Source organism: Colias eurytheme, chromosome 22 (genome assembly GCF_061535395.1).
Source record: "Colias eurytheme isolate Ceu_HAF_F1 chromosome 22, ilColEury1 Martin Lab GWU primary, whole genome shotgun sequence".
Classification (NCBI taxonomy): domain Eukaryota; kingdom Metazoa; phylum Arthropoda; class Insecta; order Lepidoptera; family Pieridae; genus Colias; species Colias eurytheme.
Genome location: NC_143001.1, coordinates 6,253,953 through 6,390,769, shown reverse-complemented (window position 1 = coordinate 6,390,769; position 136,817 = coordinate 6,253,953). Strand labels below are relative to the sequence as shown.

Here is a 136,817-nt window from a genome sequence, read left to right as displayed (position 1 = left end):
ACCTGAAGGGCTGAACCTATTTAAATCCTACTTTCATAATATGATAGAGGGGTTCTTACAATCATAATAAGTGTTATATTATTATCAAATAACCAGTACAAAGTCGCAAGCATTTACTAGTTAATGCAAAATGTATTTGATTGATTTTATCGTACAGTTACCAACTTCTAAGAAGCTGTTATCGACTAAAGTGTAATGTTGCAGCTGCACACATACATAATTTACATTTATATAGCCTACACTACATACATACAAAGTTATATATTGTAGATTGTAGTACTTACCTAAATTGTATTACATAGGAGATTTGGATATCAACAATAGGATGTGTGATGTGGGCAAAAAGAAATTATTTTTATTAATTAAAACACACGTCTTTTTATTAATAAAAAAAAGACGTGTGGCACTCGGGGACTGCCGCGGTAAAGCTATTGCATGCTATGCCTTCAAGCCACACCTCCGTGCCCGTCAGAGTGGGGAGCGTGAGGTTTTTTCGTTACGGAATTTCTGGATTCGGTCCCCGCGCTCAAGGCCCACGATAGAAGCTTAGCTAGCTTAAAAAGTCTTTCATATTTTGATTTCAGATCTTGGACTATAACGATGTTGAAAATATTATACTTAATCGCTTTAAGCGTTAAGAAATCAACATAACAAACATACACACGTCCCGATTTATTAAATTTTCAGAATATTTATAACATTTTAATTAGAGATTTCTGTAATATTTTCATTTTTTACGATCACTATAACACGATCATAACAAGCATACCTATGCAGTTACAACAGTGACTAATTATTATTTAGGCACTCTTTTCAATACAGATCATAGAATTTCTGCTATTTCTTTCACATTTTCAATTTAATTGTGTTTTATTCTCTACATTTCTATAACAAATAAACTTATTTCCTTTCATACCTAAGGCAAGCTTATTTCAAAGGCAATAATAATAACACTATCTTGCTTCTCGCCAGGATAGGCTCCAATTACTGTGGCTTTGTGACCATGGCATGTAGACATATACAGAAGTTATGTGTATAATTGTATGAAATAAGCACATTTCTACACATTTATAGGGGAAATTGTGAAAAATGGCATGGAAAAATTAGGATCCTTTGTGGTGAATACACGTGTCAGAAGTGAAACTTCTTTTGCAAGATTCAAAGATACCAAAGTCGTTGCCTTACTCCATGACGTGACGGTATTGCCATGACGCGACCTTGAAATTTCACTTTCCACGCGCCTAAAGAAGTTTCATTTAAAAACATATAGGTATAATATGTATTTGTGGTAAAAAGAACCAAAGTATTTTGTCGTTAAGGCAATCAAAAATGGTCAGAATGTTCTGAATACAAGTATTTAAACGAAAACTCATAAAGATTTTCATAAACTTTCGCTATATAATACTTAATAATTCGAATTTCTCGATAAATAAAAGTAAAAATACATAATCATATAGGTACTATTATTTCTATTCTCCTCCAAACCTTAATAACCATTTTTGTAAACAATAACAAAATACAGCTATTTTGATCATTTCTCAGCGAAGCCTGGACAGCTCCCAATTAGTGTCAGCTTTATGTCCGTGTCACTGCTAGCATTGTATTCGAATTTAATGGAAACGTGCTTTACTTATATATGAATATATATGAAATGTGTAAAAATGGTGTAATTGTATGAATTTTTTATTTATTGTGGCTTTGCAGCTTCTGGGTGTGTTGTTTTTACCATTTATGTTCGTTAAATAATGATGTAACTAAGTTTAATCATCATCAGACCAGATAGGTACCTACGTTCCCACTGCTGGGACACAGACCTCCTATGTGGTTACAAGCCATATTCCACCATGCTGGCCGAGTTTCCTCACGATATAAGCTAAAATAAGAAAGTAAAATCGGTCCTTTATGTTCCTAAATTGACTTAAGTTTTGATAGGTCTTATTCAGAGCATGTTTGTCATGTCTTATTTGTGTTATTAGAGTGATTCATGGAGATGTTGTAGGTGTATAATTCATTAAGGATTTGCCTAGAGTGGATGAAAAAAAACACAGAGCTTTCACCGAGAACGATGCCTTATCCCCTTGAGATTCAACAACACAATGTATTGGTGTTTTTCCTCCTTTATGTCTATAGAAAGGTCTAGATTTTTTTAGAAATACCTATAAATATTCATCTTTTCTATAGCTGAATATGTACCTATTTTAATTGATAAATACTCCTTTAAAACGTGGTAAGGAACGTAAGTTACTGCTTTTCAATTCATATTCATTATGATACCTAGTAAGTATGTTTTGTGTTTTTAGCACAATTTCAAGAAAAAAAATGCGAGAGAACACAAAAGAAAGAGAAAGAAATTCAAGCGGTTTCACAAATCACACCTCATTAATACATATTATTAATTATTATGCAAAGTAGAATTAAAAATCCATAAAATACAATTTAATCGATTACATCGGGAGACAATTACAATTTTATCAATTGTTGATGTTTAATGTGTTCTTAGACTTAGTGACAAAAAATAACAGGTTAAAATCACTATAATCATTTATGTAACAGTAGAATATAACAGGCGTGATATCACATGGTAACGCGATTTGGAAGCGTGCCAAATTCCGTGGATTGTGGCGAAATTACAAGAAGGCATTACTGGGGATTTTGTTTATTTACAATATTTCATTTTTACAACCACCTTGAGGCGTTCCGGTGCTTTACGTTACAACTTAACAAGACATGTTTCCTTGTGTTGAGTATCTGAGTATACCTACTACCTACTAATGTTATAAATGCGAATGGATGTTTGTTACACTTACACGCAAATATTACTGAAACGATTACAATGAAATTTGATACTTATACAGTACTATGTAGCTAGCTGAGAACCCAGAATAACACATAGGGTACTTTTTATCCCGGAAAACCCACAGGAAAGGTAATTATGCGGGTTTTCCTTAGAAAAGGTGGACGGACAATAAAATTCAAATATAATTAAATAAAATTCATTGATAAATGTGTTTTTGAATCTGTGTAATGTGCAAACTATATTATCAAAAAATTGTTTGGAAAAAATATATTTTTAAGTAGGTAGGTACGTAATGTTATTTTTAATTTGGTAACAACATTTGACAAAAATTAAAATGTCCTTATATTAAGTAGAAAGAATAAGATATAGGTAAGTAATATAAAGACTTGTTTCACGAATTTAAGTCGTTCAGAATTCGCCCACCAAAATATATCACTCGAAGCAAATTGCAAAACAGCTAGAAAATATTTCAGAGCGCCAACAAAAGGAAATCTTTTTAAGCTTTTTAGCCGACGCTGGGCGGAGCTCAGTAACCTTATAGCAGTATTATTTCCAGTGTGGGAAAGGGATGGCGCTAGATGACCTGTATAGCGCTGTCCCTTTCGCACACTGGATTTAATACTGCTTGACATCGTGGTGCAGGGTATTTCGTATTTATAATGCATTATTTCGTATTGGATTTGAGATTTCCTGCTGGTATGCAATGTGCATTAATGTGCTTATGATATTGGAACCTTTCAGCTGTATAGAGGCAGAAGGATTAATATTAAAAAATAGACTTTTTAACAGAGTTTATTCACTTATTATTCAAGCCAAATGACGATTCATATCACCTTTATGATAGCTATTATAAATACAGAAAAGCTTGTTTACTATTTTATAGGATGTATTTTATAAGGATAACTACCTATCTAAATAATATAGGTACTTAACATTGAGATAATTTACTATACGTATGGAGGAGACACCACGAACAAAATCTGTGCGCCATTTTTTTGCTCTAACTGAGTTTTAAAAATTATTATCTAGTTAGGTTCTTACCGATGAAAGTTATTCCTTTGCACATTTCCGTATTATTTGTATTATTTGTGCAATATCGTAACACACACGAAGGCATATTTGATGCGTTTCACTTTAAAACCATTAAAAAAAACCGCTAAACATACGTCATGTGGCGTATGTTGAGCGGAACATAAGTGATGTAGGCGGTGTCGTCTCCATATATGTATATCTCAATGATACTTAATTCAAACTATCATCTATATTCTATGTGTGTGTAGTTATCATATTATGTATATTGGTCGAAATTTCGACTGAAACAAAAACTTAAAACATTTAACTAAAATTTGGAATGAGCTTAAATATTTACTGATATCCAAAAGTTAAAATCAAAATCCAGCGGTTTGCTGCATTTAGTTTCAGTTATCACTAAGATAAACATTGTAACAAAACTTTTAATTGAAATAAACCATGCATTCATTCGTTTAGGTACTATACAGGGTGAAAGGTTAAGATGGGGCATGAAGGGCAGGTACCTAATGTATAATACATGTACCGACATACTTACAAAACATCCATTTTCGCGGGGAAAAACAATTATACAGGGCGGAAAATGGCAAGATTCTAAAAATAACACAATTGTGCGGAATATCACAATACATGAAAACATGAAACATGTTAATCTGATTTCATCCAATTTTCTTATTTTTACGCTTTTTTACGTGACATTTCTCATATCAAAATATAAAAGACTAGCTTTCCGCCTGCGGCTTCGCCCGCGTTTTCAAAAAAAAACCCGCATAGTTCCCGTTCCCGTGGGATTTCCGGGATAAAACCTAGCCTATGTCACTCAGAAATGATGTAGCTTTCCAACAGTGAAAGAATTTTTCAAATCTGCCAAGTAGTTTCGGAGCCTATTCAATTCATACAAACAAACAAACAAACAAAAAATCAAACCTTTCCTCTTTATAATATTTGTATAGATATAGGTAGTTAGATATATTATATTGGGTAAATTATGGGACATTAGAATGATCAGAAATAGATATTATTATGTTGGGTATTTGCTAAGAAAACAATTATTGTGTCCTTACAAGGACCGTTTGCCGTTTTTTGTCACACAATTTGACTATTATAATGGTGTGCCTTGTAAATGGCGTTTTTAATTAGTATAATTTATATAAGAACAGCTGTAGAGGTACCTTTTATATACCTATATAAAATAAAATATAAAATAAAAATAAATAAATTAAACTATTCTAAAAGCCTACGCAAACTAGATGGTAAATGATTATACCTACCATGATAATTTTCATTTTTGCCACAAATAGTAACTACCTATGTTAACAGCATTCGGTATTTATAACTAGTAAATAGTAATAACACAGTATTACAATATCTATATATTGTAATACTGTGGTAATAATATTATCATCCATACTAATATTATAAAGCTAAAGAGTATGTTTGTTCTTTGAACGCGCTAATCTCAGGAACTATGGTCCGAGTTGAAAAATTATTTCGGTGTTAGACAGCCAGATATCGAGGAAGGCTATCGAGATTCTTTTGAATACAACCATTAGATACCTACTGTTATTTGGAATATGAAAGAAAACTTTTCGAAAAAAAATAATATAATTAAGACAGAATTAATAAGAGAATGTAGGTATGTTACTGAAAGAATTTCATTAATACCTACAATTGCTCACAATTATCATCCACTTTCAATCGAATTCCGTGAAAATACATCAGAATAAACGCCTTATCAACATTACATTTCAAACCAAATGTATCTCGTGATTTTTCCAATACTTGAAATTTAAATCAACCTTGTTCCTATAGAATTAAAGACTATAATCGATTATACAACAGAGAGTAATTTGAAATTAAAAGCCAGAATGTAGGAAACCATACCATTTTATTGTTACAGCTACTATAGACTTTGCTACATCATGATAAGGTGCAAAATCGCGTGCAATAATATTTTCCAAAGTTTATTCATTACAAACACCAACTTACTTTTGCAGTTATATTAAACCTTATTGCTAGGGAATAAGGTTTATATTTGTCTGGTTTAGAGTGTTCGGAGTGCATTCAGGCGGGAAATAACCCGGATCGTTTTGTAAGTGTGAGCCGCAATCTGTCGATATTCAGGTGTTTGAGTGCGTTGTATGGAATGGAAATGGCTTTTATATGCTTTGTGCTTTGAAAACCAACTTTGCTTAATATCCATGTTTATTCATGGAATATATACCTAGCCTAGCTTGCAGTGGATTGACTTCATGATGTGTTTTCTTTTAGACATGCATATTGTCTTATGGTTATGTTATGCAGTCGCCATAATGACAACTAGTCCATCGAAATGTTACATTTTTTAGGCCTGACCTTGAGTTTTTTAGAGGACGCAATTTTATGTTTTTGATGTGTAGGGGGGGTCAATGTGAAGCTAAAACCAAGTTTGTGGGATCGCCACCCTTGTCCCATGGCCGCCATCTTGAAAATAGCGGTTTCAGCCCTGCTTTTCGACGTAAAAAAAACGCACTTCCAGACTCTACCTCCTGGGTGGTGGGGAAAAGATTCAATAATTAATTATTAATAATATTGTAAAATTAATTATTAAAAATATTATACTTAATAACAAAAAAAATAATTACTGGTTTGTTTTTTTGTTACAAATTATTATTAGTACACACTACACACATAATATATCGTACCTATTCTGTATAGTAAAGAGTACTTAAAATGGTACTCACTTCGGAGGGCTGTAAAATCTTAGCTATTTACTTAATGAAAAAATGTTGTAAATAAAAGTTGTTCTTCGAAAAACAATCTACAAAAATGGTCTGATATAATTTCTTCGTAAACTTATAAAAAAAAGATTTATTGAAAAATATAAACATCTCTAATTTCTGAACATTTTCGCTTACCTATAACTTTTTTGTTTATTGTAGTTCTACGACAAAAAGTTATTGAAGCTAAGTTGTAGAAAATTTAAATTGCAACAAATAATGTTAACATTGTTTTATTATCAGATAAATAGTTTAAGAGATATATCGTAAAAACCATTTCAACCGCTATTTTCAAGATGGCGGCCGTGGGACAAGGGTGGCGACCCCACAAACTTGGTGATAGCTTCACACTGACCCCCCCTACACTTCAAAAAAATAAAATCGCGTCCTCTAAAAAACGCAACCCCAAATGTAACTTTTCAATGGACTAAACTCTGAGCTAGTCTTTTATAAATAGTTCAAATAATTATAAGTCATGCTATAAGCATGTTTCACTAGTTCGTGCATATCTAACTTCTTCTGACTCATATTCTTCTTAGAGTAAGTATACACCTATACAATATTTAACAATAATATATTTACTCCCGTGACTTCGCCCGCGTTTTCAATTAAAAACCCGCATAGTTCCAATTTATATGTTAATCTAAATTACCCTCTATATGTGTGCTAAATTTCATTGTAATCGGTTCAGTAGTATTTGCGTGAAAGAGTAACAAACATATTACATACACATTAGAAAGAGTAACATACATCCATCCTCAATTCCTCATAAACTCGCATTTATAATACTAGCTGCGCTTCGCGGTTTCACCCGCTTGGCTCCATGCCATATAGCCTATAGCCTTCCTCGATAAATGCGCTATCTAATACTGAAATTATTTATCAAATCGGGCCAGTGGTTCCTGAGATTAGCGCGTTCAAACATACAAACTCTCAGCATTATAATATTAGTACAGTAGGACACATACCACAAATCGAAGTCTAAACATGAAATTCATCATTTCTATACCATTCCATTGTTCGACAGAATATCACATAAATCCTATTATAATCGTTTTATCTGCACGTTAGCAGATTTCGCTGTGAAATATCGACGCTGTGCGTTGAATGTAAAAGATGTATATTAGCATAACGGGGTGACGTTTGCACCACTATTTTATTGCTTTTAACGTTAATACGAACGTGGGATTTTATCAAGTGGTATTTTGTCATTTTCGCTCATTAAAAAAGTGAAAAATAACACCAAAATATCAATAGGTAATTATAAACTCAAACTAAAACATTTATTTATTTAGATTCAACTAGACTTCTTTTAGAAGCACTTTCGAATCGTCATTACGTATTTTTACATTTACCACCGATTCGGAAAGCAGTATCTATGGAGAAGAAACAGCAGGAAACTGCATAGTTACTCTTTTAATGTAATAATAATCTCTTCTAATTTTGCGAAGTTCAATTTCCGTTAAAGGAAGACAATTTTTTCTTTTAGCGCGTTGAGCTTAAATTTCAATGTCGCGTCATCGTAATCCTAATCATGGAATAAGGCGACGATTTTGGTATCTTTGAATCTTGCCAAAGTAGTTTCACTTCGGACACGTGTGCTCGGCACACACGCTTTTTTTCACTGTTTATATTTATATTGTTACTTTTAATATTGATTTAGAAATCAAACTATTGAAAGGACTATATATTATAATGGTAAGTGAAACAAATGTGAAATGCTGTACAAAATAACAAGGACAATTAAAAAATGCCATCATATTAGAAAAAAAATTTCCTATAACCTGACCCTGTGATGTCCAAGTGATGTCTAAAAGCAGTATTATTTTCATTATGGAAAAATGACAGCGCTATACAGGTCGTCTAACGCCATCACTGTTCCACACTGGAAATAATACTACTTTAAGATAGCTTAGTAAACGACCCTGATAAAGATTCTACAATTTTGATACTAAATACTTTAATCAAATATGAAATGGCTATTATATGCTTTGAGCATTGAAAACAAACTTTGCTTAATATCCATGTTTATTCATGGAATATACAGGGTGTCCCACTGTTACTAAGCTCAAAGGAGGTTATAGTTTTGCTTACGCTGAGTACGTAAAATATACTTATAAAATTCCTGACGCATTTTTTTTTCAAATAGATGAATTCTTAAAACTCTATGCGTATACCCACAACGTATACCCATAACAAGCAACCCGCCCAACTTTGCCAACCGCACGTGAGCTATCGTTTAAGATTATGTTTTCATAGACAAAATGCTCACATTACAGAAGCGGTATATGCCGGCTGCGCGAAATTAGAGAAGAAAACATGGATTTTCAGGAAAAATTTAGCAAAAAATTTTCGACGTATATTTTGTTGTTCAAGTATTTTTTATGTGATCAGTATATGCAAAACTACAAGTCCCTTCGCGCTTAGTATACCTTACATTCGCGCTTAGTGGGACACCCTGTATAGTTTGATCGTATAATTTTCTTACTGACTTATTTATAATTGCTTTCTGAATCAATCATTGATTGCTATTTACATTATTACCTAATTGTTACAATACAATATACTTTTTGTTTGATCTACATATTTATTTTATTTAAATTTAAATCAAAATCAATATAGCTGTATAAAGTTCTAGTTTTACTTCCAATTTTATATGGGGACGTTATGGTAATGTTATCGTGAGTTTCGTACTGAAATTTCGAATCTAGGTCACTTTTTACAGTAGCCATTGTAGTTTTTATCGAAATACGTTTTACTACGGATCTGGTTTCAGTGCTTTTGTATTAGAACTTTCGATATTTAGATGTGTAATTCTAATAACTGTCCTACTACTTTGAATATTATTGGTTCATAATCCAGCAACTCTCTGCTTGAGTATTGTATTTAGATATTTGCACATCGAATTTCTCAGTTGCAGTGAAAAGCATAATTCAAAAAATTTAATCCTACTATTATGGGATGTATGTGTGTTATTCTTTCACGTAAAAACTACTGAACCGATAACAGTGAAATTTGGTATGTAGGTAGCTGAAGACCCAGAATAATACATAGGCTACATTTTATCCCGGAAATTCCAAAGGAGCGGGAAATATGCGCGTTTTTCTTTGAAAACGCAGGCAAAGAGCGATCGTGTGTATTAGGTACTTAAATATTATTTCTTTCAAATAGCTTGAATTTTTTTTTACATTTATAAAAAACCAACTATGAAGACCATCATTCTTCTTCCCTATTCGAAAATCATTATAGTAATAATGATTTTCGAATGCTACATAATCATAAAATACCTTTTTGAACTCAGTTGAAGATTCAAATCACCATTACTGTCACATAGTTCTAAACTCACACGGATTGCTATCATTAGTACAACTAATCGCACCCCAGACGTTTGACCCACTTTCCCTTAAAGAGATTTGTTTAGTTAGTGTAAAGTTTAAGTTAATTCGTTTGAGTCAATCTGTTTTAAATAAATAAATTGTGTACGAAGTTCTTTTATGACTAACAGTTTGTGTAAATAACAATAAAACAATATTGAATTGAATGATTTTTCAAGTTTACACAAATTGTAGAAAACCGTAGGTAAATATAGTAAGTCCTTTTCTCTAATTTGTTTTGGAACAGATGCATCCTACTAATATTATAAATGCGAAAGTTTGTGAGGATGTGTGTGTTTGTTCTTTCACGCAAATTCTACTGAACCGATTACAATGAAATTTAGCACACATAATAGAGGGTAACTTGGTTTAACACATATGATAAGTTTTATCCAGGAAATCCCACGGGAACGGGAACTATGCGGGTTTTGCTTTAAAAACGCAGGCGAAGCCGCGGGTGGCAATTTAGTTATACATACATCTCATTAAATTATCAATTTTCTTTATTGGAAAGTTATCAGCCTTGTATCCAACCAGACCTCAAATTTTATTTCTTTTACTATCACTAGAAAGTAGAAATCTAACAACCCACTACGTAAGTTTCACCAAGATAACGCTTTTCATTTTTAAGTATAATTAATAATTTAACCACAATAAAAATTATAATTATGACATTCTGCATTACGCCATCGACGACATAATAATAAATGTATGACACGAACACATACGAAACTAAAAAAATAAAAAATGGAAAAACGGAATTAACGATGAATATTATTCATGAATAATTTCCACCTTTACCTATAAACTAAAACATAAATTCAAAACCACTACTAAAAAAACAAATTTATTCTCTCCACTAACAAATAAATCACGATTTAAACCCGTTAAATAACAACATGGCGTCATAAATCGAATATCATAGTTTCAGTTCAGGTGAGTGACATCGCTCATTACTTGAATTATGTACGGGATGAGACACGGGCCACGACAGCCTGATTAAAACATGGGACAGCGAGGGGCGAAGTATGGAGGCGCTAAAAGATCGAAAAAAGTAATAAATAAAACAAAGCGAAATATTCATGGTAGATGGTACTCGCCCACAACGCGTCCTGAAAAAATTGCAAAAATTCGATCAATAATAGGGATTCGATCTCCCGTCTATCGCGAACTCTTCTATTCCTTAAAAAAATAAGTTAAGAAAGCATTTAAATGTTATAAAAAGCTGTTATATATATACAGGGTGTCCCAGCAACGGTATACTAAGCCCCAAGGAGGTTATAGTTTTGCATACGCTGAGTACGTAAAAAATACTTATAAAATTCCAGACGAATTTTTTTTGACAAATAGATGAATTCTTAAAACTCTATGTGTACACCCCTAACAAGCAACCCGCTCAACTTTGCCACCCGCACGTGAGCTATCGTTTAAGATTATGTTTTCATAAACAAAATGCTCACATTAGCGAAGCGGTATATGCCGGCTGCGCAAAGCTAGAGACGAAAACATGGATTTCAAGGAAAAATTAAGCGAAAAATTTTTTGGCGTAATTTTGTTGTTTAAGTATTTTTTACGTGATCAGTGTATGCAAAACTACAAGTCCCTTCGCGCTTAGTATACCAATAGTGGGACACCCTGTATATGTGTTATATTAAGCTTAATTGCTATTGTTTATGATTTAAAATAATTTCGATTTAGGAATCATCAAAATGGGAGCAAAACGACGAGCATGCAATGTTGACTCTGAACCACTGTGAAAGCCGAGTAAGCAAGTAGAGTGTGTTGCAGCAGAAGCCGGCGCGTACCAGCAGCGGCTTTAAAACAAATAGCGTGTGTGCTGAGCACACGTGTCTGAAGTAAAACTTCTTTGGCAAGATTCAAAGATACCTACCTTACTCCATGACGTGATTGTACTGCCATGACGCTACCTTGAAATTTTACTCTCAACGTGCTTAATAAAAAAAAATAACGTACCTAAGTAACGTAAACGTATGTTATTTCTTTTGTTGAAAAATCTAAATAAACACCACATCCAAACACACATCATCCAGGTGATTTTGAACGTGCTCTCGCGGTCTATATTAATTTATTCTTGGCGCGATCTCTGCACAGTTTGAGTTTAACTTCCATACATTTTGCACAATATCCTCGTTATCTTTGGATTTTGCTTTGTTTAAAATATCTGATTTTTCACACTTTGAATGCAGTGTGAATTTTAAATGATCGATTTTTATCGAGAAAATGGGTCATAAAAATGTGATGAGTTTTTTCAGCGTAGCAATGCTTTTAGTGCAATAATTATGAAACATAATGTTATTATGTATTGTAGAGAGAAAATGTTCTTAATAAGCTGTTGTTTAATGAAAAAAATATATTATTAAGAACAAAAAATACATACAAACAAAACTTTGTGAATTTTCATTCAATATTATATGTAGCTGTTTGTACAGCACAAATGACCGTAAAAATTCAATCGAATTTTTATTAAAAGGAACAAAGAACAATGAAACCTATGTATCTACTTTTATCAAGGTTTTGAGTATTATGATACAATTTATATTTAGGAAGTTTTAAAAATCTTCCGTAGTAATTATTTCAATGGTTAGATTATAAATTAATAGAAAACTAATCAAAACCTTCTCATGTATTTAAATTCTAAAATTTATTCACAAATTTAAGTACTTGTACAATTACTTAGTGTTTGATTTAAAACAATACATTTAAATGCAAGAAATTATTTACTTATGAATTTTAAATTCATAAATAATCTTGCTACGCAACTCCTTATTTTTTTTACTCATCCCTACTAATATTATAAATGCGAAAGAAACTCTGTCTGTCTGTTACGCTTTCCCGCTTAAACATCTCTCCCGATTTTGATGAAATTTGGCACAGACAACCTTTAGACCCTGAGAAAGAACATAGGCTACCTTTTATTGCGAAAAAACACCACGCGGGCGAAGCTGCGAGCGCAAGCTAGTCTACATATAATTCATATTGTAGCAATATCATAAAAACAACACAAAAACAAAGGTTTAAATAAAACATTATTCAATAGCACTTACTAACAAGTTAGCTAATACCGTACAGATCATACAATATTCCTGAACCAAAGAGAATACTAAATGTGATGTATGAAGGGTGAATATTAACTATTCTGACTGTGGAATCACTAATTTTTCGGAGTACTTGTCTTTGAGAGTGTATGTGACTGACATGGTATAAAGAATACGTTATATTTCACTGCTAAGGTAAAACTTAAAATGAAGCTAAAAATGGACTACGAACTTGCACCAAGCACTCCGAACAAACCCTTTTTTATTATGTTGGTACTTTAAATTTATGCTTTTAGTGTGACTGTGTTAATAAAGTAAATTTGTGAAAATTTGCAGCATAAACGGCTGTATTACTGATTGCGTTGGCTTATAAGTTTCAAGAGACCGTAGTCTTGAGTGTTTGATATAAATTATGAAAAAGTGTCTTAACAGATAGAGAAACAGACGGACAATATATCTGTAATAATCTTATATGGTTTTTGGTTGGTGGTTTTGCCTTTGAGGTTCGGAACCCTAAAAAGTATATGACATATTTCATATTCTACATAGGTATTATAATTTAAACATGCTTGCGGCCAATTTTTGACTGGCAATCTAGTCGATATTATATTCTCCTAATTATACAGAAAATTTCGGTTTCATAAAAAAAAAAAAAACTATGAACCAAGTAAGTAATCCTGCAGTGGGATCTTAGACTAATAATAAATCTTTTATTGTAATTTCAAAGAGCATGCATTTACTATAGCTATCATAATATTACCCGTGTGTGCATAGAGCTAAGGCATCAATGCATACATCTAATTGAACATTATTTTACCTATACTAATAATTTTAAACTCATTTATTATAGTGTACTTGCAAAAGAAATAAATGGAACATCGCAGAATCACCAAATGTGTTGCTAAGTGCACAACTCGAGAACGGCTGAACCGATTTCGTTAATTTTTTTTTTAATAATATTCCTCGAAGTACCGATGATTCTTATGGATAGAAAACATAAACATATACCACTGGCGAAGCCGGGGCGGGCCGTTAGTTTCATATAACATTCTTATCATTAACTCAAATCATTCAAAGGTGGACTCAAAGGACCATCCAAAAACTAAACAAAATGCCTCCTCAGAATTACGCATTAGCATAGATATTAGATATACAAAACCTTTCAAGAATCTAAAATTAACGCAGCTTTCAAACCAGCTTATTTGCATATTAATTATTTTCTAAATAGAGTACGAACGCTTTTAATTTCTTATTTAAGACATGCGATTCAGATTCTTAATTTATTCTAAGTTTTAAATATATTTTATATGCGGCTTACATTCTGAATCAAAAGACTGCTAGCTTTGTCGGGAGATTAATTTATAGGTTTTTAGGTTTTAGAGCAGGTTTTTTGAGATTAATAGAGTTATTAGAAGCTTTCTATGGGCTGGTCTCAATCTCAAATTTTGAGTGTCTTAATCTGAGTAAGAACCGTAAATAGTTTATTTATTTATTTAAAAAAGGCTTACCAACTAGATACATAATTTTTTGTTCAAACAATTCAATATTAACTTAAAATAAACATTAGTAAACAAACGTATCTAAATTACAGGTAGGCACCGCAAATAATTAAATATTATTATACACCGCAAATAAAAAAATAGTTAAATTGTAATGATTTTTTTTAATTGAAATAGTTAATTGTCCTAAATAAATAATATGGATATTGTGTCTGAAATAAAGATTTATTTAATTTAATTTAATTTTGTCATCATTTTACTAATCAATCTTACTATAAGTACTTTTTATAGATACCTAGGTTACCAACACAACATTCGATCTTCAAAAATAGCACACTAAGGGTGCTTTTCCACCAGATACGGGGTATGCTACGATGCTATGGATGCGTTTGTTATCCACCAATCATACTCATTTATGCATATAGCACTAATGGGAACGGTCTCACCAAGATATGTTTTTAATAAGGAAGGATGCGTGCTATGTGCAGAGCACCTACAATCGATACATCGCATAGCTCTAGCTGCACATCTTCATAGCACATCTTACTCGCACCGCAACATAGCTTAGTGGAAACGGTCAAATAGTTTCATAACATGGCTATTAGATTTTCGTAGCAGTATGTTTAGCTTATCAATCATAAAAATATTGCAGATATATAAAAAATAGACAATTTCTGTAGATAACTTCGCGATCCTAAAAAGCACTCTTACTAGAATTAAAACGAATAAAATTATTATACTTTAGATCACCAAAATAATCATACCTACGACAATCATAGCAGGCTTGCATTGAAACGAATATATGCTTACGACAATGCTTATAATATTATGGCACAATAAATCCCCAAGCTACTAAAACATGCTATTTGTATGTTCGTCTGTTAAATTAATAAGTACCATCAGTTGTTTAATGACGTCATTGAAACTCTAATTTGCGACGCGTCTCCTATTACGATCCCTAATTATAAACAATGTTACAACGTATGTGTTTTATGATTTAATTAAATTTATGGAACAATTAATATAATGTTATGTAAAATGTTGAATTATAATTTTGAACGCTATTATCTAACGATAACAGTGCATTTACAACAAACGAGCGAATGCTCATTCTAACCCCACTATGTCAAATTATTTTAGTGTAAAAAGGCGTAGAGCATTCTTTCGTCGTTCGAATACTAAACAGCAAGCACTGAATACGAGTTTTGGTTTACACTAAAAGATCACGAAAGAATGTTCTTGCTCTAGCTCTATGTTCGTTTGATGTAAACGCACCATAAAACTTTAACACGTTATAAACTGTATATTGTGTTATAAATGTGTTTTAACTTGTAATTAACTGAATCGATTCAATTTTGTTAGTTAAAAATTATTTGTCTATTTTCTTTTTATTATTTTTATTAGAGAACTGAACTCTACCTTGAATTGTTTACAAATTCTTTCCCCAACATAAAAATTATAATCTTTTAAAAAATGTCTTTGTAATTTAAATGTAATTACTTCAAACACTCATCTACATTCATACACACACACGCACGCACACATACGAAACCCATGGGAGCAATGACTTCAAAACTATTGTTCCATTCTATACATTTTTACAATATCCTATATACCCATTAAAATTATTATGTTTTTCTAGTACATTCCTCTTTACATTTCTATCTAAAAAAGGTTTCTAATAGCATACAGTACAATACAGTTGATTATTCTAATGCTTCGTATAGAAATTTCGAAATAGCCAGCGAGCCATACAAATCTAAAAGTTTTATGTTATCTGTGAATTCATGTGCTATCATATTCTTTTGACAATGTATGAAAAGCGCTTTTGCTCGACTTTCATATTATGTTTTTGTATGAATAGTTCATTTAAATTAAAACCTGTATGCTGAATGAAATATGTATAACAGTGTGTTTTACAGGCGCGAATATGTATACGAGAATACAATTTTAATGGTATGTTGCGTTGGTAGTAAATTAAAATCGATTTTTATAAATGAAATCAATTATTTTTTTACTGGCAAATGATTGACAGATATGTCTGAATAATTTGGACGAAAGCAGGGTCAGGTCAGGTCATAATTAATTACTTTCTTAGATAATCCTAACTTACTAAGTAACTAATATTATAAATAGAAAAGTAACTCTGTCCGTCTGGCTGTCTTTTTTTCACGCCTCCACTACTGAACTGTGTTTTTATTTATTTATTATTTATTTATAAAATCTTCATCTTGATCAATCTTCATGTTATAATAATCATGAAACGTTTTTTCAAAGGTTTTACTCACATTATAATGTTATAACAACCTTACATGATTCGACTGATATTATTCAGGCATTTGATATTATTCTATAATAATCTTCAATGACTAAGCCAAAAAGCCTGGGTTGGTGTTATTAATGAAATAAAACCACAATATGCTTAACTCACTAAATTTAATATCTAGGTAGTTACTTAATATTTTAAATAGTATAGAATAATAGGTACTAAACATTTTTTAAAAGAAAATTTCATGATTTTCAATATCTACTATAATAGGTAGGTACCACAATATTAGGTAGGTAGCTAACTCCAAATTCTGTTCATCCGTTTGCATTAGAAAATCATTCCTACACAAGCTTAACATACACGTTTATGACTAGAATATAATCCTTATCAAAAATACCTTTATTGGCTAAACATACACGTAAGAATATAATCCTTATCAAAAATTGATAACATTTTTACCTCTAAAATATTTATTTCACACCTAAATCCTTACCTTTATATATTGTTAAATTGTTGTGTTACCACATAAAATGCCTAAATAACTTTACTATTTAAATAATCGTTAATCTTCTAGAAGTAAGTTATTTGCAACTATAAACCTACAAAACTATCCAATCTAAACCAAATACAGAAAAAACAAATGATCCCGACATCCATTTCATTATAACACTAATAACATCACGCGTTCCCTTTGGGAAATAACTCGTATTTTCACGCGAAAAAATACGAAATCCCCTGATTGCGTTCGTCGTTAGCGAAGGAACTTGCTTGCTTGCGAAACGCGAAAATATTGAGCATTTGCACCTGAATATATGAATCAAATGTCGTATTGCTGGATTTTTATACACTCTATCTATAAAAGATTGTCGCTTTGGTGACGATAAAAGCAGAATGTCTTTTAAGGTTTATTGATAAAAATCATTTCTGCTCATCTTCATTTTGAAAATAAAGTTACATATTTCTGATTCAAGTTACATAGCTATTTCGTATTCCTTCAACTACAAAATATCTAAAGTATAGCTGTAAAGTTTGTTTGTTTGTGCTTATCTCAGGAAGTAAAAGACCGATTTTAGAATTCTTTCACTGTTGGATTATATGTACGTGATCAATGAGTGCTATCGGACAAAATATAATAATATTATATACCTACCTCGGACGTTGCAATTTAGCTGTGAAAGCGTAATATCACAGATTACTAAATCGTATAAAAAGCAACATAAATCAGACTATCGTCCGTATGTATATCATACTAAATAAATAAATAAATATTCAGGACAATTTTACACACGGCACGATCTAATCCCATACTAAGCTTTCGCTTGTGTTATGGAAACCAGATGGCTGATAAACATACATAAATATATAATTTTTAAATAAATACTTATATAGATAATTAACGCCCAGACACAGAGCAAACATCTATTGTTCATCACACAAATATTTGCCCGGGTGGGAATCGAACCCACGACCTCTGGCTTGGAAGGCAGGGCCACTACCAACCAAGCCGACCGGTCAGTCATACTAATATTATTAGATCAAAAGTTTGTAATTATTAAGGATGAATGGATGTATGAGCAGGAATACTATAGTTATAAGCTGATAATCATCAGAATAATAAATACGTAATGAGCTATAGAAATAGGTAAGTACATGATTTTGCGATATTGTAGGCGGGTGAAACCGCGTGCACATCTAGTACTATTATGACAGCTAGTTTATAATATTATAATGGATAGTCGAGATAGGATTTAAAATTATTGACCATCTATAGGTCGTTTATATCTGTTTTACTAATAGATTTTCTTTACGAGGTCATAAAAACAGGGTTTTATTTTTCTCTCTCGCTGTGTAGCGCCTGAAGGAATTCAATAGCAATTTATTTTAAAACTCAAGGATTTATAAGGCGCGGGACATATACAAGCGGCGCGGCGCGCCGCGGGCGTGCCGGGAGCGCGCCGCGGGCGCGCTGCCGGCGTGCATCGGGTGCGCTATTGGCATTTTGTATGAAATAATTTTGGAAAGGCGCAACCTTGGCGCAACCTTGGCACAACCGTGGCGTGCCGTCTCGACGCCTGTCCAAAATTCTTTCATACAAAATGTATAAGAAGGACGTGGTGCAAAACAGATTCAAGAGGTGCGCTTATGGCACGCCCGCGCCCGCGCCGCTTGTGTTTGACCCGCGCCTAAGGTCTTTTAATTCACTTTTGAATCATAGAATTTTACAGGAATTGCAAACCGATTCATAGGGCAGGAAAAGTAAAATCATTGGGAAGAAACAATAAGTATAATGAACAATAATTAGGTATTTATTTATTTATGAATTTCATCTGTCTGCAATCATTATAATCAAGATACAATTTTGTCACTGACGTTATTAAAAAAGTGACATCATCATATCATCATGAATTTTAATCTGAACTTTTACATCCCATCCTACTCCTACTAATATTAAAAAGCGAAAGTTTCTGAGGAGAGGATGTATGTGACAAATGGTAATAATTTTCACATAAGTACATCCTCTTGGCTCTTTGCACTTTTAGTTCTTTCACGCAAATACTACTGAACCGATTACAATGAAATTAAGCACGAGGGTAACTTGGATTAACACGTATGATAGGTTTTATCCCGGAAATCCCACGGGAATGGGAACTATATTTTTCTTTGAAAACGCGAGCGATGCCGCGGTCGGAAAGCTTGTTTTTAAAATATAATTCTAAATTTTATACCACATACACATCAATTTCATTAAAAATAGCTTGTTTGTATCGAAAATAAATTCATTTCCTTAAATGAACAATTCATCGGAATTTGGAAACAGGATGAGGCGGCGATGTGTAAAATTGGATGTTCCAGATTGTTGAAATCGATGGCCCAATTTTAACTTTTACGATGTTTTGTGCCGTTTTTTGTTTGTAAATGAAAAGGTTTTCAAGAAACTTACTATTGGGCGTAATGGAGTTTCGTTATAAGTTTAAATAGTGCACAATATTGGGTTTTGTTTTTGTTCAATATTTTGTTTTCAATAGTCTGGATTTTGTAACAAAAGGGTTTAATTTAAATGTATTTAAGTTATAATATTTATAACATTACATTTTATATTTCATGGAATTGGTATAATATTGTCTGTATTCCATTGAGTTACTATTTACTACGTACTAGAACAGCTATTACACTTACACTATTTGTAACACGAATTAGAGTCGATCATCTCAAACCAATTTTTTTGTAGTTAAGTAAGGACATTGTTATGTTTTAATTGATAATTTTATTCATATTTTTTTAATAAGATAAACAATATTTATTTGTTACATTGATTGGTTTTAATTTATAAGTAATACTAGCGACCCGCCCCGGCTTCGCACGGGTGCAATGCTGATACTAAATACACTACAGAAAAATTTTGAACGTTGTATAGGTATAAAAATATAGCGGCCCGCTCCGGCCTCCGGCATCGCACGGGTATAAAATACATAGCCGGGCGGCCGCAAACGCTACGTCCTGCAATTTTTAAATCTGTAATATCTTCGAAAATATTCACTTAAATCATACGGTGTAAAGGGCCATATAGATCTATATTAAATGAACAATGTATCCATGGTATTTAATTGGTTAAGGATTAATGCTGTATTGGTTAAAATCGCTTCGAAAATTAGCCATTATTTGTCGTAAAAAGTAAATGACAAAAAAAAGTTATTGTGGGTTATCCATAAGAGATAGACATATACCATCGCGGACTTTTCTGTAGACCTTTTCAATGTGTATAATACTTAGTACATTATTTTGATAAAACTCGTAGGGTTCAGCCTGCGTTTGCAATGTAAGCGGAATAAATGTAATTTTTTACGACATCACATTAGAAACCTCAAAAATAACAGTACTTCTCCACTACTTAATGGATCTTATCACTACATAGTATAAAACAAAGTCGCTTTCCCTGTCCCTATGTCCCTATGTCCCTATGTCCCTTTGTACGCTTAAATCTTTGAAACTACGCAACGGATTTTGATGCGGTTTTTTTTAATAGATAGAGTGATTCAAGAGGAAGGTTTATATGTATAATAAGATCCATTAAGTAGTGGAGAAGTACTGTTATTTTTGAGGTTTCTAATGTGATGTCGTAAAAAATTACATTTATTCCGCTTACATTGCAAACGCAGGCTGAACCCTACGAGTTTTATCAAAATAATGTACTAAGTATTATACACATTGAAAAGGTCTACAGAAAAGTCCGCGATGGTATATGTCTATCTCTTATGGATAACCCACAATAACTTTTTTTTGTCATTTACTTTTTACGACAAATAATGGCTAATTTTCGAAGCGATTTTAACCAATACAGCATTAATCCTTAACCAATTAAATACCATGGATACATTGTTCATTTAATATAGATCTATATGGCCCTTTACACCGTATGATTTAAGTGAATATTTTCGAAGATATTACAGATTTAAAAATTGCAGGACGTAGCGTTTGCGGCCGCCCGGCTATGTATTTTATACCCGTGCGATGCCGGAGGCCGGAGCGGGCCGCTATATTTTTATACCTATACAACGTTCACAATTTTTCTGTAGTGTAATTAGTATCAGCATTGCACCCGTGCGAAGCCGGGGCGGGTCGCTAGTTATACATATAAACCTTCCTCTTGAATCACTCTATCTATTAAAAAAAACCGCATCAAAATCCGTTGCGTAGTTTCAAAGATTTAAGCGTACAAAGGGACATAGGGACATAGGGACATAGGGACAGGGAAAGCGACTTTGTTTTATACTATGTAGTGAAGATAAACAATATTTATTTGTTACATTGATTGGTTTTAATTTATAAGTAATACTAGCGACCCGCCCCGGCTTCGCACGGGTGCAATGCTGATACTAAATACACTACAGAAAAATTTTGAACGTTGTATAGGTATAAAAATATAGCGGCCCGCTCCGGCCTCCGGCATCGCACGGGTATAAAATACATAGCCGGGCGGCCGCAAACGCTACGTCCTGCAATTTTTAAATCTGTAATATCTTCGAAAATATTCACTTAAATCATACGGTGTAAAGGGCCATATAGATCTATATTAAATGAACAATGTATCCATGGTATTTAATTGGTTAAGGATTAATGCTGTATTGGTTAAAATCGCTTCGAAAATTAGCCATTATTTGTCGTAAAAAGTAAATGACAAAAAAAAGTTATTGTGGGTTATCCATAAGAGATAGACATATACCATCGCGGACTTTTCTGTAGACCTTTTCAATGTGTATAATACTTAGTACATTATTTTGATAAAACTCGTAGGGTTCAGCCTGCGTTTGCAATGTAAGCGGAATAAATGTAATTTTTTACGACATCACATTAGAAACCTCAAAAATAACAGTACTTCTCCACTACTTAATGGATCTTATTATACATATAAACCTTCCTCTTGAATCACTCTATCTATTAAAAAAAACCGCATCAAAATCCGTTGCGTAGTTTCAAAGATTTAAGCGTACAAAGGGACATAGGGACATAGGGACATAGGGACAGGGAAAGCGACTTTGTTTTATACTATGTAGTGATGAAGAGGCAGAATATCTACAAAGTGTATTATTTACTAGCCGCCCCGCGCCGCTGCGCTTGTCGCACACATTTTGTTTGTGGTATCCTCTCTATACGTAATAATAATACCTCAATGCTGTATTCTTTATAGTACATTTCTTCTTATTTCTAATAGTTTCATCAAATTAATTCACCTTCTCCTGGCTTAGCCCGGTTTAGCCGGGGATAAAAAAGTCTTAAAAAGAGATAATATACAGTTATCGAAAAACCTACAGATGTTTCCTCTCCCTAATATTATTACATCTATCTTATAGTCGGATTAACAAGTCCAGCCTCGCTACCATGCCCTAAAGCAGTATTATTTCCAGCGTGGAAGAGAGACAGAGCTATACAATTCGTCTAGCGCTATCACTTTCCCACACGAGAAACAGATAGCATCTGTTACAATGTCTTATAGCTATACTAGCTTACCGCCCGCGGCTTCGCCCGGTTTGTCTAAATCAAAATAAAGTATGTATATAATAAAGTATAATAAAGTATGAATAGTGATTCAAGAGGAAGGTTACAAGAGGAGGACTATTTATTAAAAAAAACCGCATCAAAATCCGTTGCGTAGTTTTAAAGCATACAAAGGGACATAGGGAAAGAGAAAGCGACTTTGTTTTATACTATGTAGTGAAGACATAACAGATGCTACCTGAATCCATTTCACATGGGATTAACTACGAACCCAATTTTACGCTCGACTAGTGAAAAGCAAAATCGTAGTTTAAAATAGTTTTATGGGAAAACTTTTTGATTATTAAGTTTTATCGAGTTTTCTACTATCATTCGAGTAGGTACATACCTACATAAGTTTGGTGATAAATTTATTTGGTGTTACTGATTGAATGAGTTGTGACGAGTGACGAGAATATAGTGGCTATTCATAAGTGTGTGTACGTGAAATAGGTGATAGGTATTATGCTTTTCTAATGTCTAGATATTATGTATGTATAGGTTATTATAGTATTCATATTAAAACTGTACTAGATGAAAAGTATTTGTTTTTAAATACAGCAGTTTTTGGTGTTATAGGGATTGTCGATAATTTAACTGATATTATCTTAGATATTAATATTTAAATGTTTACTTGGCGACTCTATTAGACTTTACCATTACAACACTTACTTACTCTAACACAGCTTGTGTTAGTGTAAAAAATTAGATTATAATATTATTTAGTTTCCATTGATTAATTTAAATTTTATAAAATGAAGATAGACTTATGTTTATTGTAAAAAAATAAATAAAGAGGATGTGATGGCTTACTGATTTAATTGAATAAATTATTTAATAGGATTTTATTCTATCCTACTAATATGATAAATGCGAAAGTTTGTGAGGATGTGTGTGTGTGTTTGTTACTCTTTCACGCAAATACTACTGAACCGATTACAATGAAATTAAGTACACATATAGAGGGTAACTTGGATTAACATATAGGATAGGTTTTATCCAGGAAATCTCACGGGAATGGGTTTTCCTTTGAAAATGAAACAACACAATAAATTCTAACGTTTATATTTCGAAATTTCATTTCTATTAAATTAAAAATTACAATTGAATTACAAAACAATGTAAACAAACAATCAGTCTTTTGGAAGATAAATACATATTATTCTACTACATTTGATATGGAAGCGATACACTGAGAAATTAATTTTATAAATAAAAATATAGATACACAATTTTTTCAAACAAAAAATGCATTATCAATTATTGTTATAATATGTATTATATAAAAAAGTACGAGCAAAAAAATTCAGTCAACAGCTAGCACGAAAAAGGTATTTGATATCGCTTCCATGTCAAAAATATAATAAGTTAAAATTGTAACTACATTAAAATACATAGTTTAAAATCTTTGATAAAAACCTTATATTATACAATTATTTGGCATTAAGTATTTTAACATACGTAAGAGGAAGAATTCGCTAAACTTAATTTTACAATATCATTTAATTCGTACATAAAAATAAAAAAATGTAGATGTTCTACTACATTGTTCAAAAACATATTAAAAAATTAATAATGACTAGAAATGACTGGAATGATAAATTATAAAATGCAATAAAACTTATATAACTGCGTTAAAAACAACCGACTTCAAACTTGCACTTGCAACATTTACAAATACAGACAAAAATGCTCATAAAATAAAAACTACTGGGCCTATCCGAATAAAATTTTTATGGGACCAATTCGACACCATCCCGCGTCGAACAAAAAAAGAATCAAGTAAATCGGTTCAGAAACCACGGAGTAATCGGTGTACATACATAAAAAAAAAAAAAAACATACCGGCCGAATTGATAACCTCCTCCTTTTTTTTGAAGTCGGTTAAAAATTACACTATTATTTTTAGAAAGTAGTTATACAAACAAAAATATAGGTACATTATTATTAGAGTTAAACATAATTATGAGAAAATATACACCATATTATATAGCTTGCAAAGAACTATTTTGTCAAAGAATGTATTTTAACAATAAAATATGTATTTGACTATTTACAATAAAAACACAACCCATGAAATAAAAAGTCTTAATTATATTATTTATAAATTATTCAAATTTTTTGAGTCCTTGCTTCCTTTCAGCTACCTGTGATGAGGTATTCTGCAGGCTTCTGTGAAGAAAATAAATATTATAAAAACTTATTACTTAACTACCAAAAAATGCATTTTTAAAGCTCACTATTCACCAAAAAATTGTAAAAATATTGTTAAATTTTATTGGCTGTATGCTATATTCAAAACATTATATTTTCAATATCAATAAAAATAACTTGAAATAATGAAATAGTATGGCAATTAAATATAAAACAATTCTGCTTTTCTAAGCACGGTTTTTTTTAACATTAAACATCATGTACCTAATATTAGATTTATTGATTGACAACAATAAAAAGATAATTAAATATATTAAAATAAACTTACTTCTCGGTGCACTTTTCAAAGTAGTCGTCCTCGAGACACAATCGCTGTCTTCAGATTCAGACCGCATCTGAAAACTGGTTTCTAGAACAAGAAAAAAACAACATATTAATTATTTTATTATTAAAAAAATATTACACACAACTACTTTACTACTTACAATTTTTTTGCAACAATAATAATTAATAGTTGATTCAAACTACTTGTGAAGAAAAAGAACATAATATTACACTAACTCTTAGGAAATTATACTTCTCTAGGTAAAAAAATGTTTGCGTGTAGGTATTAGTGTACACACGTAAGAAGTGAAACTTCTTTATAACCTTATTTTTCAAAAAATAATTTACTATAATATGCAACTTTACAGAAATACGTCGAATCACGCGTTGTAGGGATAAGAAAAAGATGGCGCGTAACGGAAAAATGTCACGCGTAACGAAAAAATGTTACACTAAATTTTTTTCCAACCCCGATAAACAAGTTTCACTTCAAAAATTAAAAATGCTAAATTTTATAAAAAATTGCGATATCAAGAGCAAGTTGCTTGTCCCAGGTAGTGTTTTATAAGTGTTAATAAAATTTAATGCAAAAAACAAAAATTATTAAAATCACTTTAGCCAGTAGAGTAATTAGCAAATTAATAAATACTAGCTTTCCACCCGCGGCTTCGCCCGCATTTTCAAAGAAAAACCCGCATAGTTCCCGTTCCCGTGGGATTTCCAGGATAAAACCTATCCTATGTGATAATCCAAGTTACCCTCTGTATGTGTGCTAATTTTCATTCGGTCCAGTAGTTTATGCGTGAAAACCATACATACATACATAATTACAAACCTTTCCTCTTTATAATATTAGTATAGAAGTATAGATAAAATAAACCATACCACTATCATATCTCGCCTTACTGTTCCCGGGAAGGTGTCTCCCGGGAATCTCTTGGTTGTCCACGTGTCCGAACGTTCGGAAACCGATCGCGAATTGTGCGTATGGACTTATTTCGTATAGCTCTGCAATATAAAGTATTTTTTTATAATAGAGTATCTAATAATTTGTACGGAAAAATGTAAAACTGTAGATATGTATGTGCATTGTACATATTGTTATAAATAAATAGAAAGGTGTAAAATTACACAATACACATGTTTATTACCAGCAGTGAAATGCTCAAGAATGTTGTTGTTGTTCACGAGTGCGTGCTTTGTGAATGCATACACAGACTTTTAGACTTGACGAGACGTGTACTCACTCGACATTGTGTAAAAACATATTTATTGTTAAGATTTATAGACGTCCATATTCGCCTTTGTTACAGAGAATTCAATCTAAAGGTCAATATGTAATAACTAATAACTTCTACTATTTACCATGTTTATTATAAATAGTGAGATGTACATTGTACAGGGTTGCTGCACACTATAGTGTCGTTGAATGCATATATTACAGATGTGTTTATAATATACTAGCTTTCCGCCCGCGGCTTCGCCCGTGTTTTCAAAGAAAAACCCGTTCCAGTAGGATTTCCGGGATAAAACCTATCCTATGTCCTTTCTCGAGTATAAAAATATCTCTATACCAAATATCATGCAAATTGGTTCAGTAGTTAAGGCGTGATTGAGTAACAGACAGACAGACAGAGTTACTATCGCATTTATAATATTAGTATGGATACAACAAGGTGTAAATGTATAAAGTTTTACGTTAGGTGTATAAGATGTATAAGTGTACATATTTATAGGTGTATAATATATTTACCATGTTTATTATCAGCAGTTAAATGTACAGGAGTGCTGTACACTCTAGTGTCGTTGGGCGGAGTGTTAGCAGCGGGCTCTGATTTACACTCGGTGGTCAGAGAATTGCGGTAGGAGGTAAGTCTGTCGTGGCTGAAAATTAGAAATAGAAATAGAAACACATTTATTCCCAAAAAAATGATACAGACAATATACTTACATTAAATTACAGAGATACATTAAATGTCTATAATTTAATGTACAGATTGTTTAAGAATTCTTTTCATTAATAAATATTGCATATTATTGTACTTTTTTAATTAGCAGATATGAAGTGAAGGTATTTAGATTGAAATTAAAAGAGAGCTTTTTAGTGACAGTGTATAAAATTTCGTGTAAATTTGAACATTTGAAATAAATCTTGGTTAAGAGAAGTTTTTTAGTGATGATATAATATGGAAACAACAATTTTTTCATTTTGAATTAAAAGATATAGCAGAAAACTAAACATGCATTTATGTATTTGATCCTAAAAATTATATAAGAGGATAAATGGTACTTTATTGGGAAGTACTTGATATTAAAATTTAACTATGTATGAATTTACATTTTCCGAAAAAAGTGTAGATTTTTATACAAAGAAAAATATTATTTCATACTCACTTGTGCCTCTTAATAAATATATACAAACAAGTAAACAGACAGATGGTGAGAAGAATCGAACTGCAGATAATCACTAGCATATTCAGATCCATGAATTCAGAAGGAGGTCCAATTGATTCTGAAAAAAGCATTATTTGATATAGAGTTAAAACGAGATGTTAACTTGATCTGTTCTAAAACAAAATAAGAAATAAAATAATATTAAAGGATTTACAACGGTCAAAATCATGGGATAAATAATAATATTGTCTCGACGGTGACAATAAGAGGTCATTGGTTATAATAAATCGATATAATTATGTACATATAAAAAAGCCAAAAACATAAGAACCCGTACACTTTTCCTAAACTAGAAAATACACAACAATAAAATCACGTTTTAATCAGTTAAAAATGTTTTTCAATTGTAAATACTCATATACAATCCTATGAAAGAACATACAAAAAATCTTTCCTTTTTTCTTCTAAAAAAATCTTTTTCTTTCAAAAAAATCTGTTTTCACAATTTTTAAATAAATAGCAAAATCTCACCTCCCAATTCAGTAGTAGTAGCATACATATACATAGCCGTGGATACTCCCGCGGAGTTCTCCGCAAGGACTCGAACCTGGTACCAGCGCGCTGGTTGCAGGTCGGAGAGAATTATGTTCTGGCTCACTAGAGGGTAAGTATTCCAGGAATCTAAATGTGGCTGAAAATAAAGAAAAAATCAGTAAGTTAGCAGAGTAAGTTTAAAATATCAACCATCAAAAAAAAAATATTGTTTCAGGACATTTTTCACACGGCACGAAATGATCATACTAAACTTTTCACTTGTGTTATGGAAAGCAAATGACTGATAAACATTCATCTATACTAATATTATAAAGCTGAAGAGTTTGTTTTTTTGAACGCGCTAATCTCGGGAACTACTGGTCCGATTTGAAAAATTATTTCGGTGTTAGATAGCCCATTCATCGAGGAAGGCTATAGGCGATATATCATCACGCTAAGACCAAAAGGAGCGGAGTACTGTGGGTAAAATCGAAGGGCACAGCTAGTGTTATATATAACTAGCTTTCCGCCCGCGGCTTCGCCCGCGTTTTCAAAGAAAAACCCGCATAGTTCCCGTCCTCGTGGGATTTCCGGGATAAGACCTATCCTATGTGTTAATCCAAGTTACCCTCTATCAGAGGCGGCTCGCCCTAAGGAGCGCTGGTGCAGTGAACTCCCATAAATAATTATAATAAAATCATACTCCTTAATTTAATTATTAACATTAATTATTACTATTTAAAATCAATCGTAATCTTTAAAACTACTGTTAATACCAATGAATATATCCATCATTCCATCATCCCATACACCTGTATAATACCTACTGTATTATGTAACGCGCGAAGCGGTGCGCTCACGATTGCGCTCCAATGAAAAAAGATTTAGTACATTTCCTAATACGAAATCCAATAGGAGTGAAAGAGAGGGTTTTGCCAGAGCCCTGCGCGTGAAACAAAAGATTTTCTATGGAAAAGTAGCAAAATTCGGTGCGCCGCACCCGCAAACGTTGCCGGTTCGTTTTTACCGCCCGGCAGGATAGCGATTGCGACGTTGCCAGTTGCTACGTCTATAATATAAACAAACACTCGACTCTCGAGTCAACTTCAATGCACGCGCGCGATTCATGCAATTTTCTAATTAAAATTATAAAATATGTGTTGAAATAGCCTGTACTTATCAGTATTACTTGTGAGTGTTAAAATGAACAATAATTATAATGTGGCGTTCATTAAAAAGTGTGATAAAACGTTACAAATTCGTCTTGAATGTAAAGCTAAGGGACCGCCACGGCCTGAACTTGATCTTACGCAAAAATGTACGACAAAAACGAAAACATATACGCGTGTGTTTAAATCAGAACAATATGTAAAAAAAACCGTGGTTGTGTGGTTGTGATGAAAGCAACAACAGATATTTACGAATGTCTTGTCGCTTTAAGTTATAGATATTTTTGCACACCAAAAAGAAAGACGTATGTAGGTATTTCCTTTATAAGTAATTTTTTTGATAAATGTACTGCTTTACACCATGTATTTTCAGTGTTTTATTTCAAGTGAACACCCATAAAATTTTGTCACGAGCCGCCTCTGCCCTCTATATGTGTGCTAAATTTCATTGTAATCGGTTCAGTAGTATTTGCGTAAATGAGTAACAAACACATCCTCACAAACTTTCGCATTTATAATATTAGTAGGATTTTAATGCTGCTGGTAGTGGTGCTGCTGGCCTTTTAACAACAAACACTTTTATTTTTTTTTACTTTTTCGATACCATAGTTAATTTAACACATTATATATCCTTACCAATCTATTCTCAGCCCGTTTCCACACTTTACTCCCATACTCCCGATAGTCAACTTCCCATCTCGTGATCTCACACCCATTGTCATCCCACCCACTAAGTTGGATGTATATATGTGTCGAATTACTCCAGAACCATTCGGTTGTAGTTGGTGATATCGGTACTGTAAGATTATTATAACATGTTATTCTAGCAATTTTACAATAAATGTTTTCTACAAAAAAATAAAAAAAATGTATACGTGTACTAGAGTACACACGTAAGAAGTGAAACTTCTTTATGACCTTAAAAATGTCACGAGTATGGCGTAACGCAAAAATGTCACGCGTACGGCGTAATGCAAAAATGTCACGCGTACGGCGTAACGCAAAAAGGTTACAACGCTAAATTTTTGTCCAACCTCGATAAAGAAGTTTCACTTCGAAAAGTTCTGGGAAATAGGATCAAATAACAATCGATTACTATCAAAAAAATGTGTGCGTGTACTAGAGTATACAGGTAAGAAGTGAAACTTCTTTATGACCATATTTTTTAAAAAATAATTTACTATATGCAACTTTACAGAAATATGTCAATCACGCGTGTAAGGAATAAAAACAAGATTGCGCGTAACGGAAAAATGTCACGCGTAACGAAAAAATGTTACACTAAATTTTTTTCCAACCCCGATAAAGAAGTTTCACTTCAACAATTTTTCATTCATTCAGTTATTCCTACTACTACTGTTACTATATATGACTACATTTTTATGCTATTTTCTCTGGAATAGATAAATTAATCCCACCTCCCCCCAAAGTCCTGGCCTCCACATACGCAGGCTGCGAGGTGCCGACCGCGTTGGTGGCCGTCACCCGCAGCGCGTACTTGGTGCCGCAGCGCAGACCGCGCAACATCCCACTGTCTGACACTTGCCAAGTGCTGCCTGCTTCTTTCCATGTTACATTGTAACCTGCAAGACATAGGTTAAATTATAATATCTGCTCTTATTAGTCACTCCTCTCTTTACTTAATATGGTTACTTAATATGGTAAGTAAATTCGCATATGTTGCGAATGCAAGATACCAAAACAAATTACATTTCCCAACGTGTAGAATTAACAAAGCTAAAAACAGTGTAATATTTATGGCTATTAAAATATATAATAAAATACCGGACAATTTCAAGGAACTACCAGTAAATTTTTTCAAAAATAAACTGACGAACTGGTTGATGGTGAAACAATTTTATGACATTGAAGAATTTATGACTTTTAAGTAGTGTAAACTGAATTGTGTGTGATAAGTGTGTGATATAATCGTGTTAATCGTAGTGCGTTCGCGTAATTGTGAAAATTGAATTGTGTGTACATTTAAATAATTAGACTAATCAACTTTCTTTTTCAATATTTGCACACCCAATCAATGGGTAGAATGTATTAGCCACATAATATTGTAATTAAAAACATCTATAATTTGTAACTACATTCTTGCAAATAAATATAATTTGAATTTGAATTTGGTGCTGACAGAATAACAGCGTTACAGCCTCAACTGTAACGCTCGTTATAAAAATATTTGTAGAACAATTCAACTTATTAGGATGAGAAAAAAAATTTTAGAATAGAAAAAAATCAGTCATATTATATCAAACTGCTCACCCTGCTTCACCTGGGTAGACATTTTTTGAGATTTTTTCAATTTTTTTACAATTATTATCCTAATCCCAGCGGATACCAATCAAGCATAATGTAAATCGTTAAAATGAGTTCAGTCATTTTCAAATTATAAGTAATGAAACAAGAATTTCTTTTACATAAAATACATAGACAATATAGATTTTTTTTAACTGAAAATGCTTTCTTACTTATTTTCTGCGGTTTCCCATTAACTTTCTTCGGGTTGTCCCACTGCAAGTACAAAGCGTTCTTATGTGACGTCACACGCACTATGGGCGGGTCTGGTGTTGGCAACACTGTCACTTCGTAAGACACGGAATCAGAGCCGTATAGGTTTTTGGCAAGGCAAGTGTAATTTCCGCTGAGGGATTGATCTATATCTGAAAGAAAAGTATGAAGGAGTTATATGTGATGTTTTCTTAGAAACCAATATACATATAATTTTATTTTGTTGTGTATGAGGTGTGTGTGTGTGCTTGTGTGTAATTTGACTTGTCGCTGTTTGATTTGTACTGGTAAAGTTGTCGAATATCTATCTTTGTTTGTAAGTATAGATATTTAGAAGTGGACGTGGAAGTTCACAGTGAATAAATGTGTGTGAGTTTGAAAGTGTGGAAGTGTGAGTGTGGAATGGAATGCTTATGAGTGTGTGTAGTTGTAGTGTAAAAACTATTAATCAGGAAATTATTATCGTGGTTCCTGGTGAAGTGCGGGTGATGAGTGATTTGCATGAGTTCAAATGTGTGTAGGTGTGGGAAGTGTGAGTTGGAATATGTGTGAATTTGATTACGTGTGAGTATGCGTTTGTGAGAATGTAGATGTGTGTAGTATGTACAAGTGTGTGTGTAAGGCTACTCACTGTTTATAAGCGTGTTTGTGTGTGTGTGTGTGTATATAGCTACTCACTATTAATGAGCAGGCTATCATCGTGGTTCCTGGTGAACCTGGGATGGTGCGTGATGATGTTGTGGTTGTGGTACCACACGGTGCGCGCGGCGGGCGAGCCCACACACGCGCACGCGAGCAGTAGAGACGACCCCACTCCCACTGATATGGAACCACCGAGTGATGATACTCCGGCTACCACTGGAAACCGTAGTTTAAAAGTGATGATTTATTAACTAGCTTTTTGCGCACGGTCAAAGGGTATTATAATTAGTAATTACCCATTATGAAAATTATATTTTATACCAGAGTTAAAAGTACCTTGTATCACTTTCTAGCGTTCAGACACAAAAATAAAACCATACAATCGTTCCTTTCCAACGTAAAAGAAGAATAAACAAACAAACATAATTCCGCATTGTTACAATATAATAGTAATATCGTAGTAAGAAAGGGTTGGTTTCATAGAGTTAAAACACATAAATCAAACCATAAAATCGTTTTTTTTTCAAGCTGAAAGAAAAATACACAAACAAACAAAACAAACACACTTCCTCATTTTTTATCATAGTAAGAAATTAATTTTATAGAGTTAAAATAACTTGAATACTTCAAAAAATATATGACTGGTTAAATGAAATATTCAAAATGATATTTAAATGTACGAAAATTCTTTAAAATCCAAATAAACCTTACCTTTAGAACTAAGTTCAGCATGCACTCTATCACTAGGCGCCCCCTCCCCCGCGATAGTCAGTGCTCGTACGAACACTTCATATTGTGAGTTTTGCACTAAGTTGTTTATGGTGAAACTGTGTTGTCGTAGTAAATTCCACTCTTGGGCTTCTACTCTGTGGGTTTGTGGGGCTGATGTACTGAAATTTTGTTTAAAGTGAGATTTAGTATATTAGTATATACTTTAGTGTTAGTTATACGTGCATTTCATATTATAGTTATATTACTATTATTCTTTACTACACATCAAAACATTTCTTAGTGACAAATAGAGACAGTCATAAGGATGCATTCTATACCACAATATAATAATTTTTATTCCTTTAGTGAGCATGATATAAATCTGTATCAATGTAGAAAATAATATGCTAGAAACTAAATATGCAAATAACCGATCTATCACAACTGTTGCATTAATTTTGAAAATTAAAGCAATTTTAATTTTTCTAAACACGTTGTCTCAAAACTACTCGATGGGGTAAAAGAAAACATCACGATAGAACCAGATATCTTAGAATCTCAAAACTTATTTAGCGTGTTGAACATTTTCTGAATACACAGTCACTAAATATACCAATAGCAATAATTTTACACTAACACAGATCTAAAATCAACTCACCTAGATACGGGTTTGACATACACATTATAATGCGTAATTTCTCCATTAGGATGATCAGGTCGCTTCCAGCTGACAATGATCGATGTTGGTGATGATACCACCACTTTGATTGCTGATGGTGGACCTGGTACTGGAATAGAAGTTATTTTTGGTTTATATGTAGTTGAAAAATTATTGAATTTAGTAGATACTCTAGCGGTCCGCCCCGGCTTCGCTCGTGGTACATATTTTGCAATAAAAGGTAACCTTTGTTCTTTCTCAGGGTCTAAAGATTATCTGTGCCAAATTTCATCAAAATCGGTCCAGTAGTTTATGCGTGAAAACCATACATACATATAAACATACATACATACAAACCTTTCCTCTTTATAATATTAGTATATATGGACAGAGATTTGAGAATGGAGGCTTAATTTCAAAATATTCATAGACAATTTGTTTTTGGCTTATATTAGGTCCATTCGTTTTTTGTTTGAAGATGCGCTATGATAAAATTTTTCGCCAATATCAATCGAGCAGCAGCAAGGACATTTTTATTTGTAAGGCTTTTTTTGTACAATAACAACTCACATATTTGCGTAGAGGTTCCGTCAATTGGTGTCTATAGAAAACTGATTTATCAGAAGGATATTATAATGTTTTTTTATTATTTAAATATTAATTTTATTTTCTTTAAGAACATCTAGCAAAACTATTTCAAAATTCTACTTACCATCTTGCAAAGTGGTACAAAGTACAGCATACGAGAAAGGCCCCATACCAAAGTTTGAGAACCCAGCAACTTTTACTGTATAATTTGTGTATTTCAACAAATTTTGTAAGTACATCTCTGTGTGTGGTGACGTCACGTTAAGCCAGGGACCATCTGAAATAACGATCGAATTAAGGTTTTTTAATTCATTTAAAAAATAAAAACAATAGGTGACAACGCTTTCGATACTTTTTTGAGTGCAGAGGTTTTGTTTTTATTTGTTTATAATTTCGGCGAAAAAACAACATGAAAGCTTAATTTACAAAATTAAAAAATACATACTAAAAAAATACATCAGTACACTCACACTCACTCACTCACTTACATGCAAACTCACACACACACACACAAGCCCCTACATTTTGACAGCCACTTATTAAAATATTTCTTAATTCATAAAATTTATATATAAACATTCAACAATAACTAACCATCAGTACTATAATGTACTGTATATCCGAGTAGTGATGCGCCATGGCTAGTGATGGGCTGCCACGCGATGCGTATCGATGTCGATGAAACGCCTCGACATTCGACACTAGAGGGAGGGGTTTCTGGTGCTGGAAATAGGTGATGAAAAATTTATTTAATTCCATTTCCTGGATCATCTTATCATCTTATATTAATAAAAACGTGTGTCACTCGGGGACTGCCGCGGTAAAGCTATTGCATGCTATGCCTTCAAGCCACACCTCCGCGCCCGTCCCCGTGGGGAGTGTGAGGTTTTTTCGTTACGGAATTTCTGGATTCGGTCCCCGCGCTCAAGGCCCGCGATAGAAGCTATGCAATAGCTTAAAAAAATTCACATATTTCATATTTTTAAAACATTCAGAACACATTTTTATGAAATTCAATGGAATGGAGTCGGATAGTAGGATTAGTTTGGTAAGAAAGAAGACCATAGAGAGGCAGGATCCACTTCTACATCTAGTAAGATGGATCCATATTGAAAAGCTAATAAGTATAATTTTATATTGTTTGTTACTAGTGCAAATATAGAGTGCATTTATTCATTCATTGTATATGTTTACTAAGTATATCAGTCAGTACCTCAATGAAAAATGTGTTAAATTAGATAGAACTCACCTCCTTCTCTAGTAGTTTGGTATTGGGGCAATGAAAATGGTCCGTTGCCGGCTGAATTGAATGCACTTATGGATACAGCATATCTGAAATTTTAATAATGTAAATGTAAATATAAGAACCTTTATAATATTCAAAGAGACTACATTATTTCTTTGTTTTGGTTAAAGTTTAAAATGGAACTAAGTAGTTGAATTTAATATATTTTACACTAGCTGCGCCCCGCAGTTTCACCCGCATTGCATCAGCTCCTGTTGGTTTTAGCGTGATGATAAGCCTATATATAGCCTTCCTCGATAAATGGGCTATCTAACACCGAAATAATCGAATAAATAATCGAAATTCAAATCGGACCAGTAGGTAGTTCCTGAGGTTAGCGCGTTCAAACAAACTGTTCAGCTTTATAATATTAGTATAGATTACCTAGTATTTTTTAGAAGACCACTCAATAAAGTTTCTTGCTTCCCATTCCGAGAGGCTACCTTCACCATTTTTGTGTGTGTGTCGTTTGGCCCTGAAAAGTAATATTTTTAGGTATAAGTCTTCTAAAATATATAATATTAGTCATTATAACTACGTTAGCTAAAGTAATAATAAATTTTAAATATAATTTAAAATTTTATTATTTTTAATACTTAATAAAAGTAATAAAATTTTAAAACGATTTTCAAAAAATTTCAGCTGAAATTTTTTTCCTATTTTTTGTACGTTAATTTGTTTCTGTTATTTTATCATAATATTAAGATAGTCGCAGTGAAATTTTTACCTGAATCCCCAGCGATCCTCGGAACCGCTTTAACATGGTATCCCTGTAGAGCTCCATTATGTGTATCTCTATTAGGAGGTAGCCAGGATACTAATAATTCACCCGGATTGTCTGTTTGTTGCACTTGTATACTTAGAGGACTTGATGATGGAGCTAGAATGGTTATAAATAAAAAATAATTAAAATATAAGAACACAAGGAATACTTAAAAGCCTCGAAGCCTTTACCTTCGTGAATAGGTAAGTCGAAATGTATGGACATCTAGTAAAATACTTTTAAACGAAAGTTGTAAAAGTTTCAAAAAAGTTTCAAAAAATCTTTATTGAAAAAGTTTCAAAATAATACAGTTAAAAAAAGAATAAAGGTATCTTATACAGGCAGATATTAGGGTGCTTATCCACTAATAATGTGCGAAGCTGTATAGCGAGGAATGTGTTTGTAAATAACCAATAGTATCGCTTCAAACGCTAAACGCTACAAACTTCAAACTTAATGAAGCGATACTATTGGTTATTTACACATTCCTTGCTACACATCCTCGTACATTATTGGTAGAAAAGCACCCTAATATCTGTCCTTTTTTGAAGTGAAAACTTCTTTAGCGGCGTTGGGTATAAAATCTTAAACTCGCGTCAGGACACGTGGCCTGATCGAAAAAGCGTAAGACGGATGGTTTTTTTTTTGCCCTTATATTCCATGCGTAAGACGGATACCATTCCAAAATATCAAACATGCTGAACGTTAATAATCAAGTTTTCACTTCTGCCGGCACTCCCCCAGTGCAACCCGTCTTTTTTTTCTGTTTCTACTCACCCTCTTGTAAAGTAGTAAAATGTACAGGTATAGTATAAGGGCTGAGATCCACCATGTTACCGGAAGCGACTCGCACGCGATACTCGCTTGCGGGTTGTAAGTCCCGGAGTTCTACGCTTTGACGAATGTCTGTGTCTTGTCTGTAATTATTTAATTAATAATTTAAACTTAAATAATTATAATATGGTAAAATTGGAAAATTTGAAATATGTATGCCCCAAACCATAACTTTTTCCCATGGTAAATTGACTTCAGCATAGCTTTAAAAAGGTAAAATCATTTAAGTACTTTACTAATTTACTTGCTAATAAAATGGTTGCATTTTTGTAATTATAAATTTATTTCATCAGATCAACTGAATTAGAAATACAACACTAATATATTTTGTAAAACATTATTTTTTTAATGGTAATAAATTATAATTGCTTTTGTCCTACCTTAACTAAGAACCAACCAAGTCTTTTTTACCAAGATAAAGTTCTATTATCTTCATTGAGGTATTATTATAGAGAAGACACCACGAACAAAATCTGTGCAACAAGCGCGACGAAGCGGGCCGGCTAGTGAGTCATACATTTTGTATGACATTATCTTATTAAAAAAATATGAATAAAATTATCAATTAAAACCAATCAATGTAACAAAAAAAAATGGTTTGAGACGATTGACTCTAACTCGTCTTAGAAATAGTTTAGTTGCGATGCCCTCTCTAGTACGTAGTACATGATAACTCAATGATTATTTTAAGTATTTTTACCTAGCACAATACAGCTATCTCTCTCTCTCATGCTATTTATTTTTTGTTCTAAAGTTTTCGCCATTATTAAGACAGTTTTTCAAATATTATTGATATCTTACCTACTAATATTAATACTCTTAGCAGCATCCCATACAGCGTAATGATTACTCGTGTACTGTATATTATAATACTGTACATGAGTCACTATTGTATCGCGCCATGACAGTTTCGCGGACGAACTTGTCACTGAGTCCACTTGGAGGTCTAGAGGGGGGGTGGGGGGTTCTGAAATTGTGTAAAAATATGTTAAAATGTATTTACTTAATATTGAAATTGACTTAATGCATATGGATGAATAACATTTTAATAACTCAGGCCCCGGAATCACAGACACAATAGAAATTCTATTGTGTCATGGACCGATCGGGCCGTTCGGGGCTCAATGGGTTAACAATGTTCGTCTATCTGTTTGTCTATTTGATCCGGCTATAAACTAGTAATAATTACAAAAAATAATATAAACTACATCTCTTATTAATAATAGTGAAGATTTCCTTCAGGAGAGGATTTTCTAGATCGGTTAAATAGTGTCCGATTATCCAACAAAAACACATTTAGTTATTTATACATTTATAAATTTTTATTATAATGTATAGCTTATAGTTTATATTATTATGATATAAAAGTGGTAATAATAATTATTATTACCACTTTTAATAGATTCGTAGATAGTGTGAATGCCTACTAAATTGTTTTAAAAATTCCATTATAAATTGATACTTCATATTTTATTTCATTTTAAATCTTATATGTCATTTAACCACCAGTTAAACATATTAATTCAAAGCAACTTACCAAGAATTTTAACATAAACAGCATAAGTGGCAACTCCATACGGGTTGCTAGCTCTACACTCGTACTGCCCTCCGTCTCTGCTCTCCACGTAATTAATATTTATCGTGCTTTTTAAACCGTTATTTGTGGTACCTTCTGATATTGTTATTCTGAAAATAATTTGAACAATTTCGAGATTTAATAATACAAAAATAGTGATAAAGAAAGGAATGAAAATTTAAATACAAGTAGGTAACTTTTATAATTCGATTTTTCCTATAATTATTATTAGATGTATGATGTATGATGAATTTCTTAGAGCTCCACGTAAAGTTGTAAATTAAACAGAAAATACTCATTAGGCTGAACAACTTTTGCAACCTTGGTATATACGACGATATTATAAGTCACACCAGCCAGAATTGACTTGAATTTTCAGTACATTTATGACGTTTTATTTCAGTGCCATCTACAGATTTATACAGAAACTTATACAGCAACGGAATGTATAAGAATGGTCTAGAATATCACCTTTCTTCGTCTAACAAAAAGTTTGATCAAGTAATGATAGATGGCGTTATCGTATGAAAAATACTTAATGGTTACTTTACAAAATCCAAATATTATGTTTCTGGTAGAGATGGTTTCGAGCCCTTTGTAAAATTAATTCTATGTTACCTACATTTAATTTTATTTATTTTTTTATTTCAAATGAACTAAACGAATAAATTAAATGAACTTTTGCGGGTACAATCAAGAACAGATCAATAAATTAAAACATTGCGGTCATTGTATTTAAATTAGGTAACGTTCATAACACATACCTTGATGAAATAAATTCGATAGGGTTGCCATTTAATGTCCACTTTATTCTGATAGGGCTGTCGCCCAGAGGTTTGCAGCTAAGTTCAAGAGGCATCCCTACTTTAGTTGTAAGATTTGTTCCCATCGACTCGAAATGTACAGGTTCTGAAAACGGGAATATATTTTGAGCTATAATATCTCATTTGTTTGTTCAACGAGGGTAGAAATTGTTCAACAATTCACTATTTCACTATCACACAACAACTTCATAAAATGATAGTTATTTGCTTAAAACAAATAAATATTATTTAATTAAACGATATAAATTATTACTGTAGTTACTGATTCGTTTGTGACTTTAAACCCCTATTTTAGATAGGGATTTCTAATAAGCTACACTTGCTACACTTTTTATACTTCTAAATTACCCTGTTCCTCAAACAATATGTGGCGTCACTTAAAATTACTCTATTATTATATTATAGACTAGCTGCGCTTCGCGGTTTCACCCGCGTGGCTCCGCTCCTGTTGGTGATGATATAATTATAGCCTTCAACGATGAATGGGCTATCTAACACTGAAAGAATTTTTCAAATCGGACCAGTAGTTCCCGAGATTCCCACGTTCAAACAAACATAGCTTTATAATATCAGTATAGATTGTCAGTGTACAATCATTAACAATAACTAAATTACTTACTATTAACACTAATCCACAGGTTCCTAGCAAGCGCTTCCCCCACGCCATTATCAGCATGACAAGCGTATAGCCCTTCATCAGCAAGTGACACGACTTCAATGAGCAATGTCCCGTTGGGAGCACTGCTGACCCCACCACCGGCCAGGTCTAATACTGGCCGCCAGATTCCTAATGCAGCTGAAATATAAGACAAAAATTGGTTGTCTGTAAAATCGGTTTACTGACGATAGTTGAACGTGACAACGTCCGATTGTGCTTCTTTGCTGCTCATTTCTCCACCGTAAGATGCCTTATGCTGGTGAAATGAAGGACGTATGTCATGTTAATCTAGACACAGAACTAGAAAAGACCCACGATAGATAAACTTGCTCGTTCAAATTGATGACGTTGATTGAAAAACACATATTTCAAACAGACACTATACCTGTAGATAACAAATACATTGTGTAAATCTATAATTTACATAATCAACTGGTAAAAGAAACTTATTTTAAACAAACACACATAAAATAAAAACACCAGAAATCAAGGTAGGTATAACCATAATCTCTTTGCCACAGTAGGATAACTCACCGTCCCGTTTCATCCAATGTATCTGTGGTACTGGGTAGCCATTCGCGTTACAATATACGACACCACGCTGACCCAGTAATAGCGATGTGTTTGCTGGCTCTTCTATCCATTTTGGGGCCACTGAAAATTAGAGGGTTAGATTTAGTCATACCGACTCGTGCTTGGCCAATGTTTAGATTAGTCTCACGCTACATCAAAGGAGCGAATGCTTATTCTAACCCTACTTTGATAATTTTTTTAGTGTAAACTGGCGTAGAGCGGTTCGTTATTCTTAAGTGCGTTCGAATGTTATGTGTGTAATATGATAAAAAATAATGCCAAATCGCACTTGACCAATGTTTGGATTATTATCAATGAAAAAACGGTATTTTTTTCTGAAATAGTACCTATTTGGCTAGAATTTTAACTTTCTGTTCCATGATTATTTATTACAAAAACATTCCAATAATACTCATGCAGAGAAAGAGACAAATGTTTCATGTTAATCCAAAAATAGTTTCAGCTATAAAATTATATCTTCATTTTCAAATCTATTTGTATTTTCAATTCATTAAATTGTATTTTCTTATATTTGATTTTACGCAAGAACACATTCATAAATTAATTCAATCAGCCCGTGACCACTTTCGCTCTAAGTATTCATATAATCCGTTTTAGGGGATTCATTTTTGACCTAATTTCGTCTAAAATTTTATTCTTATTCAGGAAATACTAAAATATAAAAGTAGAAGGGCGCGTGTCAGAAGTGAAACTTTTTTGGCAAGATAAGATACTAAAATTGTCGCCTTACTTCATGACGGTATTGCCATGACGCGACCTTTCAAATCAAACACAATCGAACAAAATAAACATAATAATGATGAAATTAAAATAAAATAGGTAACTAACATTCACAAAGGATTAAAATATTACATAGGTATATCTGGAAATGGATTGAAATATCTGCTGTGTGGTTGGTTCTTCGTATTTCGCGGTTGCATCATTACGAATTTCGAAGTAAATTCATTTAATAATTTTTATCATATAGGTCATGTAGTAGTTACCATATTTGTTTCAATAAACAACCAAATAATTCAACATTTCTGTATCTATTTATCTTAATTACTTATTCCTAAGCGCATTCATTTAATACAAATAGTATGTGCCGAGCTCACGTGTCATAAGTGAAACTTCTTTGGCAAGGTACAAAGATACCAAAATCGTCGCCTTACTTCATGACTCGACCTTGAAATTTAATCTCAACTCACAGAAATTTCACTTCCAAAGTTTATAAATGCAGAGAAATCTCTTATTTCTCTGCAAATCTTAGGTCCTAAATTAAAAGTATCACTTACCATTAATATACAAATCAGTGGTCTGATTGACTTTTCCAACGTGATTCGTCGCTATACAAGTGTACCGACCACAATGTTCAAGTGACACCCGTTTTATTATCAACACACTGAATAGTTCTGAACTTCTCTCTGTTATCTGTAAGGGAATTATTTTATTATCTACAAGCTTATTATCACTTGCCGACGAGTCTGCGAGCAAAAGCAAGTATAATTTTAATTAAATTCAAATGAGTAATTTTTAAAGAGGCAAGGATTTGCCCCTGAATGGCAAAAATATCCGTCCAGTAGTTCTTTGGTGAAGGGGTAACCGCTCATATATAAGGTATTTTCCCCCTTTTGCTACTTTTTTGATTACTGCTCCACTCCTATTTGGCATTTCATTATATACTATTACTATAGCCTTCCTTGATAAATGTACAAACAAGAAAAATTGAATGTAGGTATGTACTATACGAATATAAATATTTTTTTAATTAGACCCAGTAGTTGCCCAGATAAAAAGCAAAAAAAAATCTTGAACTTAATAAAATTATATTTCTTGGTAATGTATGATTAAACCTGGTCATATATTTCCAAGTACCTATAATAGAGCTCTGATGAAACGTATCCAATATGGGCTATGAATACATTATTTTCCATTTTTAATCGAAATGAAAATTACAATTTACAGGAAACCTTCGATAAGCGTGAAAAGTGAAAGGAATAGATTAAAATGGAGATGTGAAATTATTATTAAGTTAACTTTATTACTCGTTCATAGCAGTAGCAGTAAAAAGAAGAGTTGGTTTATTTGGTTGAACGCACTAATCTCGGAAACTGCGGGTTCGATTTGAATAATTCTTCCCGTGTTAAAAATTCTATTTACTCAGGAAAGCTATTTATATCATCACGCTAAGACTAATAGGAGCGGAGTAATGCGAGTAAAACCTCGTGACACAGCTAGCTGTTACTATATTGATTTTAAAGAAAAACTTAAAATGCCTTGCTGATGGTATATATTTGTGTCACTATTGATGATCATCTTGTTTATCCCTTTAAACTAATATAAAATAGACTTACCTTTAAATTCGGTGGTATTTTCATACCATCTTTAAGCCAAGAGAAGAAAATAGGCGGATCTCCGCTTATAATGTTGCAAGTGATTTGAACAATTTGTCCTTCTTTTAGTCCAGAACCAACTCGTAACTCATCTAATTCAGGCGCTTCAACTACTTGGATTTCGAAGGATCTAAATATTATAAGTATTAATATAAAATCTACTTCAAATAATACATTTCTTATATGATCATTGTACCATGGTTGTCTACCACAAATTCTTAAAATAGTATTATTTATTTATTTATTTAACACTTTATTGTGCAAAAAAACAAAATATACATAAAGGTTACAAAAATAAGATTAAAAAGCACAAAGGGCGGCCTTATCACTATGCAGTGATCTCTGCCAGGCAACCACGGGGAGAAAGGCAAAGAAGCGCAAAATGTTGTCAGACAAAATAAAAACATATTTTTAGAATAGTATTATGAATAGTATTATCAACTGTTGTATTATGTACTGTATTGGTGTCTAATTTATGTCACAGTTAATGTAATTTCAAAATTTGATACAATTTATGAATGCTTCATTGAATCCACACAAAATTATCTTTTAATTGTGTATTCATTAAGTTAATAAACAACTAAAATATAGAAGACATTACAATTATTCTCCTTTAAAGATTCATTAGCTTTATTAAAACTTATCAGTCCCAAATATAGATTAATTATAAATATTACGTTGTCTATATTATTTTCTGTATGTCCTTACCTTCTAGCCATTTCTCCTGAAGGACTGTAAACTATACATGTATACATATCTCCATTCTCTTCTTTAATAATACGAGGTATATTCAATACCCCGTCTTCACTCGTTTCTAGCATTTGTCGTTTTCTCCGTCTCTTCTTTATAATATGATCACTATTGTTGTATGTTCGTTTGTATCTGCTATGCTGTGGTAATAATGTGCTAACGATTTTCTTGCCTTTGTATTCCCATTCTAATTTACTGTAATGTTAGAGATATTTGTTGTTTATGATCAGTTTCTCAACAGTTATACTCAAATCTCTATTGATGCTTAAAGAATTCTTGTTCAAGACTTTATATCTATATAAAACTTAAATCTAACGTCTATCAGTTGTATAAGTTTGGAAAACAGATTATGTACTCCAATTTGAGACAGCTTGTTAATTCTGATCCCTGATAATTATTTAAAAATATCGCATTTCAAATTATAGGTCACTGAAATGTCATAGGGTCAGGTATCATTTGGTGGAAACGAATATTGGCAGTCCCTTTTGCTTTGTAGAGACTTTTTAATGAATATGATCTCCTTTTTTACCGATTTCAAAAGAGGAGTAGGTTCTCTTGTAGATAGTGTTTTTTGGCTTTTTTACCTCAAAAATTTTAAGGCGTGAATCGATTTTGTTAACTCTTTTTTTTATTTGAAAGCTTATGCGTGCCATGTGGTCCCATTAAAATTTGGTTTAGTTCTGATTTGAAGGCTTAAGTTGTAAGTTTTTTGTTAAAAAGGCAATTATTTTTATGTTATATCAGAGTTTGACATCAATCATGAAATTGTTTAATAATCTTGCAAATACATGTTTCTTCTTGCCTCTTCTACGATAAATTGTACCTTCCGATACAGTACTGCATTATACCTACTAATATTAATATTTTCATCTAGATAGACTCGAAATGCAGTCCCCAGATAGACCCAGCAATGGAGCCAAATAGGTCGGACAATAACTGTAAATTCACAGGCCAGGTATGTCAGGTACGGCTTGCCAAATGATTTCCTAAATCGTTCACATTTTAACTAAATTTAGTTTGCTTATTGTGGTGGTTTTAAAATTAGGCCTGTTTATTGGAGTTGGTGAAAATACTTGTACTTTTCAATTATTTAAGTGTGTTGCTATTTCAGTTACCTATATGTATAGATAATTGTAGGCAAACAAAACCTTCCTATAGGTAATTGTAGGCATACAAAACCTACTTATAGGTAATTGTAGGCATACAAAATACATCATTTTGTGTGAGTACTGCTTAGAGTTAATCATTGTTATAATCGTTTTTCTCTACGTGTATTGGAAGATTCGATTTAAAAAATTGAGATAAAATACACATCACAAAATAAATTTTTGAATTAGTTATGCAAGCTAAAACTCTATAGTAGAATTTGTCGTCAGAAAACTCGTCGTTGTCATCTTTTCTATGCTGAATATATCGTTAAAGATCTAAAAAGTAAAGCAAGTTTTAATAAATAAATTAGAGGTTTTACCTGAGAGGATATCCATAGTAAGGACATCTTAATTTTAATCCATCTCCGCTCTGTACTTTTATTGGTGGCAACGTTCTTATATACGGTGGTCCTGTAAGACAAAAATATTTTCTAAAATTGATATAACAAACACACACATTTATAATAGCAATGATAAATACCATAAACGTCAATCCTCGCTGTATGTCGCAAACTGGAGTCGCTCTCAAAAGCAACACAAGAGAAGAGACCACCATCTTCCACTCTCGATCGTGTAATGTTGAGATGGGATATCACGCCCACGCCTGATGGGGACATCATTTGGCCTAATATGTATCTGGAAGATATTTATTAGATGTTCTAAAGTAACTTATAAAAAAAAACAATCTATACTAATATTATAAAGCTGAAGAGTTTGTTTGCTTTTTTTTGTTTGAATGCGCTAATCTCAAGAACTACTGGTCCGGTTTGAAAAATTATTTCGGTGTTGGATAGCCTATTTATCAAGATATATATCATCACGCTAAGACCAACAGAAGCGGAGCCACGCGAGTGAAACCGCGGAGCGCTAGTAAAAAATAATACCTAGTTTGTGATGCTAGGTCAAAATCGTTACTGCAGAAGTAAGAGATAGATATTTTAAACTACTAAGTATGTGGATTTCTTAGAGAAATATTTTCCGGGTTTAATTTTATAGATTGAATATGAAGTAAACTTATCTAATAAGATCGTTATAATAGGAAAATCAAACACAATATTATAATAATTCCAACGCTATATCGATATAAAAAAATACACGCTTATGGCTTATAAGGCTTATAAACATAAACTAAGATATAGGTACCTAGCCATTTTTCCTAATAAAATAAAGAGTCAGCATTTAATCAATAACTGAAATATATTAGCTTTCTGTAACAATAATTTAATAAATACCTTGAATCTGTATTAGAAGATATAACGACTCCATCTCTCTCCCAAATGAAACGAGGTGGTCTATCCCCTGTTGCACTGCAGTGTAAACTTATCTAAAATATAAATATGTATTTTAAGTATTAGTTAAAAGTGTTAACAATAGCTTTTATTCATATTATCTTATTCTATTATACAAAGAGATTCGACTTTTTTACATTTATGCGTGCAATAAAGAAATAATGCAATAATAAACATAACATAATATAATATATAATTAATCAGCAGTGTTGCATTTTCATGACACATAGGTACATTGAAGTGAAACTTCTTTTGGCGCGTTAAGAGTAAAATTTCAAGATCGCATCATGACAATACCGTCATGTCATGGAGTAAGGCTACGATTATAGTATCTTTGAAACCAAAGAAGTTTCACTTCTGACACGTGTGCTCAGCACACACACTCTTTTTTGTAATTAATCACCATTCAACCAAGCTTAAACTATAAAATAAACTTACATCTTCTCCTGGTGTTACAATTTTATCTCCAAAGTGCTGTGTAATCATGATGTTGCCAGACCCGAGTTCCCTTTTTATTCTTACACCTGAAAGAATAGAAGGATATGTTCTGTTTAGTTTAACTGTGAGTTAAAATTGTATGTGTAATGTTCAAATTAGGTGAACAATAAAATAGAGTTTTATGTTATGTGTAACTAATTTTTCCGCGTGCAGTTTCGCGCTCTCGGTAGAAATCTTCCTCTTAAATCACTCTATCTATTAAAACAAAGGGCTTCAAAATCCGTTGCGTAATTTTTAAGATTTACCTAAGCATACACATACATGGCACGGAGTGACAGCGACTGCGACTTTGTTTTAATACAAGAGATTATATAAGACTAGCGGTCCGCCCCGGCTTCGCCCGTGGTACATATTTACGTTTTCTCTACGTAAAAACCATCCTCGTACTTCAAGCAATATAATAAAAAAAGAATTATCGAAATCGGTTCAGCCGTTCTCGAGTTATGCGCTTACCAACACATTTTGCGATTCATTTTTATATATAAGAAGAAGATAACTTTAATTATATTTATTTTAAAATATATTTTTTTCGTAAGTCACAATAGATTCTCAGCCACATTATCAACAAGTCATGAAAGTAAGTCATGTAGTAACTACCTTAAGTCTTAATAATTAAGAGTCGAATTTAATTAGTTTTTAAATGATAATTAATTCGAATATTATGATGAAAATTTGACTATTAGCTTCATTAATACGAGAAATTAGCAATTTAATTAATGAGAAGATATGAAATTGAATGTAGTTTATTTTAGGATTTCATATCATGATAGAAATGATATTATGAAAATATTAAAGTTTTTCACTCTTGCTATTTAAAAGTACTTTAATTAATTTTCTTTTTCTAACTGTAAGGGTGACAAATCAACATCGAGCTATGCTGCGCTGTACTGCGCTGTGCTGTGCTGTGTTTCATAAGCTACGTTTTTTTAACAATTAAACGATGCTGCGCTGTACTGCGCTGTGCTGTGCTGTGTTTCTTATGCTACGTTTTTTAACCTTCCTATACTCGCGCGTTGGTCTGTGAGACCGACGAAACACATTTTCGTAATTATTTTTATGCAGGTAAATCCTGTGAAGTCAAGTTCCTTGCTAGTTTCCGGATTTGGGGCTAACTTCATTTTAGTGCAGGTCGCGGCGTGATCGGCAGAAGTTCACGTGTCATAGCATTTGGCGCCAATCGGTCCGTGAGACCGACGCGAGTATAGGTGCAAGTTTTTGTGTAAGTATTAATATTATATATTTTGTACATTTATATAGTTTTTAAGACTTTGAATACTTTATGAAGTATGTATAGTAAAATATATGTATGAATGTTGCTCTAAATTACATTTTGACCAATTTTTTAGGGCATACTTCATGTCAAAATGAACGATGATCAAATCAGATTGTTGCTGGAAGAATCAAGTTCTGTTTCTGCTATGAAGACGAAAATGACAGTGAGGTGGAAGACAACGTGGAGATACAAGAAGAGACATACGAAACCGAGCAAGACGATGACAATGAAGAGATATCTGAAGTTCCCGTGATTTTTACTTGGGAAAAGATGGACAGACAAGGCTCAAAACTAAGCCAAACATAGATAAATATGTGCTTTGATATGTTTATTATTATTACTTAGAAGTTTATTTTGTTTTGAAAAAGAAGTTCTGTTTTTAAAGTGAAACTTTTATTACATCGTCTCAAACTTTTTGGTCTCGGCAGCCGACCGTCACGCGACATGCGCTACACAAAGCAGTGTTCGGAACCGTTCGAACAGTTTCACTTTTACCGTGGTTTCATAAAACCACACAACATTTTTTTTAGTTTAGTTTAGTTTAGCCGGGCGGCCGGCCGGTACCGCCGCAAACGCTACGTCCCGCAATTTTTAAATCTGTAATATCTTCGAAAATATTCACTTAAATCATACGGTGTAAAGGGCCATAATATATTAAATGAACAATGTATTCAAGGTATTTAATTGGTTAAGGATTAATGCTGTATTGGTTAAAATCGCTTCGAAAATTAGCCATTATTTGTCGTAAAAAGTAAATGACAAAAATAAGTTATTGTGGGTTATCCATAAGAGATAGACATATACCATCACGGACTTTTCTGTAGACCTTTTCAATGTGTATAAATACTTAGTACATTATTTTGATAAAACTCGTAGGGCGTTCAGCCTGCGTTTGCAATGTAAGCGGAATAAATGTAATTTTTTACGACATCACATTAGAAACCTCAAAAATAACAGTACTTCTCCACTATTTAATGGATGTTATTGTACATATAAACCTTCCTCTTGAATCACTCTATCTATTAAAAAAAAACTGCATCAAAATCCGTTGCGTAGTTTCAAAGATTTAAGCGTACAAAGGGATATAGGGACATAGGGACAGAGAAAGCGACTTTATTTTATACTATGTAGTGATAAGCTCGACACAGCGCAGCATGGCAGAGCTCCATAAAAACATAGCACAGTTCGGCACAGCGCGGCTCAGCACGGCGGGTAGCGCGCCTCGCTCGAGACTGCTGCGTTTTTAAACAGAGCGTAGCCTCACACAGCGCAGCACAGCATGGTTTGTTTGTATCCTCATTAAAATATTAGACGAGCGAGTTGACCAAACACAGCATAGCGCAGTACAGCGCAGCATAGCTCGATGTTGATTTGACACCCTAAGCTTGGCTTCACTCAGTTCTAGATGATGATATCCAAAAATATGTTAAGTTATATTATATTCGACAAATAATCATATAAAAATAATAAGACATTATGTATGTACAACATAAAATATTGTTTACTAGCGGTCCGCCCCGGCTTCGCCCGTGGTACATGTTTACGTTTTCTCTACATAAAAACCATCCTCGTACTTCAAGGAATATAATAAAAAAAGAATTATCGAAATCGGTTCAGCCGTTCTCGAGTTATGCGCTTACCAACACATTTTGCGATTCATTTTTATATATTTGTTTATATACAAACCACTGTTCCATCTTCTAGAATTCCTAGAAATTAAACTTTCTTTTCTTCTTGTCTTCTTGTAGATATGTGATCTGAAATATTGAAATTATTTTAGAAAAAAATATAACTTTAAGGTAAGAAGGAAATTGTTAGAATATTTAAAACTTTTGGGGACACATAAATAACGTCAGTCGTAATTATATTACGACTACAAAAGATTTAAATGTTACTTCTACATATTATATGAAGGTAAAAATTATTGTTATATTGAAAATATATTATATACTAGCGGTCCGCCCCGGCTTCGCCCGTGGTACATGTTTACGTTTTCTCTACATAAGAACCATCCTCGTACTTCAAGAAATATAATAAAAAAAGAATTATCGAAATCGGTTCAGCCGTTCTTGAGTTATGCGCTTACCAACACATTTGCGATTCATTTTTATATATAAGAAAGATATACTTATACCTACCTACTCTACCGTTGTCGGAAAACTAAATATTTCAACTAATGTTAATTCTAAATTATTACATAAATTATTTTGTGTAACCTTGATATTACATTCCCTTAAAACATCGAATACACAGAGTTGTTACGAAAAGGAAACCCTTAAAAATTGGCAAAACATAGAAGAGGAAAATTTACTGTTGTAGGTAAAAAAATATAAACGATAATTTATTGTTTTAGCCATTTTGATGTTTTCATAGATTTAAAATATTCGAATCTTTAATTAAATAGTTTTACAATCAACATGATTTTACAACGAATAAATTTCTTACAAACTTGACTAATTTACCACTATTGAAATTATCAAACTCAATCGACGGTTATAGAAAAATCCAGAAACTGCAAAGCTAAACTGCATTTCTGTCCTCGTTAATTACACAGAGCAATACATCAGCAGAGGCAGCGTGAAGTCATAAATTTAAATCGGGCGTACATTATGCGCGACCACGCACCACGGTAATTTCATTAATCTACCCCGATTTATGCATAGTTAAACTAAATGTTTGTTCGTGTAATTACATTGTTTTATTTTAGTTTAGGCTTGGAAGGACGCCAAAGTACCTACTGTTTTGATTGGGTTGTTGTAAAACTGCTGAAATTTTATGAACTGCGCAGTTACTAGATTTGGTAAACAACTTTACTCGGCTCTGTTTCAAACATCAATTTAATTGAATTGGAAATATAGATGGAATAAGTTCTGAGTACTAGTTCTGTGTTTTATTTAGCTATACAAAGCTTGTATTAAAGTTTTTGTTTAGGTAGATACCTAATAACAGATAATAAGGTAAATTTAACTGTCAGTCATGTTTAGGCTTGGTTTATGAAAGAATATTAAATATCCAATATTATTTAATTAACGTAAATAACCCAATAAAGTCCCTTCGCTTTAGGTATCTGTGCGATCATGTTACCATTTTTCATAATATTACACATATACTAAGCGTTTAATGTTATAACGAATAATGTTTAAAAATAGAGAAAATTAAAAGACAAGTAACACCAAAAAAAATTCTAACAATCTGATTATATTATGTATTCAGATATTTTGAATACCTATTAAAAACCTATACCATTTAGTATATATAACCTTGATAAAAAATTCTGCTGCATCGTAAAATCGATTCGCATTGCATTATAAATTTAAACTAAAAACAATTACTTACGCTGCCGAATCCAGTCGATGTCCAAACAGGGCTGAAACCAAGGAACTCATGAATTTGTTATCATTCATTAACAGATTTTCACGAAGCCTTTGACAAGGTTTCAATAATAAATGACAACGGTACTAGCCTAGGATGATAATATAGTGTATTAGCGGTGCGCCAGTTGTGTTTACGTATTCTCAGCATAACAACCATCCTCGTACTTCAAGGAATATTATAAAAGGATTAACAAAATTGGTTCAGTCGTCCTCGAGTTTTGCGCTTAGCAACACATTTGGCGATTCATTTTTAGTATTTAGATAGTGATACCTGGTATAATATACATATATATTATATAATATGTGATGCAGGTATGTTAGTGTGGTTAGGTACCTATAGTATGCATAATATTTTATTTTGTACTACTAATAATATAATTCTAGTGTCACAGTGTTTGTAACGAATCGCCTCCATAACGGTTTGCCGTTTGACCGATTTTTAAGATTTTTTTATGTATTCGGTAGGTCAAAGAATATCGCAGACTTTTTTATACCCTTAATTTGATAAATAACTGACAGAAAAACTTTTGCCGGGTCAGCTAGTAACATTATGTACATATGTATATATTTGTAGGAAGGTATATCAAATTACAATCTATAGATACATAATATTATCATAAACTTTGTATTATTACGAAGTCTATTAAGTGGGCTTATGATTATTAAGTTTCAACTCTCTATTAGATTCAAGGCGTTATTAATAGATAATAATTAATTATCGAAAATGAAACTGATATTAAAACAAGTTATTTTAAACTCATGTTCATCGTATCAAGGCGAAAGAATCCTACATAACAACATGCCAAATAGTGCACGATTGAAGTTTACATACAAGAGTTTCATGAATAATTATCCTACTAATATTATAAATGCGAAAGTTTGTGAGGATGTGTGTGTGTGTGTGTTTGTTACTCTTTCACGAAAATACTACTGAACCGATTACAATGAAATTTAGTACACGTATAGATGGTAACTTGGATTAACACATAGGATAGGTTTTATCCCGGACATCCCACGGGAACGGGAACTATGCGGGTTTTCCTTTGAAAACGCGGGCGAAGCCGCGGGCGGAAATCTAGTTGTTAATAATGATTACTGCACAAGCCTTGATTCAATCATACTTCTTCCGTAGATATTTCCTGAACCACGATATAAATTTTAGAAAGTTATAAAACTGCTCTTAAGGATACCTTACTCAGTAGAGCGTATATTAAAAACTAAAATCCGCCAAACACTCGAGCAAACGAAAAAAACAATACAAAAACTTTTTCAATCAAGCCATTCCAGAATGATTTCCATAAGCAGCAGTTTAAAACTCCGAAGAACGAAATACCGTTTTGGAATTGAAAAATAAAAACGCCCAAATCCAAGTGCACTTAATTAAACCTTATTGTTACGTGGATAAAGTTGGAATTAGCTTGCCAGCGAGGATTACAGGGTTAGCCAAAGTTGGGGAACTTTGGAGTGCATTGCGGAGTTGGTACTATAGTAAGTCGGTTGGAAATTGCAGTAGAGTTTTTCGTAGTTGCGGTTTCCGTAGAGTACATATGGGTACGCTATGATGGGGAATTTAACTTTATTGTTAACTAGCTTACCGCCCGCAGCTTTGTCTAAAACCTAATAAATTATATACTAAAATCTAATAAAAAAATTGGTTGTCTGTAAAGTCGGTTTACTGACGATAGTTGAACGTGACAACGGCCTATTGTGCTTCTTTGTCGCTCGTTCCGCGCTCTCGCTTGCACTTCAAGCCTACATGGAACGCCTCAGAGCGAGGTAACGCCGCATGAGTCATGTTTTTTCGTGCGTGCAGCCGGCTATCGAATTATAAGATGTTGTCACGTCAAAAAAATTCATCAAAATCCGTTGCGTAGTTTTAAGGCTTAAAGCATACAAAGGGACATAGGGACAGAGAAAGCGTCTTTGTTTTATACTAGGTAGTGAAGCCATATACCTACATCAGATTAGAACTTCGGTATATATCGCTTATATTTCTATGTACATACTGAGATGAATAGTCGCTTGAAAACCTCATTTTCTATTAATGAAACTGCCTTATTACTATCTGTGTCTGCAGAGTTAATGACTCGATTATCAAATATTAATCAAGATGTCTTCTCATACATATTTTAGAGTGTTCTCTCCACATAATAAATCTTTAGGCACATAATATTATATTATTTTCATATTATGATACAGAATTGTTTTTTATAATATGTTTTATAACGGAATAACGAAGTTTTTTCTTAATATGACGAAATTCTTAAGACAGATAATTTTATTTAAAACGTGTTTTAATGCCTCAATAAACTCCTATGTAATCAGCTTATTTGTAAGAATTATCCCACCAAAAACATTTTCATGTAAAATGTTGCCCAGACGAGCCCATATGACTCGCACTGTCAAAAAGTTATCAGATCTCATGTAGAGCCAAGCTTCTAACACTACACGCCCTAACTCTACAAGGCCTAACTTCACAAACTCTACACCTTAGTCAAAATATGTGGCTTGGCCATTTCGCTACATTCACATCGGCGTAAGATGAAAAATTAATTCACTGTTCATTACTTTTGTGTTATACAATAGTTCTTGTAGTAACGAACGGCCAAGCCACATATTTTGACTAAGGTGTAGAGTTTGTGAAGTTAGGCCTTGTAGAGTTAGGGCGTGTAGTGTTAGAAGCTTGGCTCTACATGAGATCTGATAACTTTTTGACAGTGCGAGTCATATGGGCTCGTCTGGGCAACATTTTACATGAAAATGTTTTTGGTGGGATTTCATTTCTTTTTGTAAGTTGTTTGTAACAATTTATTTTTTATTTTTAGCTACTGTGTGGACGTAAGAGGCAGGAGACGTTCGCAACACTTCTATTCATTCATATTTATATGATCTGATCTAAAGTATATGTCTCAATATATTATGTCGATTAATTTTTTTTTTTAACAAGGAGTACCTATACATATATATATCTAGGGGAACCAAGTTTTAGATTATTAGATTAGACCTCTAGCGTCATCAAAATTTAATTTAAAATTACAGGTCTCATACAAACTCCTGTCCCCTAGTTTAAGGGGTTGGGGGATGAAAGTTACAAGTTTTATAATTTTTTTGTTGTTTGTGTGCTAATACTAGCTTACATACAAAATTTCAGCTTTCTAGGACATTAGGAAATACCTTAAGAATTTTGATGATCATCAGTGAGTCAGTGACGAAATTAGCGTTTTTTAGATATAAATAAAATCTGAAGTATAAAAGCTAATGTAATAAAAACTTAATATGTTCAATAAGTCCGCTATTGACAATATATCCCGAAAATTTTGTTGATCTAGCATAATCCAAACCCAAGTTATGAGGGTTCAAAAAAACGTCGAAACGCTTCGAGAAAAGGTAGGTAGTGCCCGTGCGTTTCGCTTGGCTCGTCTTGGCGGGGGCACTACCGTGCCCCCAGATAAGTCACTTTGACTTAGAAAAATAATAGTAAATCATTGAAATATTAAATAGCTTTCGTACCTATACTTATTTTCTTACTCATATTATGCTCATATAATCTATACTAATATTATAAAGCTGAAGAGTTTGTTTGTTTGTTTGAACGTGCTAATCTCGGTAACTACTGGTCCGATTTGAAAAATTCTTTCGGTGTTAGATTGCTCATTTATCGGGGAAGGCTATAGGGTATATATCATCACGCTACAACCAACAGAAGCGGAGCCACAGGGGTGAAACCGCGCGGAGCAGCTAGTGGCAATATAAAACAGCTAATTTCCGTTCTCTTTAGAGCAACAAAACAAAAAATACACAAAGAAATACTTATTTGTAAACTACATTCGAAAAAGCTTTTCTTTTCCCAACATTTAGGCTGTATTTGATAAAAAGCAGTAAAACAAAAGAACAATAGATACAATTAATTAACTTGGAAAGAAAACCAATTGTTTCTAGCTGAGCGGCGAACGAAATCTCACAAATACTTTCTTAAATACGGCTATACATGATATACTATATAATGAACAAAAATGTATGGAGTCGACATACGTTTTTAAGGCGTTCAAGACTCCTAGGTTTTCGTTGTTTTTCGATTGATACCGATTGAAAAATTATTGCGATTTTGCTTGATTTTATTTATTTTATATTTAATTAATACTTAAATATACCATCTAGTATAATATTCTATTATCTTTGATTACAATACAAACAATAAAAATTGATTTTATGTGTGTTGCTAGAAATGGATAAACTCTAAAACCACTAAACTAATTTTCAAAATTCCTTCACTATTGGAAAGGTCTATAAATAATTTCTAAGTGACCTCTACCTTTTTTACAACCTTTTTTAACAAAACAGTATTCCCAAATGCTAACTATATAACTGCACTAGTTAAAAAGTGCATTTAAAAGTACAAAGCCGAAGTTTTAACAAAAATATTAATTAAGCATTGTTCAAACAATGAATTGTTTAAAACAGAACTGGAGACGGAGCATTTTAAACAATACAGGTGTTGTATTTTGTCTCGACCTCGTAAAAAAAATTTGGTACTAGTTCTTAATTTTTATATGTTACGGATAATGTGGGTAATGTGGACATTTTATATAATGCCCGTATATAGCATACACTGCATACATGGTAATGGAGTTTATTTATATGTAATTAACACTCTTTTGTTAGCTTCGTGTATTATTATGAAGTATAATATATATTATAATAATTATAATAATAAGAAGAGAAGGTAGTTTATATGTTTACAAGTATGTAATAGACTCTTTTTGACTCGATTTTGATACAGTTTAAACGGACAGATTTAATTAAAATTTTGTACAAGGATCGTCGACAACACAATAATATTATGAGTTCATTATTTTAATCGTAATCATTATTTTAACGAACCAAACGAACATATCAAAGCCAATTTTTCCTATTCAGTGAGAAATTATGCGTTCTTGCATAAACAATAAGAAATTTAACTTTTTTTCAAACATAAAAAGAAAAATTTGTTTGAAACAATACTAATAAGGAAAATTTTAAATAAGATATAGATAATGTCTGGTGTATTGTAAAATACTTTATAATATTTTTTGTTTATTTTTTAATAGAATAAAGTTTATTTTTTAATAGAATAGAAGCAAAGGAAAATATTGTACTTTGCGATCGAAGTTTAAGATTATTTTTATTGTATTTGCTTCTAGTAATCAGAGGTTTTATGAAACTGGGTCAAAGTATGAAAATATCAACATAATCAATGAAAGCTACGCTTGAGGTATAGAAAGTCACAAAATTAAAATAAGATGGAAATTGCATTGAATTTTTGTTATTAATTTTAGTCCATCTTATTCTTATAAAATTGGAAAATTTATATTCGATTTTTCACTACAAATAGTTTACCTCTTAAAAATTTGCATTACTAATTATTCATTTTTTATTTATAAGGAATCAAAGCTTTGTTCTCAGCTCAGTCGCTTGTCACTATTACACTAAAAGCATAATAAATACTTTACAATAAAAAAAAATGTTGTGTGGTTTTATGAAACCACGGTAAAAGTGAAACTTAGGCACAAAATTATCGTATTTTACGATAATTATCTTACGGTTCGACCGTCACGCGACATGTGCTACACAGACCAAAAAGTTTGAAACGATGTAATAAAAGTTTCACTTTAAAAATATTTTTACGTAACTAAATGTAATAAAAACATATTTTGCAAAGTCCACTCACTTAAAACATCTACCTACATGACATAATATACGACATAATCTGAATACATAAAGATAAAATTAATTCATACCTAAACAATTCAACTAAACTGCAGAATACGCAGTTCCTAGAAAATTCCAATAGCACTAGAATTTCATCCCCTGTAAGTGTCAATTTATGTCACACGTCACGTTTCATGACGCTTCCACTGAAACATATGACGTCTTTTTAATCTATCCTATGGAAGGTATTTCTCGGAATTTTGAAATGTGTAGAAATATATTATACTAAAGTATTATTTTTTGATCATTGTTAATTTAATTTATTAAGATTTCCGCCCGCGGCTTCGCTCGCGTATTCAATGAAAAATAAATTCGCATAGTTCCCGTTCCTGTGGGATTTCCGGGATAAAAAGTAGCCTATGTCTTATATTAAGTCTTCAGCTACTACATACAAGTATACATTGTAATCGGTTTACTAGTTTTACTTGAAGTAACACTGAAATTATCATTCGTCTGTGACGTTTAATACATCTGACTGATTAAGGGCTGATTTTTCAATGCTTGCATAAAACTTATTCGTCGAATAATGTATAAAACTACCATTTTAAAAACGTATTCTAATTGCCCGTATTTGACAGTTTACGTGACATTTTAATATTATCGTGTAATACTTTATTGGACGGATAAGTTTTATTCAAGCATTGAAAAATCGGCCCTAAATCAGCCATTTTATTAGTACCCCATTTGGCGATACCATATACAGGGTGTAATCGTTAAGTGTGCACAGGCGATTATTCCGTAACTATTACAGATATCAAAAAACTTTAAACTGATATCGAAAGTACTTAACCTAATGAGTAAAATGGCCATAATAAATTTTTAAAAATAATACGAGAAATATCTAAAAAATTAACTTTAAACCCTCCCATACATTTAGTATGAGATATGAATATCCCATGTACATGGGTTGATCCAAAAGTAATGATAATCAATATTAAACAAGGTCATTACAGTTAAAATAATTATGTATTTCTCTAGATAGTCTTCTAACTAGATAATATACTTCGATATTTTTTTTCCTTAACTTAGAAAAAAAAAAAACTTTGACTTCATCTACAAAAACCTCTCAAAATCGGCCATCACTTCGCTGTCGTCTTAAAATTTCTTGTATCGACGGTGTTTCTTGTGCCGAGGTAAGAGATTAACTAGGAGCTAGATCTTACAAACAGGGTGGGTGTTCAAGCATTTTCAATGCCGATTTTTGATTGGCAGCCATCGCAACTGACGCTTTGTGATCTGGTGCGTTGTCTTGGTGAACCAACATTCAAGACTGAAGTTTGCCATGTCTCTTTTTCTTACTAACCTACCCGCAATCTTTTAATTTGGTCTGTGTAGTAAGAGCCCTGTGTAGTAGTGGCTACCTTCTTAAAATATTCCACATTTCTTCAGCGTCCCAAAAAACTACGGCTTTAATCTATCCCACTAATTTTCACTTTGAAAATCTTCACCGTCACTTTGGAAGCTCGCATCCAGGCTATTGATTGTTTCTTGGTTTCAGCATAAACATGGTGAACCCAGGTAACGCCCATGGTCACAAATCGTGACAAAAAATTATCCTGATCTCATTAAAAATTTAGAAATTCACCCTCTAATTGTCGAATCGTTGTTTCTTCTTTTCGTCGGGAAACATTCTGGCTCGCACTGTTCACATTAAAATTAATGTCAATACTTGGAAACGTGGCCTGTAGATATAATTTTTTTGTGATAACTTAGTGATTACATGAGCAAGCATAAAACATTTATTTTATATTTTTATGTGCACAGGAAATACCCAATTATCATTACTTTTGGATCAACCTATACATTTAATATGAAAGATTTTAGCTTTTTTTTTGTTTTTTTGGTTTTCTGCTTTAATTACTTCGCAAATTTGGAGGGAAGTTCATTTAGAAACTGTAAATAGACCTCCTCATTGTATTGCACAATAAGGACGTCACTTCGAAAATCTACTATGAATACAAAATGTATGGGAAATAAATTGTATGGGAGCGTTTAATGTAACATTTTTGGTTATTTCTCGTTTTATTTTTAAAAATTTATTATGGCCATTTTACTCATTAGGTTAAGTACCCTCGATATCAGTTTAAAGTTTTTTGATATCTGCAATAGTTACGGAATAATCGCTTGTGCACACTTAACGATTACACCCTGTATAATTAATAATTACCTGCGCGGTATCTAGCGTTATGTACATACAACAATGTTGTATTATTTAATCAGTTCAATTTAACAGTTTAATAAAGAAGGTAGGTTATTATTGAAACGGCTGGTTTAACCAGTTAGCTGCAACATATACCTATATGGTATGACATATAAATTATCACCCATGGTAAAAATTCGTACTGTCGCGATGACACATAGCATAAAGACGGATCTGAATAGTTTACTTATGCCAAAAATTATAGAAATCTTTCATTGCAATGTAATATGAGTGTATGTGTTGTAATTATGAAGATATGTTTAGGTTAAATATAGTAGGAACAAAATATATTATAGGTTACTAGCGGTCCGCCCCGGCTTCGCCCGTGGTACATATGAAAAATAGATGTTGGCCGATTCTCAGACTTACCCGATATGCACAGAAAATTTCATGAGAATCGGTCCACCCGTTTCGGAGGAGTATGCAGACTAACATTGTGACACGAGAATTTTATATATAAGATAAGATTATAATGATATTTGTTTACAAAAATTAAGGAAACTTAACTTGACTTCTAATACAGCTTTTATAAAAGAAAAGAAACGATTATGCCCACACGACAAACTTTCCTTGGGGTTTTTTAAAAACCATTTTATCTGGAAACTTTATACTTTTCAAACAAGAAAATGAACTAAGTTTTTGCTTCGTTTAATACAACTTGAAGTTGGTTACGAAATACTTAAGGGTGGTTTTGTGTAAGAAATAAAATGTTGAATTATTCTGATATTTTTGACGTCGTAAATAGAAACTTTGTATAATTTTTGTAACTTTTATTTTTATAAGTTTGCCCAGTAGGTATTGTAAACATTTTTTCGGCTTTTCACAATATTTAGCAGAAATCATAACATAAATTCTAAATTGTTTTTTACAAAATACTATTAATATGCTGTTGGATAGAGAGTCTCCATTAGAAACAATTTTTATTCTTTTATTGCATGAAAAGTAAATTAAGATATCAGACTTGCTGACCCGACATACGTTGTTCTTTCGCAAACACTGTAAAAACAGTCACTTATTTAAAGTTTATTTTTTCTTTTATTTCATCCTATCTACAAAATATTAGAAACATTAAGGGAAGGGGCCCTTAAAATTATGAATTTTAGAATTAAATTCATAATTTTATGAATTTAATTCACTACTATAGTGCGATTATGTTCTGTAGTTCTTAAACATTTCATGGACTTACGTCTTCCTTTAATTCTAATCCGATTGTCTTTATCTAATAACCTTTAATACCTTATTTTGATCAAAGACAATATTGCCTTTAATAATGCTATCCTTCAATGATTATACTACTAAATAAAAAATCCTCAATCCCACATATTATTGCCGTGTACCAGTATAGTTTTGTACTTACCATTATTCCTGTGGCCGGGTAAATCCCGCGTAATCCCGGGCGAGGTTCGTGCGGTATTCCTGGAAAAGATAAGATTATATGGGTTTATCTTTTTCTTATGGAACTTATAATTGGAATCGTATTGACGGATGATTGAAAAAGTTTCGATTGATTTGATGCGTGTGTTTGATTTGTTTGATGTCTAATCTAATCTTTATAAATTAAATTCGCCAAATGTGTTGCTTAGTGAACTCGAAAACGGTTCGACCAATTCACCTTTTTAACGTTTCTGTTAATAACTCAGGCCCCGGAATCACAGACACAATAGAAAATCGAATGTGTCGTGGACCGATCGGGCCACAGGAACGGGCCGTTCGGGGCTCAATGGGTTAAGGCACAAGGAACTTTCTTATGAGAGAAAATACGTAAAAGGGACGATAGGGCAGAACAGCGTCTCTCGAGGCAGCTAGTTCATAATAAAAAAGAGCGTCTGTGATGAGCAGACGTGAAATTTCTTTGACAAGATTAAAGATTCCAAAATCGTCCATGACGTGACGGTATTGCCAAGACGCGACCTTGAAATTTTAATCTCAACGCGCCTAAAGAATTTTCATTTCAAAAAGAAACCTCTAAATTAGTAAGATTGTGATGTGCTTTCATTTAAGATTACATATTGAACGTAAAATAATAATCAAAAACAAAGTTCAAACATAATGGGTTCATAATTGGTTGTAATCTAATACAACAATTCAAAGGCTTAATTAAATCTATCTCAATAATTAATGTTTAACTTTGTAATAACTTTGTTCTTGTAGTGTCAGAAAACAGATAATTTCCATTATATATTAATAATGTTGCAAACATTGAGGCATTATTACTGCGTATAGAGGACACCACGAGGCACGAACAAAATTTGTGCGACAAGCGCGGCGGCGCGGGGCGGCTAGTGAATCATATATATGTTACGGCTAAAGGTAGGTGAGAACATAAACTTAAGATTAGCCGGCTAAACTTAGGTTTATTTTCGACGAGGTGTTAATGTTAGTTTGTTCTATCTTTAGCCGGCTAAACTTAAGTGTAACCGCAGGCCCGTGGCTAAAAATGTCGGGGTGGGTAGATTTGGTTACTATAATACATGTAAGGAACAGGGCGAGTGTTTTCTGGCACTTCGCCGGCTGCTGCCGCAGCACGCTCGCTGCGCTCGCTCGGCTCGTGCGGGTCTTAAGAGTTCTAACCTAACCTAACCTAGCCACCAGCTTTCTGCCCTGAGTCGGGGTGGGTAGATTTGGTTACTATAATACATGTAAGGAACAGGGCGAGTGTTTTCTGGCACTGTGCGGGCCCCTCAAGCCCTCCACCGGCCCGGCACTAACCAAATCTACCCACCCCGACATTTTTAGCCACGGGCCTGCGGTTACACTTAAGTTTAGCCGGCTAAAGATAGAACAAACTAACATTAACACCTCGTCGAAAATAAACCTAAGTTTAGCCGGCTAATCTTAAGTTTATGTTCTCACCTACCTTTAGCCGTGACATATACACTTTATAGGTATTCTGCCTCTTATTACTTATAAATTAAAACCAATGAATGTAACAAATAAAATAATATTGTTTATCTTATTAAAAATATGAATAAACTTATCAATTAAATTTATTTGAGACGATTGACTCTAACTCGTGTTACGAATAGTGTAGTAGCGATGTCCTCTCTAGTACGAAGTACATAGTAACTCAATGGTTGCAAAAGACTATTTGTCTACCGCGGCCTTGGCTTTATAACTAAAAATTGTTTAGTTATAAGTATCAAAAAACAGAAAATTTCAATTATATAATTACGATTATGTTATAAGAAAATAAGAACGTCTGTGCCGAGCACACGTGTCAGAAATGAAACAAGTTTGGCAAGATTCAAAGATACAAAAATCTTAGATACCTTTGACGCACGTCATGGCAATACCAACCGCGGTATTGCCATGACGCGATCTTGAAATTTCACTCTCAATACACTTAAAGAAGTTTCACTTCAAAAAGCTTGAAAAGACTAGTTTTCTGCCTAAGCTTCTGTCTTATGAAATTTCTACACCAAAAGTTACTTGGTTTCTTAACACAAGTGAGAAAGTGACGTCATAGAAACAAGGCCGATTACAAATTTTCTTCTTATCTGTACCCTTTATTTAAAACGAGCAGCACATTAATGTAGAAAAGACAGAATCGCTTTGAAGCACTTTAATGTTGGACAGTGAAATAAAAAGCGCTTATCAGCTGTTCCGCTGGAAAGTCGTTGTTTTATTGCCTTTAAAGTTTTATGGACGCGACTGTACCGATTAAGGATGGTGGTGCAATGAGACTTTACCTTCTCTTGTGTATAAGTTGACAAAACTATTTAAGAAAATAAACTGTTTTTGGTGTTTAAATAAAATGTAGAGATATTGCGAGCGATGTTCTACTTAATGGTTATTTATTTAAATATTTTGTTTTAATATTATTTTGTTGTGTTGTAATAATATTATATTTTTGCAATAAAGACTGCTTCACAAAATGATGCTTAGTGCCTTATTTACTTTAGAGCTTATTTACTTATTTTTTATTACAATGTTTAAATTTAAAAGAATTAACGTCAATACTTTTGTTCATTTCAACCAAACACCTGCAAAATTCTACACTCTTCCGTCTACCTGATATTTACAACAAGAAATTTTCAAGTGTTGACATATTTCATCTCTCCCGTAACAGTTTTAAAAAAGCAGTAACAGACATCACCAATTCAATAATTTCTTAGTTTACCATACACATTCTCACCACACTACACCATTATACACTACACACACAGTACACACACTCACACATCCATACCAAACATTCTATAATGGGTACGTTTTCCTCTTTTTTGTATACCATGTCCAAAAAAAAATATATTAATTTTTTCCACTTTGTCATTGTTATGATTAATGTAAAACTACTGTCACATTAATTGTCTTATTATTGGTATTCCTTTTTATTGGCGTATTGTTTAGTTAAAGTTAATTATAAATATTGTAATACAAATAGCTGTAAGGAATCTATGTATGTAAAAAATAAATAAAAAAATAATAAATTTCTCCTTTTAACTTAAAAATTGCATACGGTGTATTATTTTGTCTTTTCATCTCTGATGACACTATTTCAGACGCGATTCACATAAAAAAAATTCAAATAAGTATATAAATAAGGCTCATTGTGCCACCGCCCTGCCAATTTATGAGTTAAAGAGTGTCAAAGTCACTACATAACTGCTAGCTAGAGGGTTTATTGCGGTCTGGGATATTAAAACCTGAGTTTAATTTGATTGTTGTTCATTAAATTATGCCTGGGCCTGAATGATTACGGTAAATATTCGAGAGTAGAGACTATTCATTTTGTCACATTACTTATATGTTAGTTATATTTCAATTATATGAAATGAAATGACTACATAGTTGTTAGGTACCTACATTAAAAGTTAAAACATACAGTTGAAGCTAATATAAGCGTGTTAAACGGCACTTCTGTTACGTTTTTAAAATTATAATAGCTGAAAAAATATTGCATAAAATTTTTTATACTGAATTTGATAAATTATAATTAAAAGTAATTTCGAATGTCTAAACAATATATGTATTATTTTAATAGTCCACCAACACATGTATGATAAGGATAATACAATAATTTATCCTAGGCGAAATAATTCATCCTATTTACATTACTTTACATAAAAAGTAACAAACGTTTTATAATCATCTCATAAACCTCATATCATTACCACAGATACTATACTAGTCATTACTAAACCATAGACTACAGAACTATAGAGAACAATTGCCATAGACTAAACAATAGAGCTGGCATTAGAAAATTATGTCAATGGCTTTACAGAAGGAAACATGCTCCAATGCGTTACTCTCTCAAATAGAGTGCAATCGTTTGGAATAGCCATCTCTGTTTCCTCTTTAGTCTATGTTCTATATTTGAAATTGATAAATGCATGTACGTTTTAAAATTGGTTTGTATTATGGTTTTTAAACGTTCTAAAATTGTTTATTTATCTGTGTTATTTGTTATTAAGAAATGGAAACATTTTAATTACGTATTATTTAATTTATTTCTTTGTAGAGTGTCCTTTACACGTAGCTCAATAGATATTGAAGGCATCTTAACCAACTTGCAGTTAAAACTAACTAGTATTAACCTGCTACTAGCTAATTCTTTTTTATATATAATTTCCTATAAAATAACTAGCATAATAAATTATTTTAATTCTTAATAATTTTGTTTGCAAAATATGCCAATTATTTTGCAGAAAGAGAATTGAAATTATGAAAGTGAGATGAGTGCATATCATAACAATGTCATGTTTTAACGATTCATTTGCAGGCTGCTTAAAAAGTTTTCACATTATATATTTAATTTTGTGTTTCTAGTAAACCACCATAATATTATGCAGTAATTGTAATTATATTATGTACTAGATATCCATGCGCAGCTTCGCCCGCGTTGAAAAAAAACCCGCATAGTTCCCGTTTCTGTAGGATTTGAGCGATGAAAAGCTTATTACCATAATTTCAGGACAGTTCTTTGGCATGTTATTATAATATACGCTGTTACATATTTCGTAAAATTAAATTGAAATATTGACATGATTTAAAAGCGGAGTTTCTTGCCGGTTCTTCTGCATAGATACTGCTTTCCGAATCGGTGGTAAATGTTAAAAGTATGTAATGACGATTGAAAGTGCTTCTAGAAGAAGTCTAATTGAATAAATAAATGTTTGAGTTTGAGTTTAATCCCTATAACTTTTGACTACAAAATAGATGATACAAATACAAGTGTTTTCGCTATAATCTCTTGCCCAAAGTTAGTTTTATATCAGTGTTATAAATGAAAATGGCAATAGAGCTGCAGAATCGCTTACAAAACTTTGTAGTAGTGAACGATTTTACGATACGGCTCCTTCTCTTATGCTTAGGTACACTAGATGTATCCCACGGTTTCACTTATATGAGTTTTTAATTTCATCCTAATTTTGCTGTGGGAATATATGCATTATAAAAAGACAGTCATCAGTTCAGTGAAACGTCAAAATCGGTTTAAACCGTTCCAAAGATTAGCCGGAACAAACAGATATACAAAAAATGTAAACATGTACATGTTTACATTAATATTAGGAAAAAGCTGTTATATTAATATTGCAAATAATATAAAATTGCAATACTATAAAATTGGAGTATCTGACTCCAATTTTATAGTATTAATTTACTCATACACATGCATCAACTCATAGAATGGGACTATGTGTGTGTAATAGATTTCTTATAGCGTTCTCTATTCAGCTATTTCCTCTGTTTATGTTGGGTAAGTTTAGATTACGGATTGTTATTATATCATTAACTACGCAGTACGTGACCAATTCAAATTTGTTTATCTAAAATGAAGAAGATTGAGTTTGAGTTTGAGTTTGAGTTAAAATGATCTGTAGACTGTAGTATAGGAGACTTGGTTAAAATAGCAGTGGATTTTGTAACAATAATCTTATTAATAATATTATGTAGGTAGCTGAAGGCTACTTTTTATCCTGGAAATCCCATAGGAACGGGAACTATGTGGATTTTTTTTATGAAAACGCAGGCAAAGCCAAACATACAATTAACTTTCTATTTTTTTAATATTATGTTAAAATTATTACCTATATTGTTTGAAGAGGAGTCTGTGAGTATCCTTATCTTCTTCTCGAATGTTCACTGTGATCGCGAGAACTGTAACAAAGATAATACTTTTAGAAGCTATAAATAACATAAGTAGCATAAATATTTTACAATTCAATTCTAGTTCTGATAATGACCCAAAAAATATATAAACTGCTGCCTTTATTAACAATGTATGTATATTTATTATTAAAATAGTAATTGCCTAGATAACATTGACAAAGATAAAATTGATTAGTATCTAGTTTATTTATTCTATACTAATATTATAAAGCTGAAGGGTTTGTTTGTTTGAATGCGCTAATCTTAGGAACTACTGCCCCCCTAGTCGTCTAGCTAGATACGTTTATCTACACCCTACGTCAATCTCATACATTCGTAGTCTATTCTATTGAACGCTACGCTAACAGAAAGCCACTTGACTAGGGGGGCTGGTCACTTTCGGTGTTAGATAGCCCATTTATTGAGTAGGCTATATATTATTATCATCACGCAGGAGCGGAGCAATGCGGGTGAAACCGCGCGGAACAGCTAGTAAGTAATGTAATTAAAGGAAGGCAGTTCTGAAAATCTGTGCTGAAACATGTATTGTAATACTATAGTCCTACTGTTAACTGTTTTAAGCAGTATACATATTACAGGAGTTCTGCAGTAAGCACAAATATAATTTGGAAAATCCAAAAGTGCACGCCTCATAATTTTTTTTTAATAAATATTTATTAATTATTATTTTTGTTTATTTAATAACAATTAAACCACATCGAATCAGACCCTGAAAAATGAAAGGGTTCTATTCCTGAGCATACTCAAGCGTAAGAGAAAAAAAAAGACTCGATTAGTAAAGTATTTCGGTCGCTATCGTGTTAACAAGAAAAACCGGCCAAGTGCGAGTCGGGCTCGCGCACAAAGGGTTCCGTAGCAGCAAATATAATAAATTACAGTTAAATCAACCTATCTCAAAAACTATAAGAGATACTTTGATCAAACCAAAAATCGTTGAAAGAGTTAATTAGCATGCATCACCTCTATTTTTTTTAGAATTTTATACCCCGTAGTTATAAAAATAGAGGGGGGGGACATACTTTTTACGACTTTGAGAGCTGATATCTCAAAAACCGTTCACTTTAAGAAAAATGTTTTTTAGAAAACTTTATATCATTTTAAAAGACCTTTCCATTGATACCCCACACGGGTATGTACATCGAAAAAAAAAATTTCATCCCTCAGTTACATGTATGGGGGGCCCCACCCCCAATTCTTTTTTTTACTATTTAGTGTCATATTTTTGTAGCGGTTCATACAACACATATTCCCATCAAATTTCATCACTGTAGTACTTATAGTTTCCGAGTAAATCGGCTGTGACAGACGGACAGACGGACAGACGGACAGACGGACATGACGAAACTATAAGGGTTCCGTTTTTGCCATTTTGGCTACGGAACCCTAAAAAGGATCCGCACATACAGACACACGGACGTCCAAGACAGAACTTTTTTAAACTGTTTTTTAACTAGTTTAAATAACAAAAATGACATCAAAAATATCATGAACGTTAAAAATTGTGTTTTTTCTTAATATGTGTGTGTATGTATTATCTTACAAGTGCAATGTATGATACATAAAGACATTTTAAGTTTGAAAAATCAGATGTTTTGCGCGAAGTGACAGTAGTACCCACCTCAACGCTTCGCTTATGAGGCGTGCAATATAGAAACAATAACCTACGAAATAAATTAGAAACTAAATTCACTTTCAAAGAAGTTTTTCTAGCACAATGCTTCTATCCATCTGACCGACTTTACTATTGATTCCTTGATTGTATTTTAATATCGTTGGTAAACATATTTTGTTTGAGTTTTATATTGAAAATATTTTTATCTGAACCATAACTTTAAAATCAGAAACTTGATTGTTTGTAACGATGTAACATAAAAACTGCTTAACCGATTTGGAGAATTCTTTCGCCATAAGAAATCTACATTCTTCCTAAATTACATCTATACTGAATATTATAAAGTCATTTTGTTTGTTTATGGTCCGATTTGAAAAATTCTTTTTGTGTTAGATAGCACATTTATCGAGGAAGGCTATAAGCTATATATCATCATGCAAAGACCAACAAGAGCTGAGCAATGCGGGTAAAACCGCGGGGCACATCTAGTACCGCTAGATTTATTTCATTTTTATCCCGGGTCAACCTAGACAGAACCGGGGCGGATAGCTAGTGTTAAATAATTGGGAAGATTCGGGACAAAGATTACAGCTTCCAGCATCGCATTATCTATCCTAATATTATAAAGCTGAACAGTTTGTTTGTTTGTTTGTTTGAACGCGCTAATCTTGGGAACTAGTGGTCCAATTTGAAAAATTCTTTCGGTGTTAGATAGCCCATTTATCGAGGAAGGTTATAGGCTATATATCATCACCCTAAGACCAACAGGAGCGGAGCCACGCAGGGCACAGCTAGTGATTAATAATTTTACGTAATTAAAATAAATATAATATGAAAATTATATCAGTTAAACCGTTTTTATTCCTGAAAGCTCGCAAGCGAAATAATGCGGTTAACGTACATCCATTAATAATTAAATAAAGCAAACAACCGGTTATAATTTATGGCTGAATTATTATCGATATACAGAAATGCAGTTCAACGAACCGATTATTTCGATGTTCCTGTTATATTTCATACTAGGTTTCCGCCCGCGGCTTCGCCCGCGCAGTCAAAGTAAAACCCGCATGGTTCCGTTCCCGTGGGATTTTCGGGATTGCGTCATTTTACCGGGATAAAAAGTAGCCTATGTCCTTTCTCGGGTATCAAAATATCTCCATACCAAATTTCATGAAAATTGGTTCAGTAGTTTAGGCGTGATTGAGTAACAGACAGACAGACAGAGTTACTTTCGCATTTATAATATTAGTATGGATTGGTAGAGGAATTGCAAACCTTTTTTTAATGAAATAAATTAATAAATGTTCTTCTTTTTAACACGCTTTTATTAACTACTATGATTACTAATCCCGATTATATTTTTTTTATAATTAGATTTTTTTTATAAAAATAAGCAATACAAAGTCTTGTAAACATATATTTACGAGTATAGAGGATAAGCGCAATATTTTTTCGAATAAAACCGTGAAAACAAGATATTAAACTTCACCCTCAATTAGCTAATTACAAACAAAATAATTTGGACTCAATACTTGAGGAACTTGCAATTTATTCGATGGAATTGTCAATAAATCCGAGCGAGTTTTCAATTCGCTTAGCGGAGATAGAGAATTTATTTCCACTCGCAAAAAATCGTGGTAAAGCTGTGGCCATATTGTTGATAACTTTATTGTAAGAAATGTATTTACATTACAACAATTATCAGTAATATACAAAAGCGTTTTAAAATATAATTGAAATTTAATCCTACTATGTTAACCAATATTATAAATGCGCAAGTTCTGTTTGTCTGTCTGTGTCTTCTTCACGCCTAAACTATTGAATTGATTTGGGTAAAATTAGATACAGAGATTAAATTTTAAATAAATGGGTGAAACCTCGGGCGGATGGCTAGTTGTAAAGCAATTATCATTTAATAATGCTATATGCAATACACTCCTTTTTAGACAGTCGAGTAATCATTCACCTAAATATAGAAGATAATATTGTATTGCATACAAATACGGTAAATAAATTCAAAATTCAGTACAAAAAATGGAGATTATTAAAGTTTTCTGTGAATATTTGTTCGAGAAATGCATTGTTTTATGCAGAACGTTCGTTCGCGATCTACAATATTCTCTCGAACGTTCTACAATGTGGACGTACCCTAAGACTCGGTATAAGACGTTTTTATCACTTGAAGGTTTTAAGGCAATATTTTAGAGTACTTTAGTGCGGCTTCAAGAGAAAATTTTTGCTTACTAGGATGGCAAAACTTACAAGCGGAATATGTTCTTTTAATAGATTCTACATAGTACTTCAACGTTCCGGTTTATTCTTTCTTATATCTATGTTAAAATGGGAGAGAATATATCTTACATGAGCTAAGTTTAACTAATCTTCGCTTTATGTTTCATCAAAATCAATACGTTTTTGTCTACTTGAACGGCAAACTTAAAAATCGTACCTACATTTTTCAATGTTTCAGTCACATAAATTATTTATATAAGAAAATGATAGGTAAATAACTTGCATGCTTACAGACACAAAGAATTAGACAATTTAGTATTCCTAAATGTTTATTTTGTTAACAATTACTTTTTAGTATACGGCCTACTAACGAACCATACTAATTAAAATAAAAAAATACGTGTGCCGGTTGGAGTGGCGGGTGTTAGGTGTTTTCGTTACGGAATTTTTACATTCGGTTGCCGCGCTCAAGGACAGCGATAGAAGCTATCCAATAGCTTAAAATTTACCAAACGAATATTTACCTTCAGTAAATAATAATCAATTCCACTTCAATAAAATACCATAATTTACTTCTCACAGATAAAGTAATCAAACCCTATATCTAATAATTAAAGACAAGAACTGTATAAATGAAATAAAATCGTTTAAAACACTGCGAAACAAATTTAACATTTATGGGAACTCGTAAAACGGGGCATGAAAATTTAAACGAATCTCCGTATAAATTAGATTTGAGGTCGACTCTATGTCATTTGAGAATAAACACTTTTCTGACTTATGAAAATATAATTGCTATTGAAATCCTACTAATATTATAAACAAGCGGTCCGCCCCGGCTTTGCCCGTGGCACATATTTCGCAATAAAAAGTAGCCTATGTCCTTTCTCGGGTATCAAAATATCTCTATACCAAATTTCATGCAAATTGGTTCAGTAGTTTAGGCGTGATTGAGTAACAGACAGACAGACAGAGTTACTTTCGCATTTATAATATTAGTATGGATGCGAAAGTTTGTGATTCAGGATGGATATTTATTATTCTTTCACGTAAAGACTAATGAACCGATTACAATGAAATTTGGTAAGTAGGTAGCTGAAGACCCAGAATAAGACATAAGCTACTTTTTATTCGAGTTATCCCATAGGAACTGGAACTATCCAGATTTTTCTTTGAAAAAGCAGGCGGCTTGTGGGTATCCTTTGGGAGATAGGTCATATTATTATGACATCAACTGGCTTAATGTAGAAGAAATAATAAAACCGGCCAAGTGCGAGTCGGGCTCGCGCACAAAGGGTTCCGTAGCAGCAAATATAATAAATTACAGTTAAATCAACCTATCTCAAAAACTATAAGAGATACTTTGATCAAACCAAAAATCGTTGAAAGAGTTAATTAGCATGCATCACCTCTATTTTTTTTAGAATTTTATACCCCGTAGTTATAAAAATAGAGGGGGGGGGACATACTTTTTACGACTTTGAGAGCTGATATCTCAAAAACCGTTCACTTTAAGAAAAATGTTTTTTAGAAAACTTTATATCATTTTAAAAGACCTTTCCATTGATACCCCACACGGGTATGTACATCGAAAAAAAAAATTTCATCCCTCAGTTACATGTATGGGGGGCCCCACCCCCAATTCTTTTTTTTACTATTTAGTGTCATATTTTTGTAGCGGTTCATACAACACATATTCCCATCAAATTTCATCACTGTAGTACTTATAGTTTCCGAGTAAATCGGCTGTGACAGACGGACAGACGGACAGACGGACAGACGGACATGACGAAACTATAAGGGTTCCGTTTTTGCCATTTTGGCTACGGAACCCTAAAAAGTGCGTTAAGTTTGAATATGCTTTTTTATGTGCTATTTTTAAATTTGTCTGTCTGTAACATCGTAGCTAACAAACGCATTTAACGGATTACGTAATACAATGATATACTGTTCATTTAAAAGTAATTTGTATAATATGTATTCTTAAATACAGTTCCACTTAGAAATCAAACAACTACATACAAAAAACATACCATAAAGATGATAAATTATAAAACTAAATATTAAACACGTACAATATGAGAATACCCAATTAGTGTTATATTTTTAAGCTATTGCATAGAAGCTTCTATCGCGGGCCTTGAGCGCGGGGACCGAAGCAAGAATTTCGTAACGAAAAAACCTCACGCTCCCCACTCCGACGGACACGGAGGTGTGGCTTGAAGGCATGCTATGCAATTGCTTTACCGCGGCAGTCCCCGAGTGCCACACGTCCTTTTTTGTTTCGGTATCACTTATTTTCCGTTAAAAATAATTTAAATATTAAGTGTACCTACTAAGTATTGACTTGTAAATAAATCTTCGTCCTTTCCACAGCTCGACTGAGTCTAGTCTTAATGAATGAGAGTTGAATCTCTCAGGATTATACCTCTTCTTAGTGTTTATGTAGATACTAGCTTTCCGCCCGCGGCTTCACCCGCATTTTCAAAGAAAAACCCGTTCCCGTAGGATTTCCGGGATAAAACCTATCCTATGTCCTTTCTCGGGAATCAAAATATCTCTATACCAAATTTCATGCAAATTGGTTCAGTAGTTAAGGCGTGATTGAGTAACAGACAGACAGACAGAGTTACTTTCGCATTTATAATATTAGTATGGATACCTAGGTAGTATATACCAAAGCGTTGGTGAGTATATAATATATAGTCGCAATTTGTTGAAATATTTCCTATATTTCAAATTGTTATTACTTTTTTTTTATTGTGGGGAATCTTACCGACTAAAACCCCACTGTGTTCCGTCAAGCCGCTTTAATGATGGGGCCGAGGGTATTGGTTAGAATTCTTCCGCGACAAATTGTTTTTACCTATCGTATTCTACAGGTCTTATAAGATAATATAACATTTAGAAATTAAAGATTTTTAACGGATTTTAAACGCGATTTATTCATTTTACTATTTTCCCGACGCACACTTTGCGGCGAGCGCACGTGGTCACGGGGAGACTAAGTAAGATGTTATACGTCTTGACAGTTCTTCAAAAATTGTTTTGAAAACTACATCCACGTATTTCTCGCTAGTTGATATGTGGAGTATTTCTCCGGATGTTGGCAGTATTGCAAAAATTATTAAAAAGATATTACATTTTTTTCTATTTTACTAAATAAAATACACTAGTTTTCTAAAGAAGACAAAATGAATGCTGTGAACAGGAATTTCAACTCATACATTTGCTTTAATTACAATTTTTATTCCAAATAAATAGCTTTGTATCAAGTTAATTAATTTGGACTTTTTTATTGCTAAAATTTTATTCAAATCAAAATATCATAACAAACCCATTCGTTCTTTTAATAGAGGAAGTTACCCTACATTTCACATACTCAAGTATAAAATTATTTAAAACGTTCATTAAAAAATGGTAACAACAATTACAATGGACATCATTAATTAGTTGCCATGGTAACGAGTTCTTTCATTAGCATTTAATTCTTTCATTCCTATTTCTAAAAACCCACAACATATTGTCTTTGTGTAGTATAACGCAAAAACCTCTTTGAATTTAATTTAAGATTGTGTTGTCATAAGCACACGCTTGAAATAAAAACTTAATTGTACACACAACAGTACATTTACAAGGAAATAAAAGACGTAGTGAATGCTTTCTCTTGCTCATTAACTAATTGCGGAATACATTAGCTATTCAACAGATATAAATGGTTTAAAGAATTTCAAGGCTCTTTTAATATTATTTTGAATGTTTAACCTATATCTATTGTGTTTAAATATATCATATTAAAGTTGTATAGTGACTAATTTAAATTGTTAATAATTTGTATTTCAAACATAAAGCCAAAATTATTTTGTTTGTTATTCAAGTAAAATTATTTGTTATTCCAAAATATAAGCTTTTGAATATTTAATGCATCAAGGATATTATACAGTCGTGTATAAACACTTTATTACGATTACTATATGTCTATTGTATGTTTGTTTCGAATTTCAATCTAGTTGCATCAATTTTGAATCGATTCTTGGTAGTGAATAGCTATTTTTATGAGTGCACGAAGGTTTTTATATGTCTGTATCGAGAGTCGAGATTAGATAGTCCCTAATTAAGACAGTAGGACTTATATTATTAGGCGCTATAAAAATATAACCTCCTATAGGCTATAGATCAGACATATGATACCAAAAGAGTAGAAAAAATAGCTGAGGCCTTGCCTATTCGAATCAAGGATCATGATCCAGTATCTTTAACATGTTTCAAATATTTACAAATTGCATTGAATGCTATAAAATTTAAAATTATAAATGCAATGCAAAATGCAAGACCGACTGATACTTTCCTCTGTATAATATTATAAGTGAAGACAGTCGCACACGGTTATAAAGTGACGTCAGTTCATTTTAATATATGTGACTAGAACAAAAGAACACCCTGTATTTCAGCACGAATATTAAGACACAATGTACTATAAAAATACATGCAAAGTTAGCGGTAGTTTTATTTAAAACTTGCACGTTTGTTTCACTGTTTTTCGAATCCGTGAGTGCGCGTAGTTTTCAAAGTAGGTTTAGCATAGGTTTAGGTGGAAAAATGTGAAATATCTTAAGGATTTTTAAATGAGACAAAGGGAAAGAGACACGCTTTTTATTTGTGTAATAATCCGTGTCTGTTTTCAGTGAAAAAATACTGTTAGTTACATCTTTATTAATATTTAAACAAAACATGAGTATATTATAGATGCTTTCACATGCTTACAATAAGAGTGAAGTGGCCACCTGCTTCACGTTCAAGTATTAAACGGTGAATATTTGAAGATTAATTCGAATTCGTATAAGATTTGGAACTTAAATAATATGCTGAATAAGCTCACAGCCGGTGAAACACATTAATCAAGCCGCAGACTGCAGGAATTACTAAATTAAGAAAAAATAACATGTCCTGCAAACCCCACGACCATGGTCACCGCACGCTCACTGAAGCTGAATACAACTTGTTACCGGGTGCCACGAAAATTGAAATTTTCAGTGTTGAATTTCAACCGCGTCTGAATGAAGCCTCATTAAACGCGATGGCTGCGCAAATTGCGATTTATTGTCGGCGAAACTGTCGAGCCGCTGGAAGTTTTATTTATGAATGAATTACCGCTAAATTATGGTCACCCGCCTTTAGGTTTTGTGTTCCAAGCTTGCTTGTTGCGTTGTATAGAATGAATAGCTATCTTTGGTAGTTGTGTTTATTTCTTTTATACAAAAGTGGAAAGACACATTGTATATGGGTATAATTTGGTAATTATGGAGGACAAAAGAGTACTGAATTGAATACAGAATATATTATTTAAGCTTTTAGTGAAAAATATGTGGTATTTGATGAATAGATGTGCAATAAATGGAGGAATAGCTTATTATAATATATTTTGTTATGATAAAATACACATTTTAAATTATAAGAAATACAATCATTAATCAGAAGTGATTTATATTTTAAATAAAATAACAGTTAAACTCGATGAATATGTTACTGCAGACGTGCTACGATAACTGTGCTACGATTCGTAGCATAGCCTACGAAACACAATAACTTACCTAATTTTTCTTCTTTATATAAATGCCCTCTTATTATTTGCCACCAAACTATTAATACACCAATACTATAACCATAAGCAAGCACTTATAAAAACCACATAAAAATGCAAAGAAAGTATATACAGTACACCAACGAACGTTTCACTAATTGCTTTCTAATGAAGCTGAGTTTTTGGAGTGCAAACGAAATTACATTAGTAATTAGAGCTGTGCCGTTCCACGATACGTTTCGGCTTAATGGTCCAAATGTAGACCGCATTTGACGTAATATGTTGCAGTGTATTGTGCTAGTTTTTATTTATGTACAGATGACATTAATTGCTAGATTAGATTATTTTTATAGCCTACGTGCAACATGTTATAACATTGCCAAGTAACATCAAAATCGGTTCAATTGTTTTCGTGTGAAAGAGTAACAAAAATATATATACATCTATCAAATGAGCATATAAGCACTGCTTTTTTTGTAAAATTGTTATGACATTTGTAATAAGTGTAAGACGTATTAATATTTTTAAAATTATTTTAATTTAATCAAACTTTTTTTTGAATGAATGTACGCATTCACAAAATTGTCAAGTCAAATAAGATTTTCTTACGATTGTGGTTTAAATATTATAAAACGATTTTAATGTTTAATATTCGTCCTAGAATTTAATTAAATGAAATTTAATCCGATCCCATTATAACGCTTGTGGAATTTAATTAGAGTGAAAAAGAAGTGAATTTGATAATTGAAACGTAACTGAATATTGTACCGCGTCTATGAATTACAAGGATTGCGAAATTTGGACATTCTCGAATTTACATATTAATTCATTGAGTTAATTACAAGAATGATTATTAACCCAAAACTACATACATCAATATTATTTGAAATAAATAAGAACGATATTTCAATGTTCTTAAAGTTTTCAGATAAGATAAATATGTGTATAATATAATATTTTATTTAAAAGACCATTAGGTATTTTAAGAATGAACCATAGAGCAATTGACATACTACATAGGTGTTTCATATTATAGAAAGAAAGAAGATTTCCAATAGCTAGAGGCTTTATCTTTAATTTCGATCATTTACTTTAATATTTATAATAGCTATGCAAGGATTTTACAACTATACAGACCACATAACGTGTATTACGTAACATACACTACATAAACCACATACCGCATCCAAAATATAGCGCATCCACACCGTCTCAAATTGCAAGGAAGAGCGAAACAGTAATTTTGCTTACAGCGTTGTATCCGGTTAATTTTAACTACAACGCGCGGCAATAATTTGTAAATTCAACCGCGAAACATGAACGTTTGTATTATATTACTTTATTGTGTGTTTTTGTTGAAATACTAGCTTTATAGTGTGATTTTGTACGCGATTAAATCCTACTAATATTGAACGTAAAAGTTTGTTACTCTCAATCATAAATTACTGTACGGATTTTGATAATACTAGGCGGTGAAGTAGCTTATATAAAACATAAGCCATGGCAATACTTGCTCCGTGATTTCGTCCGCAAGTAAGCGTAACCATACGATATTTCATCTATTATTATCAACTAAGCTAGGTACCAAGTCAGCTTTATTTTTAAGCTATTCCATAGCTTATATGCGGGCCTTGAGCGCGGCGACCGAATGTAAAAATTCCGTAACGAAAAAACCTAACACCCCCCACTCCATCAACCATATAAACACCCATAGTATTATAATATACCATAGCTATGATAAAACACATCTCTGAGGTAGCTGTAATATCTTTCGTCTAACAAACTACGCGACCCAAAAACCTTTTGAACATCCCTCCAAGACGATGTAAAGAAAACATTTTTTCCAACGCTTCCGCTTATGAGATAACAAGTGTGTATAGTGTGATGGCATTCCTTTGGAATAGCGTATATTATAGAAGCTATAAAACATCGATCCTTGATATTTTATAGTTAAAGTTATGGTTATTGAAGTGAAAATTAAAGAAAAGTATAGGTAAAGTAAAATACAGTGTCCACAGAAGGTATTCATTTAATGGGTGATCATTGTTTTTTTTTTGTTTAGGATTATTATAATTAATCGAGTCATGTAAAATTTGATATTAAAAAAATACAATCTTCTTTCATTAAGGGCCGATTTTTTAATCCTTGGTTAAAAGTTAAAACTTATTCGTTGAATAACGTATTAAACTACCTATATATAGGATTGAAAAATCGGCCCCTTAAATTAATACTATGTGTCGAATAACATAATATAGTAGGTATTATTGACAGTGATAATATGAATAATACCAGTATTGTATTACAAAACTAATCTTTGAAAGTAGCCGTTCAATTTATACATTATACTGAAAAATTGTCTCTCCAAACCCTCATCTGAGATTAATCAAAAACATCAAAACTCTATGTAAAGGGAATAAAATTGATAAGCGAAACTGGAAACATAACGTGGGGATATAATCATTTTCTTAAACAAATAGCTCCAGAGTTATCTAAGGAAAAGTACATTAGAACAAAAAGGTGGTACGAAATGAGCCGAAACGAACGGACGAATGGATTGGGGCTCGTTCACTGTGATTATATTTATATTATTATTTCTTTATGTATTGTGCGAGATGGTTCTTTGATTTTTGTAGTAAGTTTCACTTTAGCCGCTTTGAGGTCACGTCATGGCAATACCGTCACGTCAAGGAGTAAGGCGACGGTTTTGGTATCTTTGAATCTTGCCAAAGAAGTTTCACTTCTGACACGTGCGTTCGGCACACATGCCCTTTTTTAAGAAATAATACTTATTTGTTATTTTAGCTACTACTGCTATTCGGTTATAACTTTAACGTAGATATTTATTCGAATGAACGACTTTTCGATCATTGTAACTTGGTTGTAACTTGTAATCACTGTCACAGAAAAGAAGTTTTTACAACATAAAATTCACTCAAATATGAATTCTCTTTTAATCATAAAATTGATGGTGGCTTAACTATTTGTACAAATTATATCTGCACAAATAAACTAAGCAAAACATCATCTTCCTCACACAACATTTAAGCATTTCATACAAGAACCACGCACCATCTGAATAAAATATTAATAAATATATAATTCACAAGCACTTATAACTACGCCTTACGAAACGATGTTGCGGTTTCCCGCGTTTCATTAATGAAGAGTTTCCATTAGAAAAGGGAGCTGAGATTTTCTTTTACTTTTGGTTGTTTGGCACTGACCTTACTGATATATTAAATACAAGACGCTTGCCCTGGTTTTGCCCGGGCTGGCATTAATATAAGCGATGTAATTGGATTAAGTAGTTTTTCACTATATTAATCTATACTAATATTATAAAGAGGAAAAGTTTGTAAGTATGTATGTATGTATGTATGTATGTATGGTTTTCACGCAAAAACTACTAGACCGATTTCAAAAATTCTTTCGCCATTAGAAAGCTGCATCTTTACTGAGCAACATAGGCTATATTGCATTTTCAAAAAAATTAGAGATCCTTACCAAAAATGCAATAATGTAACCCAAGGTGTAAAAAAATCCTCAATAAAACTTCTGTCATCGCGTGCGCTGCGGAATCTATTGAAGATAGAACAAAAAAATGTTCTACGGTATTATAGAATGGATCAATATCTACAAGAAAGTCCGCGATACCATATGTCCATCTTCAGTAGTTATGTTACTACAACAACTTTTTTACGTTTTCAAAGTAAATATAAGTGCCGACAGTAATCAAACCATGTTATCCATACACATATATTAACCCTTATCCCATTAAATGATGTTTTATTATAGACTGTTTCAATACCAGCAAAATACTTTTTAAATGAAAAGAATTGGATATTCCATTCAAAAGATATATAACGAATTTTTAAAAGTGTCAATCTACAGAAAATAGTAGGTATACTGTTCGAGCAGGCCGTAGTGCGGGGGTCACGGAGGAATTCTACCAATATGCGTCTTGACGGAACACAGTGGGGTTTTGGTCGGTAGGAATCCGACATATATTCATAGATATTTCATAGATACCCACGGCCTCCGGGGGAGGGGCCGTGGGTATCTATGAAAGATTTCCCCACTAAAAAAAAAAAGGCCGTAGTGCGGGACGGGGTAAAGGTGATTTTCATGTGATTAAAAATTAAACCTATAGTCCGACCTATAGTAGACTTTTCACTGTAACGATATCGCTATCTATGCGGGTGAAACCGCAGGGCATTGCTAGTTAAAAATATACAAACGCTTATGTTTCGTGTTTCTTAATTTTAACCTCAGTATGAATTCTAAAACCTAAGTCTAAAACTATGAGCTTTATAAAAAATTTTCATTTGTTTATCAAATTTCTTAATTAATTTAAAACTTACGAACAATGAATTATTATATTATTGTGTTGTCGCTCAAGTGAAGGCATTGGTCCGGGAGCCAGCAGCAGATTTTATGACCAAGTTCCTCTCAAGTGGTAATTAGTAAAATGCATCAAAGTATAGTATTATGAAGCCTCGTGAACGTCAGCTGGAGCTCGGTTGGGGGGAAGAGCGGTTGTCAGCCTCCCGTATCAGCTGACGGTTTTTCCACCAAGATACAGCCAGCTGACATATATATTTATCCACAGTTACATATAAGCTATCATCAGGTAAATTTTTGTTTGAGAGGAAATAACGGAAAATAAATTTTTCTTTAAATTTAACTTTCATGTTCGAGACACCAGCTGACGTATAATACACCATGTTGTAACCAGCTGACTATTTTTTTTCGTTGAGATATTGGGTTAGCTACAATTTGACAAATTTTTAGCTGAGAGGAAATGAATGAATGAATGTATTTTTTTTCCTATGTGCGTGGGAGGCTACAACCGCTCACCCCCCCAACCGAGCGCCAGCTGACGTTCACGAGGCTTTATAATACTATACTCTCATGCGTCTGACGAATTATCTCTTGAGAGGAAATAGTTAACCAAATTTGCACCTGGCTCCCTAACCACATACAATTCTTAAACTATGACATTATAAAATCACTATCTAATAATCTATAGTAGAATAAAATTACTTATGAAATCGAAATACGATAAACATTAATAAAACAGTTTCTTTTTTAACATACATGTCCATGGCAGTATTATAAAGAAATAATAAGTTTCAGTAAGTCAATAGCTTCTGGGACTAAGGAACGGATATTGAAAATTCTCTTCCAATTGAAAGATACATTATACCCAAGTGACAGGTTATATTTTTTATTTCTCTGGATAACTCTGGGCTTAATCGAGCTAGAAATCATTTATATTTCAACAAATAGACACAAGAAAATATAATTGTATCAGATATTTTACATTGATATAATATATTTTTATTGAATTCAGTTTATTTTTTCTTTCGTGTGAAGTATGCTTCGAAATACTTTTTCCTTCTCCTATTTTACTACATCGAAAAGTCAGGGCTATGTAGTTTTAGTGTTTTCTTGTACTAGTAATAGCACAGCTCTATCTATATATGTAAAAGAAAGTCGTTTTAGTTACTCCACTTATAACTCAAGAACGGCTGAACCAATTGAGGTGAAAATTGGCAGGGAGGTAGTTTAGAGCCAGGAGAAGGACATAGGATACTAAATATTATGTACCACGGGCGAAGCCGGGGCGGACCACTAGTCTCATAATAAAACATTTTCGCGGTTAGTTTGCTCCGGCTATGATTAAATTCCTCTTTATATTACATGCTTTGTTAGATCAAATACAGCGTACCTAGAAACTAGATATATGAAATAATTAGGTAATTAGCTTTTATTATGTTCTATGCGTAAATTTTAGTTGTATTCTACTTCCTAGAAATGCTTTTAAATAGCAAATCAATAAAATAGGAAATATAATACACTGATGATGATGTCTTAAAACCAGTCGTAAATTTTTATTATTAAATGTTAAACAGGTTTCAGTTTTTATCAAACATTTACCTGATTTACGAATGATTTATGTAACAAATGGCAGATATATTTCACACCCTGTTCTCTGATTACAGAAGTCATAATTTACAATAATCAATTTATAACTTACTAGTTTTCTGTCCGCAGCTTCGCCCGCGTTTTCAAAGAAAAATCCGCATAGTTGTGTCAATTCTGTATGTGTGCTAAATTTTATTATAATCGGTTCAATAGTATTTGCGTGAAAGAGTCACAAACATCCACCCATCCATCCTCACAAACTTTCGCATTTATATTATTACTAAGATGTCAATACGAAAAAAATCCTTAAAATCCTTCTAGAACGAAACGGACCATAAAACTCTTCAATCTGCCGAGCTACCAACGAATTTACATTTCTCATTTTCTCATTAAATGCTTTATTATGCTTGAGTGTAATTTGGCATTATTTAAACGCTCAAGATCTGGATAATAGACCATTTTATTGTTGAGACCACTTAAGTGGGAATTTTCTTGAGTTAAGGTTTTGTGGAATTCCTGAATATTAAATCAGTAGGTACATAATATGTAGTATGATAATTTAGGAAATTTTTTATTTCCACTGCAGATATTGGTAGTGATAAATATCATGTAAATTTGAATGAAATCTGTCCATTTAAAGTGGTTCAAAATCGGGTCTAAAGAAGTCGGTTTCATACAAACATTGCATTCAGGTGAAAATAACAAAAGTGTGCTAAAACGAGACATCAACGAGTGATGCATATTATGTCGATGCTATCCAGTTCAATTAGCCGTTTCGTAAACAGCCTAGGCTCTTTATTAAACGGTGCAATTTAAATAACTTTTCTCATACATTACGCCGCTATTATATTACAAGACTAGCTGTGCCGCGCGAATTCACCCGCATTGCTCCGTTCCTGGTCTTAGCGTGATGATATATAGCCTATAGCCTTCCTCGATAAATGAGCTATCTTAAATCGAAAGAATTTTTCAAATCCGACCAGTAGTTCTTGAGATAAGCGCGTTAAAACAAACAAACTTTTCAGCTTTATAATATTAGTATAGATATATCTTAAAGTAACTCATGTGGTTATTTAAAAATATATCGGAGCGGGTCACTAGTATATACAAAATGGAATAAATAAAATAATTTCATACTAAACAGTTCGACACAGTTGTGTCCAAATGAGTTTCCGATAATGAAATATCAATAGGACATTATCATTAGCAAAACCTCTATAACGAATGGTTGATTGTTTTTTATCGAAAATTGTGTATTATTTTGTATAATTATAATTTGTTATTGTTATTAAAGCTGTTTTATGTTTATTTGCACAATGTGATAGAAATATTAATGTTTTAAATTATTTAATCTATATACATAAAAATGAACCCAGTTTTCTATTGTCACGGCATCACGCGTGAACGGGTGGACCGATTTCGATAATTCTCTTTTTATAATATTCCTTGAAGTACGAGAATGGTTCTTATGGAAAGAAAACATAAACATGTACCACGGGCGAAGCCGGGGCGGACCACTAGTGTACTGATAAAATAACATATTTTACAAACAAAGGTATCAAAGGTTGTTTTAAAAACTGACTGATATCAGAATTAATAATTTATTGTCCATGTTAAAATGTTTTTGTAAAAAAATCCATAATCTATACTTGTATTATCCAGCTGAAGAGTTTGTTTGTTTGTTTGCTTGAACGCGCTTATCTCTGGAACCACGGGTCTGATTTAAAAAATTATTTCACTGTCAGATAGTTAACACTAGAGCGCTCGCGCCTAAAATTTTCCTTGAGTGCACGCGTGGGTCACATATGTCACCCAATACGACGCACGTTTTTTTTCATAAAAATCGTAGTTAAAAAAGTAAACGAAGTACTTATTTATGAATCAACTTTATTTTTAAGTGATGAAACAAAAAAAATATCAATATTTTCTCATTTTACTTAAATTATGAGCTAAACATAAACCTCTGTGAAAAGTAATTAATTTATTACTTATTGTGATCAATCAGTTTTTTTTTTACTTTGGAAACTACAAATTTGGTAAAAATAATCATCTAATTATAAAGTTTAAGAATAAGTTGTTCTTATCCAATAAAATGTTATTTTCAACTAGGTTTCCGCCCGCGGCTTCGCTCGCGCAGTCAAAGAAAACCCGCATAGTTCCCGCTCCCTTGGGATTTCCGGGATTGCGTCATTTTCCCGGGATAAAAAGTAGCCTATGTCCTTCTTCGGGTATCAAAATATCTCCATACCAAATTTCATAAAAATTGGTTCAGTAGTTTAGGCGTGATTGAGTAACAGACAGACAGACAGAGTTACTTTCGCATATTTTATAATATTAGTATGGATAAAAAATAAGTATGTCCTAGCACTCGAATATGAGTATTTTATTTCGATTTTAGTTACCCATATATTAATAATTTCTTAAAAGTATAAATTGATCATAAGAGCAGTAAAAAATAAAAGCGGTATACTTGATTTTCACTCGTAATTGTATGATTTCAAAAACTTCCTAGAACGCTTGCGCGGGGGACATGCGTCACCCATGTACTTTTATATTTTCGCAGAGTACACTTCGTTGCACCAAGGAAGCTGACACGCTGCTAAAATGTCCGGTGATTGGTAGTCGGGGAATACCTGAGACAACAACACTCAAGCACGATTGTTTAAAAAAATATTTAGCAATATATAGCACTGGGTGACCTATGTCCCCCGCGCGTGCGCTCTAGTGTTAATTTATCAAAGAAGGCTATAGTGTATCATCACACTGAGACCAGAAGAGGTGGAATGCAGGTAAAACCGTGTGGCACAGCTAGTAAATAATAACTAAGTTATCTTAGTTCCGTAATTATAGTTTCGAAATAAACTACACGATATTAATTTTAGATTTACAAAAAGAAACAACCGTATTTTACGTTAAATATCAACCGACAAAAATTGTACACGGTAAGGTATAGATCCTACTAATATTATAAATGCGAAAGTTTGTGAGGATGTGTATATGTGTGTTTATTACTCTTTCACACAAATAATACTGAACCGATTACAATGAAATTAAGCACGCATATAGGAGGTAGCTTGGATTAACACATAGGATAGATTTTATCCTGGAAATCCCACGGGAACGGAAACTATGCGCGTTTTTATTCGAAAACGCGGGCGAAGCCGCGGGCGGAAAGCTAATACAGTATAAAGATTACGTTTTTAGACGGTATTTATACTTTTATTCTATTTTTTAATTTCTTCATTAATTCTGATGATTATAGCGTTCTCGTACTAATAAATGAATGGACTAAACCGTGTCACCGCTTCGTCAAATCCAAGTCAAATCACTTAAAAATTGGGTTAGCGGCTCGGGCCAGGAACAATACAGTAATTTAATATATTTAACTTTATTGCGTTTTAATTACCGCAAAATGAGAGTTTAAAATTTAACCCCTAATGCGTGGAGATTGGATTCATTTTACCGTGTTTGAATAATTTATGAACGGTGACCGCGTTTGATAAATTACTTTGGTACTTGTACCGTGTAGGTAAATTGCAATGTGTAAGGTTTGTACAAATTTCCAGGTTATAATGATTACACTTTTATATTTTTTTTTTATTTGTGTATGGTATAGGTAAGCAACGAGTATAAAAGTCGTTTAAAAATGTACTACTGAATTCTTAGAAACAATGTTTAAGCTTTATTAAATATGCACTATATTTAAAATTAAATTAAAAAAAATTGAGAGAAAAGTTGACAGAAGTACGAAAGCTTAAAGAATAACAATTTAGTTTAAGTCTTAATAATAGGTATCTTAGATTACAAATAGGTATATTTTCACTAAACTTCAAAATTCAGGTTATATTCAAAAAAATAAAAATGGCACAGAGCAAAATAAATATTAAAGCTTCCTAAATAGTCGTTTAAACCTATTATTAGGTACAATATTATAGTTTAATGTTCACATTATTTCAAGCATGTTAATATAAAACTATAAAATTATTTAAACTGGTTTACTGGTAAATACTTCTTACGTAATAAATCAAAAATGTTCATTGCAATAATATTTCGTGCGCAGCTTTCGCAAACCGCACGATGCACTAGTTTTGAATTTTCTGCATACATTATGTACATTTATTTAATAAAGGTATGTAGGTATGTAAGCGTGATAATTATTATAATTGAGATTTGAGGCCTTCCGATAAATGTGAATCATGATTAATCATTAAGTTTCTTAATCGCGTAAAGGTATACTTAGTCTAAAAAATAAAAAAATAGTGTATGTTTGTTTATTTGAGCTGTTTCTGAAACGGATGAGTTATTATGATATTAACTTAAGTTAAAAAAAATACTGTTATGATTTGCGCAAAAAAATTAAAAGAACACGAAGAGTTTATCTAGTTGAGACATTAATTTACAAACTAGCGGACCACCCCGGCTTCGCCCATGGTACATGTTTACGTTTTGTCTCCGTAAGAACCATCCATAGACTTCAAGGAATATTATAAAAAAGAATTAACGAAGAACATACAGCCGTTCTCGATTTTTGCGTTTATTAACACATTTAGCGATTAATTTTTAAGCTATTACATAGCTTCTATCGCGGGCCTTGAGCGCGGAAACCGAATCCAGAAATTCCGTAACGAAAAACCTCACACTCCCCACTCCGACGGGCGCGGAGGTGTGGCTTGAAGGCATCTAGCATGCAATAGCTTTACCGTGGCAGTCCCCGAGTGCCACACGTCTTTTATTATATATAGTTTCAACCTAATAATAGTATCGCAGCAATTAAACATACCTACATGATACCCAATAACCCGACCAAATTGAAATTACAATCCGGACAAATAACGTTGTTAATTACACGCATTCTAATTGACGTCATCAAACAAAGAACTATGGAACAATGTATTTCCGAAGCCGAAATTTTAATTACTTTCACAGATGGGACATTAATTATGCAACTGTAGCCACAGACTCGGCTCCCAAATTAATGCCATTTTCAATTTTAACTTGCGTCTAACTAGAGATGATTTGGTAATAATTAAACAGGCTTCGCGTAATTGTGAAAATCGTATTTCCTTGTTAATAATATTTTTATTTGCTTATATTGTTAGTTGTTTTTATTGTAGATAAGGATTCGTATTTCGGCTTGTGAATGCTTATTAATTTAAATTAAACTTGATTAAAACGTAACAAAGGAAAATAGTACAAGGATTCGATGACGAAATAAAAAGTTTGTGTCTGTTTGGTAAATGACTGCTGATAATGATATTAAATCTGTCAATTGTTTTACGTATACTGTAGGCATTTATCATCTCTTATAAGACATGCTTTGTTTATAAAATTCATAAGCTGTATTAGATGATATTTTACATTATATTCGAAATATACGTTATTATTTTTCGTTTTATTGTATCTAAAGATTAATTATTTAATCAAATTGAACCCTCGTAAAAACGATAAAATGTAATTAAATATAATTTTCTACCTATAAAGTTCATATTATCGCCATCATTCTGAAATTTGTAAAGAATTTAATTAACGTTAAGACTATCACAAATTTCATATTAGAAACATTCCCTTTATAAAATTTCACCTTAACATTACGTTACCATAGAAACACACGCCCTTACAGCCAAGGGTCTATTTTCAAACCTTGGTTTAAACTTATCCGACAAATAATGTAACTCTAAAATAATAATAATTAATATTCTTTCGTTATATAAAAATTAACCCGCATTTTCCTTGGTCACGTCATCACGCGTGAACGGCTGGACTGATTTCGATCATTCTTTATCAAAACAATTGGCGATTCATTTTTATATCTATAGGTACTAATATTATAAAGCTGAAGAGTTTGTTTGTTTGAACGCGCTAATCTCAGGAATTACTGGTCCGATTTGAAAAATTATTTCATTGCTAGATAGCCTATTTATCGAGGAAGGTTATAGGCTATATGTATATCATCACGCTAAGACCAACAGGTGGAGCTAGTTATAGGTACGTAAAACAAGTCAACTCGGGCAAGTCGTACAATCTTTTAAAACGGTTGTTTAATAGAACGAATAAAAACCAAGCATTGAAAATCCCTGTCTTTGAACATTACACAAATGGTAACCAAAAAACCGTAGGCACGTATATTCGGAAATATTTCCTGTCACGCTGTATCCGCAGTTAAACGCCTTGTATTGTTTAAGCCCTACAGTGTCACAGAGGCATTATGTAGTCCGAGAGCCGGTTGGGGAAAGTGGGAGTTCATGTTATACGTACTTTTATTCTAATAAGATAATTACTATTAATAACATACGTTAAAGTGGATAGTGTTTATTTTGATACCTTATAATAAGATAAAAATTATATAAAACACTTGATATGAATAAGAGCTGAAATTTATTGGTTAGAAACAAACTCATCGATTTCAAAAATCTTTTACCGTTGGATATGGTAGTATAGGCTGTGAACCAGAAGTGAAACGCTAGTTACGGCTATATGAAAATAATGTATACAGTAAAAGCTCCGTGATAAGGACTTCAAGTATTAATCAAGGTTCGAGAATAAAGGGGCTTGCAAGAATGAAATAGATTTGTATATGTTTTTTATTTACCACTAGGTACAGCAATCGGTCATAGAAAAGTTTCGAGGAATAATTATGAAAAAGATGCATTAAGAATTTTATCGTCTATAAATGGAAATTTATTAAAAATAAATGTTTCTTCATAACAAGAAATAATGTTTGAATCAAACAAGCTGTTGAATCAGAAAACGTAATAAATGCACAGATTCTTATGAGTGTAGAAGAAGAGAATATACCTTATATTAAAATGAAAGTATTTGAAAATGTTATTCGCTAGTTAAATATGAGCCAGTCTAGAACTTTCCGTATCCATTTCAATAATCGATATTACTCAATCTGGAGTAAGCCTTACAACTGTACTAAATTTCAAAGATATAGAAATGCTAGAGTTCCCAAAATATATCCTTATAAGTGGTCTCAGTCATTGAAAACAATATTTTATTGTTCCAATATCAATTCGCTTTTAGATTGTGAGTTAAATTGGTATTTAATATTTCTATCTGGAAAAAAATGTCTTTCACCAGCTTAAAAGTTAAAGAATTTCAATCAATATCTTATTTATCCTAAAGTTTTCGCGAATAATGCAATTTATTTTTCATACTATTCAAGAAAACGTGTATTATGTTCAACAGAGGATTATTTCTTTGTAAGCACTTGAGCGCAATCTTCCAAGAAAATTGATCAATGAACCGAGTATTATACGCATCTGTCCCATACCCACAATGGGACACGAAAGTTTGTATAAATATATATTTTAAACTTATCTCGTCTTAATTTAACGGTTTTTGTGTTACATAACTTTTCTTGCTTTCTTTCTGACCTAGACCTACCGTTTGATAATGGTAAATGTTTTTCTAAGCTATAACTATTCAAAAGTGCTTCTCGAAGTAGTTGAATAAATAATTTCCAACCAATAGCGAAAGCTATATTGGGAGTCTGGGGTCTATATTATGATGTAAGGAACCTTGTTCAATAAATGATTTTTATTTATTTTTATTTTTATAATACATATTCTTATATAATTATGTCAAATCGCGACTGTAGTTGTAGTACTCTGATAAAAGATAACTGATATAATGTAGAGTGAAGTCTCTAAATCTACAAGCGCTAACTTAACAAACTTGTGTAAAGTTAGTAAAATGTATAAATTGACTGTTTCATTTTACCAATTTTTTATCTCACATAGTTATGAGAACTGAGTTTGAAATTACAATTTTTTCACAATTTCACCAGCCGTCTCTCTGACTACGTCACATTCATGGCCCGGACATGCCGCTCTGACGTGACGTCAAATTGCCCGTCACAAACACATCTGACGTGCCCTCGCATACAATGCACTGAATTTCAAATTGTTTAACATATTGTGCGTATGTCATTCCTTTGGAAATGTAAGTTTTGTTGTAATCGATTGTAAAGAGGTGTTTTGGTTGAGTTTGGTTATCTATACTTATATTATACAACTGAAAAGTTTGTTTGTTTGTTTGAACGTGCTAATCTCAGGAACTTCTGGTCCGATTTGAAAAATTATTTTGGTGTTAGATAGCCCATTTATCGAGGAATATATCATCACGCGAAAGACCAACAGGAGCGGAGCCACGCGGGTAAAACCGTGCGGCACAGATAGTGTGTTCTATACGAAAATAGAGGAGAGATAATATTATAACATGCTGTTCTGCTTTCTAAATTATTTCTGAAATAATGTAAGTCGTGAAGAATTTAACTCGTGGTGATAACTAAAACCACATACTAATAATAATATACTACGTAACTATACAACTAAAACGAATCTAATAAGAATAAAGATTGTACATTATATATTGATTAAAGGAGGCACGGGATATAAATTTATTTTCTTCACTCAGGGACATTGTAAAAATTCAACAATGAAATTTTTGAATTCTATCCAATAGGTCCTGAGATTAGCAAAAAAAGTGTGTGCGTGTAACCTTTACGCGCGATTGAAGTAAAACGCACATGTCAATATAACCTTGTTATTGAATACTAGCGGTCCGCCCCGGCTTCGCCCGTGGTACATAATATTTACGTTTTTTTCTACATAAGAACCATCCTCGTACTTCAAGGAATATAATAAAAAAAGAATTATCGAAATCGGTTCAGCCGTTCTCGAGTTATGCGCTTACCAACACATTTTGCGATTCATTTTTATATATAAGATTACTAGCGACCCGCCCCGGCTTCGCACGGGTGCAATGCTGATACTAAATACACTACAGAAAAACTGTGAACGTTGTATATAAAAACATAGCGTCACCCGCTCTGGCTTCGCACGGGTATAAAATAGATAGCCGGGCGGCCGGCCTGTAGCGCTGCAAACGCTACGTCCCGCAATTTTTAAATCTGTAATATCTTCGAAAATATTCACTTAAATCATACGGTGTAAAGGGCCATATAGATCTATATTAAATGAACAATGTATTCAAGGTATTTAATTGGTTAAGGATTAATGCTGTATTGGTTAAAATTGCATCGAAAATTAGCCATTATTTGTCGTAAAAAGTAAATGACAAAAAAAAGTTATTGTGGGTTATCCATAAGAGATAGACATATACCATCGCGGACTTTTCTGTAGACCTTTTCAATGTGTATAATACTTAGTACATTATTTTGATAAAACTCGTAGGGTTCAGCCTGCGTTTGCAATTTAAGCGGAAAAAATTTAATTTTTTACGACATCACATTAGAAACCTCAAAAATAACAGTATTTCTCCACTATTTAATGGATGTTATTATACATATAAACCTTCCTCTTGAATCACTCTATCTATTAAAAAAAACCGCATCAAAATCCGTTGCGTAGTTTCAAAGATTTAAGCGTACAAAGGGACATAGGGACATAGGGACAGGGAAAGCGACTTTGTTTTATACTATGTAGTGATAAAATGTCGCAATAGAGATTTTCAAAAAATTTTGCAATTTAAAATACTTAATGTTTTTAAAACTGTTGAATTTTTCATTCACTTTGCTATTCACAATTGATCCGTTTGAAAATTTGAAAATAAATAATCCTAATTGATTATGATATTTGCCACTAGCTGGCGTATAAGTCAAGAAGCGTGTAGTATATGACATATACTTACAACCAATCAGAATTATTATTTTTAAATGGCGGAAACTACACAGCGTTACTTCCGTCAGAAAAAAAATCTGAGTTACTCCCTAGTCGCGCCTAAAGAAGTTTTACTTCAAAAACAAAGAAGCAAAATCTTTCAACTTTATAAGTATAGATCTGTTCACTCCGAAACATTTTGAAATCATCTCAATTAACCCATCCATCAAACAGCTAAAACTCAAAGTTTCGCATGCGCTTACAGCCGCTGCATATTTCAGTAGTTTTGGCTAGACGTGCACGGCCGAATTTATCAAAGCGCTTACTTTGCTTTGCGTTCACTTGAATACATACGAGAATATTGAAGCATCTTTACCGATAGTTTGGGACTTTTGTAAGTTAGTACTTGTTAAGTGTTATTTAGATGAGGAATTATTTTGAATACTTTTAAATTATACTTTTATTTCATGTATAACATGAGAATTATAAGAATACTAGATTTCCGCCCGCGGCTTCGCCCGCGTTTGCAAAGGAAAACCTGCATAGTTCCCGTTCCCGTGGGATTTCCGGGATAAAAACTATCCTATGTGTTAATCAAAGTTACCCTCTATATGTGTGCTAAATTTCATTGTAATCGGTTCAGTAGTTTTTACGTGAAAGAGTAACAAACATCCATACATCCATACATCCTTACAAACTTTCGCCTTTATAATATATATTAGATATTAGATGTTTATTATTTGATTTTAAACGTGATACAACGTTGTTATATTCCAAAATTACATCTTTGCACAACGAATATAACAACGTTCTATCACGTTTAAGCAAATAAAAGAATTCTTGTTAACATAAAAATATAAAGAACGTAACATAATAGTATTTTTTGCATTTGGCAGCCTTATCGCTTATTTGCGATTTCTTCCACGCAACACAGAAACGATATAGACGTCATTATGTTCATCGAACCATAAAATATACCAAAATGTTAATTACTTCTCTCTTCCTTACTTCTGTGGTCTTAAAACTTCAATTTATATGCAAAGCTAGTAAATCGATCTCGTAAAAATAACAATCGATTTCATTAAATTGAATTGAAATCTTAAATGGTGCAGAATGAAATGTCTGTTGCTATTTACATAAAAACAGTTATACCGTTTTTGATCAAAATTTGTACACAACACAAATAGTTTGTAATTAATCAATTACTATACAGCACATAGTATATTCAAGCAGTAAACCTATTAATAAATATAATATATTTAATGTGGATGAATAATTTCATTTGTACTAGTATAACTCGATAAAAAAAACGGGCAAGAGTATTGTAACCAATAGGGTAATAAAGATAGTAATTTGAAATACGCGATCGAATGAAACCCACCGTCGCATTGTTACTAGCTACGTAAGTGCTACGTCGTAGAAGCGTTCTACGTCGTAGAAGCATTCTACGCCGTAGAAGCGTGCTACGTGAGCGGGTTTTCCCAATACGATCAAGTAGACGATGCGTGAATATCGACGTACTATATAGGAGCCGGTGACTCGAAACTAAAAACCTCAACGAGTAAGTAGATATGGTACAGCCGGCAACGAAATCATTTGAAATTTTTTGTGGTATTAGAGTGAAGAGTTATGTTGACAGATTTAGGTACATGAAATGCTATTTTTTGGGTAAAAATAAAAGATGCTTTTAATAGCTAGTTAGGAATAAAAAAAAAATTTTCTTTGTCGATATTTACGTAATAAATGTTTGAAGATATTAGGTATTTGACTTGAAAAATTCCCCTACTTATATACATTACATTATTTTATCAGAATAAAACATTTTTTCTTCGCAAAAACGCTAAAATGTATTTTTATAAATTGTCAATGTAAAAGTAAATTCAAATGCGCTACTACACCTTAATATCTCGAACTTTTACGATCGAAGATTTAAAGACTTAACTTTCTGAAACTAAGTTACTTTTTAATTAACAGAGTTTCGTAGAACTAATGCTTGCTTTTTGAAATTCTTCTAATGCAAAGTTAGGGAGTTTTTTTGTTTTATTTTTAGTATAACCGGTGTAATGAAATAAGTTTTTAAGTGAAGTCTCATGTCCCCTTGTGGGGTATAGAGATGATGATGTAATAATCTATTATATATGTTATAGTCAAAGTCCGATACACAGTCTCTTCGCGGAAGGACTGGTTTATCCTAGGTTTGGCCAAAGCCATCAGGCAATCCCCGAAATACATTTCAATTTCGCCCTTTGCCTGAAGTATTTTTAGTCAAACCCAGGAGCTCCTAACTTTTCAGTCAAACGTCGAAAGTAAATTATTCTGTTTCGGTTTTGGCCTAGTCAATCCTAGAAGCGACTGCAATTCTCGGTCAAACGTTGATCTGAACTAAGAAATTATTAAAACAATTAACATTAATGCCTCACCATGTCAGAAAAATGATTAATTTGTCACTTTAATTACCTAAGAAATTATTAAAACAATTTACATTAAAGTTAATGCCTCACCATGTCAGAAAAATGATTAATTTTTCATTTTAATTACTTAAGAAATTATTAAAACAATAAACATCAAAATTTTAAAAATGTTATTTTTTTTATACTTAATCTTATACAAACTAACCTCCGTATATTCCAAAGCATTTATTTATTTATTTTATACTTTATTGCACATCGTACAAAAGGCGGGCCTAATGCCACACGGCATTCTCTCAAAGCATCTCAAATATAAAAGTGAAAATCATGTAAGCTGACCAATCAGGTGTCAGAACTGGCAGAGTTAAGCGGTTCTTAAGACTTGAAAGCTGCTTAAATGATAAAATGCTTCCAAATATACGAAGATAAGACACTTCATACCTATATCGGAGTTTGACTCGTCAAACCCCGATTTAATAAAATTGTGTTTTGACGTTTGCCTGACCAAATTAGTCTCTCCCAGGTTTGACGAAAATTGTTTAGTCAAAGGCCGAAAATTTACATTTGTTTGGGCTTTGACTAAGTCATTCAGTCTGACCTGAGGATTGACCAGTCCAACCTAGGAGCGCCGGAGCTTCGGAGTTTGCCTATAACATATATATAAAACTCAAAGGTGACTGATATAGTGATCTATCAACGCACAGCCCAAACCACTGGACGTATCGGGCTGAAATTTGGCATGCAGGTAGATGTTAGGTTTTCCCGAAATTCTTGCGGGAACGGGAAAAAACGGGGATGCATGTACAAAGTCGTGGGCGGAAGCTAGTGTACGATATATCTTCATCATTTAGTGATCGTTTTTAAGTATAAAGAAAACCTTTATGTGCTTTTGTAGCTTTTTTTTTTTCAACCTTGGCACTTGTTTCGAAAATTGTCGTATTATAAACTGCTATGATAATCAATACATATTATTTGATTTGAATGTATACCTATTTGAAAAAAGATATAAAATAATATGAGACTATAAATGAACTCTATCAAGGAGGCCTCCCAGTTAAAAATATAGTAAGTATTTTATATTAAAAATGTATCTTTGAAAATAGAGTTTATTCAATTTTGAAGTTCATTAGTAACTTTACAAGACAAAGGCGTTGGGATGAAATATTAATGAAGCAGGTTCGCTAATTGATTTGACAGAGTTTGAATTTTTAATTAACTTTGGATAATGGCAAATTTCTAAAGAAATTATCCTGGACAAAGGCTTACTTTTTAAAGCGGCTGAGTTTCGAGAAACTCAGCCGCTTTAAAAAGCTTATAGAAAATGGAAAGTAAATTAAAGAATACTTAAGAATATATTATACGCTTTATAAGGTTCCAATGTGTCAAATTTTATCCTTATGAATACTGTAGATTTGGCTTCACTAAGTAATTAGTCGTGCGCCCATTCTTCTTTAATACAATCATAGAATAAAGAATTATTCAATTTGGCGCGTTCGAAAGCGCTTTTCGAAATTTACTCGCACACTTTACAACTATTCCTTTTATTTTCAAACAGATTCTAATCACAATCGTCAAAGCCATTAAGCACTTACCAATCAACTACAACACACACATACATAACCCTTTTAACTTTTACACACACACACATATATACAAACTATTCTAACCCATGCACATTCTTACACACACACAAACATTTAAAACCAATGTCTCATTGTACATTATCTTACACACACAAACAACCCTATTTTGTGCACACACTCACGCACACAAAACACAGTCATTGAGATATTAATAGCCGAATGAAAAAGCATTGAAACAAAAACGCGGGAGCGATAGACAGGGTGGCCACGAATTACCGTCGACAAAGGATTCCGCCGCTAGCTATTTGCCCCATTACCCCGATAGTACTGAGTTCATTTTGTAAATGGTAGGGTGAGTATGCGTTTGGTGAATTAGGGACTGTTTAATATAATGTGTGTTCTAAAAAACTTATATAAAGCTGCAGATTAGTTACAATGTGAATTGTAACTAAACTGGATGTAAAGTATGTGGACAATCAAACAGAGACTTTAGTTCAACTTCTAAATCAAGTTATATATTCAATACAAAATACTATTTACTCTATTAAATTAAAATCTTTCAAATTTCAAAAAACAATATGTATTTTTATTAATGACCGCTTTTGTGTTCTATTCACATCTTATATTATCTTTACATTATACATATATTTAATGTTTGTTTATTTTATCACTAGATTTATTTTAATCAAACAATAATAAACAAATAATATTCACTGCTAAACATTAAAACTAAGCACAATGTAATAGTCTCTATGACTCACAACATAAGGTCCACATTACATTATTTCCATACAATATTAAATCCTAAAATTCCCACAAATGTTGGACATACACCAACCCTCATTGGATGACAGTCACCCTTTATCAGCGGCGTTTCTCGTGAAATTACGAATGTTATATAATGTTTAAATTTCGCTTTTGATATTAGTATGCGAATTTAGTTTCTATTGCTGTGTGATTATAGATTAGTATTGCGTGAAATTGGAATGAAAAATAAATATTATAATTATCAAGGCATTAGTATCATAGGTAAGTGAGAAAGTTTGGTATGTACTGATGTATGAATGCTCTTTCACGTAAAATCGAATTTTCATTATGACCTAATCCACCTAAACCACCAGAACCAACCACCAGAACCAACCACCAGGTCCAACCTACAGAATGTATATAAAAATACTATATACGTAAAAATCGCTTAAGCAGTTTCGCAGCAAAAAAAAAAACAATCATATTGAGAACCTCCTCTTCCTTGGAAGTCAGCAATAAATTAAGTAAAAATCATTGTACAGAGATCTTGGCTATACTATGATCATTTAGTGGTAGGGTTACTACATATTGTCATAATATTAAATCAAAATAATCTACTTAATATAATCCCTGTATACTTCGGTCTGTAGCTGTACTTCAAACAATGGGGGCCACTGAAAATCAGTGCTGTGCTGTTGCAGGCACAGCTTAATACTGAGTTGGTCCCCTTTTTGCTAAAGGTCTGCCACACTTTTGTCTTTTTCTCTGTTTTGTATTTCTTATTCTTTTTATTATATCTGTTGTTGGCTTTTGGCAAAATAAATTATTCTTTCTTTCTTTCTTTCTTACTTGATCATATTAATGTATCAAAACTAAAGCCGCTATTTTAAATTTTTATTATGCAAACCGCTAAAGCTCTATCTCTATGAAGTAATTACTTAAAGCTAAAAGGTTAGCAACAGTTTTCATACGAAACTACAAGATTTTACTCAAGACGGCAATAAAATATGCAAGTTACTAAGTGTTCTCGAAACAAATATTTTGCACATTTCTCTTTAAGATGTAGTTTTGAAATATATTTCCCTGTATTTGCATGACTTTTCTTTTTGTATGTCAGTTGTGTACTTATTTTTATTTTACAGTTTTTATATTGTACGACAGTAAGAATATAACATGAAAACAAGTTTTAAACACAAAAGAAATGATTTAAGCATTATAATAACACGAGGTGTATTTTTAACCAGCTGCGCCCCGCGGTTTTACCCGCAGTGCTCCGCTCCTGTTGGTCTTAGCGTGATGATATAATATAGCCTATAGAATTTTTCAAATCGGACCCGTAGTTTCTGAGATTAGCGCGTTCAAACAAACAAACAGTAAGTATAGATAAAATAGGTAGGTAAGGTAGATAAATTGAATACTAAAGAAACCATTATTACCATTTCAAAATGTATTCTTATTGCTCGCAATTGACAGTTTACAGGTGACATTTTAATATTACCGTGTAATACTTTATTGGACGGATAAGTTTTAACCAAGGATTGAAAAATCGGCCCTTAAGCAATTATATTTTATACCAATTACCCAACAAGCTTTACATAAACTAAAAACAGTCAAATAAAACCAATAATATTCAAACAGTAAATAATTGTGAAAATGCAAGTCACAATTCTTGAATTCTACGTAAGACGAAATCACTTTTGTCTTTTATAAAATACGGCTGGAAGTTTGTGAAAAGTTGTCAAGGAATTCCCGTATTCTGAGCACGTTTCTGCTAGTTTATATCGCTTTTAGAGTATCACAATTATTTATTTCGAAGTAACATATATTTGTGGTGATACTGTGAAGCTATATATCTTGGAAATTAATTAAGATTTGATATCTAGATAACTATAGCTATAAATAAAATTAAAGTGTCCAATGCTTCCTGTTAGACAATATTAAAATTCACACTATAAATTTCACTTTATTTTAATTTCCGTCTGTAGGTATATCTTTCTGTTTCTGTGGCGTATATATGGAACAGCTGAGCAAAATTTAACGTAACCTTCTATTAATCGTCTGAAATGTTTTAGAGCAAAATACCTTTAGGCAACAATTATCAAAATATATCTTTACTAGCGGCCCGCCCCGGCTTCGCCCGTGGTACATATGAAAAATAGATGTTGGCCGATTCTCAGACTTACCCGATATGCACAGAAAATTTCATGAGAATCGGTCCACCCGTTTCGGAGGAGTATGCAGACTAACATTGTGACACGAGAATTTTATATATAAGATAATAAAAATGAATCGCTAAATTCTTTAATTCTTTTTTATATTATTCTTTGAAGCACGAGGATGGTTCGTATGGAAAGAATACATAAACATATACCAGAAGCCGGGAAGGACCGCTAGTTGATGATATAGATATACCTACCTAATTTTAACGTTAATTGCAGAGGCTTTGTTGAATTCAGCAAACATCCCCATGGATCATTAATTACTCGCACAAAACAAATGATATTGTTTAAATAATATGTTAATTTCTAATTAGATATGCATAACAGCTTAGCCAATAATTTGGCCGGCAGCCATGCATTGATTAAACAAGATAAGCTGGACACAGTAATTTGACTATACCAATATAGCTGAGTTATTGGGGTCAGTTTGGTTTAATTATTATGTAACGCTTGTTTATAACTATCGATTCTTGTTGTATGGATGAATAGATTGAATGAAGTATTGTTCACGATGCGCCATTATACTAAAACTTGTTAAAACACGTACACGTTACATTCATCTGAACCTTCACATTTATTATATAAATATAAGGTTATAAATATAAGCGATTGTTTGTTTGTTTTAAACAGTCTGCGGATATACAAGATAAAAAATGACCATTCCTATTTTGATAACACTTTTACAAGTAGAAAGCTTGTGTATCTCTCCAAATCTTGCACATTTACTAACAACAACTACAAGACGTGGTTAAACTAAAAACGTTAAAGTTATACGTATTCAGTATTCCGGTCATTAGTGCATACTTGCTCCAGGATCCTCATACATATTTATCAGCTGCGTAGTGTCTTGTAAACGTGGTGCTATTTGCATGTTTTAAAAAACAATTTTTTGCACTTTTAGACGCTGTAAATCGAGGATATACGGGAGTTTTCAGGTAATTTTTATATTATATTGATACCTGTGTTATTCACGTTATAATATAAAACTTTATATTTACATTCATACGTATCAAAATAATAGCTTAGTTTATAAGTTTATCTGTAAGTACGTACCTACAGTACCATATACGTGAAAAACAACCAGACACATTTACTTTCGTGAAAGTGACAATATTGTTGTATATCGAACATAGTTCTAAAGTCAGTAGGTGTCTTAATTTATTAAAAAAAAATCAAGACGAAACAAATACATTAATTTTCCGAGTAAGCACGGTCTAACAAAAATACCAAAATTCCATTGTTAATTATTACATAATAATTACAAAGGACATTTTCAGAATCCCTACAATTTAGGTATTTTGAAATTGTTCATGATCTCATAAATCATAACAATAAACAACAGTACAATGAAACTACGAAGAAAGGTTATCCACAAATTGTTCCTCGTATTCAATTATGAAACAATAGACTGGATAACTTGAGAAATCACTGGATTGATTGAATATTCCATACCGCTACTGCAAGTTGAATAACGCAATTACTTTTCCATCGTTCCGTTTAAAATTTAGACGCTTAAACCGTTTAAATGGAGGGTTTTTGAATAAAAATGCTTCGGTCTAGCTCGTTGGGCTATTTATAAAGAATAAAATGAAGTCCCGTGTCCCCTAATGTGTTATGGGTTAGATGAATTATGCATACATCTGTTTCACTGATCGATTTTTTTAGGGGAAAGTAGGTGATCTGCAGCCTTCTGTGTCCTGTCAGACCGAGACATTTTTCATTTTCGTCTGCAAGGCGGTCGATCAAGAAGGTGGTTATTTATAAACAATAATATGAATATATTACTTAGAAATATCTTTGTGAAATTTTCCATGTCCTCTTGGCCGACAAGAGGACATAGGACATTTTCCCGAATCCAATATATATTCAAAGGAATAGTGTGTGATATTAGTTAGCTCTTTACTGTGATATAGGATTAAGTTGAGTGTTTTTGTGCCGTGTTTTTACCGAATTTTTATAAAAATTTTAATTTTACAGCATTTTTAGCAATTATTGTATAATATTTTAGTCATTTTATTTGTAATTTAATCCAGTATTTTTTTTATCTTGTTTTAAAGTAGTATGTTATATTGTATTTTTTCTTATTGTATTTTAATATTATCCATACAAAAAAAAATAAATAAAAAGCAAAAAATGTCTCTGGACTATAATTCAGAGGTGGATAAAACAAAAAAAAAAATCCAATATATATTAACAGTTAGTTACTTCTAAGTAATTGATGCTTAGAAGAAGTTATTGATTAAAATTATGTGTCAGATTACAGATACATAAATTCACATTTTTTCAGAAATAAATACATTCCTAATTCGTCTAGTGTTATTTCTGTCTCTAAATTTGCGTAAAATATTCAACCAGTTTCCCAATCTTAATACTCAACAATTTCAACTAAAATTACACCATTTCATTTATGTATAGGCGTTGGTTTCTTATAAATGTTAATAGATTCTTAAATACAGTTAACCTTATACTTGGTAATTGTATTTAATTCGTAAGAAAATTGCTAGCTTTTAGAATAAATTGTTGAAGAATTAAGTGTTCCCTCAGCACTAAATACGTCTTAAATTGGTTGTAATTAAGTATCTTAGCATCTAATATATTATATTATTATAAAGGCGAAAGTTTGTAAGGATGTATGGATGTATGGATGTTTGTTACTCTTTCATGTAAAAACTACTGAACCGATTACAATGAAATTTAGCACACATATAGAGGGTAACTTGGATTAACACATTATAGGATAGTTTTTATCCCGGAAATCCCACGGGAACGGGAACTATGCGGGTTTTCCTTTGCAAACGCGGGCGAAGCCGCGGGCGGAAATCTAGTCTTCTATAAAATATAAACTGCTTATGTTATATAGTACGTACGTGAGAATCATCTTGTTATTAAGAATTCTATGGTGAGAATGAATGGATGCAAATTCTGATCGTATCATTCTGTATGAAATATGGTGCGGAGATAGATTTTATTTTGTGAAGTGAATAGGCTAATAGTAGCCTATTATTATATTAGCCTATTATTATAATTACTATAGAGTAATTTATAATTCGATCTGCATTCCTATTTATATAATTGGGAATGTCCTTTTGTTTGTATCAAAACTTACGTACTACAATAACACATTTTGCAATGTTAATTGTTATAAACAAAGATACATCCATACTAATATTATAAATGCGAAAGTAACTCTGTCTGTCTGTCTGTTACTCAATCACGCCTTAACTACTGACCCAATTTGCATGAAATTTGGTATAGAGATATTTTGATACCCGAGAAAGGACATAGGATAGGTTTTATCCCGGAAATCCTACGGGAACGGGTTTTTCTTTGAAAACGCGGGCGAAGCCGCGGGCGGAAAGCTAGTCTTCTATATAATATAAACTGCTTATGTTATATAGTACGTACGTGGGAATCATCTTGTTATTAATAATTCTATGGTGAGAATGAATGGATGCAAATTCGTTATTATTTTACTCAAAAACAACTGATCATATCATTCTGTATTAAATATGGTGCGGAGATAGATTTTATTTTGTGAAGTAAATAGGCTAATAGTAGCTTATTATTATATTAGCCTATTATTATAATTACTATAGAGTAATTTATAATTCGATCTGCATTACTATTTATATAATTGGGAATGTCCTTTTGTTTGTATAAAAACTTACGTGTACTACAATAAGATATTTTGCAATGTTATAAACAAAGATACATCTTAATCTTAATCTTAATACTATTATAAAGGCGAAAGTTTGTATGGATGTATGGATGTATGGATGTATGGATGTTTGTTACTCTTTCACGTAAAAACTACTGAACCGATTACAATGAAATTTAGCACACATATAGAGGGTAACTTGGATTAACACATAGGATAGGTTTTATCCCGGAAATCCCACGGGAACGGGAACTATGCGGGTTTTCCTTTGAAAATGCGGGCGAAGCCGCGGGCGGAAATCTAGTAATTCATACATATAAAACTGTTTATTGTTTACGGTAAACGTCTTGGAATACTTGTACCTACAACCTGATTTACTAATTTCTGCTATAAATAAAACAAACAAAAAATAACACAAAACTGCTTTTAAGAAGTTAAAATGAAGAAATGTAGCCTATTGAAATTGTTCATGATCTCATAAATAACAATAAACAAGTATTACGATATTTTTTGATCGACACCTCACGAAAGTTTATTGAAAAATAATATAGAATTCAGAGGAGAAATTTCGCGATTTGCAATTGGTTTATACCTGAGAAAAAGAAAGAATTGATGTGGATTACTGGATATCACATGTCATAGACATTTCATGTAACAGACATTCATAACGAAAAAAAATCGATTATTTTAACACCTAATATACGTCATTAATACTGTTTTAATATTACTGAACACATATTTTTCTTCATTTATAAAGAATAAAGCCAATAAATGTAATGAAAAATTCGATCCCAAAAAAAGTAATTATAGTATCTGGGCGTAATATTAAATTGAATTGCTTCAGATCTTATAATATCAGCTTATGTTTCAAATAATAAGTCTACATTCTCCTCTAATAAGAGTTCCTAATGAGCGATAAAAATATTTTCTATTATCTTCTTATTAAAATGTATTTTATGTATAAAGTTTGAATGAATTATAATTAATTTAATTAGAATAAAATATTTAAGCACTTGACTATCAAAATAATATTATAATAAAATTTAAAATTATTATTATATAAAAAAATTAGTTTAAAATTATATTTTATTTTCAGTAAATTGACATATTGAATTTAATTTAATGTAATGTTGTATTTTCCTGTTATTGAAGGTGCAGTAGACCATATTGTATTTAATTGTAATCTATGTTAAATAGTATAGACTGTATCCTTTGTTGGAAAATCATATAAATAAATAAATAAATAAGATCCCAGGGCCGCCAGACATCACCTATTTTCTGACGGATAAAATGTGGACGATTGGGTAGTGTTAGTATGTCCTACCATCGTACGCCTACCCGCTAGCTTGGTCAATGCGCCAATTTCCAGATATCAGGTGATCAAAATTCCTAAAAACAGTACCTACTTCACATATTAATATTTGTCTGATGAACATAGATATTTGCTCTGTGTCTGGGTGTTGATTATCTATATAAGTATTTATTTAAAATCTTATATATAAAATTCTCGTGTCACAATGTTAGTCTGCATACTAATCCGAAACGGGTGGACCGATTCTCATGAAATTTTCTGTACATATCGGGTAAGTCTGAGAATCGGCCTACATCTATTTATCATATGTACCACGGGCGAAGCCGGGGCGGACCGCTAGTATATATATATATATATATATATATATATATATGTATGTATGTTTATCAGCCATCTGGTATAACACAAGTGAAAGCTTAGTATGGGATCAGATCGTGTGTGAAAATTGTCTTGACATTTATTTATATTTTCTCATGGCTGATTTTCACATGTTTTAGAATAAACATATTATTATCATAAAGATATATTTTTTTTTGTAGAGAATAAATCCATAACTCGAATCACGCTATTTTTAAAGAGTTGGAAAAAAAACGGTATAGAAAATTTTAGAGATACGTTAAAACCTGTTATACTAAAAGTTCCTTAAACAATACATAGGGGTTCAAAGTACCCTCAAATATTGAAACGTAAAACTCTAGAGCAAACCCTCATTATGCATGTTCACTTGCACTCTACGTGTCTTATCAGCATCTTAAATAACTTGAAAATAATTGACGACATGCCGGGTTTCTACGATGTTCCTGTTTTTTGTATGGAATAAATGTATTGGTTTTTCGTTTTTACCTTTGTGTGCGAAATTGCTGTTTTTGTATTTTGCTTTTGACTATGGATGATAATCCATGCTAATGTTATAAATGTAAATTTCTATATATATTTCTACGTTACGCTTTTGTAGTAGGTATTGTTTGAACTACCTCGATTTCAAATGAAAATTTAAATAGAAAAAAAGACGTGTGGCACTCGGGGACTGCCGCGGTAAAGCTATTGCATGCTATGCCTTCAAGCCACACCTCCGAGCCCGTCGGAGTGGGGAGCGTGAGGTTTTTTCGTTACGGAATTTCTGGATTCGTTCCCCGCGCTCAAGGCCCGCGATAGAAGCTATGCAATAGCTTAATAGTTAAAGATCGAGAGTCAAACTTGATTTTATTCAATAGTCATTAATTATTAAGTGGTATTAATCCCTATAAAAAGTAAATGGTTCATAGTAATCAATTTGCTTCATCGTATTAGAATAGGTTATATATTTTGATGTATTCACTGGTGAAACCGCGAGGCACAACTAGTTTCACTATAGTTATTCACGATACATATTAATGGTCTTAATACCGATTCGAAGTTATTTAGTTTCTCCCATAAATTCCGGATAAACTGATTTTAATGGGACGTTGAAAGTTTGATTTAATTATTATAAATATGTAGTTTCCTTGATTTGGTTTAATTTTAAGAAATACATACTAACTTACATTTAGAGAGATATAAAAATATGGTCTATAATTTATACTCACCAATATCTTTCAGCCGATGAAAATATTTTAAATTCCTAACCAATAATCGCGAAGATAAATTATTATTTATGTGGGAATAGGATAAAATATTAAGATGTATTTCATAATAAGCTTTATTTTTAGTCTGTGTTTTTTCTATTATTTACTCTGTGGATATGTTATCTGTAGATTGATGTTTATCTATGACTATGACTTGACTTGGTGTCTCGGTACGAAAAGAAATGGAGGATTGTTAAAAATGTATTTTTGTTCGGTGTCTGGGTAATAAACTGATTGGGCTAATTTGGCGTTTTTATTTACACCATCCCCACATAATTTGGGGGCTCGTCCGGGATGGTGGAATAAAGAAAATAAATGGAAGATTATGATTGCGGTGATTAAACCAGATTAAGACTTTACGAATTATGAACTAAGAAGACTAAGATTTAAAGAAGCTTATGATTGTACGATTACGACTTGAAGACTATATAAAACTTATTATTTACATTATTCAACATGCCGCCGAAACGATTATTAAAGGATGATGATGATTATGGTGAACCATCGCCGCGTATTTCCTTTACTGATTTAGAAAAATCAATGACGCCATTTTCGGGTGATGATGCTTATGGCGTCGAAACTTTCATAAGAGAATTTGAAGACGTTTCCTCTCTAATGCAATGGGGCGAATTAGAAAAACTCATATTTTCGAAGCGGCTCCTCACGGGGACCGCCAAGCTATTTTCACGTTCACTAAGTGGGACCACCACGTGGGATACACTTAAGTCTGAGCTCCGCGAGGAATTTGGTAAGAAGTTGAACAGTGCAACTGTTCACAAGAGACTTTCAACACGCCGGATGAAGATGAATGAGACTCATCAGCAATATTTTTTACATATGAAGGAACTTGCAGTACTTGGGAATGTTGAAGATGAAGCCCTGATGGAATATGTCATCGACGGTATTAAAGACAGTGAGTCCAACAAAAATATTTTATATGGCGCTTGTAACATTAAAGAATTCAGAAAGAAGTTAGACATTTATTCAGAAATTAAGAAAAAATCATATTATTCACCTAATAAGATTCAAAGTAATTCAGTATCAAAGTCCATTGGCATGAAAATTCAAAAAACATTAAGAGTAAAGAGATGTTTCAAGTGTGGAGATTTAGATCATGAGTCGCCTAATTGTACTAAAGGCATTAAATGTTTTAAATGCAACTTGTTTGGCCATAAATCAACTGAATGTTCTAAAAGTATAAAGAAGAGTTTGGAAATTATGTCAACTAAGAATAATATTGATGTGAGACCTTTTAAGAAGCTGAAAATAAACAATATTGATGTAGAAGCCCTGATTGATACCGGAAGCGATGCTAATTTAATAATTATGTCTTATTTTAGGAAGATTCAAGGTGAAAAATTGTTATCTTATAGTTCAGGAACCACAGAGACTTTAACTGGAATAGCTGAAAAGGAAATTTATACAAAAGGATCTTTCACAGCAAAAATTGAAATTGATGATTGTTATTTTGAAACTTTATTTTATGTTGTTGATGATGGCGCTATCCCTGTCAACATTATATTAGGAAATCCTGTACTGAAAGAAGTAGAAATCAATTTCAAGGCTGGAACTATCACTGCAACAAGAATATTACACCTTACAATGCTAGAGAATGAAAATGAAGATATCACAAATATTGAAAACAAAGAATATAAGAATAAAATACAGAATATTATAAAAGAATATAACCCCAAAAGATGTACTAAAGAATCAAATGTAAAACTTAAAATATTATTAACCGATGATGTACCAGTTTATCAGAATCCACGACGATTGTCACCTTTGGAGCTTAACATTGTTGACAAACAGATTAAAGAATGGCTTGATGAAGGAATAATAAAAACAAGTAAGTCTGATTATGCTAGTCCAATTGTGCTTGCAAAAAAGAAGAATGGAAACTATAGATTGTGCGTTGATTACAGGAAATTGAATAAGAAAATTATTAAAGAAAGATATCCACTACCACTCATTGAAGATCAATTAGACGGATTAACTTATGCTGAAATGTTTACCTCGCTTGATTTAAAAAATGAAATTATAAGAAAACATCATGAAAACGGACATTTTGGTTGTGTTAAGACTGAGGAATTAATAAATAGAAATTACAACGACCGTGAAGAACTAAGAAGGATGGCGAAAGCAAATATTCAGAATATACAAGATGAAAATAATAAGAATTATAAAAAGAGAAAGAAGCTCAAGCTCAGCTGATATGATGAAGCCATGGGTAGCGACTGTTGACTCATCTGGGACAGATGATTCTGCAGGATGACCGTGTGGGAATAGGATAAAATATTAAGATGTATTTCATAATAAGCTTTATTTTTAGTCTGTGTTTTTCTATTATTTACTCTGTGGATATGTTATCTGTAGATTGATGTTTATCTATGACTATGACTTGACTTGGTGTCTCGGTACGAAAAGAAATGGAGGATTGTTAAAAATGTATTTTTGTTCGGTGTCTGGGTAATAAACTGATTGGGCTAATTTGGCGTTTTTATTTACACCATCCCCACATTTATTTCAAACACACGTATGTGAAATCAAGGAAAACATGTTCTATAATTAATTGACCAAGTAATTAATTTTGATAAATCATTAGATCGAAATATAATTAACTACTAAGATGTACGTGATCAGACTAAAATTAATTAAAGACGTACTAAACTTGACTACTAATTGCCTTATACGGTTTCAATTCGCAAAATAAAAGCCTTAATTTTGCTTCATTCAATTTACTTCATTAGTTCTGGGCTAATTTATTCAGCCACTAATATTGTTCTCACGGCCGCGGCGCCTCATTAATTTTGGCCTTTTTAATTCGTATTTATCTAACTTGGATGAATATTTTTTTTTATGTAGTATTATATTTACTGTATTTACATTAAGGATAGGCATCATTTAATATCATTAATACGAAATTTTTTATTGTGTACTAGCTAACCGCCCGCGGGTTCGCCAGATTTGTCTTAAACCTTATAAATTATATATCTACTAAAACCTTCCTCTTGAATCACTCTATCTATTAAAAAAACAGCATCAAAAAACGTTGGGTAGTTTTAAAGATTTAAGCATACAAAGGGACATGGGGACAGAGAAAGCGACTTTGTTTTATACTATGTAGTGATACATGTTAAATTTTCATTATAAAACATCCAAATTATTACAAAACGAAATCCTATAATCTGTTTGTTTGTAATAAACTCATAAAAACTAGGATTTTCATTTTCTTTTCAAATATTGTCAGCATAGTTCTCTCGAAGTTTCTACTACATAATTTATCAAATTTTAAACAACCGAGCGAAGCCACCTACAACAACTAGCATACAAGTGTTAATAAACCAAAAAACCTTACAAGATTCCAAACTTACAAAATAAAATTTCCACGATTCTTGCTTGAGAGGCAGCATGAGCACAATGAGGGCCTAACGAACCTCCTAACTAACCCATTCAGAGCGTATGTGCAAAACCAGCCTAAATATACCTTTTATGTTGAAATGTTTCGTATTTTATTATGGCTATTCGTATGGATAATTCGTTTCAATGAAGAAGTGCTTGTTATAGCTTATTATGTTACAAATGTGTAGTAATTAGTTGTCTTTATTCTAGAAAACTTTTATTTTTGTGAATAAAATTGTGTGTGTTTCAAAAAAAATGTCGTTAAAAAAATATATGAATAAAGTTTTATGTGTAGTTCGAAAAAATATGTCACTGCTTTATAAACGATGTTAACACAAATATCTTTTGATTTTACTCTTTTAGAATTATCTCTTTGTATATCTTTGTTTGTTTAGAATAACCTTTATAAGGCTGAACTAATTGTTATACAACTTTAACTGGATGATAGAGGAGTTTGTAAAGCAACATAACTTTTATATACCTACTAATTTAATGTGACCGAAGTCGCCAGAATATTCTTTAAGTATGGTATCTATAAGGATAAACTAATTGTAATAGAACTTTCACTAGATGAAAGAAGAGTTTTTGAAACAATTTTTAAACATCAAATCGACATAATAATCTAGCCTCGTTAATCCAAAACGTATATAGGATACCTTAAAACCTAGATATCTCAACTAACAACTTTATTTAAAAGATTTTCCACCTTCGTTCTGAAATTAGGTCGCACGTACGATGGGAACTTTCCAAAGTGTCGTTTAGTAATAATCACATGTTTGTAAACGCTTTAAATGTTCTTGAAATGGTGAAAATATCAACAGATTATGTGTGGTTACTTTGTCAAACTGTTAAATCTCTCGTTTAACTTCCAATTTATTTAAACGATAGTCTTTGTGAAATTTATCTATCTTATTATCCAACTGATTTTCCGTGATCCATGATCCATGACACCATGATCTATTACACAACCGTTTCTTTGCATTCGAGAATGATCTGTAAAATCATCTGCCCCCCTAGTCAAGTGGCTTTCTGTTAGCGTAGCGTTCAATTGAATAGACTACGAATGTATGAGATTGACGTAACCTGTAGATACGTTTATCTACAGCCTACGTCAATCTCATACATTCGTAGTCTATTCTATTGAACGCTACGCTAACAGAAAGCCACTTGACTAGGGGGGCTGGTTATAACTACTTTTTCTCACTTTCTTTCCTTAAAATATAATGTTTACTACGAATACAGCTGTTTCTTCCACAAAAGCAGTAAACAACTTGCGCAGATAGCTCGCTAATACGTTTAGACGTGAATCATAATGCAATATAGACGCGATCAAAGCCTCATATCTCAGTAATTGAGTTTGTAACTCACAGCGTCCACTCTAGTGAGTTTGAATTTTTTATATGAATTTCTAGATAGTAAATGCAGTGTAAATAAGCAATTATGAAGTTATAACCATACAAATCTTAATTTAGAAAAAGCATTTAATATTTTCTGAAAACTAGGAACGCAAAAGTAAGCCACTTAAAAGGAACAAAATTGATATACTTAGCATTAAAATAAATCTAATCTCAACCTGAACACATACAATATCTAATAATTAATAAAGAAGAGTTTTTTGTTTGTTAGCTTATTTCGGGACCAACTGAACCGATCTTTCATAATTGGATTATTCTTAACACCTATTTTTACTTGCAAATAAATGATTTATTTATTTATTTATTTGGATTTATACATAATGTCTGAGTGCTATACTATAAGTACATAATATACAAGAGACATGACCTTCCAAGTCAAACCTCGTACGGTCCAATCTTTTCTACAACATCTATTCATCAATAATATCTCAGAAAAGCCACTTCACATCGCAACAAGTTCATAATTCTCTAACTTACATTATTAGGAACTTAGTAAGTGAATTTCCATTTAGCTTCGAGCGAGCGCTGGATCAAATTCGGAGCTAAACCGGTTTCATGTAAGTTGCATCTATTCGAATTGAATGGTGCCTAATTGGTATTATAATTGAGGGATTATTTTTATTTATCTACATGTAAATAATAATTATAGTATCTACACTTTTATTATAATACGTTAATTTAATCTTAGTATATACACTAACAACTGTAAATGTAAGTATATCTGTCTATCTGTGAAACTTGTTCTACTTGCAGGTGGAAACGCGGCGTTAGACTTGCAAGCTGCTGTCAGACAGACTGTCGGACATTTCTTGCGGAAGTTTTCTTGCAGATGGAAACACGGCCTTACGTTATCATGGCTAAACAATTGCAACAATTGGGCTCTAAGGAATTAAAATAGTTTCACTTGTGAATTTTTCTGGTTGTAAATAAGAAGTTACGTGTTTGTAAGAAATAAACTCAAAAAAAATATTCACCAGTAAAAGCTACGTTAATCTGAAATGAGACAGATTTCTTTTGCTGTAAAATTCACTTATTTATTTATTAATGACACTTCATTGTACATGTAAGAGAAACTTACAATAACTTTTGTAAAAAACTAGACATCAGGCGAAACTGTAATATTCTACCTGCATGTGATACATTCTAGAATACACAAGAGATATCACCTACAATTTAATATATGGATTAATTAATTAACATGTAATCACGCTGCAATAATACCACAGGAGTATTGGCAGCTGTCGAATGTTAACAAAGGATATAATATATGTATATTATTTGAGGTTATGCTCTCTCTAGAGTTTAACTAGCTATGCACCCAGATATGGTCCGAAAGGAGGAGTCACACTGTCTACATGAACATTGAACACCCCCCCAAATCGTATTGGTCAAATAAAAAAGGTCATAAACTTTACAATTTTCGCCAAATAATCTACTGTAGATTATTTCCATTTGATTTCACCTGTCGAAGATAGGTACTAATTCAGAAACCTCGTGGACTCATGTCATGTAGGAACAACACTTTGCTTATAATCATCACGTAATCAAATGCATCATTTTCGATTATCTATAGGACATACAGACAAACATTTTGAGCATATTTTAACATATAGGTTAAATTGAACCAAAATTTACCTATAGAGACCTACGTATAAAAATGTTAATGATATTATTATTAAACCAAAATTTAACTTTGGAAATTCCTTACACAAACATTAATTAGGTCTAAAATTACAAATATAAAGTATTACAATGTGAGAAAAACTAACATCATTCATGTAAAACAATTCCACATTTCATTCTCGGTTGACTACATAAAACTGCACACCTCAATAAAGTTTCAGAACGAAACAACATTAAAAACTTGCTATTGTAATGAAAAACTCACGAACGCGTGTTTATTTTTCACTGCAGAAAAAATAAGGATAAGTTGAGATGAGAATATTATGTGGCGGGTTCCGTATAAGGATTTTAATTTATTTGATGCACGTGGAAATATTTTATAGATATAGTGTATTGATAGCTATCATAAGAGAATGATGATAGTTTATCTCTACATGATTTTCTTTTGGTTCACTAATCGATATTCTAGCGCAAGTTTGTTTCAACCATAGAGATCTAGAGAGATGCCAATCGCTTGCGCTTAGTACGAAACCGTGTCTCATAAAAAATTTACGCACACAACTGCAGTAAACAAAATTAAAACAATACTTCGCGTTGTGTGCGTGTCATCACACAAAAATATGAGAGCGACTATTCGTTCGCACACTAGATTGTAAGTGACGTACGTATACAGCACCGCTACAGTTTGTTCTCTTTTTGTACATATTGCTGCGACACCGGCCCCGCCCCCTAACCATATCTCCCTTTAGTTTCTGTGATCTGTGGTTTCAACAGTTATACATTTCCAATATTGTGATTTTCAATTGAAACCTACTTTTATAACAGACTAGCTACTAGCCTAGGCGATAAAAAAATAGCTTATTTTATTAAGAAATATGTACTACTTATATGATTTGTTAAATCGAAAGTAGTATAAGAATTCATCTATTCAAAGAATTCATCATTTTCTAAATAATGCTCTATGCATTATATATGCTTGCTTACAATAATCAATAATAAAAACAAACGTACCTACTTTTAAATATTCGCTTTTTATAAGACTAGGTTCACATAAGTTAAAACTGAGCTCACAAGATAAAACTAAGTTACAAATACAAGGAACCCTAAAACGCGTTCATTTCCCTTTCAAGTATCTAGAATGAACAAAAGCGGTATCCACAAAACATGTTCACATAATCGAGCGGTTATTCATTCATTCACATTATTCACTGGTTCAGTAACTGTGCTTTGTTTGAAGTAATGAACTATGGTTTACGGTTAATGATTGTAATGATGTATTGTTTAGCTTTGTCATGCGATAACTCTGGTTGGACTATGATATATTTGTTTATGGTATATGTTAATTGCATTCTATCACTACATAGTATCTATACTATAATATTATAAAGCTGAAGATTTTGTTTTTTGAACGCGCTAATCTCAAGAACTACTCGTCCAATTTGAAAAATTATTTCGGTGTTGGATAGCCCATTTATCGAGAAAGGCTATAGGCTATATATCATCACGCTAAGACCAATTACAGGAGTGGAGCACTGCGGGTAAAACCGCAGGGCACAGCTAGTAAGAAATATTCCAGCCGAATTGATAACGTCAACCGTTTTGAAGTCGGTTTATTAAATAAAGTCGTCGTCTGTCCGTCCCTATGTATGTATCTTTAAAATTACGCAACGGATTTTAAAGCAGTTTATTTTAATAGATAGTGATTCAAGAGAAAGTTTTTAGTATCTATTTTGTTAAGTTTTCAACAACGCGGAAGAAGCCGCGGGCGGAAAGCTAGTATTCATATAATAATTTGTTTCATTCATCTCAAATTAAATAATGAGTAGGCGGGTATCAGTCTATTTTAACACGCTTTTTTTTACTGAAAACCTTGTATTAACCCATAATTATATTAATATCATCAACATTAACTTAGTCCCTCCATTCACGATTCAAAAACGAATCCTTAAACGCAAGACGTTTCCATAAAATATTATATTAACATCTCAAGAATCCTTAGCAAGGATTTCTTTCAAACTATTATACGTAATATAGTAATAGAATAAAAATAAACAGCAACGAAATAGCTGGGAATGAAAGGAAAACCAACAAAACGCCGCCTTGCGACTGCTTGGAAAAATAAATCCTTAGAGATATCTGAGAAATTTTAATTAATACGCTACGGTAGTCCCATAATACTCTCGCGACACGGTTTGTGGGGATTTCTAAGACGCTTTTGCGTATAATATTCATATAATTTTGTATGGACTTTTCCTTGGTTTCAAACTTTCAAGTATTTTTCCTTGAACTAACCTAGATGTTGATACAAATGTACTAGCTGTGTCCCGCGGTTTTACTCGTATTGCTCCGATCCTAATGTTCTTAGCATAATGATATTGTATAGATTATATATAGTCTTCCTCAATAAATTGACTATCAATCAGTGAAAACATTTTCAAATCGGACTCGTAGTTCTTGAGGTTAGCGCGTTCAATCAAACAAACTCTTCGTATAGATATTTTATGGAGGTTTTATTTTCTAGGTTACTTGTACAGTTCAGCAAAGTGTATGTTTCAGTTATAAGTTTTAAGGGCATACTTTTACAATGAAACATTTTTGGTAGAAGCTAGAACTAACGAAGTTAGAAAATATTATTCTGTCACATTTTTTATATTTTACGATTTTTATACAGGTTAAAAACTTTCAACGTGAAAGTGTGTTTGTTTATTCGTCTGTTTGTCTTTCTTTGACATTGCAACGGAGCGATATTATAGTAATATTTTTATTTCTATAGATAGTTAGAAGGCTTGATATATGGAAATGAAATAAAATTGAATACAATAAAATTTGCTTTGACAAAGCGAGCAAACCGCAGACAAAAGCTAGTAATATAATAAATCAGATTGTAATTCCGATAAATATCTGTTATTCGTGCAATTAATTTAATTTATGTTCAATATATTTCAATTTCCAGGATGATTGCAATTTAATATAAACTAATTCAATGAATTAATAATCTTATATATAAAAATGAATCGCAAAATGTGTTGGTAAGCGCATAACTCGAGAACGGCTGAACCGATTTCGATAATTCTTTTTTTATTATATTCCTTGAAGTACGAGGATGGTTCTTATGTAGAGAAAACGTAAATATTATGTACCACGGGCGAAGCCGGGGCGGACCGCTAGTATGAAATATATTTAAAACTATATGCTAAAAATAAAAAGTTCTACGAAATTCCCGTTTTAACACTTTAAAGTCGAGCTTATTATTTTTCAGCTACGCAATTCATAAAGGTACGTAAAAAAAGCGAAAGATGTGTTTAAAGTAAACATTAATGATCATTTTTATATGTTCAATTTTTTTTTATTCTAATTCTAGTTTAGTTCTACTAATATTACAGATGCGAAAGTTTGTGAAGATGGATGGTATGTGTATGTGTAGGTATGTATGTTTGTTACTCTTTCACACAAATACTACTGAACCGATTACAATGAAATTTAGCAAACATATAGAGGGTAACTTGGATAGGTTTTAAGGTTGGGTCGCCTAAGATCGGATGTGACATAAGATCGGATGCATGGAATAACTCGCAAACTAGGCAATATTCTCTACTGCTGCCAACACTACTAGATCCGCCATTTTGTTCTGCCCCTCTCTTCACTCTGCGGCCGGCCAGGGACCAGACGGGACGTGTACGCAGGTGATTCAGCAGAAAAGGTGTATTTTGTGGCGAAAATCGTCGATCCGATCTTACCTACAAAATTTTGATGGCTCATTGTGGAGAGTCCTTTCATTGAAATAATGTAATTAATTATTTTGGGGCAGAATTAGCGAATCCTCTTTCCATCTGTATACTTTGATTACGCCTAGGACGTTCACAACCCTAGATCCGATCTTCCCTCCCAATGCCGAAGATCGGACCGAAGTTTAGCTCTTGACTGCGCCTTATGCAATAATGCGCAATAATTATTAACTTTTAATATATTTAACTATCCAATGACGCTATGACTATCAGACCTTAGGTACATTTTCATTATTTAGTCCTAGAACACGGAGGATAAAAGTTTGAGAAACTTAATTAGGATGAGGAGGGAAGACCGGACTAAAAAAACGCAATAATAAAAAAAACTTCTTTGTCAAATTTTTTGAGGAATTTCCTGACTCAATCATTGATGCTCAATGTATGGACGTAAGTCCGGATGTTTTCCTAATGTGAACATTATTATTAAACGCATAGAAGTGAAGATACTACATAGTCCGATCTTCGGCCGAACTGTTATTTTCTTCACTATGGTAAGTCGAAAAAAGTCTGCTTTTTAGGCTCTAAATTTGCTTAGATAGATAGCATCTACGCAAACCAAAAAATTAGGGGTTAAACAATATTTCTTTGTCATCAATTTACAGTTGACCGCAACAGAAAAACGACATCGAATCATGAGAAATAAAATAAAAAATACAGTACGTATAAAATTTTCGGCAAATGCGTCCGATCTTAGGCGACCCAACCTTATCCCGGAAATCCCACGGGAACGGGAACTATGCAGGTTTTTTTATGATAACGCGGGCGAAGCCGCAGATGGAAAGCTAGTCCTTTCATATATTATGTTATATTGTAGATTGAATGCAAATAAATGATTTGATAAGGTCACAAAATTTTATTAAACTATACAAAGACTATACACATAAAATAGACTGAACTTATATTTGGTTATCGATATAAAAATGATTTAAAAATTGAGATAATATGGTACGTAATAGACTTTTTTTTAACTTAAAAAAATATGACAATACACAATACTCAAAAGAAAAAACTTATTTTCTAGTATTCCGGTATTTGATTATAAATTGCAAATTACGTACGGATTTAATCAGAAAAACTATTTGCTGTTTTCTTTCGAAAACTATTTATATTTTTACATGATTTTATGTACATATAAAATAAAATGTTTCTAAACTTACCAGCGTATAGAATGGTCGAGAAAATTGCAAGCCAGCGGAGCCTCATCTTAGATTCTATGATCTGGAATGAGATTACATTATTTAATACAGCTTATACGTTGGATTAAATTTTCACTAGAGTAAATATTTATTTAGAGAAATATATTAAGAACAGAGAAGAATATTTTTTATAGAATATTTTTTTTTACGAAAAAATGACCGGCAGAAAATTAATGAACTTTTTTTAATATGCGTTACTTACTATTTTTTATTTGAAAATGTATTTATATTGACACAACTTTAGACTCTAAACGTAACACTGGTATACAAAAAAAACAAATCAAATTTTGTAAACTTTTGTAAATTAATCCATAGAAATTCAATTCGTATAAGTATTCACAAACAGTAAAATACCAATTTGATCCATATTTAAAACATTTACAAGTATTTTAACAAAACTTTTCCCACAAAATTTTATCAAGAAAACACGATAATGGCTAAAAATAGGAAAATGTAAAGAAATTCAAAAATTTGCTTTCTGCCGGTCTGAGGTCAATACCCTGTAATCGCCCACGATCTTAGTAAGGGTCACCATGCTTTTAAACTTGGCAGAAGTAATTGAATTTTACATTAATTTCTTCTAATGTTAAGTTTTATAGCAATATGCTAAATAAATTTAATCATGACTCGAGTGGTCTGGTGCTAACATGGTAGGTATGCGAATTCCGCATCTTCTCTCTTTTCTATTAAAAAAAATATGTAAGTAAGTATAATATTCTAACTAATATAATAACAATTACCAATGCTAACACACAGTATAAACTGAATTGAACAAGACATGTACCACAACAACTCGGTTTGAAAATAAATAAATAATATATAACGCATGTCACTGGGGAATCAGACTACTGCAGGCTTATAAAATTTTAAGAATTGGTTACATACTTTATGAATTTATTCATTACAGAAACAAAAAGCTTAACGTAGGTTTTTACAACGATTAAAATGGGTTTTTGAAATACATTTTAATTATTAAAATAAATAAGTAATTAAAATTACGAATATAACACCAGATAATATTATTTACTTTAGGTTTCTGCTTAAATATTTAACACATCGTTTAAAAATGTTTAAAACGTTATTAATAAAGTATCGCATGATGAAAATTAACTCTAGTAGAGGCCAAGACTATGTTTGGTTCGCTGAACAAAGGCAGTCAAAGAAAAATATTTTAATGTTAAAATTTAAATTGCTAGAATTAAACTTTCATGACATACATAGGTATTATGAAACATGACACACTTTTCTAATTACGACTATAATATGGGGGTCTTCAAGCGAAGAGTGAACCGGTACCTACTAGGGAAGCACTTACTATCTTAGACCACATCTTAGCTTTCCATCAGGCGAGATTGTGGTCGTGGGCGCTTTCCTATCTAGAATTAAAAAAAAATTCGTTGCAGTTATATCAATGAATATAATTAATTCTGTAATCTGTATGCAGACATGATAACTAGACTCTTTTTGCTATATTCTTCTTAACATACTCAAAAATAACACAATTGCATCAGCACACGACTAATTTGCATTCCTTAAAAATAACTAAAATGTTCTCACTATACAGCTATTCTGTCCAAACTTAAACACCACCAGCACATTTATAATCTGCTCGCTTTCAAAAAGAAACAAAGTTCCACTTTTCCCACACACCACATAGTCACCCTACTGTCAGCCAAAGACATTACAGCGCGTTATCAGTCGGAAAACTCTTGTAAATTTATTCATGAGCCGCTGATCGTATTCGGATACAGCCAGCGGTTTTATTATCGTGTTTACAGCCTGATCTGTTTATTTTAAGGGTGACCACACGTTTTATACTTTTGGGATCGCTTTTTAAAGTCAAATCGGATACGTGTTTAGTACCTTTTTTTAAGTGGGAATAGACAATTTTCATGTACTTTTATGGGTGCTTAATTTGCCTGATTTTTTTACTGTAACATGTATTATGTTATGTAGTAGAACAGCAATTTAGTATCTACTATTTCATATAGAAAATAGAGATAAATGAAACAGAAGTGAATTCATATGCCCCATAGCTTAAAAAAGTTCAAATAAATACGTTACTTATACCGAGAACCCGCCGCAATTTTTAAACATCGTTACAATATTTTAGACCTTTCAATAGCTTATAAATTGGTAATTTATCATCTTCTTGTACGTGTTGAAGGATCCAAACAGTATCTAGTAAATTAAGAATATCAAACTATAACAAACGAAACATAGTCTTATTTATTCATGTTATTTTGTTTTAGTTCTACTCTCAAACATTTAAAATTCAAACGCTTTTATCATTCATAACGGCAAATTGATTACAGCAGATAAAAAATTGAATTTAAAAATTAAAGCCAGTGTCGGCGGATGACATATTTAGGTCACAATCGAAACATGTTCGCTTTTACGTGGGAAATTCCGGACATATTGGAATTTAATTGTGACGATTGTATGACAATAATTATCTTGTGGGTCAAGTGTAGGTTTGGCTCGAGCGTTGAAAATGTTTAAAACTGCTGTTCAAAATCGGTAAGGCTTCGAAATAATAATGCGGCCATTTCCATCGATTTTTTGAATGTTTTGTAGTGGAAAGTTAAACATAAGGAATTGATTGACCAGTGATTATTAAAAATACATGTTATTTTAACTAATACTATTACTAACCACTTAACTACTATATTAGTATTTGTCTGTATTTCATTGATGTTATTAGGTATATTTTAAAGAATTTTTTCAAATTGGACCCGTAATTCCTGAGATTAGCGCGTTCAAACAAACAAACAAACTCTTCAGCTTTATAATATTAGTATAGGTAAATCTCATTTAAAATTTAATTTACTTTACCACAACATTAAAATTGTATTTACTACCACATAAGATTACCAACACTACAAGAGGCGAGTATATTACGTAAACAAACACACACAATTTAACATTCCATACAACCTTGATTCGAATACTCTAGAAGATTACAAAGTTTTGTTTTCCACACAATAAAATATCGAAAATGTATATCGTATTGGGTATTTACGGTAATGGAAAACTCATTTTTATTTCAAAGTTTATCGAGAAAGCTGACATGATATATTGTGTACGAAATTTCCAAGAATGGTATTGAAATTTATTAATACAAGTAATGCCTGTGGCGTTTCTTGTCGAATTTATGTTATATTCAGCTAGTAAACTGTGCCCCGCGGTTTTACCTGCATTGCTCTATTGTGATGACATAATATAACCTTCCTTGATAAGAATGTGCTATCTAACCTGAAAGGAAAATCGGACCCGTAGCTCCCGATATTAGTGAGTTCTACCAAACAAACATACAGACAAACTATTCAGCTTTACAATACCTATTAGTATTGATTTAAACTTTCTACTATTTTTATATTCAGTGCAGTCCCTGCTAATTTTATTTTCAAAATAAATTTCCATTCAGTTCTATTTTTCTTAATACTGAAATTCATTTTAATTATTTTCAACGCGTAGGTGTGAAAACGTAAACAGAGCTTTTGTTTCTTATTCAAAGGTTGATTATTACCTTCGTTAACTTCGTTTCTTTTTACTATCTTATTATTACCCGACTGTGAAAGAGGGTTTTTTTTAACCGACTTCAAAAAAAAGGAGGAGGTTATCAATTCGGCCGGTATTTTTTTTCGAGTGTATGTTTTTATACAGTTTATTTCTTTGGCACACCCTATAGCCCAAACCACTGGACGGATTTTGATTTTAATTTCATTTCATATAATTCTACGGATTTTAATTTCATTTCATATAATTCTATTATTTTACAAAATTTTGCAAAAACACGGTTTTTATTATTCAAAAAGGATAAATAACTGCTGATTGTCTAATATCAAGCTAATTTCTTCATCCATTAATAGAACAATACACGACAAAAATAGATAAAAACATAATTTCTAAACAACGCTAAATTCTAAATCGACCTACCATATTTACTTCCCAAAGCAGTACTATAATGAAAACGCAATTTGCTAGTCCTGTAATAATTAATGCGTTGCGGGAATGGCCTGTATTCTTACTAATTAGCTATCTTGTTACTGCTTGTTACATTAACGCGGTCGGACATCTAATTATAATGAGGGTTTGATTTATTGCAAATTTGAACTTTATGTTCTATGGTTTAAAGCGCAATTTGCTTTATAGTTGGATAGAAGAAAGAGGTAATCAATTCCTTCTTAAGAGTTTTTTAAAACTACCTACATTGGAATATAAAACTCACTAGATATTGAAATTTGAAATGAATGAATGAAAAATACTTTGTTATCACTACATAGTATAAAACGAAGTCGCTTTCTCTATCCCTATGTATGCTTAAATCTTAAAAACTACGCAACGGATTTTCATACGGTTTTTTTAATAGAACGAGTGATTCAAGAGGAAGGTTTTAGTATATAATTTATTAGGTTTTAGACAAAGCAGGCGAAGCCGCGGGCGGTAAGCTTCATAAATTGAATGAAACGAGGTAACAGAAACAATAGGTGCCTTAAAAATGTACAGATGGCGATCTTTTCGTTAAAAGCGATCTCTCCCAGACAACAGAAACATTAACAACAAAGTTAAATAATTTATTAATAACACTTAAGTACCTCAAAAAAGCATCTTAGCTTGTAACATAGACCACGTTTTCGCTTTTTCTAAAGATAAAGTTAACACGGACAACTTAAATAGCTCCTCGAAATTTAACAAACATTTTCCGTTAAAAATTCTCCCCGTCGCGTATTAAATAACAATTCCCCGCTCATAAATATGAAGAAAACATCTTTATCAAGTACAAAAGTTTATAAAAACAAAAACTTATAGCCGTTCACACGTATAAAGCACTTAGGGCAGCCAATTTAACAAGACCCGTGGTTTATTCCCAACAAAGGGGAGTTAGTATGATTACTGGGCTATCAGGGGTCAGAATATACTGGTCAGATGGGATGCCCAAGGGAAATTATTGGTGCTAAGAGCGTATGCAACATGATTTATTGGCGCTTGTTTTAATATTGTGTCTTTATAGAATAAACCGATGGTATTCTTCGATAAATTTCGCGTAGAAAATGTGCATGATATTGTACGCTTATGCTAATTCGATGTTGCTTTTGTGGTTAAATATATCGATTTCTGTAACATCATTGTTATTTTCATACTTCCACTTCAAGGGGCACTAGGCGCTTAATTCTTATTAGGGCTTGGACTATCTACTACGTCATAAACATAAACATTTCTGAATTCATTAGTATATTTGTTGTAAACAGATTAAACACTGGTCAGACAAAACGCATTTAATTCGAAAACTCAAAATTAGCTACATGCTATTTTTCTTATAGACCGGGAGATACTGACACAAAATTTCGAGTCATTTGTAACAGGATGGCGGTTCTACAGGGTTCTTAGTACGCAATGACAAAAAGAAAAATGATGGAGTGAACGCTGGTACCGGCGGCTTAGTCGCGTGGGCGTTAGTCGAACTCGTCGGAAAATAGCGAAAGTCAAACGATTTGTAACAGTATGGCACTTATTTTTCCTGGAAGTTTGAGGATCAAAGAATATAAATACAAAATTTCAAAGATCTAGGTGTTGGAAATCTTCACTTATATAAATTAATACTAAATTAATTTTTCAAGTATGACAGCACTTTTTCCCCCTACTAGAAGTATGGCAAATATAATAATGGTCACATTTTATCAAATACTCTCCAAAAATCCAAATGCAATACTGGTACAAAAAGTTTGGCGAAATAAATTTTTTTTGCAGATTTTCGGCGGTATGGCGACCATTTGGAATCGTCCGAAAAGTATGGCATGGCGATTTTCGTAAATGGCTGCACGACGATGGTTACCTGTGCAAAAGTTAGCCTGGTACAAATGGTTGAATAATTGTTTTATTTAAATCAACATATTCGCGTCGGTATGGCGGGCTGTAAGTCACACCGGAAAAGTATGGCATGACACTACCGCCTACTTCTTTTTTATGGGCTATCGGTAAATACTAAAATTTTTGTGTTACAAATCGTTTGACTTTCGCTATTTTTCCGACGAGTTCGGCTAACGCCCACGCGACTAAACCACCGATACCAGCGATCACACCATCATTTTTCTTTTTATCATTGCGTACTAAGAACCCTGTAGAACCGCCATCCTGTTACAAATGACTCGAAATTTTGTGTCAGTATCTCCCGGTCTATTACTCTCTAACGAATATAATACAGTGAAACCTGGTTAAGTGAGACATCAAGGGACCTGCAATGTCGTTTCACTTATAGAGGTATTCCACTTACCCAGTGTCTCAGATATACAGGTATAAATAAATATCTGTCTCATTTACAGAGGGTTCCATTAATAGTGGTGAGAATACAGGTTATTTCAGTTATACAGGTGCGATTTAAAAAAAAAACATCTGTATGATAGTAAAGCGAAACTAAAACTGAAGGTAATTAAAGCTCAAAATTTGTACTTACGTACTTGGAATTACGTGTGGAATTTGTGGGTAGAATAAGAATGAGTAAACAAATAATGTTATCTCAGTTACAGAGGTTTATGCATATAAAATTTACTCGCTGTCTCAGTTTTAGAGGTAACTATGATGATAAATCGAAAGAACAAATCCCAGATATAGAGGTTTACCTCGTCCCACTAACAGAGGTAATTCAGTGCCAAAGTGTTGGGACCTCAGCATGAGTTCCAGTTATGGAGGTTTCTCACTTATCCAGGTCCCACTTAACCAAGTTTCACTCTGCAATCCCATTTATATGTAACTATAGATATCCGCCTTCGCCCGCTTCTTCAAAGAAAAACTCGCACAGTTCCCGTTCCTGTGGCATTTCCAGGACAAAAATCGCCTATATAGCCTATGTCTTATTCTTCAGCTACCTACATACCATTGTAATCGGTTCAGTAGTATTTGCGTGAAAGATTAACAAACATCCATTTATCCATCCTCACAAACTTTCGCATTTATAATACTTATTAGTAGGATAGTCATTTATTCAAAAACAACTACACCAACTAAAGGATATCACACTTTACAAGAAACGCTAAGCTACCAGTGCAACATAAATAAAGAATATACATATTACACAATAATAATAAAAGCGAAATCTTTCAAAAATGTCCAAGTACCCTTGTCACTTATTTGGACAGATATAAATATTACCAAAAGTTCACTCCTGTTCCGATAACGTTCTTATAAATGAGGTTTCCAAAAAAGTTTATTTCCATTCTTTGTATTTCATTGGATACTAGCACACTGCTCTGACTTTGAAAGGGAAAAAAATCATAGTTTTTAACATGAACTGTCATCTTACATTTCCTGAAAAGTTTGTTTGTTTGAACAACGCGCTTATCTCAGGAACTGGACGGATTTGAAAAATTATTTCGGTGTTAGATAGCCCATTTAACGAGGAAGGCTATAGGCTATATATCATCAAGCTAAGGACCAACAGGAGCTGAGCACTGCGGGTAAAACCGCGGAGCTCAACTAGTACCACATACTTCTGAGTTTAATAATTAAATAATCAAGTATCTGTGCCTGTAGTTAAGAGCAAAGGTGGTTCAGTGTTTAATAGCGGCCACACACTTTACGGTATACACCGTAAGATACCACTTGAAATAAATTTTGTCGTCATTCAATGAATGCGCATTCAATTAAATGTCGTCATTCAATAAACGCGCAAATCATTCAATCAAAAAGCATATTCATTATTCAATCAGATGACTGCGACATATACATCGCTACTGTTCCAATCAGTCAATGGAAATAACATAAGGAAACCGACATGTCGCACGCTTAATCATAAAGAGAAATAACTCAAAAATAAGTTATTTATAGATTAAATCATAAAACGTAATAACATATCGCTAAGAATATTTACGCTCCAACCGCCGCTCGATTTGAATGAATATGAACGAAATAAAGGACAGTCGCTCTCTTTCTGACTAACGCGCCCGAACAGATTGGTACCAGTAAACGGCTATATTCAGTCATGTGCCAACAGTGATGCAAGCAAGGTGATCGCAAAATTATTCAAAGGGCGAAACATTACGGGATAAATCTTTATATTATTAACAGGTTAGTCTGATTTCTTGTTTTAATTTATTCATAAAGTGAATAACTAAGTCTTATTTCACTTTATTACAAAAAGTATGTCACTACTTTGTGATATAATTTTGACTTATTGCAGTTTAGTTTAAATTTTATTAACGCGTCGTCCAAATTTATATGAATTATTTCGTTTTCATTTTAATAGAATAGACATAATTTTGGCACAAAATGACTTATTTCGGTTTAGTTTTAAATTATCGTTCAAATTTAATAATGAAACATGCTTATTACTGTTTATGATTAATTATCGTCAAAAGTTATTTGGGACATTTAAAATTATTTCCCTTTCCATTTGAATAGAATATTTTAATTGTTATTCTATGCATCGTACTCTGAATAGCCGTTTAGTGAATTAACATACAATTAGTCACCGAAAAAGTTTTTGTGTAGGTAGATAATTAATGCTACATAAAAGTATGCGCGAAATCCTACGTGTTGCTGCTACTACTTAATTTATATTTGATTTTTTTTCGTGACAATATACCTTTTTTGTCGGATAATAACCTAAACCAAAGAATACTATTATTTCTGTCGTAAAGCCATTTTTGCCTTAGTAAGGGAATTAATTTAATTTTAATTATATTGTTATTTTTTTGTAGCATGGCATCTTGGAGAGCAAGTCGTATTCTTAAATTGGTATTACCTGATGCAACATCCCATACTCAAGACAATCTGGTGGTTAAAATTGACAATACTATTGTAGAAGAACAACACAGTACAGCTAAAGAAAACGCAGAAAATGTTTCCCCAAATAAAAATATGGATGTAAGTAGCTGTGATGAGATCTTATCAGATTGTGAAAAAGATGAACAATTTGCCGACAAAATTGATGCTCGATTTATTAGTTCTCGTCAAACAGATAATAGAAGTCTTACTACACACACAACAATAATAAGAACACTGCAAACAAACCTCGTACCAGATTATGACAGTGATGATTCATCCATAAATGATAATAGTAACTTAGAAAACATTGAAACTTGTACTGAAATTGATCAAAGCATTCAAAAAGCACTGTCGAAATCTTCTTCTTCAAGCTCGTCTACATCAAGCTCGTCTTCATCGAGCTCTACCTCCTCTAGTAGTTCATCTTCGGATTCAGACAGTTCTACGTCTTCTAAACGAACTAATCAACATTCTGAACAATACGCCGATGGTGTAAGACCACAGACCGCTTCAACTTCTACTCTACCTGCCAATATTTCACCAAATTTTACTGATGAAAGTGATAACATAGACTTAAGTGATGATGACCCTACATTTAATTATGAACTGTCTACCAAACGCAAAAAGAAAAACTATTTTTTTGATGCTGCCACCAAAACAGACTCATCTGACAGTGATAACGATAGTGTTTCAGATTCTGATAGAAAGAAGCTTCGTAAAAGAGGCCGCAAGCGATCTCTAAATCCTGCAAAGTGGAAACAAAATAAAGTTAAAAAGCTACGGAACACAGGTGAATCGTATATATCTGTCGTGGTCATATCGTAGATTTGATCATTTCATGATATGAGTGGCCATTTCACGAAATGGTCGCATTTCATGAAATGGCCAACATGGTTTGATCAGATCGTTAAATCGTCAACGTTTCACGATATGGTCATCCACATTTGGCCAGATCGTATAAAATATATAAAGTCCATAAAACATTAAAAAATTCTGAATATTTTTAGAACTTGTTTATTGTCATATAACTTAGTGCCACGGCAGTGGCCGGCGACTGCCAGAAGCGAATGGTTTTTGCAATAGAAAACATTTAGGTTAGGTTAGGTTAGACTTTAATAAAGAACGCACGAGCCGAGCGAGCAAAGCGAGCGTGCCGCGGCAGCGGCCGGTGAGTGCCAGAAGCGGATCGCTTTTTAAAAAACAAACAATTATAATACTTTAGTAAAAATGCGTCTTAAATTATTTTAAGACGCATTTTTTCTTCAATACATATAAGATATCCACATTTTCCATAGTACTCGAACCGTCGTAAATTCTTTGCTATGACTTTCTTCATATTGTTATTAAACGAATTATGAAGTTTTTAACTGCGAATAATTAAATTTTCGCCAGCGGCCGCCATCTTATCACATAAGCACAGAGCTTGCAGCGCCTCTACCAATGATTAATGTAACTATTTTACGATATTATGATCAAATAATTTTGATCATTTCATGAAAAAACCGCGCGTTTAGTTGGCCATATCGTGAAACGATTTCTTATCATTGATCTGCTCAAGCCACATCATGATGTGGCCAAACTAAATTGGCCATTTCACGAAATGCGACCATTTCGTGAAATGGCCAATCATATCATGAAATTACCAAATTTACGATATGGCCACGACATATCCATATCGAAATCTCAGAAAGTTATTCCTAGCCGCTGTCTTAAAGTGCCTTGCACAGATAAATGTAGATTAAAATGCACAAATAATATATCAATGGATGAAAGGTATAATATATTCAAAGAATTTTGGGATTTAGGAGATCTGACAAGACAAAGAGTTTTTATTAGCAGTTGTATGGTAGATATAACTCCAAAATATAGGTACACAAATGCTACAAATCCCAGACGCCCAAATAAAGCCTATAATTTTACTGTTAATAATAAAAAAATAAGGGTATGTAAGACATTTTTTAAATCTACTTTGGATGTTACGGACAGAATGATATTCACCATACAGCATAAAGTAAGTGACGGTGGCTTTATGCTTGAAGATTTTAGAGGGAAACACCATAGCCACAAAACTCTTCCTTCTGAATTGAAAGAAATACGGTATTGTTTTTACAAAACTATGTCACAGATTAATTACTGTTTCTAAGACTAATGTCTTTAAAATATTTCTATGCTATAAAATATGAGCTTAGTAAATTTTATTTTAGATAGTATATTATGTGCGATTAGAGAAAGGGATATCTGCATTTCTAATTTTAGTGAAATCCAACATTAGACCTATTATATCTAGTACATTACTGTTAGTTAGATTACTTGTATTTTATCTGTGACTAGCTGTGCTCCGCGGTTTCACCCGCGTAGCTCCGCTCCTGTTGGTCTTAGCGTGATGATGTATAGCCTATAGCCTTCCTCGATGAATGGGCTATCTAACAAGGAAATACTTTTTCAAATCGGCCCAGTAGTTCCTGAGATTAGCGCGTTCAAATAAACAAACAAACGCTTCAGCTTTATAATATTAGTATAGATTAGATATGAAGCACTTTGGTTACAACGCGTAGGTTCCGATTCACCACGATTGCCAAAATTAAAGTGTAAAATTCGTTTAAAAAATAAAAATACAACCGCTATGAGAAACGAACATTTACAATACACTTTCAAATATCATATTTTTTAAGCTATCGGTGCACGTTCTGTGATCAAATATTTGAACCGTATGTTTTAAAACTTATACAAAAGCAGACGAGTGTTGACCAGATTTTGCTTACCTATAGCGAAAGGTAAAATTTTAATATTATTTGTAGTGTGTTTGAATTTTAAATGTTTTGAAACTTTTAAAAGAATATAAAAAAGCTTAGATTTTAAATGCCCTATACGAAATTAGTGATTCGTGGTAGTTGGTATAAAACGAATAAACATATTTAAGGAAGAATAGACATTAAGTAATAGTTATAAGAAACGTTAAGTCAGGTGTATTAGTTGGAACTTGAACTAGTGAAAGTAAACTTATGGCCTTACCTTCAGTATAATAAACACAACGATTTACCAAAAATAATATACAAAAATAGTTGATTTTTACAATCTTGAAACTGTATAATTTATCAAATAAAATTATGGGAGTACTTGTCACTTGTCACTTGCCACCGAGATTGTTCCAATATTGCCAAAACTATTGTCTAAACATACTAGCTTTCTGCCCGTGGCTTCGCCCGCGTTTTCAAAGAAAAATCCTCATAGTTCCCGTTCAAGTGGGATTTCCGGGATAAAACCTATCCTATGTGTTAATCCAAGTTACCCTCTATATGTTTGCTAAATTTCATTGTAATCGGTTCAGTTCGGTATTTGCGTGAAAGAGTAACAAACATACACACAGACATCCATCCTCACAAACTTTCGCATTTATAATATTAGTAGGATTAGTAGGATAGGATAGGATATCGATATCTTTAAATTTTCACTACTTTACCAATTCCTAAATAAATTTAACACAATAATATACGATCAGATAAAATTTACACCGTTATTGAATACAATTGCATAACCACAATACATTTATGAGAAACGCATTCAGGAAAATGTTTCATATAAATCATTTTCCTTGCCGTGGCTTCTGTTCGTTGATATTGTAATATTGTAATGAATTCAATTGTACACTGTTGTTCCTCTATAAAGCATATTGTATTATAGGAATTATTGGAAAGTGAATATTGTTGTTCTTTGTTTAAGGTCTAAATTAGTTTGACGTGGCTAGTGTAAAGGTAAAGGTTTTAGTATCTATTATACTCCAATGTTCGGACTTACAAGGGTGGAAAAAAAATGTGATAAAAGTTGACGCCGACTCTAAGAAAGTTATCGAAAAATGCAAAAATGGTTTCAAATAATATCTTACTTTTTTTAATCAAGTGTCCCACTCCAAGTAATAAACAATGCTAAATTTTTATGAAAGCGGACGCGGTGTATTAGATTAAATTCAATAGATAACTATTATTATCTAAATTCTAAATGAACGTCATACAATTGAGAAGCCCAACGTACCTACGTAGAGACAAGCTACACATCATCAAATTCAAATTTAAATTATATTTATTTGCAATAATGTACTTACAAATTATAGATGTTGTAATTACAATATTATGTGGATTGGGTGTGCAAAAATTAAAATAGAAATTTAATTAATCAAATTATTTACACACAATTCAATTTTCACAATTACACGCACACACTACAATTTACATACTACGATTATATCTGTCACTAGCTTTCCGCCCGCGGCTTCGCCCGCGTTCTCAAAGAAAAACCCGCATAGTTCCCGTTCCCGTGGGATTTCCGGGATAAAACCTATGCTATGTGTTTATCCAAGTTACCCTCTATATGTGTGCTAAATTTCAGGCAAATACATCCAAGGAATAAAAAGTTTCATACAAACTTCTATCCCCTATTTTACCCCTTTAGGGGATGAATTTTCTAAAATCCTTTCTTAGGGGACGCCTACGTTATGACATCTACCTGCATGCCAAATTTCAGCCCGATACGTCCAGCGGTTTGGGCTGTGCGTTGATAGATCACTATATCAGTTACCTTTGAGTTTGATATATATAGATTTATCTTTTCAAGTTCTCTCTTTTATTATAATCACAAATTCCACATACTAAGCTACATAATTCCTCCCTTCAAATGTCCATAGTAATTAATAATCATAATTAAAAGCTACAGTACGTCAGAATTGTAAAGTGTAAACTCAATTCGTATAGGAGAAATGCGTCACCATTAAGCCTAACTGACACTTGTCATAGTGAAATGGGTATCAAATTATATAAATGGACGAGCGGTGTGAGTAGAATATAATAAATAAATTAATATCGTTTTGGTATTCAATATAATATGTCTATGCATTTAGTTTAAAATGCGTAGGTAATATACCTAATCAGAAATAAATTAGCAAGGACTTTGGCGTCGTCGTCGTAAAAAAGTTGCCGTATAATATTTTTACAACTCGTTTAAAAAACAATGAATTTATTAATATCATATTATTTAAACCATCATATTGCTACATTACAGAAAGCGTGGTCACAGATTAAACTTTTTTCAAGGATTTTAAAGAAAATCAAGGCCAACACCTCAACATGTAGCATTTCATTCATTTGCTTGTGACAATCACACTTAAATATCCGAAAATAAGGTTTAACAGCGGAATAAAATATAACGGTTTAAGTGCGTTAAAAATTCTTTCCTTTCCTTTATTTCCTTCCTAAATGTAATACAACAATTACGTAACATCATGGACTAATAAATATATATTTATTAGTCCATGGTAACATCTATACAAAACATAATATCTACTATCTACTTCATGTCTTGAGGGTAATCCGAAGTTTTCCTCCAGTTTTATTCTTTAATGTAGAAAGTACTAATAACTTAAATATGGTTATATATATCAAGACAGTATTAGGTGTGTTGTATATATTTAATCCATACTAATATTATAAATGCGAAAGTAACTCTGTCTGTCTGTCTGTTACTCAATCACGCCTAAACTACTGAACCAATTTGCATGAAATTTGGTATGGAGATATTTTGATACCCGAGAAAGGACATAGGCTACCTTTTATTGCGAAATATGTACCACGGGCGAAGCCGGGGCGAACCTCTCGTTACTTATATCACAGACTAATCTTATATAGTTGTTTCAGTATAATAGTGTACTACCTAGGTAGGTATATTCCGTATATTGTATTTTATGTATTGGTTCATAGTTCATAGCGAAAGCGCATATTCAGGTTGATTGTTGCATGTCAAACTCAATTATATTATTATTTACACAAGCAATCTAACATTGCTATTGTACAGTTAGTTCTGTTCATTCTATAATATCTAAAACACTATACATATCTAGTAAGTAAGTGGTACCCATTAGGCATTATAAATGCGAAAGTTTGTGAAGATAGCTGTTAATTATGTAGGTAGTACCTACCTATGTTTGTTACTCTTTCACGAAAAAAACGAATGAACGTTATTTGGATTAAACTTAAGTACCTAGGTAAAAGGATAAACTAAAGTAATATAGGTTATAGATCAGAATAACAAATAAGATATAAAAAGTACCTGATTATGCACGCGGGTTCGTCCGTGGGTGAAACCGCGCGGCACAACTAGTACCTACCTATATATTACTACTATTATAAATTTCAAAAGTTCATGAGCAAACTCAGGAATTTCTTAGATTCGAATTGAAAAATTATATTATAAATTTTTGTCCACCATGATTTACAAAGTTCCTTGAAAATCGTTCACAAAACTTTATTTACGCAACTCTTGAATATCTTGAATAATATTTAAAAAAAAATGTATTTAGTTAGGAACATTAAGTACCTATACAGTATACATTTATCATTTAAACTCATTTATTTTAGAATCAAAATTATACAAATTATGTGGGCACATCGCACGTAAAATAATGTCGTAAACAAAATCAATATCTAATTTTTGCTTTGTTTAAAAAAAACAGAGAAAAAATTTAATTTTTTGATTGGTTAATTAACTTCTAGGCATAACGATTACTAGCTACCTGATTTTTGAATTTTTTTTTTATCTACATTATTCCCAAGTGACATGAGCTATAATTTTTTTAACCAAATTGTATTCTAGTTATCTATAACCTTATTGATAAACAAAATACAAACCAACCTCAACTGCACTAAACACGCACAAATATCCCAAAATCCATCATGCTATCACCTTTGAAATGCAGATAAAACAAAACACGTTCGTTCACTTTTCCCGCCTACGTTTCAAGCGATGGACACAACCACCCCCTACAACGGTCGGCGCGTTACTGACGAAAGCGGGAATCGGGAATCGGGATTCGTCAATTCGAATTTCAAAACTGAAATCACGGAGTCGACATTTTAGAATGAATTTGTTCGAAGTTCGAATGTTGAAATGAGCTTTGATGTAGATTATAAACGTAGCATGAAGCATCTTACGCCACAGATAAGTAGGTAAATACTTACGCGCTTTGTCACAGATTAACTACACTGATGACTGAATCTTAGCAGATTATTAATATGAGTATGTATTGCTTATGTGATAGTAAATAGTAACCCTTATATCAACTTATGTGACTGTGTGTTATTAAACTGGAAATATTAAGCGAACTTTGAACGAATTTTATTACACGTTTAGGTTAGAAGGATATTATAATATAGACTGTTTTAAGAATTGTAGAGCTATTACTTATATTTATTTAGAACTCTAAAGTCTAAATTAAATACATAAATGCACAAGTAAGTACCTATAATATAATGAACCTAGGTATAACTGTATTGAAAATATATCTTTGTTGAAAAATATAGAAGATGGATATTATAATAATTTATAATATACTTTAGTTTAGATTATACAAATTAATTATTTCATACAGATGGCACTTACAAAGAGATTTAAAATATTAAAACGATTAATAGCCACCTTTCCCGCCTCAAACCCCGGTAACCCACTAGGTTATTAAATATAAGCATTTCCCATCATTAAAACCCTCAAAAGGCCGCAGAACTTCCAATTCGTAATTCATGAAATCATTAAGAACTCCCCGACAAACTTTAATCGACTTGCCTTGTACTGCGCGACAAAGTTATGGCGTTATAGCAAACTTTGTGTCAAGCGAACGTCAACCTTAATAAGATTGAGCAAAGTTTAGTTTCGTACGAACTTAATTTGGTATTAATTTGTTTTTTGGTTACGTCTGAGACAGAATTCAGCGTCTAATGATTTGTAAAATGTTCGCATGTTAAATTGTGATGACGTCATACTTTAACCGACTTATAAATGGAAGTTCTTAGCAGTCAGCGGTAATTACTCGTGCATCAAATTTGAACTATTTATGGTAAGAAAAAGAAATTTCTTATACATAATTTTAAAAGAAATACATAAACTACCAACTACGTAAGTATCGAAATAATATTAATAGGTATCTATAGACTATAGTTATTATTATCACACCCACTTTTACCTTTTATAGAAAAAATTACATCCTACTACCTATATGATATTAGTTATTACTTATTTTATTATGATAAAAATTCAACCGCTTTTCAACATAGTATAAAACTGAATAACCCAGAATTCAGCAAATAAAATATATACGGCAAATATTAGAAAATTTCTCTTTACCATCGCTAATGCAAAGCTACGCATATGTTCATAATTCAGCTTATGAATAAATATGGCAGACGTTTTAAAATGGATTTTAAAAGCAATCTAGGGGAAGCACTCAGGTCTCGTAATCAGAAACGATCTAAATATTTGATTTACAACTAAATGAGATTCTTGTTATGAACGTCTGCGGTGTTTAATGAAAACCCGGCAAGATCATGTTTGGCTAATGATATCATGCCAGCTGTACTAGCGCCTCTTTTGAATTTCGAATGACAATGCGAAAATAAAAAGTAAACACGGATTTTCGCTCGCTTTTTCAAATTTGGAACGGTTTTTTTTTTTCTTTTATGTATTAAATTTTTATGAATAAAAAAGTAACCAGCTATAAAATAACTAACAAAGAATAAAGTAATAGTCGTGTTTTGTTTTCATTTCCTAACATTAGTAATACGACTTGAGTAAGGAAAAATTTACTCATCACACGCTATACGATTAAAACTGTCATTACATATTTGGATTAGACTGATTTCATTCAATTTTAAGTAATTTTAGTTGCTAAATCTATACTAATATAATAATATTATAAAGCTGAAGAGTTTGTTTGTTTGAACGCTCTAATCTCAGGAACTACTGGTCCGATTTGAAAAATTATTTCTGTATTAGATAGCCCATTTATCATATATAGCCCATTTGAATTGATATATTGATTATAGCTCATTTAAAGGAAGGATCTATATTCTAGGCTACAATCATGCTAAGACCAACAGGAGCGGACCAATGCGGGTGAAATCGCGCGGCACAACTAGTACCGTCTCTATTTTCAATGGAAATATTACTAGTATAGTACTATATTATCTGTAGTAATAGTAAAACAGTTTTCATTCAAACATTTATATTATGAACTAGCGGTCCGCCCCGGCTTCGCCCGTGGTACATAATATTTAAGTTTTCTCTATTTATTTATTATTTATTTTATTTACTCTTCAATAAAACTATACATAGAAAACTTATTGCTAATATACAGAACAAGAAAAAAAACAGTATAGTTTATTAGGCGGCCTTATCACTTAGAAGTGATCTCTTCCAGGCAACCTGGGCAAAAGGTAACAAGCTTATTAAATGACAATGGTAGGTGGTAGAAAAAAAAGGCAAGGATAAAAAAAAAACAAAAATAATAAATAAATAAAATAAAATTAATAATTAAAATATATTTACAGATAGATATATAAATAAAGATACATATGGATAAATATACTGCACTCGAATATATACAATTATATTATTCATCATTAATATATACATCATACAAATTACTTACACAATATAATATACTTATATGACTATAATTTTTATATACATGATACCATATAATAATATTAAATACATACATGCTACTTAAAACAAATATAAAATACTATAAATACATAGATAGATACATATCTGTGTATAGATAATAATATGTGAATACATAGTTAATGTGCCGAGTTGAAAGCAGTAGTGAGAAAGTGTCGTCGCAAAAGGTTTTTAAAGGAAGATACATTTTTAGCTTGTCTAATAGGTAGTGGCAAAGAATTCCAAAGATTGACAGCAATGGCAACAAACGATTTAGCAAAGAAGTGAGTACGTCGAACAGGAACACTCAAGGTGAGTCTATCAGCCGAGCGAAGAGTATAGTTTTCATTGTGCAGGAAGGAAAAATTGTTTTTGAGATAAATAGGAGTAGAAGGATCAAAAAGGATACGGAACAGTAATTGCAACAAATGAAGACTCTCTACATAAGAACCATCCTCGTACTTCAAGGAATATAATAAAAAAAGAATTATCGAAATCGGTTCAGCCGTTCTCGAGTTATGCGCTTACCAACACATTATGCGATTCATTTTTATATGTAAAGAAGATATAGCACGGACTTGCTTCTCAAACTGGTATATAAGTAACAGTTCCCCCGCGCGCTTGCAAGGGTTAAACGCATTCGCACAGCTGTTACGAAAAAAAATAAAATCTGTGAATATGTCGTTCAAAACTTTGGAAAATGTTATTCGAGAGTTGAATAAGACTGTGTTACATCTGCAAGATAAAGTAACTTCACTAGAAACGCTTATTCTAGAACAGAATTCGATTATAAAAGAATTTGTTGAAAGCAAAGAAATGCGAGATCCGACGGTACATTTGAGTTCACCAAATAAAAAGTGTGATGATGAAGAGGGTAACTCTAAGCTGCGGCCACTTCGTGATGCTCGTCTTCGTGCGCTTACGACTATCAACGTCGCGAAGCCCAAAGTGCGAGGAGGGAAGAAGACATTGCCGCTCGCATCTCCGTCCCCACCGAGCGGCACTGACGGCGTGATCACCCCTACTACGTGTGCTACGCAAGTCACGCAGAACTCGCAAGACGCGTTCGTGGATGCCGATGGTTCGGACGACCGTAACGGAGTCGGGGCTACAACGGAATGGGTCGACGTGAGGCGGCGTCGAGTTCGACGTGAGGCGAGAAATGTAGCTCGTGGTATAGCCGCGCCCGGTTCGACTTCATTGGAGGCGTCCGAACGTAAAAGTTACTTGCATATCTATTATTTAAAAAAAGGTACTACAGTCGAACAAATTATAAAACATTTGTTATGTATTTGCCCGAATGATAAATGTTTGGTGGAACAATTGAATTCGCGTGGTGACTATGCATCCTTTAAGTTGACAGTTCCCACAAAAAATTTGGACACTTATATGTCGCCTATTCATTGGGCGGAGGATGTGCACATTAAGCCATGGCGTAGTGGATTTCGCAACCGTAAAACGACACAAAACCCCTAAATTAAAAAATATATGTATGTTTTATCAAAACGTGCGAGGTTTGCGTACAAAATTAGATGTATGTAAGAATTCTATATTATGTGAACAATATGACGTTTATGCTTTAACTGAAACATTTTTAAATAGTAGTGTCTGTGACTCAGAGTTGTTTCCTAACGATTATGTTGTATTGCGTAAAGATCGGTGTAATGATTCAGGTTGGGGTGGAGTATTGTTAGCTATTAGAAATTGTTATGATATAAAAAATATCTGTGTTAAAAATTACATAAGTAGTTGTACTGATTGTCTCGAAATTACAGTAGCCTCGGTAAAACGCAATGGCATTAAAATATTGTTATGTGTGTTGTATATACCACCTGGT

At 32.4% G+C, this 136,817-nt stretch overlaps 3 protein-coding genes across 3 annotated transcripts; 2 read left to right on the top strand and 1 right to left on the bottom strand.

The window, feature by feature from the left end:
• Window positions 1–24,873: 24,873 nt before the first annotated feature.
• Window positions 24,874–132,318, bottom strand: LOC149898732 (cell adhesion molecule Dscam2-like). The gene is made up of 36 exons (XM_090114849.1): window positions 132,179–132,318; window positions 116,699–116,759; window positions 66,728–66,797; window positions 61,051–61,109; window positions 51,708–51,738; window positions 50,058–50,128; window positions 47,039–47,124; window positions 46,544–46,635; window positions 45,793–45,947; window positions 45,632–45,722; window positions 44,122–44,358; window positions 43,375–43,543; window positions 42,316–42,451; window positions 40,982–41,101; window positions 40,409–40,585; window positions 39,730–39,874; window positions 38,927–39,075; window positions 38,191–38,356; window positions 37,333–37,472; window positions 36,520–36,672; window positions 36,177–36,267; window positions 35,757–35,839; window positions 35,102–35,230; window positions 34,632–34,784; window positions 33,920–34,049; window positions 33,262–33,440; window positions 32,587–32,766; window positions 31,869–32,060; window positions 30,810–30,974; window positions 30,028–30,188; window positions 28,220–28,379; window positions 27,689–27,806; window positions 27,048–27,178; window positions 26,180–26,302; window positions 25,299–25,379; window positions 24,874–24,988 (listed from the first exon to the last, which is right to left on the bottom strand). The coding sequence occupies exons 2-36, from the start codon at window positions 116,742–116,744 to the stop codon at window positions 24,960–24,962; spliced, it is 4,398 nt and encodes a 1,465-aa protein (XP_089970975.1). The 5' UTR covers window positions 116,745–116,759; window positions 132,179–132,318; the 3' UTR covers window positions 24,874–24,959.
• Window positions 105,484–106,777, top strand: LOC149898734 (uncharacterized). The gene is made up of 2 exons (XM_090115019.1): window positions 105,484–106,232; window positions 106,660–106,777. Exons 1-2 carry the CDS (start codon window positions 105,776–105,778, stop codon window positions 106,713–106,715), a joined length of 513 nt encoding a protein of 170 aa, XP_089971145.1. The 5' UTR covers window positions 105,484–105,775; the 3' UTR covers window positions 106,716–106,777.
• Window positions 124,515–126,325, top strand: LOC149898733 (uncharacterized). The gene is made up of 2 exons (XM_090114848.1): window positions 124,515–124,801; window positions 125,434–126,325. Exon 2 carries the CDS (start codon window positions 125,435–125,437, stop codon window positions 126,323–126,325), a length of 891 nt encoding a protein of 296 aa, XP_089970974.1. The 5' UTR covers window positions 124,515–124,801; window position 125,434.
• Window positions 132,319–136,817: the final 4,499 nt, after the last annotated feature.

Coding starts and splice junctions, on each gene's coding strand:
- LOC149898733 (XM_090114848.1), top strand. CDS start 125,435: ATGGCATCTTGGAGAGCAAGTCGTATTCTTAAATTGGTATTACCTGAT.
- LOC149898732 (XM_090114849.1), bottom strand. CDS start 116,744: ATGAGGCTCCGCTGGCTTGCAATTTTCTCGACCATTCTATACGCTG. Junction 39,875..40,408: donor CCTGTGGATTAGTGTTAATA/GTAAGTAATTTA, acceptor TCCCGTTTTCAG/AACCTGTACATTTCGAGTCG. Junction 36,673..37,332: donor TTTTACTACTTTACAAGAGG/GTGAGTAGAAAC, acceptor TAACCATTCTAG/CTCCATCATCAAGTCCTCTA.
- LOC149898734 (XM_090115019.1), top strand. CDS start 105,776: ATGCCGCCGAAACGATTATTAAAGGATGATGATGATTATGGTGAACCA. Junction 106,233..106,659: donor CATCGACGGTATTAAAGACA/GTGAGTCCAACA, acceptor GTCTTATTTTAG/GAAGATTCAAGGTGAAAAAT.